Source organism: Hyaena hyaena, unplaced genomic scaffold, assembly GCF_003009895.1.
Source record: "Hyaena hyaena isolate Hyena2069 unplaced genomic scaffold, ASM300989v1 scaffold_457, whole genome shotgun sequence".
Classification (NCBI taxonomy): Eukaryota; Metazoa; Chordata; class Mammalia; order Carnivora; family Hyaenidae; genus Hyaena; species Hyaena hyaena.
The window spans coordinates 229443-366028 of record NW_024081088.1 but is presented as its reverse complement, the minus strand read 5'-3'; the positions used below and the strand labels follow the sequence as shown (position 1 = coordinate 366028).

Here is a 136586-nt window from a genome sequence, read left to right as displayed (position 1 = left end):
TTCTTTCTTTCTTTCTTTCTTTCTTTCTTTCTTTCTTTCTTTCTCTCTCTCTCTCTCTCTCTCTCTCTCTTTCCTTCTTACTATGGCCATACCACCCTGATCTTGCCTGTATTTTATCTGGGTTCTCTCTCTGTCTCTGTCTCTCTTTCTCTCTAATTTTTTTAATTAGTCTGGATAGAGGTTTATCAATTTTGTTGATCTTTTAAAAAAAAACAGTTCCTGGTTTCATTTATCAGTTCTACTGTTTTTGTTTGTTTGGTTGATTTTGTTGTTGTTGTTGTTGTTGTTGTTTAGTTTCTCTATCATTTATTTCTGCTCTAATCTTTATTATTTCCTTCCTTCTGGTGGTTTGCAGTTTTGTTTTTTGTTCTTTTCCTACCTCCTTTAGGTGTAAGATTAGGTTTCCTTGAGATTTTTCCTGCTTCTTGAGGTAGGCCTGCTTTGCTATAAATATCTCTCTTTGAACCATTTTGTTATAACCTAAAAAGACTTTAGGTTAATGTGTTTTCATTTTCACTTGTTTCCATGTAATTTTTTATTTCTTCTTTGATTTCTTGGTTGACTCATTCATTGTTGAATAGCATGTATTTGTGTATTTGTGTTTTCTCCAGATTTTTTGAGGTTGATTTCTAGTTTCAAGTGTTGTGGTTGGACAAGATACATAATACGACTACAATCTTTTGAACTGTAGCCTCAACAAGGCTTGTTTTGTGGTCTAACATGGGATCTATTCTGGAGAATGTTCCATGTGTGCTTGAAAAGAATATGTGTTCTCCTGTTTCAGGATGGAATATTCTAAATATATCTGTTAAATCCATCAGGTCCAATGTGTCATTTATAGTCACTGGTTCCTTGTTGATTTTGTTTGGATGATCTATCCAGTGATGTAAGTAGAATGTTAAAGTCCCCTACTATTATTGCATTGCTATCAATTACTTCCATTATGTATGTTCATAGCTGCTTTATGTATTTGAGTGCTTCATGTTAAGTGAACAAATATTCACAATTGTTATTTTCTTATTGGATATTCCCCTTTATGATTATGTAGTGTCCTTAATTTGTCTATTGTTAAATTCTGTTTTAAAGCTTGTTTTGTGTGATACAAATATTGCTATCCCGGATTTCTTTCCACTAACATTTGCATGATAAATGCTTTTCCATCCATTCACTTTTAATCTGTGCGTGTCTTTAGGTCTGAAATGAGTCTCTTGCAGGCAGCATATAAATGGGTCTCACTTTGTTATCCTTTCTATAACCCCATGTCTTTTGGAGTGTTTAGTTCATTTACATACAAAGTAATTATTAAAAAAATTTTTTTTTTAAATTTTTGAAAGAGAGAGAGAGAGACAGAGAGAGAGACAGAGTATGAGTGAGGGAGGGGCAGAGAGGGAGACACAGAGTCTGAAGCAGGCTCCCGGCTCAGAGCTGTCAGCACAGAGCCTGATGCAGGGCTCAATCCCATAAACTGCGAGATCATGGCAGGAGCTAAAGTTGGATGCTTAACCAACTGAGCCACCCAGCTGCCCCTGCATTCAAAGTAATTCTTGATAGGTATATACTTGTTGCCGTTTTGTTAATTGTTTTATAGTTGTTTTTGTAGCTCTTCTCTGTTCCTTTCTTTTCTTGCTCCCTTCTGTTGTGATTTGCTGGTTTTCTTTAGTGATATACTTGGATTCGGGTTTTTTTCCCCCCCCTCTCTCTCTCCCTCTCTCTGCATATCTATTACCAGTTTTGATTTGTGATTACCATTAGGTTTACAAATAACATTGTATGCATATAGCAGTCTATATTAATTTGATGGCTACATAAGTTTGAGCCCATTCTAAAAGCACTAAATATTTACCCTTCTCCCCACGCTCACCATGCTTTAGGCATGGTGCCATAACTTACATTCTTTTCTTTTGTGAAACCTTTGTCTGACTTTTATAGATATACTTAATTTTGCTGTTTTTATGCTTCCTATGTTCTTACTCTTACTTATGGTCTTTCCTTTCCACTCAAAGAGTTCCCTTTAATATTTCTTATAGGGTGGACTTGGTGATGAATTCCTTTAATTTTTGTCTGGGACACTCTTTGTCCTTCCTTCTATTCTTTTTTTTTTTTTTTTTTTTATTTATTTTTTTCTAAGAGAGAGAGAGAGACAGCGTGAGCAGGGGAGGGTCAGAGAGAGAGGGAGTCACAGACTCCGAAACAGGTTCCAGGCTCTGAGCTGGCAGTCAGCACAGAGCCCGACGTAGGGCTCGAACCCACGAACCGCGAGATCATGCCCTAAGTGAAAGTCGGACGCTTAACCGACTAAGCCACCCAGGCGCCCCTGTCCTTCCTTCTATTCTAAATGATAGCCTTGCTGGATAGAGTATTCTTGGCTGCAGATTTTTTCTCTCAGCACTTTAAATGTATCATACCAATCACTACATCCTGCAAAGTTTCTTCTGATAGCTTTATGAGGCTTCCTTTGTAAGTAATTGTTTTACTTTCCTTTGCTGCTTTTAGAGTTCTCTTTTTATCATTACCTTCTGCCATTTTAATTACTATGTATCTTGGTGTGGACCTCCTCGGATTTATTTTGTTGGCAGCTCTCTGCCCCCTGGATCTAGATTTCTGGCTCCTTCCGCAGGTTAGGAAAGTTTTCAGCTCTTATTTCTTCAAATCAATTTTCTTCCCCCTTTTCTCTCTCTTCTCCTAACAGGATCCCTATAATGCAAATGTTAACACTTGGTGTCACTGTATTCCCTGAATTGCTTCTCAGTTTTTATTATTTTTTCTTTTTCAGCATTATTACTGTTCATTACTCTGTACTTCAGATCACTGATACATTCTTACACTTCCTCTAGTCTATTACCTATTCCCTCTGGTATGTTTTTCATCTCAGTTATTAAGATTTTCATCTCTGGTTCTTCTTTAGATTTTCTACCTCGTTGTTGAGGGTCTCACTGATATCTTCCACTCTTTTCCACAGTCCAGTGAATATCTTTATGAACATTACATTCTCTATCACTCATGTTACTCATTTCTGTTTTTTTTAGGTCTCTTGTGGTTTTGTTGTTCTCTCTCATTTGGGACATATTCCTCTGCCTCTGTCTCCTCATTTTGTCTAACTATCTGGGTATGTTTCTATGTACTAAGAAAGTCAGCTATGACTCCTGCTTTTGAAAGCAGTGGCTTTATGAAGAAGAGCTCCTACATTGCCTTGCAGTAACAATGTGTCCCTACAGTAACACTTCGGGGATGTCTCTCCCCTGTGTATTTTGTGTGCACCCCATCACTGTAGCTAAGACACATTTGCTTTCAGTCCAGTGATCTGCAATGACTCTTTCCTCTGTTATGGGCAGGGTTTGGTCTCTGTGTTGTTCACGGGCCAGTCTGGGGCTGCCTTGGGCTTGGGTCGGTCTAAGCATTTGCCAGAGCTCCGGCCGCACCTGCCTGAAGAGCAGTCATCCCGTTTGTGCTCTGATAACCTTTACTGGCAGGAAGGGTCTGCGGTCAGACCAGATGTGCGTCCCCCAGCCAACTGCTGGGGCCGCAGTCAAACTGGTTCTCTTCCCATCTCTGCAGGGCAGGAGTGGCTTTCCACAGACTCTTGCCAAGGGTGTGCTAGATGGGGCAGATCCACAGGGGAGCGTGAGGGTGTGAAACTTGGTGTTAGCAAGGTGTGTGCAAGTCTGCTGTGGGAGAAGAGTTGGAATCGTTTCAGAAAACTCCTGCAGGGGCGCCTGGGTGGCTTAGTCGGTTGAGCGTCCGACTTTCGCTTAGGTCATGATCTCGCGGTTCGTGGGTTCGGGCCCTGCGTCGGGCTCTGTGCTGACTGCCAGCTCGGAGCCTGGGGCCTGTTTCAGTCTGTGACTCCCTCTCTCTCCGACCCTCCCCTGCTCATGCTGTCTCTCTCTCCTGGAAATAAATAAAACATTAAAAAAAAAAAAACTCCTGCAGAGGGCAGGTTGCGGGGGGGGGCAGGTCTTCAAGAGAGGACAGGGGCAGGGCGTGCGGTTAGCAAGCGAAGTAGAAACGTGTCAGCACTCGTTCCCACAGATGTATGAAATTTGGGGGCAGGGAAGGGAAACGGTGTCTGTCAGCTCTTTTCTCCTTGGAGAAGTCTCCTAATGATTCCTGCCCCTCCAGCATATCTTCTAAGATTAGTAAATAAATCTTCCCCTGTACCCCCACGCGTTTTCCAAACTGCCGGTTCTTCTTCTTCTTCTCCTTCTCCTTCTCTTCCTCTTTCTTTCTTAATTTACCTCAAAGGTGGTTAGCATAATGCAATAACGACTTCGGGAGTAGAATCCTGTGATTCATCACCTACATGTAACACCCACTGCTCATCCCAACAAGCGTTCTCCTTAACATCCCTTGCCCGTTTAGCCAATCGCCCACCAAAAACTACTCCAGCAACCCTCAGTTTGCTCTCTGAATTTAAGAATCTCTTATGTTGTGCCCTCCTCCCTGTTTTTATACTGTTTTTGCTTCCCTTACGTTCATCTGCTTTGCATCTTAAATTCCATATAAGACTAAAGTCATATGATATTTGTCTTTCTCTGACTTACCTTGGTTTAGCATAATACACTATAGTTCCATCCATGTTGTTGTAAATGGCAAGATTTCATTCTTTTTGATTGCCATTCTTTTTGATGTATATACACAATACAATATTACTATACACATAATAGAATATGTATATTTGACATCTTCTTTATCCATTCGTCAGTCGATGGATATTTGAGCTCTTTGCATACTGTGGCTATTGTCAGTAGTGTTCCTATAAACATTAGGGTGCATTTGCCTCTTCAAAACAGAACACCTGTATCCTCTGTATAAGCACATAGTAGGGCAATTGCTGGGTTGAAGGCTAGTTCTATTTTTAATTTTTTGAAGAACCTCCATACTGTTTTCTAGAGTGGCTGCACCAGTTTGCATTCCCACCAGCAGTACAAAAAGGTTCCTCTTTCTCCACATCCTCACCAACATCTGTTGTTGATGAGTTGTTAATTTTAGCCATTCTGACAGGTGTGAGGTGGTATCTCATTGTGGTTTTGATGTGTATTTCCTTGATGATGGGTGATGTTGACCATTTTTTCATGTGTCTGTTAGCCATCTGGATATCTTCTTTGGAAGAATGTTTATTCATGTCTTTCGCCCATTTCTTTCCATTTCTTCAATGGTTTATTTATTTGGTGTTGAGTTTGGTAAGTTCTGTATACATTTTGGATACTAATCCTTTATCTGATTTGTCATTTTGCATATGTCATTTGCATATGTCATTTGCAAATATCTTCCCCATTCCATTGCTTGCCCTTTAGTTTTGCTGATCGTTTCCTTTGCCATGCAGAAGTTTTATCTTGGTGAGATTCCAATAGTTCATTTTTGCTTTTGTTTCCCTTGCCTCCAGAGACATGTTGAGGGAGACATTGCTGCGGCCAACGTCAAAGAAATCTCTGCCTGTTTTCCCCTCCAGGATTTTGATGTGTTTCTGTCTTAAGCTGAGGTCTTTCAACCATTTTAAGTTTACTTTTGTGTACGATGTAAAAAATTGTCCAGGTTATTCTTTTGCATGTTGCTGTCCATTTTTCCCAACACCATTTGCTGAAGAGACTGTCTATTCCATTAGATATTCTTTCCTGTTTTGTCAAAGATTAGTTGGCCATATGTTTGTGAGTCCATTTCTGTGTTCCCTATTCTGTTCTATTGATTTGTGTCTGTTTTGTGACAGTCATACTGTCTTGATGATTACAGCTTTGTAATACATCTTGAAGTCTGGAATTGTGATGCCTCCAGCCTTGGTTTTCTTTTTCAGGATTGCTTTGGCTTTTCAGGATTTGCTTTGTGTGGAACCCTTTTCTGGTTCCACACAAATTTTAGGATTGTTTGTTCTAGCTCTGTGAAGAATGCTGGCGTTATTTTGATAGGAATGCATTGAATGTTTAGATCATTTTGGGTAGAATCAACATTTTAACAATATTTGTTCTTCCAATCCGTGAGCATGGAATGTGTTTCCATTTCTTTGGGTCTTCTTCAAGTTCCTTCATAAGCTTTCTATAGTTTTCAACGTATAGATTTTTCACCTCTTTGTTTAGGTTTGTTCCTAGGTATTTTATGTTTTTGGTGCAATTGTATATGAGATCAATTCCTTGATTTCTCTTTCTGCTGCTTTATTATTGTTGTATTAGGAATTCAACCTATTTCTGTACATTGATTTTATATCCTACGACTGCTTAATTCGTGGATCAGTTCTAGCAGTGCTGTGGTGGAATCTTTTGGGTTTTCTACATAATCATGTTGTCTGCAAAGAGTGAAAGTTTGACTTCCTCTTTGCCAACCGGCTGCCTTTTATTTGTGTTGTCTGATTGCTGAGGCTAGAACTTCCAACACAATGTTGAATAATAGTGGTGAGAATGTACATCCTTGTCACGTTTCTGACCTTAGGGGGAAAGCTGTCATTTTTTTCCCTATTGAGGATGATATTAGCGGTGGGTCTTTCATATATGGCTTTTATGATCTTGAGGTATGATCTTTCTATCCCTTTAGTGAAGGTTTTTATCAAGAAAGGATGCTGTATTTTGTCAAACGCTTTCTCTGCATCTATTGAGAAGATCATGGCTCTTATTCTTTCTTTTACTAATGTGATGTATCACATTGGTTGATTCTGCATATTGAACCAGCCCTACATCCCAGGTATAAGTCTCACTTGATCATGGTGAATAATTCTTTTAATGTATTGTTGGATCCAGTTGGCTAGTATCTTGTTGAGAATTTTTGCATCCATGTTCATCAGGAAAATTGGTCTGTAGTTCTCCTTTTTAGTGGTGCCTTTGGTTTTGGAACCAAAGTAATGCTGGCATCATAGGATGAGTATGGAGTATTCTCTTCCATTTCTATTTTTTTTTTTTTTGGAACAGCTTCAAAAGAATAAGTGTTAACTCTTCTTTAAATGATTGGTATAATTCCCCTGAAAAATCATCCAGGCCTGGACTCTTGTTTTGGGGAAGATTTTTGATTACTAATTCACTTTCTTTACTGGTTATGGGCCTGTTCAAATTTTCTATTTCTCCGTTTCAGCTTTGGTAGCTTATATGTTTCTAGGGATTTGTCCATTTCTTCCAGATTGCCCAATTTATTGGCATATAATTGCTCATAATATCCTATTATTGTTTGTATTTCTACAGTGTTGGTATGATCTCTCCTCTTTCATTCATGATTTTATTTACTTAGGTCTTTTCCCTTTTTTGATCAATATGGCTAGGGGCTTATCAATTTTGTTAATCCTTTCAAAGCATCAGCTCCTGCTTTCATTGATCTGTTCTGCTGTTCTTGTTTTTTTCCTTAATCTTAATATCATTAATTTCTGCTCTATCTTTATTATTTTCTGTCTTCTGCTTGTTTTGAGCTTTATTTGTTCTTCTTTTTCCAGCTCTTTAAGTGTAAGGTTAGGTTATATATCTGAGACCTTTCTTCCTTCTTTAGGAAAGCCTGGATTGCTATATGCCTTCCTCTTATGAGTGCCTTTGCTTCACCCTAGAGATTTGGGGCTGTTGTGTTATCCTTTTCATGGCTTCCATGTACTTTTTAATTTCCTCTTTAATTTATTGGTTAACCCATTCATTCTTTAGTAGGATGTTATTTAATCTCCAAGTATTTGTGGTCTTTCCAAATTTTTTCTTGTGGCTGATTTTGAGTTTCATAGCATTGTGGTCTGAAAATATTCACAGTATGATCTCATTCTGTTTGTACTAGTTGAGGGCTGATTTGTGTCCCAGTATGTGATCTATTCTGGAGAATTTTCCATCTGCACTTGAGAATAATGTGTATTCTGCTATTTTAGGATGAAATGTTCTGAATATATCTGTGAAGTCCATCTGGTCCAATATGTCATTCAAAGCCATTGTTTCCTTGTTGATTTTCTGCTGAGATGATCTGTCCATTGCCGTAAGTGGGGTGTTGAAGTCCCCTATTATGGTATTATTGTCAATGAGTTTCTTTATGTTTGTGATTAATTGATTTATATATTTGGGAGCCACCACATTGGGGACATAAGTGTTTACAATTGTTAGCTCCTCTTGGTGGATATATCCCTTAATTATGATATAATGCCCTTATTCATCCCTTGTTATAGTCTTTAATTTTAAAATATAGATTGTCTAAGTATCGCTACTCCCTCTTTCTTCTGGAAACCAATTGCATAAGAGGTGGTTGTTCATCCTGTTGCTTTTGATCTGAAGGTGTCTTTAGGTCTAAAATAGGTCTCTTGTAAAGAGCATATAGATGGATCTTGTTTTCTTATCCATTCTGTTACCCTGTGTCTTTTGATTGGAGCAGTAAGACCAGTGACATTTAGAATGAATACTGATAAGAGTATCAAAAGATATCAATATATTGACATCGTGTTGCCTGTAGAGTTGGAGTATCTCGTGATGTCCTCTGGTCCTTTCTAATCTGTGTTGTTTGTGGTCTTTTCTGCTTTGTTTCATCTTTTCTCCCCTCGGAGAGTCCCCCTTAAAATATCTTGCAGGGCTGGTTTAGTGGTCATAAACTCCTTTAGTTTTCATTTGTCTGGGAAACTCATTATCTCTCCTATTTTGAATGACAGCCTTGCTGGATAAAGAATGCCTGGCTGCCTTTTTTTTTTTTTTTTTTTTTTCTTATTCAGCACATTGAATATATCCTGCCACTCCTTTCTGGCCTTCCAAGTTTCTGGGGACAGGTCTGCTGTGAACCTGATTTGTTTTCCCTTGTAGGTTAAGGACTTGTTTCCCTTGCTGCTTTCATAGTTCTTTCTTTGTCTGTGTATTTTGTTAAGCTGATTTATCATATGCCCTGTTGATGGTCTTCTTCTTCTTCTTCTTCTTTTTTTTCTTTTTTAGTTTGTTGGGAATTTCCTTGCTTCTTGGACTTTGATGCCTGTGTCTTCCCAGATTAGCAACGTGTTCCACTATAATTTGCTCACATAAAATTTCTACACCTTTTTCTCTTTCTTCATCTTCTGTGATTCCTATGATTCGGATGTTATTCCTTTATAGTGAGTCACTGAGTTCTCTAATTCTTGTATAGTGCTCTTTTGCCTTAGTTTCCCTCTTTTCTTTTCCTGCTTCATTATTCTCTGTAATTTTGTCTTTTATATCACTGAATTATTGCTCTGTTTCATCCATCCTTGCTGCCATGGAAGCCATTCAAGATTGCATCTTGGTTATCACATTTTTAATTTTGTCCTGACTAGATTTTACTTCTTTTATCTCTGGAGAAAGGGATTCTATGGTTAGTACCCTTATTATCATGGTTTTAAATTCTAGTTCAGATATCTTACATATATCCGTGTTCATTAAGCCCCTGGCTGTCACTTCTTCCTGTTCTTTCTTTTGGGGTGAATTCCTTTGTTTTGTCATTTGGGAGAAAGAAAAAGAAATAATAAAGAATAACATTTAAAAAATATATCAACACAAAAAATCAAATAAAGGAAGCTAGATATTAGGTGTGTTTTGATCTGGTCATTGAAAGAAGTTTGATAAAAAGTAAGAAAAATTTTAAAATTAAAAAAGTATACAATAAAATAGAATAAAGTGAAATGAAGAAATTGAAATAGAATAAAAAATTTACAAAAAATTAAAAACATAGTAAAAGTAATTTTAAAAAGGAAAATAAGAATTAAAATTTTCTTTCTGTATCCAAGAAGAAGAAAAAAGAAAAAGAAAAAATTAAACAAAAGCAAAAGAAAAAAGAAAAAAAAAAGAATAGATGAACCAGCAAACAGAATGAAACTCTAATGAAGTTACATACAATTTACCCTAGAACTCAAACTATGAAGTATTCTATGCTCCATACACTAAGCAGGTGGAGCGACTTGTGCTTGTCTGCTGGGGGATGTGCTTAGAGTGCACAGTTGGGCAGGGCTTAGTGTACCGGTTCCTTTCTCCACTAGATGACCCTGCTTAGCTTACTAGGGTGGATCAGTGTGGTGCACTTGCCCATGCAGATGTATGCACATGCGTGGAAGAGGTAGAAAATGACATCACCCAGCTTCCTAGTTTCTGGCACAGGAACTCTGCACTTTCACTGACTCACAATCAAGCACCCCTCCTTTGTCTCAGGCTTCTGTCCACTCCCTGCTTCTACAGTGTCCATGTCCAAGCTGTCATCCTGCCAGGCAGCACCTCCCTCCTGAATTTTATCACAGATGGGACTGTGTTTCCAAACCCCTCACTTCTGAGAACCCTGAGTCTTGGACCCACTCTGACCCTCTAGGGGAGGGTCTTGCTGAACAATGGTCAGGTGCTGGTGTGCCCCCAGAGAACATTCGTGCAATTTCCCTGTGGCAGAGGTTCAGAGATTGTGAAGGGAGCCAGCTAGTCCCATAAAAGGTTCATGTGATCACACAATGGCAAAGGTTCAGCGATTATGGGAAATCACAACGTGCAGCTGGCATTAGAAACATACAGCTTTACCACACTCTGTCATCTTTGTTCCAATACCAACATGTAGATATTCTCTGGGGTCCCCTGGGACCTTTGTCTGTGGGGAGGCCATATGGCCTCTACCAAATGCCCTCCAAGCAGCAAAACTACTTCTCCCTGTGTGGCCCACAGAACCCTTAAACCTCTCTGCCTAGTCCTGGGGATTTGACCTTCCTCCCTACAAGGGCACGGCCGGGTATTGAGCTCTGACACTTCTGACTCTGTGCTCTCCTGTTTATAGAGTCTTGATTGTATTGAAACCCTCTCCTTTCTCCCTGTCAACGGTTTTGGGGAACAGATTTCTTGTTGAGTCCCTTGTAACTGTTTCCAATCTTTCTCTTTCTCTCCAGCTACTTTCGGGGGGAGTGCTTTTTCTGTACTCTCCTGATGTATTGCACTCCTTCCTTCTTTCTCTGTCCTCTCTCTGCAAAAACAGATCCCTACCCTCCACAACTTCTCTCTCTCCCAGTTCACTTCTCTGTACCACATACCTGCCAAATTCTGCGGCTCAACTTAGGCATAATGTTGTATTCTGTTATGTTGCCTCTTTAAAGGTGAAAACTCAGTTTTCTATCACCCTCCCCTCTCCCAGAGATGAGTCCATGCTTTTTAAGCAGTGTTAAACCCCACTGATTACAAAAACTGGTGATGTTAATCCCCTCTGGTTTTCAAAGCCAAATGTTATGGGGATTCATCCTCCCAGTGCAAGTCCCCCACACCTGGGGTGCCTGGTGTGGGCTCTGCTCCTCTCCCTTCTCCATGCTTGCAGTGTCCCTCCCCCACTGTGGAGTCTGGTAAGTCAGTTTTGTTCCTAACTGCATCTCTGCCCTTCCTAGCATTGTGTGTGTGTGTGTGTGTGTGTGTGTGCGCGCGCTTTCTCTGTGTTTAGCTGTGGAGAGTCTGTTCTACCAGTCTGTGGGTCGTTTTCTGAGTTATTTTCCCTGATGTGTTATCTGGGTGTACCTGCAGGAGGAGGTGAGCTTAGGGTGCTCCTACTCTGCCATCCTTCCTGGAAGTTCTATTAGCTTTTGTTCTTTAAAAAGAAACTTTTATTCATAAATTAATAGAATCCATTACTGTGCAAAAAATGACAAAAACAAAATAAATGCTTTAACCATGTTTACCAGTTTCCATTACTATTAGTAACAAAAGACACCTATATACACAGACATATATAATATACAGTAACTACATGCATAGTTAACATACATTTATATATAGTAACCATATTAAATAGAATAAACCCACCCCCCCCAAAAAAAACCCTAAAATAGGTTTGTTACCAACATAGGGAAAGAACAGGATGAGGGAACTGGAATAGAAGCTAGAATTTCTGAATTTAACCTAATTTGTAGATTTGATATATAACTGTATATTTATTTCACATTCTCATGAAAGTAAATTATTTTTAAAAATCAGTTTCTAAAAACAAAAGGAAAACTAACCAACTCGGTTATGTTTTTTCTTGATAGCTGGACATGATGCACTGAGTAAAAGGAACTGCTGTAAATAGGCCTTTAGTAATATAATGGCGAGGCTTGGGGAGGGAAGCATTCTAGTCCCATAAGTAGGTCTCAGTCTTTCAGTGAGCCTATGCCTCTGAACTGTGCTTCTCTGCCTCCTCCCCATTCTTTCCCCAGGTGGGACAGGATGGCTACAGTGGGCTAGAGTTGAGTATTTCCTTTCCCCCAGGTCATCTAGGCTCTGATAAAACCCCTAATCAAGTTAGGCTCTGACTAACTGGTTTCCTTGAAGGCAGGACTTACTAAGAATAGAATTCTCTGTGTTGTTGTTTTTGTTGTTGTTTAATGGTTCCTCGTCAGCTCCTCCTGCCTGAAGCACAAGATTTTTCTCTGATATTTACTGTGAGAACTTGGTAGAGCGCTTGGAGGTATAAACCTACAAGCATGGGGGCTGCCTCATGACTGGATCCCCCTGGAGTTTGTAACTCTCAGAGTTGTCCTCACTGAACCTCCAGGAATTCAACTGCGGTTCAGGTTTTCCTACCCAGCGCTGGTTCTCGCAGAGGCTGCCTCTCCAATAAGTTGTGATTCTATAGTCATCTGTCAGTCTCTAATTTGGGGGCAGTGTGTGCCCTGTGACCTCACTTCTCTTGCAGATCTAAAAAGAGTTGTTGATTTTTCAGTTTCATCTTTATCCTTATTATTAGGATGGAGTGGCAACTTCTGAGCTCCTTACACGTGGAACTGGACCTATTGTTTCCTAGAAGAATTATTTTCTTATGGGTTGCAAAATAGTGACACTCTATCATTCTTCCTTCATTTATTCATTGGACATTTTCTATTAGTTATTCTTCATCAGCGATTTGGTTACTCTGAATTTCAGTTTGTGTAGGAAAAGCAGGGCAATTATTTTGTTTTTTCAACCTTTATTTACCAATTTCAGAATAATGAATTGGTGTCCTAGCATTCTTCAATGTGACTAGTGAGGTTTTTTTTAAGTAATATAAAGAATTCATGTAGCAATATCAAGAACTTTAGGGGTGGCTGGTGGCTCAGTCAGTTAAGCAGCCGACACTTATTTTCGGCTCAATTCCTGAACTCATACTTTGTGAGTTCAAGCCTCATATTGGACTCTGTGCTGTCAGCAAGGAGCCTGCTTGGGATTCTCTCTCTCCCTCTCTCTCTCTCTCTGTCTCTCTCCCTCTCTCTGCTCCTTCCCGAATCACACACGTGTGCACACACATACACATATTCTCTCTCTCAAAATAAATAAACATTTTTAAAAAAGGAAAAAGAATTCATGTATTTTTAACATATTTAATACGTTTCAATCCAGTGCAGTAAAAACTTTTTAATTATCCTTGGTGCTCCACGTATTAGTTCTTTTGCCAGTAGGGGCCATTTCAAGCTGGACACTATATCATTGAGTGCAGAAACACACACACACAAACACACACTGCACATGCAAAGCCAAAGGATTCAGAATAAACATGCCTTCCCCTTCTCTCCAACACCCTAGCTAATTTCCCAGTTAGTGAACATATGTTATATCCATTCACATTCCACTGGCTAAAGTAAGTCTTATGGCAAAATGCAAAGTCACTAGGATGGGGAAGTATACTTTAGCCAAACTGAAGCCACGAGAAAAGTGATTTCTTATTTTCAAAAAATTATTAACTAGTAAAACTATCACTGGATGTGATGGTTAGTTTTCTGTGTCAACTTTGCTAGGCCCCAGTACCCACTTACCCAATCAAGCAGTAATCTAGGTGTTACTGTGGAGGTATTTTGTAGATGTGTTTTCATCTACAATTGACTGATTATAAGTAAAGGAGATTATTCTTGATGATATGAGTAGGTCTTTTTCAATCAAGTTTGATAATATATGAAGGCCTTTACAGCCAAAACTGAGGTTTCTTAGAAAAAAACAAATTCTTTTCAAGACTGCAGCATCAGCTACTGCCTGAGTTTTCAGCTTACCAGTCTTCCCTACAAATTTCAGACTTTTCAGCTTCCACAATTGCATGAACCAATTCCTTAATATGAAAGAATGACTCTAGATAAAGAAATTAGTCAAAAGAAAGAATTAAAAGGCATCCAAATTGTAAAGAAGAAATAAAACTATTTCAATTAACAGATGCTATAATCCTATATATAGAAATCTTAAAGAACATACACACACACACACACAACTATTAGAGCTAATAAACAAATCTGGCAAATTTGAAGAGTACAAGATCAGTACTTAAAAAACTTTTGTTGTGTTTTCTTTTAATACACCAAAAATGAATAATCCAAAAAGGAAAGTAAGTAAAAATTGCATTTATAATACCCTCTGTTACGGAGTGAATCATATCCCCCCCTCAAATCCATATGTTGAAGTCCTAATCCCCAATGTGATTGTTTTTTGGAGATAGGGCCTATAAGAAGGTAATTTAAGATTAAGTGAGGTCATAAAGGTGGGCCCTTATCTGATAGATTAATAGCTTTATTAGAATAGACACAAGAGTATACTCTGTCTCCCTTTCTTTTTCTCTTTCCCCACTATGGAAGGGCAAAGTGAGAAGGCAGCTGTCTAAAAGCAAGGAAGAAAATTCTCATCAGAAACCACAATGGCCAGCACCTTGATCTTGGATTCCCAGTGTCTAGAACTGTATGAAAGAAATTTCTGTTGTTTAAGGCACCCAGGATGTGGTATTTTGTTACAGCAACTTAAGCAGACCAATACAGCATTCAAAAAGATGAAATACTCAGGGATAAACTTAAGAAGGTGAAAAGCTTGTGTACTAAAACCCACTTTTGCAAAAATGCAAAAGCTGATCCTCAAAGTCATATAAAAGTTGCAGGATAGCCAAATAATATTAGAGAAGAACAAAACTGGAGGACTTACACTACTCAATTTCAAAACTTACTACAAAGCTACCATAATCAAAACAGTGTGACACAGGTTTCTTTCTACTATCCAAAAATGAGTTCTTATGAAACCTTTCATAAGCTGAAATGGCAAGGAGTGAAGAAGCAATTACCATTAATTTACATGGAAAAAAATTTTGAACACCCCCAGACCCTATAATTTGTTGTACATTTTTCTGATACTTTAAAATACATCTTGCTAATGGATGCACAACATACATCAAGATTAAGCACAGATGCTCACAGGCACAGTTCAACGCTATGATGGCTTGGTGCTGAGATATAGTTCCCAGGGAAAGACCTTGGCTGTGCCTCTCTTGTGGTTCAGGGTATACACTGCTTCTATAAAGACTCACTGTAAAAGAAATGCTGAACGCTATTTTCCCTTTTTACCTTTTGTCATAAAAGTGAAAATCCTTTTCAGATTTCTTCCAGTCAGCAAAAATAGGTAGGTATGTAGGTCTTTTGTAAAAGCAAAGTGGCATAACACAAAATTTTGGAAAGCAAGGAATACCTGTACTGACATAGGATAGACATACAGACCAATGGAATAAAATTAACAGTCCAGAAACAAATCCATACATGCATGGCAGATTGATTTTTGGTAAAGTCAAAATCATTCCTTCTTAATAAGAATAGTTTCTTTAACAAATGGTCCTGGGACAACATACACAAGAATGAAATGAAAACCTGATTATACAACATGTACAAAACTAACTGAATGTGGGGCGCCTGGGTGGCTCAGTCGGTTAAGCGTCCGACTTTCGCTTAGGTCATGATCTCGCGGTTCGTGGGTTCGAGCCCCGCGTCGGGCTCTGTGCTGACTGCCAGCTCAGAGCCTGGAGCCTGTTTCAGTCTGTGACTCCCTCTCTCTCTGACCCTCCCCTGCTCATGCTGTCTCTCTCTCTCTCTCTCCTAGAAATAAATAAAACATTAAAAAAAAAAAATTCAAAACTAACTGAATGTGAACCAATGACTCAATTATATGAGCTAAAAACCATAAAATTATTATAAGAAATCCTAAGGTTAAATCCTATAAAATCAAAGCTAAAATGCAGTCACTTATCATGGGAATAAGATGGTGTTGGCCAATGCAGGCACATTAAAGAAAAACAAAACTTAGCCTTAGCTGACAAATTGCAGTAATTTATGGCTCTTCTCAGAAATCAACACATGATGCTAGACTATTCTCAAATGCCAAGTCTGTTCATATCATCTTTGGACTTTCTTGTTTCTCTGACTCAGCTACACTGATACAAATAAGAAAGAAGACCAAGCAACCAATCAACAGAAAAAGGCAAGTAACTTCCACATTTACCCGCATAAACACCTTTGAGTCTATGAGCAACTTGAAACTCATTGTTCTCTAGCCTTGACTTTCCTGGCTTATAGGTCAACACAATTGCAATAAACTCATCCTTTTGCCTTATTTTACTCAGTGTACAGAGTTTGGTTTTTGACGATCCCTATGAACTTGGATTTGGTAATGAGTTTTTAAGTATGACACCAAAAGCACAAGCCATAATAGAAAAAATAGATAAACTAGGCTTTGCTCAAACATTTAAATTTGTGCATCAATGGACATTAGCAAGCCATTGAAAAGACAACCTACAGAATGGGAAAAAATATTTTCAAATCATACATCTGGTAAGAGCCTAGTGTCTAGAATATGAGAACTCATAACTTAAACAAAGACAACCCAATTAAAAGATAGGCAAAGGAGATGACATGATACTCTACATGGAAAACCCGAAAGACTCTACCAAAAAGCTGCTAGAACTGAAACATGAATTCAGCAACGTCGCAGGATACAAAATCAACATACAGAAATCAGTTGCATTTCTATACACCAATAATGAAGCAACAGAAAGGGAAATCAAGGAATTGATCCCATATACAATTGCATCAAGGACCATAAAATACCTAGGCTCAACCTAACCAATGATGTAAAAGATCTGTATGCTAAAAACTATAGAAAACTTATGAAGGAAATTAAAGACAGAAAGAAATGAAAAAACATTCCATGTTCATGGATTGGAAGAATATATATTGTTAAAATGTCAATACTACCCAAAGCAACCTACACATTCAATGCAATCCTAATCAAAATTGCACCAGCATTTTTCTCAAAACTAGAATGAACAATCCTAAAATCTGTAAGGAACCACAAAAGACACCGAATAACCAAAGTAATATTGAAAAAGAAAACAAAAGCGGGAGGCATCACAGTCTCAGACTTTAGCCACTTTTACAAAGCTGTCATCATCAAGACAGTATGGTATTGGTACAAGAAAAAGACATATAGACCAATGAAATAGAGAGCCCAGAATTGGACCCACAAATGTATGACCAACTAATCTTTGACAAAGCAGGAAAGAGTATCCAATAGAAAAAAGACAGTCTCTTTAGCAAACAGTGCTGTGAGAACTGGACAGCAACATGCAAAAAGATGAAACTAGACTACTTTCTTACACCATACACAAAATTAAACTCAAAATGGATGAAAGACCTAAATATGAGACAGGAAACCATCAAAACCCTAGAGGAGAAAGTGGGCAACAACCTCTTTGACCTCAATTGCAGCAATTTCTTGCTCAACACACCTCCAAAGCAAGGGAATTAAAAGCAAAGATGAACTCTTGGGGCCTCATCAAGATAAAAAGTTTCTGCACTGCAAAGGAAACAGTCAACAAAACTAAAAGGCAACCTACAGAATGGGAAAAGATAATCGCAAATGACATATTGGATAAGGGGTTAGTATCCAAATCTACAAAGAACTTACCAAACTCAACACCTTAAAAACAAATAATCCAGTGAAGAAATGGGCAGAAGACATGAATAGATACTTTCCCAAAGAAGACATCCAGATGGCCAACAGACACATGAAAAGATGCTCAATATCACTTCATCATCAGGGAAATACAAATCAAAACCACACTGAGGTACCACCTCACACCTGTCAGAGTGGCTGAAATTAACAACTCAGGAAACAGCAGATGCTGGTGAGGATGTGGAGAAACGGGAACCCTCTTGCATTATTGCTGGGAAAGCAAACTGGTGCAGCCACTCTGAAAGAAAGTGTGGAGGCTCCTCAAAAAGTTAAAAATAGAACTACCCTACAGCCCAGCAATAGCACTATGAGGAATTTATCTAAAGGGTACAGGAGTGCTGATTCATAGGGGCACATGTACCCCAATGTTTATAGCAGCGCTTTCAACAATAGCCAAATTATGGAAAGGGCTTACATGTCCATCAACTGATGAATGGATAAAGAAGATATGGTTTATATTTACAATGGAATACTACTTGGTGATGAGAAAGAATGAACTCATGCCGTTTACAGCAACGTTGATGGGACTGGAGGGTATTATGCTAAGTGAAATAAGTCAGTCAGAGAAAGATATCATATGTTTTCACTCCTATGTTGAACTTGAGAAACTTAACAGAAGACCATGAGGGAAGGTAAGGGGAAAAAAAAGGTTACAGAGAGGGACGGAGACAAACCATAAGTATGGAGAACAAACTGAGGATTGCTGGGGGGGTGGGGAGTGGGGAAGAGGGGAAAATGGGTGATGGGCATTGAGGAGGGTACTTTGTGGGTTGAGCACTGGGTGTTGTATGTAAGCAATGAATCACAGGAATCTACCCCTAAGAGCACACTGTATACACCATATGTTAGCCAATTTGATAATAAATTATATTGAAAAGAAAAAAACAAGATAGCCAAAGAATTTGAATAGACAGTTCTCCAAAAATATATAAACGGACAGCAAGGGCATGACAAGATGTGCAACATCACTAGCCTTAGGAAAATGAAAATCAAAACCACAATGAGATACTATTTCATATCTACTAGGATGGCTATAATTTAAAAAAAGAAGAAGAAGAAGGAAGAGGAGGAGGAGGTGGAGAAATATTGGTGAGAATGTGGAGAAATGGGAACCACCACACATTGTAAATGTTAGAACGTAAAATGTCTCAGCCACTGTGGAAAACAGTTTATCAACTCCTCAAATATTTATGGACAGAATTACCATATGACCCAGCCATTTCACTCTTAGGTATTTGGCAAAGACTCTCTCCATGACTTTGGTCAGCCTTGTGGGGCATGTATTAACCAGTTGTAGCAAGAATCTTAGGTCAATTGATAAAGAACTCCCACGTAGATTACCTTCAATTTCTGATTAAACTCTTAATCTCTACCCTTGGCTTCTGATCACTCTGATCTGTCTTCAGTCAGAATCTTGTCAAATCAATGTAGCCAGAATTCCCCCAATCACAGATATTTCTCATTAAGAAATTTCCAACAAAAGAGAGAGAGAGAGAGAGAGAGAGAGAGAAATTCCACCCACTGTCTTCTAACTGTGCTCCTTGGCTATAAATCCCCACTTGTTCATGGTGTATTAGGAATTGAGCTCAGTTCTATACTGAGGTCTCTTTCCCTCTTTTGCAATAGTTCCTGAACAAAATCTCTTTACCACTTAAACTCCGTCAGCCTCCGGTTTTCCTTAACAGTATATACCGCCCCACCCCCACCCCCAATTGAAACCAGGACTCAAATACTTCCGCACAAACATTCAGAGCAGCACTAAAGCACAATAGCCCAAAGGTGTAAATAACCCAAATGGTAATCAATGAGTGTATAAAATTGTGGTATTTACATACAATGGAACAGAATATAAGCCATAAAAAGTAATGAAGTATTGATACTTGCTACAAGGTGGGTGAACCTGGAAAACATTATCTTAAGTGAAAGACCCAGAAAAAGTCAGACACTCCATTTACGTGAACTATCCAGATTAGGTAAACACACCAAGTAACTGGTGTCTGCTAAAGTCTAAGCGAGGGAAAAATGGAGAGTACGTCCCTAATGGAGGTGATGTAAATGTCTTGGAATTAAGACACGTTGGTTGCACACCGTGAATGTAACAAATGCTACTGAATTGTACCCTTAAAATGTTTCAGTTTAAATTCTGTGAATTTCATGTCAATAATAATAAAGTTTATAACCCAACAACCAAAGCTGTTTAAGGGTACAGAACTGCAATCAAACATTGCAACGTATGCTGGTTATTCCCTTTCTGAATTGTCAGAACTCCCCAGTGGGGTTACTTTTGGGTTTTGAAATTTTTTAAGCATTAAGTTCACTGGCATTTTATAATACACTATCGAGGGCCGAAGGGCTTGGACTCATAATTGTAGGAACGGTGATGTTTCCTTCCATTCGCATGCGTTGGCAATAAAAGCTCAGACCAAGTTTCTTCATTCTAGAAATTCAAAAGGACACCGTACCCATCAGATAGCCACATCCTAACTCGCATTTTACAGTACTGGAAGATGGGCCAGCGAAAGAGAATGTGGGCCCGCCCCCTGCAGGACCTCGGTCCCCGCGAGCCCGTGGGCACCCACCCTGGCGACACCACCCCCTCGCGTCGCCGGCCTCTTGAGCGCCGCCGGGCTGGCCTAGCTCCACCTCTTCCGCCCGCGCCCTCCAGGCTCGCCCCGCCCACCGCACGAGTCGGAAGTGCGGACGCCGGAACCGGCCTTCAGCCCAGCTGCTGCTGGCCCGTGAGGTACGTGCGAAGCGAGCCTGCAGCCGCCTGCGCGGGGCCCGGTCCCGCATGTCTCGTTCCAGCAAAGCCAGCGGCGCCGTCACGACGTCCCGCGCGCCGGCCTCCCGCACAGGTGGGCGGAGGCGGGTGGGAGAGGCGTGTCCGCTGCGGGCGGTTAGGCGCGCGAGATCTTGGCTGGGGTCAGAGGTGAGCGAGCGGTTTCCCGAGTGGCTTTTCGCGGCTTTCCAGAGCCCGGATCCCGCAGGAGGAGGACGGTGTACCCGCAGGCGGGGCGGGCTGAGCCGAGCGGCACACCCCCTCGGCCCCCCCACCTTCCAGGTAGTCACCTCGGTTGCCTCTCGGAAGTGCTAACAAGCGACGCTTTTCGTTGTAGTTTTCCCTTCTGGCGTCCAGGTGTGAGTATTTCGGGAAATTCCCAAGGATTTCGCGTGGCGCTTCTGGGGAGTGGGGGGAGGGTTTCTTGGTGTCCATGTTGAATAAAGGCTGTTCGCCTGGCTGTTGAGTTGCGGCGTTATGCTGGTAAAGCCTAAGTTGTTGAAAAGAAGAGGAATGAAAACAATTCTAACAGTTGAAGACTCAGATCGATGAGGAAAAGCGATGGAACCGATTGCAAGTTTTACAATTGGATTAACTACGGGTTCTCGCCGTGGTTACCGGGATTTCAGAAATTAACTTAATAGCTAACTGCTCTTGGAAGCCGTCTCTTGTAACCTTCCCTTGAGGAGGGGCTCCGTTTTCCTAAGTACAATACGTTAAAGTTCTGGGTAGGAAAATAGAAGTTGATTAACAGAATTTTCGAAGTTAGATCGGGTACAGTTGTACCCGTGTACATGTTGAGAACCGTGAAGTATAAAGTTAGATCAAAATTAAGGGAAAAGATGTTTATTAGTCTGAGCAGAATTGGGTCTTTTTTTTATATAGAGAGGTTGCTTTTAAAAACCTAGAAACACATGCTGGGTTGAATAGCCTGAAGATCGTAAGCTTTAGTAGAAAAAAATCTAAGGGTAAAAATTGAGAGGTCTGGACTGAATTTGTCTGTCGTGTGATCTGGGAAAGTCCTTCGTTTTGAGGGCCTTATTCTGTAAAATGGAAATGATGATTTCAATGGTTTTCTCACAGGGTTCTGGTAAATCCTGTATACAATCATAATGTTCGATTTGTAAGTTGTAGACAGTTAATGGTTTTTGTCTATAGTACTTAAAGTTTACTGAGCCTTCCTCTTCCCATCCTGCCTCCCCCAATTTCGTGGAAGATTTGATTTGAAAATCGCTGCATTACTCCTTAAGTTATTATTCCTGGAACTTGGATGATGCCTGTCGTTTGTTGTTTTTGTTTGTTTGTTTCTTGAGCCCAGGGTGGCAAAACCTAAGCTTTGGGTTCACCAAAAACAAACCAAAACCATGTTACATGGAAGATACTGCTTTCTGTCACTCAAAGATATGCTTTTCACCTGAGTGGTGTGTAGACAGACAAGTTAGAAGGAGTTAGATATAGAATTAGACTTTGAATTATCTGGAGAGTTTCAAAAATGCTAGTCCCGGTAGATATTGGGGTGCCTGGGTGTCGTAGTTGAGTGTTTGCCCCCTTGATTTCTACTCAGGTCACCATCCTGGGGTCTTGGGATCAAGCCCTGCCTCAAGCTCTGCACCGAGTGTGGAGCCTACTTAAAATAGTCTCTCTCTTCCTCCCTTCCCCCATAAATAAAATAAAATAAAAGCTGATCCCTGGTCCCTACTCCAGACCAATTAATCGGAAGGTGGGACATGGGTATACCACTTCTTGAAGCTCCCCCCGGTTATTGTGTTGTGCCGGCAGCATGAGAATCCATGTGTTAGAGGAATGAGATTCTTCAGCAGTGTATCCAGTTTGAGGAAGGAAAGGCTGGAAGGATGCTGCATCTGGCATCTGGAAAATGTGGCTTGGAGCATTTAGGGGAATATCTTTAGGGGACTTTTATCAGCAGGTATGATGAAACGTATGATTTGTAAAATAAACTGTAGAGTGACCGAAGTCAGTGGATGGTTGTTAGAAAAATCATGGGAACAATGACAGCAGCAACAGTGGTGATGGAGAGATTAATAAACATTCTTTTCTCTCCTGGATCTTAAGTATTTTGAAGAAAGCAAGTACTGGTTTTAACTTACAAACTTTTTTTACCCTACCTAATTAAAACTGGACCTTTCAACAATTGAAAAGATTGTGGTGATTTTTATTGTTGCTGATTATTTTTAAATGTGCTCAAAAATTTATATTTTCCATATGGTTTTCCTTGTTAATGAAATAATCTCATTGCTCTTAATAGCTTTATGTTAATATGGGGGTTTTTGTTTTTGCTTTTTTAGTGCTATAAGATTGATATTAAAGACATGGTTTTCACCTCTCTTCATCAACACACCTAAGTTTTCTCTTCATTTTGGACCCCTATTTTATACCATAATGGTAAGTTACAGCTCATTGTGTTGCTGTTCATGGTTGTATTTTAGAAAGTTCTCTTCTTCATCTCCATAAAAATACTGTATTACAGGTACAGAAATAATGTATGCCCAAGTTACCCTAGTTGGAAAATTACTTAGCAATCACCTGCAATTTCTCTTAGAAAACAGGGGGCTCATCTCTCAAATCAGTGTTAGAATTATGTCCAGCTTACACAGATAAACTATCTGTCCTGATCTTTGCGAAGCGTTAAAAAATATTTACTTCTGGGGCACTTGGGTGGCTCAGTTGGTTAAGTCTCAAACTTCAGCTCAGGTCATGATCTCACGGCTCTGCTTGTGGGTTCAAGCCCTGCATTGGGCTCTGTGCTAACAGCTCAGAACCTGAAGCCTGCTTTGGATTCTGTGTCTCCCTCTCTCTATGCCCTTCCTCCATTCACTCTCTGTTTTCAATAAAGATTAAAAAAAATTTTTCTTAAATATTTACTTCTTTCTGCCATAATCAAATTACTGGCAGGGAGGATGGGTATAAATACAAATGGCTTTGGGGGGCACAGTTTTCTTCTAATTTAAGATTCCTCTTAATTCCTCTTAATTTAATGGGTTGTTGTTTTTTTTTTTTTGTAATTTAAAAACAAATGTAACCTGTTAATGGCAAATAACATTTTAAGCAGCATCCATGTTAGCCTTCTAATGGCACATTTCTGTTCACTGACTTGCAGCCGTTAAACATACTTGAGACTGGGTGTTTACCTTTTGCCATTAAAAAATAAACACATGGGGGCATCTGGGTAGCTTAGTCGGTTAAGCGTCTGACTTTCGCTTAGGTCATGATCTCGCAGTTCGTGGGTTCGAGCCCCGTGTCGGGCTCTGTGCTGACTGCCAGCTCAGAGCCTGGAGCCTGTTTCAGAGTCTGTGACTCTGCTCTCCCCTCTGACCCTCCCCTGCTCACGCTGTCTCTCTCTCTCCTAGAAATAAATAAAACATTAAAAAAAATTAAAAAATAAACACACGGAAAAAAATTATTATGTTTTAAAGAATCACCAGCATTTGACAATGAAAAAATAAACACATACCACTGTGTTGAATAAACCTTTGAAAATACTTCTCTTCGTATCTTGCCTCTCCACCACTGCCCTGTTACGGAAGAGTAGAGCTGTTGAGTCACTGGTGTGGCCCAGTCGGTTGAGTGTCCTACTTTGGCTCAGGTCATGATCCTGTGGTTTGTGACCCTAGTTGCGCTCTACTGACAGCTTGGAGCCTGCTTCAGATTCTGTGTCTCCCTTTCTCCCTCCCCCTCCCTGCTTCCACCCTGTCACTTCTCTCTCTCTCTCAAAAATAAACAAACATTTAAAAAATTAAAAAAAAAATAGAGCTATTACAGTGAGGTGCTGACCTCGACTTATATTTGCATCCATATTAGCTATCACTTCCCTCTTAAATTTTAGAAGGAAGTAGTGAATAAATGATGGCTTATGTTTACATTGGCAGTTTTATCTCCCGAGAGCTTTTTGAATTTTGATTTCAGAAGATGAGATATTTACTTGAGAAGACTAACAATAGCTAGTTGTTCTCATGTGTACATTTGATTATTTATTATAATTCATATAAATTTACTTTAAGGTTTTAACAAAATAATTAAAAGAACCATATATATTTGTTCAGAGTACTTATCTGGGAGATGATTTATACTCAAGAATCTCATCTTGAATCTTGGGAACCAATTTCATTAGGAATCTGCTGTTCATGAGATTTTTTTCATAAATTTGTATAAATTTATTTTAACTGAACTTTTGAAATGATGGCATATTTCAGACTTTTTTTACTTTTACATTTTAGATGTTTTGTAATGTGTTTTTTGTTTTTTATTGCAGCTAAAAAAAAAGACCTATTTTTGTAATCCTTTAAATTCTCCAACCTTAGGACTAGGGTGGCAGGGTCACTTAAACCTTTCCACAATTTCCAAAGGCTGGCTATTTCTTTTTTCCATTTCGTTCTTGGGATTTTGTGATAGCTTTTACTATATGGAATTTGGTAGGTTGAATTACTGGATAAATTAAAAAAATAAAACAGAAAAATTTAGGTCCTTGTATATTAAAAAGGAAAGTTCTCTGCCCCCTGATGGAATTAGAAATTAAAGAGGACTATCATTGTAAATGAAAAATAACGTAACCCTGTATGGTAACCAAACCATAAAACTAGAAAGAGATATTATACTGGTGTTAAATTTGCTTATTTAAAACCTAGTACTTTTTATTCTTAGATGTTCTTATAAAAGAAAGCTTTACAAATGAGAAGACAGAATTTATCTTCTCTTGGCTTCAAATAATGGTCTCTAAGAAATGGATGAAGGGTGGGAATCTATAAGATCTCAAACCCTACGTGCAGTAATAAAACTATTATTTCACTAAAACTATTATTTTAATATTGAGTTAATGATAAGTTTATAATTAATGGCATCTTCCAGTTATACTTGGTATTTCTTAATATTACCTAAGAGGGGGCGCCTGGGTGACTCAGTCAGTTAAGCATGTGACTCTTGATTCCAGCTCAAGTCATGATCTCCACAGTTGTGAGATCAAGCCCCAGCACTGTGTGTGGAGGATACTTAAGATTCTCTCTCCTTCTCCCCGTGTTTCTCCACCAACTTGCTTGCTCCTTCTCAAAAAAAAAAAAAAAATGTAATAGATTACAGAGAGATGCTTATAATTGATGGTATCTTAAAGTCATTGAAGCATGATAATGATAGCCATCATTTAATGTATTTCTAGTAGACACTGACCTAGAAACCTTATATTATAGATTCTCTGCATTAAGATGCTAAAAATTTCTATATTGGTATTAGGTACCATTATAACAGCACCCCCAATAATCAGGATTCCTAGCTGGTTTACTTTAATCGCATACTTGTTGGCTGTATATTTTTCTGCATGGTGCTACTCAGAATGTTGAAGAAATTGAAGTTTATAAAGCGGAAGTAGTTTCCTCTATCCTACTCTTAGCTCTGTAGCCAGAGAAAACCATTTTAGCATTTCTGATATACTTGGTTGTCATAATGAGATGCCCAGGATTGCCATGTTTTCTCTTTGTAATATATCTCCAACATACAGTGGGGTGGGTAGAGGGTACAAAAATTAAGGAAAATATGTTAGATGTATCTTAGGAAATAAACATACTTAAACACTTAACTAGAAATGTTATATGTATATTAAATTTTTTGTGAGAATAATACCAAATACACTATTTACTCTTTACAGCAACAAGCTTTAGAACTAGCTTTGGATCGTGCTGAGGTGAGGCATGACTAAATTATGTATGAAATAGTGTTGTCTTAATTTGTCTTAATTAACCGAACTTATTTTTAAGAGATTTTTATATGTGGTTGTCAAAGGAGTATGTTAACATGTTAGGGCAAGATCATCTCTTACTTAGAATGTCTGATTTATTATGGAATAAAAATTAATTGAATAAAGACATAGAATTTCCAAAATTATGTTTTCCTGTTTTGAGAAGTTTTTCTAATTCAATTAATGGGGAAGATAGTTCAAAACATATAGAGTTCTTGCACTTGGATATGCTGTTCATATCCTAAATAACCATAAAACATATTGAGAATAACTTTGACCTGTGAAACCTCCGTTCTGAAACTGTTTTTTTAATATCATGACAGTGAAATACTGTGTTAATTTTAGTACAGTTTAAATTTCACTTATTTGTAACATATATTTAGAAGTTAAGTAGTTTTTCCTATAAGATATATTTTAATATGAATCAGAGACTGAAGTGACTAAATAGTCTGTTTAGACTTAACACATATTTTAAGTATACTTAATATACCTGTTCATGCACTAATAAGCAAAAGGCAAGCTGTTTTCATAAACTTTTCTTTTTTAGTATGTTATTGAAAGTGCCCGACAGAGACCTCCAAAAAGGAAATACCTGTCTAGTGGAAGGTATGAATATTTTATTGTTATCTTAGATTATTTAAAATACTATTTATTGCATTTCTGCCAGGCACTGTGCTGGAAATGTTATAGGTACTTTATGTGTATTTGAAATTTCTCAGTTGATACTAGCAACTGTATGCAGCTTACTTCACTCTCAGTTTGGGGGAAATTGGGGGAAAATTATGGAAAAATGCAAAATAACATTCATTTTATGATTAGAATATTCATGTTTTTGTTTCATGAAATTTTAGAAAATCTGTCTTTCAAAAACTTTATGACTTATATATTGAAGAATGTGAAAAAGAGCCTGAGGTTAAGGTAAGTATAAATTTTTTATATTTTTACTGCTTTTGAAATGTAGAAGAACAGGAACATTTGATAGCTTTACACTTGAAGCAGGTAATAATTTACAGTTTTGAGAGAACTAACATCTTTCCTAGCTAGACTCTCGCCAGTTTTACAGCTCACCCATTGCCTTGGCTAATATGGCGTCAGGTACAGATCACCTCCTTAGGTAGGAGAGGCGACCAGTGTTTATTGAGTAATAGAAAATCACTGAGAAGTCCAAAGAAGCAAAGCCCCTATATATATTATCTTTTGCTTCTTTTTCCCCCTAAGAAGTGATTTGTAGACTGAAGACTGGAGGAAGAAAGTAACCTATTTCCTCATAGTGATTTGTACGGTAAAGTTAAAGCTATTACATGACATGTAGGACATTCAGGTATGATAATAAAAGATGAATTTGATCACAGATATTCAAGATTAGATTAATGGAACTCATAGCATAAAGGTATGGGCAGTAGAAGTATAACAAATTGATTTCTTGAGATCTTTTGGACTCTTAGGGTATAAGAGCCTTAAAAAGCTCTGTAGCCCTCTTTAAAAATAAATACCATTTTTTTTTTGAGTTCGAGCCCCGCATCAGGCTCTGTGCTGACACTTGGGAGCATGGAGCCAGCTTTGGATACTGTGACTCCCTTTCTCTCTTACCCTCCCCTGCTCATAGTCTGTCTCTGTCTCTCAAAAAATAAATAAACTTTTTTGGGGCGCCTGGGTGGCTTAGTCGGTTAGGCGTCCGACTTTTGCTTAGGTCATGATCTCGCTGTTCGTGGGTTCGAGCCTCGCATCGGGCTCTGTGCTGACTGCCAGCTCAGAGCCTGGAGCCTGTTTCAGAGTCTTGTGACTCCCTCTCTCTCTGACCCTCCCCTGCTCACACTGTTTCTCTCTCTCTCTCTCCTAGAAATAAATAAAACATTTTTTAAAAAAATAAAAAATAAATAAAATAAATAAACTTTTTTTTAAAAAAAACGAGTACCACTTTTGGGACACTTGGGTGGCTCAGTTGTTTAAGCATCCAACTTTGGCCCAGGTCACGATCTCACAATTCATGGGTTCAAACCCGTGTCGGGCCCTGTGCTGAGAGCTCAGAGCCTGGAGCCTCTGGATTCTGTGTCTCCCTTTCTCTCTGCCCCTCTCCTCATGCTCTGACTCTCAAATATAAATGAACATTTAAAACAAAATTTTTTAAATGCCATTTTACCTTTTAGACAAAAAATTAGTGGAATTCCAGTAATATCCTGCCTTTAAAATCTTCAATAGGATTAAGTGTTAAATATTAAATGAATTTTAGTGTCTGTTTCTTATAAGTTTCATTGAGGCATAACATACAATAAATGACATGCTTAAAGAATATATTTGGTAAGTTTTGACATGTACATATACCCATCATCACAATATAACAAACATACCCATCACCTCTGAGACAGAATTAAAGTAGGAGAGATGAAGATTCTAAATTGGGTTTGGCAACCATTATCTGCCAGCTGAATCTAGCTCACTGCATGTTTTTGTAAATGAGGTGTTGGAATCCAGCCACACCCATTCGTTTATGTCTTGTCTATGGCTGATTTTGAGGTACAACAGGAGAGTTGAGTGTTTGAAACACAGACCAGATAGCCCACAAGCCTAATACACTATCTGGCTCTTTAAGAAGGAAAGAAATTTTCTGACCTCTGATTTGTATATTCACCAAAGAACTAAGTGAAAACCAACTTTATTTTCTTGAAGAGATACTGTCACATTTTTTTGTTTTTTGTTTTTTTTTTAATTTTTTTATCTATTTCTAGGAGAGAGAGAGAGAGACAGCGTGAGCAGGGGAGGGTCAGAGAGACAGAGGGAGTGACAGACTCTGAAACAGGCTCCAGGCTCTGAGCTGGCAGTCAGCACAGAGCCCGACGCGGGGCTCGAACCCACGAACCGCGAGATCATGACCTAAGCGAAAGTCAGACACTCAACCATCCAGGCGCCCTGTCATAGTTTTTCTGACTATTTTGTCATGTGTCAAATTACGACATTTTCTTTACACTTGAAAATATTTTAAAATTTTAGTGTCTGTACTTGTGTTTTTGTTTTTGTTTTTTAACAAAGTGGTTTCTAAGGAACTGTTAAACTGAATTTGTTGGAAATTGCTTAAATTCCTTGTTTCCTCTTTTTAATTTTTTTTTTAATTTTTATTTTTGAGAGAGAGAAAAATGGGAGAGATTGTAAAGGGAGAGAGAGAGCATTTGAAGCAGGTCCTGCACGGACAGCAGAGAGCCTAATATGGGGCTTGAGTTCAAGAACTGTGAGATCATGGCCTGAACTGAAGTCAGATAGTTAACTGACTGAGCCACCCAGGCTCCCCAGTTTCCTTATTTCCTTTTACCAGCTAGGTGTCTTTGAGCCTAACATTATAACTGACTAGAGCTGTTGACTCATTTAGATCTACTTCATGCCAGAAAATGTTTAAGAAGTGGATACCTATAATAGTACAACTGAACATAATACCCCAAATTCTTTGTCTGTAGACTTAAATTTCATAGAAACTAATTATATGGCATCTGTGTTTTATATATTTGTATTTGATGGTTTTATGTTTTACTTAAATATTTTTGTTATATTCTGCTTATGTGCTCAAAGATCCCTATTTCACATATAGACAACTTTTTTCTTTGTGGTATGAGCTAATTTATATAAAATGTAGTAATCAAATTAAGCTTACATAAATGTTCTGTATTTGGTAGCTGTAGTGTTTGTGCATTTTCCCCATATATTCAGGATCATAATGTGGAAGGAGCACCAAAAGATAATTCAAATATAACTTTGTTAACTTAGAGCATTTTTGTTAAGGTTATGCTGGGTTATTTTCATGAGTGCTGCCTCTTTTTAAAGCAGAAATTAAGAAGAAATGTGAATTTGTTAGAGAAGCTTGTTATGCAAGAGACATTATCCTGTTTAGTGGTCAACCTCTACCCGGGAAATGAGGGATATTCTCTGATGCTCAGGGGAAAAAATGGATCAGGTAAGAGCCTTCAAAGTGCTACAGCCACAGAAATCCCTCTGCAAGGCAGGGTGTAATATCTTCTAGATGTTAGGTCTGGTCGTCAGGTCATTGATGACTTGATAAAGGAAGACTTTGAGCCCAAACTTTCCTCTTTACTGTGTTTTGTTAGAAATTATCTATAAGATGATTAGCCTTCATGAAAATTCATTTGTAAAGAATTCTAATTGAGATAGATTTGGAAGTTAAATTGTAAAAGACCTAACCTTTAAATAATTGTCATAATTTTCTATTTTTATTTGTACTTTAAGATAGCCTAAGGTGTTTTATGTTTTTCTGTATTTTGACTGTACTCTGAGTCTAAAACCTTCAAAATTAAGCAGATTCACTGCCTTTTGAATAATTTTCATATTAACACTTTTTAATGTAAATTTGAAAATAGTTTTGAAATATAAGCACTATTAGATTTCACTAAAGACCTCTAGAAATGTGACATGGTGATGATGATATGGGTTCTATAAGGAAATCACCTATATAGGAATTAATTTCTTTTTTTGATAATTTATAATAAAGTGTAACAGCCAGAGAATTTTGTTCTGTAATGACCATTTTTCAGATGAGGTACCAAATTAATCACTCTTATTTTCAGATTAGGTTAAGTTGTTTTCAAGGAATTTTCAGTTACCAGCATTGGAATTTTATCATATTCTCGTAGCACTGCCAGCTGTGGTTTGCATTATGTTGTTATGCCAGATTCTTTTCAATATATGTTGGAGGTTTTCTCCTTTCTAACCTAAAATTGTATGTGGTTTACCAAGTCTTACAGCAGTATGTAAAGTGATTTATTTGTAAGACTTAAATAAAGAAGAACTTTAGAAGAACCTTTTGGATTTATTCTCTTTATTTTTTTTTATGAGAACTCATTTAAATTATGCACCTAAGGTTTGCAGTGAGCCTCATCATTTTCAGAAACTTTGTTTTAAAATTAAGATTCTGAGACCATTCGACTGCCTTATGAAGAAGGAGAATTGCTTGAATACTTGGATGCAGAAGAATTACCTCCAATTTTGGTTGATCTCCTAGAAAAATCTCAGGTACAAAATTTTTCTCTTTAAAATGTCATTAGGGGCACCTGGGTGTCTCAGTTAGTTGATTAAGCATCTGACTTTAGCTCAGGTCATGATCTCCCAGCCTGAGATTTCAAGCCCCACATCGGGCTCTGTGCTGACAGCTCAGAGCCTGAAGTCGGCTTCAGATCCTGTGTCTCCCTCTCTCTCTGTTCTCCCCGTCACCGGCTTGCAATCTGTCTCTCTCTCCTCTCAAAGATAAATATTTAAAAAAAAAAAAAAAAAATTAACGTTTTTGTATTGTTGAGAGACAGAGCATGAACATGGGAGGAGCACAGAGCCCTGATGTGGGGCTCGAACTCACAAACCACGAGATCATGACCTGAGCTGAAGTCGGACACTTAACCAATTGAGCCACCCAGGTGCCCCTAAAAAATTTTTTTAATGTCATTAGATTTGACAAATGTGGCATTTGTTATAAATGATATTTATATTTAAATGATATTAAGTTCTCAATGGTTTTTAGAACAAGAAATGAGACATTATACATAATTAGGTGGTAATCATTTTATTGTGGGATACTTACCCTTTAGGCTGTACTGAAATGTGTAGATTTAGTTTTTTATTTTATTGAAATGTGTAGATTTAGTTGATTCGTCTAAAATTGCTTTAATAACTAGCTCATTTGTTGGAAATTTCCCTGTACCTACGCAAAGATTATGGGAGAAACTCCTGACTCTGGCTTCACTCCAGCGATACTATATACTTAGGAAAAAGCCATCTGATGGGAACTTCCGTTTTCTTCTAGCCTTAGTCAGCTAGAGCTCTGTCCACACTTTTCTGTCTGCCTTTCTGTTAAAATGGAAGAAAAGTATGCTGTTCTTAAGAAATCCTCTGCTTGTATTCTGGGTCCTCCTTGTCAAGGACTTGCAACTATAACCTCTTCTTCTACCATCTATTTACCTCTTTCTACTAGATACAAAATAGAAGTATGTTTTACTATATCTCAACTTAAATAAACCTCCCTTGGCCCCATGTCGTTCTTTAGCTACTGTTGTATAATTCTGCTTTTCTTGTCAGCAAAGCTACTCACAAAGTTGTCTCTAATCATTCTTTCTTTTTTTCTCACATCCCATTATTTTCTCTACCCACCTCTTTCAGCATTATTAACATCACCATTCTACAAGAGGCAGTTTTGTCAAGGTCACCAATGATCTACATGACACAGAATCAGTTGGTCACTTTTCTGTTCTCCTTTTAATTGGTCTCTCAACAAAATTCAGTGCAAATGAACTTACCTCCTTGAAACACCCTTCTTTTGGCTTCTGAGACATCACATTCTGGTTTTCCTCTTGTCTCTATTCAGTCATCTTTACTATCATTTCTCTTCTCATAAATGTGTGCAGGTTTCAGGGTTCAATCCTAGGCCCTCTATTCTTTAGTAACACACTATCTCTGGATGATCTCAGCCAGCGTCAGGAGTTTAAAAGTGACATTTAGGGGCACCTGGTTGGCTTAGTTGGTTGGATATTCGACTTTGGCTCAGGTCATGGTTTCTTGGTTCTGGAGTTCGAGCCTCATGTTGGTCTCTTTGCTGACAACTCAGAGCTTGGAGCCTGCTTTAGATTCTGTGTCTCCTTCTCTCTCTGCCCTTCCCCAGCTCATACTATGTCTCTTTCTCAAAAATAAATAAATACTTAAAAAACTTTTTCAATTAAATGAAAGTGACATTTAATCGCTTCCTTATATCTCCATGACTATTACTTCAAGCTCTAAACTTCTACTTACTAGGATATATAATAGGTTCCTCAAACTTAACAAAAACATCTTTTGATTGTGCCTCCCCAACTAGTTCTAGTCCTTCTAATCTCAGACCCTGCTCTGACCTTTTATATTCAATCCAACAGCAAAGGTCCGCTGTATCTTCAAAATATATATGATCATGATCTGCTGTAGTTACTTTGCTGAACTTTATGCTTTCATTCTAGAACTCCAGGAATCAGTTCTCTGCAGACCCCTAGATAAGATTATAAAATAAACAAGAGAGAAAAAAGTTCCCAGGCTTTAAAATTCTTCAGTGTCTTCCCCCCCTGTACAAAACACTTGTCTTCTTGTCTCCATCTCCTGATTCTCATCCCAGTCTTTATACTCCAGCCATCCATTGTTCTTTATGTACTAAAACACACCAGGCATATTCCTACCTTAAGGCCTTTCATATCCTATTCCTTCTGTCTGGAATGATCTGTGCCAGGTGTCCAGCCCTTTGTGATTCAGGCCTCAGCTAAAAAGTCACTTCGTCAGGTTTTTATCTGAGCACACAATTTCAGTTAACTTCTCCCTGTTTTATTTCCTTTTTAGCATTCATCACTAAGATTATCTTTTTATTTCTGTACATGTTTATTGCCTGTCTTCCCACACTGAGAGCAAATGTTGTCCCACCACCAGTATATCTGTGATGCTGCTGCTTTAGTGCCTAGCATATAGTTCACGTTGTCGTGGGCATAATAATGACTCATAGCATAGGAAGTCACAGTCTCTAGTAAAAGTTCTGAAAGCATGAAAAACATAATACTTTATATAAATGACTATGGTAGGTTGTAATTAGCAAGACTTGAATGATAAAGGTCCTTATCTTTGGACTTAGAAAAGGACCAGAAAACAATAGTTTTAACTGAACATTATTATTTGAATTTATAGTTAGCTTTCTTCCTTTTATTAATAAAGACAGTCATATTTCTGGATATCTTAGCAGAGCAAATAGAAGTTTTATCCAGAAGCTGAAACTGACAGGGTTGATTGACCGTTTATAACAAAGACAAACTTCATAACAGTGACAAGGTTAGCAAAATATGATGGTTGGCCATTGAGCATCAGGAATAGCATTTCCAGTGATTTGTAACATTAATAGTATATAAATGTTAAAACCCAGTCTATGACTAGAAGCCATTAAACAGTTTTAAAGTGCTTCTTGAGTCATAGTGATGAACATAAAATAATTCCTTGAAAAAGTTTATGTAATGGTAAATCCATCAAGGAAGTCCACTTAAGAGTATGTGAGTGGTCAGCGCTTCTCGGCTTTTTGGCTAAGATAAAGTGAAGAGTATGTGAGTGGCCATAGGTGTTGCATAAGTGTGTGAAGAACCTGAAATATTCAATATAAGCACACTTCTGTAGGCTTTTGAAAGATGAAATTTACTTAAATATTTTCACTCAAAACAGGTTAATATTTTTCATTGTGGATGTGTCATAGCAGAAATACGTGACTACAGGCAGTCCAGTAATATGAAATCTCCTGGTTACCAAAGTAGGCACATTCTCTTACGTCCAACAATGCAGGTAAGGAATGTTTAATTATGTGTTTTATGGGCTCCCGGTTGGCTTAGTGGAGTGTGTGTCTTGATCTTGGGGTTGCAAATTTGAGCCCGTATGTTGGATACAGAGATTACTTAAAAATAAAATCTTGAGGGGCGCCTGGGTGGCTCAGTTGGTTAAGCGTCTGACTTCGGCTTAGGTCATGATCTCTCAGTCTGTGGGTTCAAGCCCCGCATCAGACTCTGTGCTGACAGCTCAGAGCCTGGAGCCTGTTTCAGATTCTGTGTCTCCCTCTCTCTCTGCCCCTCCCCAGCTGGTGTTCTGTCTCTGTCTTAAAAATAAGTAAACGTTAAAAAAATTTTTTTAAGTAAGATAAAATCTTTAAGGGGCACCTGGGTGGCTCAGTCAGTTGAGCATCCAGTGTCGGCTCAGGTCACGATATCTGCGGTTCGAGCCCCACATTGGGCTCACTGCTATGAGCACAGAGCCCCCTTCAGATCCTTTGTCCCCCCCCCACCCCTCCCTCACTTGCTCTCTCTCAAAAACAAATAAACATTAAAAAAATTTTTTTAATAAAATCTTTAAAAAGAAAAAATGTATTTCCTATTGTATTTGGAGTTTTAGTAGTTTCATATGTTTGTATGTCTGTACATTAATGTGTTTTTTAAAACTTTTATTTCTTTTAGACTTTAATCTGTGATGTGCATTCAATAACAAGTGATAATCATAAATGGACCCAGGTTGGTTGTTTTTTAATTCCAAACAGGAAAAATACAGGAGGGGATAAAGTTAACATTAAGTTAAGCAAAAGATATTTTATTTGTAATTTTATTCATGAGTAAGTTCTGGGATTCTTTATGAGCTTTAAAAATCGGGTCTCTTTGGGTGCCTGGGTGGCTCAGCTGGTTAAGTGTCCAACTCTTGACTTTGGCTCAAGTCATGATCTCACACTTCGTGGATTCAAGCCCCATATCCGGCTCTGTGCTGACTACATGGAGCCAGCTTAGGTTTCTGTCTCCGTCTATCTCTGTCCCTCCCATGCTTGCTCTCTATCTGTTTCTCAGAAAAATAAAATAAAAATAAACTTAAAAAAAAAATGGGTCTCCTCAGCTATGCAATAACCCTTCTAGGAAGTAAGCAGTTCAGTCTCATTTGTTTTAGGACCATGGTGAAATAGGGTCAGGCTGACCTGATCTGCCCAATGTGTGAAATTTAGTTTTTATTGGCTTCTCAAATAGAAGAAAAATTTTTTTTTATGCCATGGATACAAATAGATACAGATTTTCTGTAATCTAGGATTCTAAAGCAGGCCTACCCTGTCTTTGCCATTCATACCAGTTGCAACACTAGGGGAATTCTTACTACTTTTGTGAATAGCAAGTAACTCTCCACTGGTCGCTCAGTATATATGAGTTGCCCACTCAAAATAGTGTTCACTTCTCTGCTGCTTTAGAGAGGAAAAGTTAACTAAACCAAAAAAAAATATCAATAATGAAAATTATCTGCAAAATAACGGTTCTGATTCATCAGTAACTGTCAAGTATTGTGTTTTAGTTTGGCCTATAATCTTCATCTTTAAGGTTAAAATCAATTGAAAGAATATTCAAAACCAAAAAAAAAAAAATTATTGGCCAGGGTATCAGTTTCTTATTCTGAAGATTGATGAATAAAGGGAGAGTCGGTAGCATTTTATTCTGCTTTTCTTGTGTGAACTGTATGTTAGGTGGCCAAATAATAACTAAGAGGAAGTTCTTTAAGAAAATTAGATCTTGAAAGTTTTCACCACAAGAAACAACAATTTTTGTAGCTGTGTGTAATGATGCAAGTTAACTAGACTTACAGTGGTGAGCATTTTGCAGTGTACAGGAATACCAAATCACTTGTGCTCCTGAAAATAATATGTTCTATGTCAGTTACACCTCAATAGAAAAGAGTAAAAGCAGACAACTATCCTAGTATAGAGTAAATGTTAGTGGAGGACATCTCTTACAGGCAGATCCATGGTTCTTGTCTTGGAAAAATATCACCTGCCTCTATGCACAAAAGTTTATTTTCTTAACTTGCTTTTTTATAAACATGAATTTAGAGTTAACTTTTAAGAATAGAATACATTCAAATAGGCTTCAATAATCTATTTTAAGTGGGCTCCAGTTAAGAATCAGGAAGTATAGAAGACAGTTTAGAATTAACATTTCTGATATTGATGAAACATGTAATTTCTTTGCATGAGAGGCATATAAATGCTGCTTTTGTAATTAAGGACTCCAAATAGAAATTTCTACTTGTGATTTAACATATTACAGATATTCTTGATAACATAACTGTTAAGATGTTGACATAGACTTCATAGCATTCCTACTTCTTAGGTAATCTTCCCAGAATTGAGAGAGTGACACGCCCAACTACTTAGCACATATACAGCCTCAGTAGAGAAAGGAGAAAAAAAAAAAAAAGAATTCCTGCTAATAGATACAAAGGAAATAAGTGATGGACTTTTTAAAATATCCCTTTGGGAGTCTTGAATCTAGACAGGTGTAACTCTTAGGCGTAAAAACCATTAGGTTATAGGTTTATGGGAAATTTTATAATGCAGAGATCTGACTGACCCCATTAGTGTAAAAATGGGACAGTCAGTCATGTGATTGATGCAAGAGAAAGTATATAATACCAATAAAAAATGCTTGTCTAAAAAAAATAGAACCAGAATTAACTTAAGCTTCTAGATCTAACAAGTTATAGGGAATTTAGGAAATAAACTGTTGAATGACACAGTGTGCAACAATCAGCCAGGAAGTAATTGGGTCAAATTCAACAAATCCGTTACATGCGAAATGGGAAAAAGATGGGAGAAGAAGTGATCGTTAAAGAATAAAAATGTTTAAAAGATAAAAACCGAATACAAAGTGTAGAGTTTGAGTTCAAATTCAAATAAACCAATTGAAATACACTCTTGAGATAATGGGAAATTTAAATCCAGACTGGATGTTAGAGGTTTTTGTCAGCAATGCATGCTAGAGTATTTTGAGATGAAATAATACAACATCAAAGATGTGTTTTAAATTACATCAGCAAAACAAAAGCATAAGAAGTTAAGGGGCAGTTGTTAAATTGAGTTTTGGTACATGGGTGTCACTACACTTCCCCTTTTGTTTATGTTTGAAAATATCCATAATAAGGAGTTGAACTGTTGAAAGAAACAGTGTTTCTTTCTTTGCAAAAATTCTTAGCAATAATGTTAATTGACTCATTTGACTGTAAAGTATTTAGTTGTTGCTGTTAAAAAATTTCAGTAATTAAGCAAAAAATTTTTAATTTAAAAAAAGTAAAGCCTGTAGATCTATGTATTTTGGAATTGAGAATATAGAGTTTACACAATGCTAGTGTAATCGTTTTTATTCTTGTAATGAAGTTAAACGGAGTATTGAATAGGATGGATATTAAAAGTTCATTAAAAGTTCTACGATCCATCGTCATCTTTCTTGTAAGCTTTGAAGGAGCAGGTGATTTTATCTGTTCACTACTTTATCCTCAACTCTTAGAACAGAGGCTGACACATGGTAAGTGCTCAGTAAATGTTTATTGAATTAATGAATAGGCACTCTTACAACTTCACCATGTTGTACACTACAAATTACTGAATTTACATTAGTAATTTCATTATGCTGTCAAGTTTCTGAAATCTACAAAGTTGGAACTTGAAATACTATGTCTTATGGTAGTACATAGAGTTCCAAGGAATATTTCTAGATTAAGAAATATGTATGATTTGAAAAACTTAAATCTGGTACTGATACATGTCATACATTTCAGGAAGATAAACTTTTGCTTGAGAGCCAACTGATCCTCGCTACAGCTGAACCACTGTGTCTTGATCCTTCTATAGCAGTAACCTGTACTGCCAACAGACTGCTTTATAACAAGCAAAAGATGAACACACGCCCAATGAAACGGTAAGTGCCTTTGTAGTTGGGTAAACCAAAAGATGCTCCTAGAGAATTAGCTTTAAATTTTGCTATTTATGGGGGCTCCTGGGTGGCTCAGTCAGTTAAGTGTCCCTCTTCGGCTCAGGTCGTGATCTCCTGGCTCGGGGGATTGATCCCTCCATCAGGCTCTGTGCTGACAGCTCAGAGCCGGGAGCCTGCTTTAGATTCTGTGTCTCCTTCTCTCTCTGCCCCTGCCCCACTCACACTCTTGTCCCCCCTCTCTCCTTAAAAAATAAATAAAGATTAAAATAAATAAATAAAATAAATTAAAAAAAATAAATTATGCTGTTTATGGTGTCTTCTCTATATATAAATACTATGACTTTTTTAAAATAAGTTACTTTTTTTGTGTATTGTGATTTTTTACTACTGTCTGCTTTATATTAGAGTGACTTACTCTCTGCATTTTGTGAAAGAACAAGCTTATAAATTTAGAGTCTTTACCAAAAACAGACGGTGAGAAGACACAAGTGTTAATAGAAAGAATAATTTATACTTACTAAGTACCAGTAACCTGTTTGTTTTGTTAATACTGCTTTTAAAGAAATGATTCATGATTTATTTTTGATATCTGATAAAATAACAGTTTGAGAAGTCAGTTTGTAACCAAATGCCTTTTTATGACATTGTAATTTTTTTTTTAATTTTTTTTTTAATTTCTATTTATTTCTAGGAGAGAGAGAGAGACAGCGTGAGCAGGGGAGGGTCAGAGAGAGAGGGAGTCATGGACTGAAACAGGCTCCAGGCTCTGAGCTGGCAGTCAGCACAGAGCTCGACGCGGGGCTTGAACCCACGAACTGCGAGATCATGACCTAAGCGAAAGTCGGACGCTTAACCGACTAAGCCACCCAGGTGCCCCTATGACATTGTAATTTATCTTTACATGTTTTAGCTGTCTTTTCTACTTAATAAAAGAATGCATATTAATTTGGATCACAGTTCTAATTGGCTCATCGTTAGATACTCTTGACAGTTGTTTGAGTTTCCCATTTTGGGTTGTCTTCAGGTTTGAAGGAGTTTGAAAAGATACCCATTTTCTAAATTCCTTAATTTACTATGTAAACAATAAACACTAAAGAAAAAGGTACAGTTTTGGGAATGGTGAAATAAGTCCATATAAGATCTGTCAATAGTCCTATAAAGTCTCCTTGTATCTTCACATCTCCATGCCGCACTGCCAAATCTTCAAGTTGGCAGTGTCTTTATCTTGATTTCTGTAGTAAATTTCTGTTTGGTCTTCTGGCTACCACCTTTGCTCCTTTTTGGTCCATTTGCCACATAAGCAAACTGGAGTAATCTTTTAAAAACTTCAAAGCAGACGGAGCGCCTGGGTGGCTTAGTTGATTAAGCGTCCAACTTTCGCTTAGGTCATGGTCTCGCGGTTCGTGGGTTCGCGCCCCGCGTCGGGCTCTGTGCTGACAGCCAGCTCAGAGCCTGGAGCCTGTTTCAGTCTGTGACCCCCTCTCTCTCTGACCCTCCCCTGCTCACACTGTCTCTCTCTCTCTCTCTCCTAGAAATAAATAAAAACATTTATAAAAAAATTAAAAAAAAAAAAAAAACTTCAAAGCAGACGGAGCGCCTGGGTGGCTTAGTCGATTAAGCGTCCAACTTTCGCTTCGGTCATGATCTCGTGGTTCGTGGGTTTGAGCCCCGTGTCGGGCTCTGTGCTGACTGCCAGCTCAGAGCCTGGAGCCTGTTTCAGTCCATGACTCCCTCTCTCTCTGACCCTCCCCTGCTCACACTCTCTCTCTCTCTCCTAGAAATAAATAAAACATTTAAAAAATAAATAAAAATAAAAACTTCAAAGCAGAGTATGCCACCACTTGCTTGATTTCCGTAAAGCATCCCCTTGAACTTCACATTAACACATTCCCATTGGTCTGCAAGAGCCCTGCCTCACTCCCTGACCTCATCTCTTATGTGGACTCTTCGTGCTCTAATCACACCTATTTCTGTTTTCAAAGGAAGTTTTTAATTCTTTATTTTTTAAATTTTCTCTCCTTCAAATACTCATTCCCTGATCTTAACCATGGCCTATTCCTTCTTGCCATTTAGGAGTCTGGTCCTTCCTTACTCTTACCTCCTGCTGTCCTCTCTATCACTGACTCACTGCAGAACCCTGGCTTTGTTGTTTTTACTCAACCCCCACCCCCGACATAATGCTCTTCTGCAGTTATCTGTTTAGTTGTGAATGTCTTTTTCCTCCTCTGGACTACCAGCTCCATGGTAGCAGGACTTATGTTTTTGTCTTGTTCGTTTTTATTTTACCAGTGCCTGGGACTCTGCTTGATAAATGATAGTGGTCATTTAATTACATTATAATGCATCCTGATTTAAACCCAGATTTATTCTGAGTTTCTTTTATTTTCAATTCTCTTCATATTTCAGGTGTTTCAAGAGGTATTCCAGGTCTTCTCTGAATCGGCAGCAGGATCTGTCTCATTGTCCACCTCCGCCTCAGCTAAAATTACTTGATTTCTTACAAAAAAGGAAGGAAAGAAAAGCAGGTCAACATTATGACCTCAAGATTTCTAAAGCAGGAAATGTAAGTGTGTTTTTAAAATAAAGCTTATTATTTCAAAAGGCTTGCTTATTTTTAATTTCTCAGCATTTTAATACTGTTTTTAATTTTTCAGTGTGTAGATATGTGGAAACGGAGTCCCTGTAATTTGGCCATACCTTCTGAAGTAGATGTAAGTCAGTTCATGATTTGCATTTATTTTCATACAAGGTTCCTAAGTTTAATAGCAGCTGATACTTTGGGGAAAACAAAGACTCTTACTTGTTTTAAAAACAAGATAATGATTTTTTTAATCAATTGCTCATTTTTAGAATATTTTAGAATATTATTTCACATTAACTTATGTAAGAATATAACTCCTTAACACATTCTGTGTATTGCTGTAAAAGGCCTGTGTTTAGGAATATAACCAAAGAATTTTGAACCGTGGGGGGAAGTTTTATATATATATATATATATATATATATAAAATATGCATTAAAATACTTCCTTATAATTTCCTGATAATGCTTCTTTTCTCAAATTGGTTAAATTTAAAAATTAATCATACTGGAGCACTGGCCAAATTAGGAATTACCAATCCAGAATAATCATGAGCTATAAATTACAAATGATCAAAAACACGGAAAAGATCTTTTGATGATTGGTCTCATATATTTTTCACTTTCCTATTTCTCCTATGTTGATAACTTCTATGTTTTCTGGAGGACCACAGCTTGAGAAGAGATGTTAATGTAAATACCAAAGAGTGAGATTTAGCTTTGAAGGGTAGATTGGATATCTAAAGCAGTGCTTCTCAAACTTTAATATACATCCTGGTCACTTGGCTTGCTTGTTAAAATGCAGATTTTAATTCAGCAAGTATGGGCTAGCGCCTGAGATGCTGCAGTTTTGTCAGGCTCCCAAGTTGCATGATAACTGGGGTCCGCAGCCTACACTTGGAGTAACAAAACCCAGATGTAGAATATTTCCAGTCTGAATCAATCAGAAGAGTCATCTAGAATACCAGTGAAAATGTAGACTTCACGCCCCACCTCAGACCTTCCAGTGGAGTAAGGTCTCCAGGGGAAGGACATGGAAATCTGAATTCCCAGGCGAGTCTGATTTACCCTTAAGATCATGGTTGCCAGTAAAATTAGTATATTTGATTCACACAGATTACTAGGAGGTAATATGGTCCATCTCTAACTAGAAAATGGAAATGGTTCACAAAAATCTTACCAACTTAATATAATTTCCCTAGTTTTCCTCCAGTTTTGTTTCTACTGTTACGTGACAATTCCTGTTCCCTTAAAGCCCAGCAAAGGGAAAGATCCTGCTTCTGATTTTCTCTCTGGTATTGCAACTTTCCTAAAGGATGCATGTGATACCAGCTAATGGAATAAACAGAAGAGGCACTCTCCAGAAAAGCAGCTGTGTTTATTACACCTACTTAATGACAAAAGAGATTCTGATTTTGTTTTTTTAAAACCAGTTGGTGGAATTTAACATATCAGGAGAGTTTTGAACCAAGCATAAATAGTTGGTGATATTAGCAATTGAATTTTTGTGCTTGAAACTATATTGTTGAGTTACTTCGGTTTTTCTCTTTCATCACAATACTGATTCCATTACATTTGCTGTTACCGATTTGATTGCTTAGGTGGAGAAATATGCTAAAGTGGAAAAGTCCATCAAGTCTGATGACTCACAACCAACAGTCTGGCCAGCCCATGTAAGTAACCACTGCAGCAGTCTCCTTTCTAATAAAGCAGTTTCTAATCTGGGATCTGAATTTATTAAACATGAAGTGCCTTTAGGATTTTTTTTTCTTTAATTTATAGGAAGTGTTGGGATTTAGTGAATTAAATAATAGGTGTTCAGTTTTCTTCTTCACAAAGTATGGTTTCCATTTTAAAGGGCAGTTTTAATGTATAACTGCATTTTTACTTCTCTTTTGGTTGCCTATTGAAGTTTTATCCCTTTAATATTTAGTATTTGCATTCATGTGTCCAGTATATGAAATTCTGCCATATTTTACTTGGGCTTAGTTAACTACCCCTTTAGAGCTCATTCATAAAGTGCTATGTAAAAAAGAGTCCTGGTCGATAGCCAACATGCTATGTGCCTTCTTATTGCCAGACATAAGTTCATCTGTCATTTATTTTGTTCATTTTGATAACATATTTACTGAAGAAGGTGTTTATCTGGGGTGTTCTGTCTTTTTCAGGATGTAAAAGATGATTATGTATTTGAATGTGAAGCTGGTAATCAGTATCAGAAAACAAAGCTGACCATTTTGCAGTCACTTGGTGATCCACTTTACTATGGTAAAATACAGCCATGTAAAGAAGACGAAGAAAATGACAGCCAGATGTCTCCATCCCAGTGAGTTCTGTTAAATACATGTAATTGACAGAATTAGGCATCAGAATTTATTTAGCAACTACTGATAAACTGTTAATGAATAAAAATTTCCCTTTGAGGATTCATTTGTTAAGTACTCTAATTAGATTTGTGAGTGGACCTAAGTAAACCTAAATCACAGTTACTGTGTTGTCCAAGACTTACTTAAAATAAAATATCTTCTTAAAAACCTATGGTATAAATATTTTCATACTTTGAAGGGTATACCATTGGTATCCTTCTTACTCATTGTGACTTCAGCCTGTGAGCATGAAGTGTTTCCAAGAAGTAGTTTAAGTAGAAAGCAAGTTTACTATAAATGATGAAGGTATTAAAGATACTTGTCATTGTAGTACTGCATGTAAGGGCAAAGACTGTGCTTAAGGTAGTAATTGGCTCTAGAAATCTGTATATATTTATTTGATGTATATATCAAATGTTTATTTGTATTTATATACATAGCACATGTATATTTGATTGTCCAAAATTTATGGACTACATATATTTAGTACAAGCTAATAGTATTTAGTTTTGTTTTTATTGTTAGTTTGATTATTAGTCTTTCAACCAAGTTGATGCGGTTTTGAAGAGAAGAAACTACAAACAGGAGGAGCTCAACAGAAAAAAGCAGGGGCCAGGCCTATGTTAAATTGTTTATAAAGTCTTTACTTTTAACACAAGATGCTAATTGAAACTATAACAGAATGATGAATTTTAAAGAACATCCTCACCAGTATCTAAGTAAAACTCAATGGTAAGAAATAGTATTAGTCATGGAATCATTAGGTAATTTTTCACATTAGCAGTTTCTTTTGTTGAATACTCTATAGAAAGATCAGATATTCTGATTACCTATATTTTTAAAAATCTTCCCCTTAAAGACATACATTGGTCATATTAAATTATGACTTTTCTCAAATACAAAGAAATATTCTTTTTTTCAATTAAAAAGTCAGTTCAGAACCCTACTGATTAGATCTAACAAGAATTGAATTTTTTGCCTTTGTGTCAGGGAATTGCTGCAAAAATGCTGCATGATTTATTACTTCCATTCATTCCTCCATATTCATAAATAACTTGCATTAATAACTATGAAGTTAATGTTTGAGCTGCATTAACCAAGTTTTTTCTTTTTTTTACATTTTATATTTCAGCTCCTCCACAGATGACCATTCAAATTGGTAATTAAAAAATAAACAAACTCACTATTTTAATCTGTTAAGAAATCATATAAATGTCAAATTTTTTTTAAAAAGATCTGGTAAAGACATTTTATTGAATTGGCAATAAACTACCTTCCTTGTCTAAAATCTTTTCTAAGAGCTGCTGTATAGACATTAATAATGACTTCGAAAATCAAAGGTTAAAATGAGAGGAAGGCCAGAGGCCTTGCACAGAGTAGTCCAGTGAATTGTACTATAGGGCAGGCACTTGCAAAGATGTATAGTATTTGGTAATTTTCAGCCCGGATTTTGTTTTGATACATAAGTTTTATGCAAAACTACATCTCCCTTAAATTAAATCAACCAAATTATTCACAGGATTATTTTATAATGCATGCAAAACTTGGTCATTGCTTCATAAGTTTAAATATATTTAATTTTTTTTTAATATCTCAGTAGATTTGACTCCTTTTATAAAACTACAGTCACTAAAATATGGAAGCCTTCAAAAATAATCCCAGGGCTCCTTAAGACAACTCTTAACCTAATACTTTTTTCTTTCTTCAACATTTCAGGTTTATTATTGGATCAAAGACTGATGCTGAGAGGTAAAAATATTTGATTCTCCTCTTTATCTTTAATCTGGATAGATATGAAAAACTTCACTTTTAGGATAAGGGAGAACTCCACTAGGAGTCACAACTTTGATTTCAGTTATACCTTAGATATTACTAGGATTTTTTAATAGATTTAGGGAAAAAAGGATCGTGTTTAAAAGAATAATGTTTAAAATAGTTTTTTTTTTTAAATAAGTAAACATAGACATAACTGGTAGCAAAGGAAGATAGTTTCTAAAATAGTACTTCAATCAGAAATGTAGGAAAAGTTAATGGGTAATTTATTTGGCTGCTTACTGGTTAAATAACCCCTGCAATTTTTGTATTAAAAAGAAGATGTGTATGTTTATGTTTTGATTGTTAATTAGCAAAACGTTTTGAGCATTAACTTGTCATTGAAAAGATTAAAAGAATATACTTTTGGCACAAAGATGAGTTGTCGAATTTAAGTTTTTGTGTTAAATTTTGATGGATCTTTTATTAGCAGTTATTATTTATCTCTTATAAATTTATGTTTTAAAACAGCTAATCTTTACTCATTTACTCCTCATATTCCAGGGTAGTGAATCAGTACCAGGAATTGGTCCAGAATGAAGCCAAATGTCCAGTCAAAATGTCACACAGCTCCAGTGGCTCAGCCAGCTTGAGTCAACTTTCTCCAGGGAAAGAAACAGAAGTATGTTTGATTACTTTTTTGCACTGCTACTTTTTTGTGCCTAATTATTTATCAAGGAATATAAGAAAGGGTAAGGACTATTTTTTGAGGGATGGATATATTATTAGTATGTAACTTTATATATTGGAAATTTTCAAATATACACAAAGGTTCAGAGAAAAGTATAATGAACACCTGTGTATTTTCCTGAAAAAGATGTAAGAATGGAAGCTTTGCCTTCAGTATACCTTTCTGCCCTTCTCCCTCAAACTCTTTTCTCCCGACCTACTTAGAAATCTTTCCTTCATCCTAAATATATGCTTTATCTCGTGGATGTTCTTATGCAAAATTATTTCTTTTTTGTAATACCTATATTACCCAATCTATAACACTAAGAGTACTTTGCGGTTTTAAATCCTGTGTTCTCATCTAGAATCTATGGCGGTATTAATTTATAAATTTCTTATTTGAACTTAATGTTAACAAGTATATTTAATGTCCCTGTTTCTCAGCAGCCCGAGACTGTATCAGTTCAGTCTTCAGTATTGGGGAAAGGAGTAAAACACCGACCTCCACCTATCAAACTCCCCTCAAGCTCAGGAAATAGTTCTTCAGGTATCACATTCTTTAGTTTTCTGTCATCTTGAGTAAGAAGCGTCATACAGACATAATCTATTTTGTAAACTTGACTCATATTTTGACATAATTCACAGAATTTTTGAATTATAAATGTGGGAAATAACTTTCATATTCTTCCAGGTAACTATTTTACACCACAACAGACCAGCAGCTTTCTTAAATCTCCAACTCCTCCACCTGCTTCCAAGCCACCAAGTCTTTCTCGGAAGTCATCTGTGGATCTCAATCAAGTTAGCATGCTTTCTCCAGCTGCCTTGTCACCTGCCAGTTCATCACAAAGTGAGTTATAACTTAAATACTTCATTAGCTTTTTGCATTAATGTTTCTTAAAACAGTTATTTTTTTGACCAGTAAAATATTGAAATCTAAATGTACTATGTACCCAAAATGTGTAAGTTTTGAGAAGCTTCAGGCAGGTCTCTTGTTGATTGTATGTACTATGTGTTTATTGTATTTGTTTTTCTGTATCTATGTATGCACTGTGTGTATACCTTCTAGACTTGCAACCTACACATCTCCTTAAATAATCTGTTAGTTAAATATGGCAATAAGAATCCAAAATATTTTTTATTCCAGTGCCCTAGGATCATGTTACATTTTATAGAAACTATGTAGCTGATATGGAAAAAAATGTCATAAGAGTTGTTGCTGCAGTCCTATCTTTGTATATGTAGAAAACCAACTAGGTCCAAGGTGGTGATAAAATAAACTGAAAACCGATTTTTCAAAAACACTCCTACACTCTTAAAAATTGTAATCAGTTACTAAAATGTGGTAATGACCATAAAGCATTATTCTGAAAATATTAAAATGTAATTTTTACTACTGAATACTTTTTTTTTTTTTTAACATCAAGAAGACTTCTGCAAGAATTAGCATTCATTTGGGAGAATTTCTTCATATTAGAGATTTCTGAGATATTTAGGTGCCAATCTGCAAAAACAGCATTCCAGTTTTTTAGATTTTTTTATAGATAACTAAAGTGTGCTGAAAGTTTTAGTACACTGCACAGTGATAGGGTGGTCTTCGCCTTAGATATAAACATCTTCATCTTGATAGCTCAAAAGGTGTAATTTTTCTGCCTTCTTGTTTTGCACAAAGAAAAATTTATAAATTTCCTGGAAGTCTTATTCACACTTCTTATGTTGTGGGTATGGATTATGTTAATCTACTGCACACAGTTGTTACTTTAAGTAAGGGTTGAGTGACAGCTTCTGGACATTCACATTTCTTTCCTTTCTTTCTGCAGGACATGAAAGCTAAAAAAGAAAACACCTCAAGAGCTTTTGGTTTTATTTTTTTGGTTTTTGTTTTTTGTTTTTGTTTTTTTTAAAAAGTTGATAAACTGTGCATACTTCATTCACAACAGATTTTCTATACATTCTTACATTTAAACAGAAGTACACAGTTACTGTTAAAGATGCAGTATTATCTATCAAATATTTGCTTTATAACTGTGTTTTGTAAATTTGTTTGTCAGGATAAACTTGATGTGTTAGGAATTAAACATGTATATTTAGGGGCCAAATATGATGGTTAACCATATGTAATTTATTAAATATGTTCAAAGTTTATCTCAGACTGTTTCAGAAAATAAGCAATATTTTTAAAATGAAGTTCTAAATTAGTGAAATCGTAAATAACAAAGAATGTTATTTTTAATTCCTCTTAAACTTTTTAGGCCAAAGGTAGCATGTAGGAAATTAACTTTCAAATGGGTATTGTGGTAGAATACAAATGTATATTTTACTGTTACTGTAATAGCATCTTTGATGGAATTTTTAGGTGATATACTGCATCCTTAATTGTAATTGAGTGTAGCAACACTCATGTATCATGTGTAGAAATTAACACTTGCAGTTAACTGCTTAAAAAAAACTGGAACAAATTGTCAGTGCTAAGTAAGATTCCATTAACCTTATTTTAAAAAGGACTGGCCATTTATAACAAACTAGCAATTTTTATTTTTCTCAATGAGCAGGATCTGGAACTCCTAAGCCATCTACTCCTACACCAACCCCTTCATCGACCCCACACCCTCCTGATGCTCAGAGCTCAACTCCTATTACCCCTTCAGCCACCCCTACTCCCCAAGATTCAGGCTTCACCCCTCAGCCCACTTTGTTAACTCAGTTTGCTCAGCAGCAAAGGTCTCTGAGCCAGGCAATGCCTGTAACAACCATTCCTCTTTCCACCATGGTAACATCCATAACTACAGGAACCACGGCCACCCAGGTCATGGCAAACTCTGCTGGACTTAACTTCATCAATGTAGTGGGCTCTGTTTGGTAAGTTTGCATTGATGCTCTGAATTTCTTTTCTTTTTAAAGATACTCTTCACCAATCTAAATAATTTCTTGTGAAATTAATAACAAATTGCATATATCTGAAACTGAAAAACAAAAAGTTTAGATGTGGATAGATGCTATCTCAACAAGAGTGTTTCAGTTTTAGGTAATGCATGTATTACATGCACGAACATGATACTAGTACGTATTGGCAGCAGCATAGATTATCATGTTTATTCCCAGTGTTCTCACCTTTTAATCCGTTTATTAAGGCTTTTACTCTTCCAAATTATATCTTAAACCTTGATAAATATACAGTGCTTAATTTTAGATAGTCTTACTGTCAACTGTCCAGCATAAAAACGAAACTGAGCCCCAAAACTGATGTTTAAGACCAGAAGTGCCTACTTTTGTTTGTTTTTCAATCCAAAGAATGACTGTGCGGTTGATTTTTTCTTTTGTAGTGCAAGTTTAATGCTTTGTCTTATTCTCCCACAGTGGAGCCCAGGCTTTGATGAGTGGTTCAAACCCTATGCTGGGCTGTAACACTGGTGCCATAACTCCTGCAGGAATAAACCTGAGTGGCCTTCTACCCTCAGGAGGTCTGCTACCAAATACATTGCCCGGTGCAATGCAGGCAGCTTCTCAAGCAGGTCAGAATATTGGAAATAATAACTGCTAAAAAAATTCAAGTATATGCTAATATAAAAATGTCATTTTAAGCATATTATATACACTTAATGTCCTTATTTCTTGAAGCATTATGTCGCAGGTATTTCATTTTAAAAGCCCTTGAAGTTCTGATATTTGAATTAAAAAACATTTAACAGTTAACTTCTATGAAAAGAGTTGGTAAGTTTCTACAAATTAGATCTGCCTTCCAAACATAATAAATTAACTTTGGTTGCCTTATTGTCAGTGTAGTCTTATTCCAGGTAAAAGACCTATTTTGGAAACATAGGTTGTATGAGAAAGGCAACACAGAAGGGCAATAAAAAGCCCAGCTGCTGGAGCCAGACTGCCTGAGTTTGAATCGCAGTTGTGCAACTTATAAACAGTGTAATCATGGGAAAGTCATCTCACTTTCCTTGTGAATGAAATGGGGAATAATAATTGAGCCTTGCCTCAGACTTGTGAAGATTAAATGAGTAAATAGAGATGATGTACTTAAACTGGCTGAGACACATAAGCGTTCAAAAATATTTTCTGTCCTCCTCATAATTAGTAATAGTTTTATCGCAATAATAGTTACTGCTGTTAAATGTCCTGGAAAATAGTTGTAATTACTTACAGTATTTTTTTTTTTAATGTTTATTTGTTTTTGAGAGAGAGGGAGACAGAGTGTGAGGGGTGCAAATATGGGAGGGGGTGGAGGGAGAGGGGATGGACAGAGGTTCCAAAGCTGGCTCTGGGCTGACAGTGCGAACCATGAAATTATAACCTAAGCCAGAGTCAGACACTCAACCGACTGAGCCACCCAGGTGCCCCAAGCACTAATTTTTAGTGCTGTTTGAAAGAATGTATTGTAATACTTTGGAACAATCCAGTTTCTTACTGCTGAGAAAAAATTTAGCAGGAAAAACAAACTTGACATAGTAAGAAATATTTTTTTTTTTTAATTTCTGGGTTACGAGAAATCGAACCTAAAAAATATAAACAAGATAACATATTCCTTTGATTTCCTAATTCTCGCTGGTGATTTCATTTTAGTGTTCATAAATGTTCCTTTAGTGGCAGAAGCCCTGCAGATGGAATCAAATGTTGAATTTAGGATGTTTATATTTACATATACTTCTACCAATTAGTTACACATGGCTCAAGATGTTAACCATGGGGCCTAAAAGAAGTCTCTTAATTTGTCTCCCTCAGTTTCATTTGCTCTAAAATGGGAGTGAAACTAGCTAATTTCAGATGGTACTTAGGAGAAATTAGTGATCTGAAAGTGCTTTCGGTAAGCTATAAGCGTTATAACGGAGGTAATCCATTTTTAAAGGAAGTCATGTCCTATGTCTTCATGAGAATCTATTAGTATATCAATATTGTAATATTATAGAATGATTATGTACCTTCATTTTCTTACACAATACTTGATACCATTAACTGTGATCGTGGTGCCTTTTGTCTTTTTTTTAATGCAATTGTCTGCTTTAGAGGACTAGATACATTTTAATGAGTGTTCAACTTGGTATATTTTCTTAGCAGAATATACACATACCTTGAGCAAACCCACAGTCTAAGCTAAGAATGGTTACCTTTTTTTATAGATTTGTGTAGGAAAAAAAATAGAAGACTATGCCACAGAGGCCGTATGGGACCCACAAAGCCTACTGGAAAAGTTTGCCAACTTCTGCTTTATGTTGCCTCACAGATTTTTGAGAATAAGTTCAGGATAACAGTTTCGAGCCTTATACACAAAATTCCGTGTTCTTTTAACATTATTAATATTACCATTTATACTTGAAAAAAATAGCAAAGAGCATTTGGGTTCTCAGAGATAGAATTATTATTGTATGTATACTACTTAGCATGGAAGAATTTAAATAGATATCAATACCTGAAATGTGGAAAATTCCACAGCAGTGGTAGTTTTATTATATTCATGGTGTCTGCAATACTTCCTCATTACTTTCTCTAGCCAAAGGTCAAAACAGTGATAAAGAAGTTATCATTTCTGAAATAATAGACTACAGGCATACCTCAGTTTATTGCACTTTGCAAATACGCATTTTCTTTTACAAATTGAAGGTTTGTGGCAACCCTGCATTAAGCAAGACTGTTGATGTCATTTTTTCCAACTGCATTTGCTTATTTCATACCTCTTGGTCACATTTTAGTAATCCTTGAAATATTTCAAATCTTTTCATTATTAATTACATTTGTTATAGTCCTCTGTGATCAGTGTGACTCATTGAAAGCTCGGTTGATGTATTTTTAGCAAAATATTTTAATTAAGGTTTGTACGTTGTGTTTTTAGACAAAATGCTATTGCACACTTAATAGACTATAATATAAATGTAACTTCTGTTCACTGGGAAATTAGAAAATTTTGACTTTATTGCAATATTCAGTCTACTGCAGTGGTCTGAAATTGAACCCCCAATATCTCGGAATTATGGCTGTAAAATGCACTCCATATGCACTCCATAGTAATGAATTTTTTTTTTTTAATATATTTTGAAGTATAGAAAAAATAACCACATCTATGCTGAAAGTACTTAAAGTGTTCATATATACTATTATATAAAGTATTTTGAAGTGTAATAAAATTTTAATTCCCTGTTATAACCATGAGTTTCTTTTAACAGGTGTTCCATTTGGTTTAAAAAATACTTCAAGTCTCAGGCCCTTAAATCTACTCCAGGTAAATGTGAAACACTGCTTTTGATTGAATTTTTTACTTTATATCTTTTTTAATGATGTATATCTGATCATAAATGAGCATTTGAAATTTTGAAGTCTGTTTAAAACCTTCTAAAAATGTGGTTAAGTATTGCTCTCTTTGTAAGATCACATGAAAAGCGTATTAAGGAGAAAGAATCCGTGTCCTGTATACCCTGCTCATTGGTGCTAGCACCCTGCCTAGTCAGTTACCAAGGACTACATTTTGTCTACAATAGCAGTAATAAATATACTTAGAAAATAATTCCTCTCAACAGACATTTTATGTGTACATTATACGTATTACTTTTTTGTTTGAAGAGAGATTTTTAAAATAGCAATTTTTTTCTTTCCTAAGCAGATTATGATTGCTTGGCACAGTGCCAAGCACTTAATAGTCATTCAATAAATGTCAGATTAGTTTGTGTCTAATGATAAGGCGTTACTTACGTGTTGTCAGTGTCAACATACAGAGGTTGAAAGTGGAGAATTTAGTACACGTTGTGAACTTAACAATATTTTTGGTGTTATGCTAAGTACTTTAAGAATGAAGTCCAGCGTAAAGCTACCAGGTTGGAAAATTGATGGGGTTATCTACAGAGAATTTTTAGAAAAAGTAGACATGAATGTCTGGACATAAAATGGCAGAGCTTTGGATTATTGGGAAATGACAGTACCAGACAAATCAACCCAACCTGGTATTCAGGAATAAGAAACAAATCAGGAAATGTATTTTAAGCCAAAACTTAGAAAGCATTTCTTACGCAAGATGCAGTGTATTTACATCTTGTACTCACATTGGTTTATTTAGCCAACTTTCCAGCCTTCCTATTGCTGTTGGAAGGGAACAGTGGAATCCCTTAAGAGCACTAATAAGGAATAAGGACACTTTATATATTAATTATATTTTGCAACCTTTATTATCTGACTGAGGAAGGAACAGTTGACTTAAGCTATGTCCAAATTTCCAAATTTATCTAATGATGAGCTGTACTGAGATTAGAGATTTTGACTTACAGACCTCTTTTTTAATTAAAAAAAAATTTTTTTTGACTACACATACCTAAGAGTTCTAAATATAAGGACTTCATTGTGCTTATACATAGTCCCCAATTATCCATTATCCACAGGAGATATGTTTCATAGATGTTCAAGATCCCTAAAATATGGATAGTGCCAAAACCCTGTATATATTGTTTTTTCCTATACATCATACTATTAACCTTAAAAATAAAACTCAGGTATTTTACCAGCAAAATGGGTTTATTTGGGAATAATAGAGAATTGCTATTTGGGCCAAGCAAGCTATGGCAAAACCATAGGCAAGTTCAACAGACACAGGAGAAGAATGTTATTTTGTGACAGAGGAGGAAGTTGGAAAGGGTTGTTGTGAATGAAGTCCAAATGAGAAAAGGGTTCAAGGTGATGATGGCTTCTCATTGGATGAGTTTAAGGGTGGTCGATTTCTTGGTAGGAGATGCAGTATATACATCCCTGCTGGGACCTCACATTCCTTTCCTGTTGAGGATTCTTTTGTTGGGGTCTGTAATTGACAGTCTTCCTATAAATGATGTTGAGCTTCCTAACTGTAGTTAGGCTTCCCTTTATTTTCACAGTTCCTACAATGAAGTTTAATTTGTGAATTAGACACACAGATTAACAGTAACTAATAGAACAGTTGTAATAGTACAGAGTAGTAAAAGTTATGTAAATATGGTTCCTCTCTTAAAATATTCTGTTCTACTGTATTCACCCTTCTTGTGATTTGAGATAATAAAATGCCTATGTGAGGAGATGAAGGGAAGTAAATAATGCAGGCATTCTGGCATAGCATTAGGCTACTCTTGACCATGTCAGGAGGATCATCTGCTTGTGGACTGCAATTGACTGTAGTAACTGAAACTCGGGAAAGCAAAACCGTGCATGAAGGGAGACTACTATAACTTAAATTCCTATAGAATAAATGGAAAAACCATTTGTTTCCTGATGCAATTGGAAACCACAGTTTTAATTTTTAACATGGAGTTTTCTGGGTGCTTTAATAAGTGTTTTGGGGTTTTTGGTCTGGTTTGGTTTTTGAAGTAATTTAATTTTGATAACGTAATGACAGAGCAGCAAGTAGTACCAAAAATATGGATATCTAATGCACTTGCTTTACAGCTTTGTAATTCCTTACTATGTTATATAAGAATCCATGCATTGCTGGGTTGTGAAGCTAGAACAAATTACAGAAGTTTTCTTAATGTATGTCTCTGATTATCACTAGTTTCTTTTATATTTCGTAATCATTTAATGTTTTATATTGATGTGTAAGAAGGATTAAATGTACATTTGGATAGCTCACTATTAACTTGAAGCAGATAAATTTATGTTTCAGATTACTTACATTTTTTTTTTTTTAATTTTTTTAAATTTTTTTTTTTACTTATTTCTAGGAAAGAGAAAGAGAGACAGCGTGAGCAGGGGAGGGTCAGAGAGAGAGGGAGTCACAGACTGAAACAGGCTCCAGGCTCTGAGCTGGCAGTCAGCACAGAGCCCGACGCGGGGCTCGAACCCACGAACCACGAGACCATGACCTGAGCGAAAGTCGGACGCTTAACCGACTAAGCCACCCAGGCGCCCCTCAGATTACTTACATATTTGAGAGCCCAAAGCAATAGCACTTAAAAATTGTTTTTAAATAGATTTTCTTTAAGGGTAAGGATATTGGTCTGGTTTGGTTTTTGTTCCCCTGTTTTCCTCAAGCCAGAGAAGAATGCCTGATACACTGTGAGTGTTCCAAAAGTATATATGGAGTAAAGAAATGTAAATAATGTGAAATTATCTGATTAGTTCTTCTTTAATAGCTTCCAGGTGGTTCACTCATTTTTAACACTCTGCAGCAGCAGCAGCAGCAGCAGCAGCAGCAGCTTTCACAGTTTACAGCACAGCAACCTCAGCAGCCCACAACGTCTAGTCCTCAACAGCCAGGGGAGCAGGTATGTACTTCCTAGCCCTCCGTTTGCTTTGTATTACAGAACAGCACTTTTTATTTTCCTGTATATTCCAAGCATATTTGACATGCTTTTTTAGTTCTCACGAACAATTCTTATTCTGCTTTTCTTTATTAGCAGTAGTAGTGATCAGTTATTGGGTGCCTTTTTCAGATTCTCTTTCTGCTCCTAAAGCCCATGTATTTTTTTGCCCAGTCATCATTCTTCTGTGTACAGTATTTTTTGTCTCTATTGGAATAGAGATGTTCCTATTATTTATGAAGCTTAGGGCAGAGGGAAGAGAGACAAATATTTTTATGTTGTCAAACAGAATGAAATTGAATAATGAAATTCTTTAACTCATGAAGGGTTATTTGGCTGGGTATTAAATTGATTTTCACTTGTTTTTTAATTACGGTAAAATACATATAATTTTGTTGTTTTCAGCCATTTTAAGTGTGCATCTCAAGAAGTGTTAAGTATATTCATATTGCCATGCAACCAGTCTTTAGAGCATTTTCATCTTGCAAAACTGAAACTCTGTGTCCATTAAACAATAATTTCCTAATTCCTCTCTCCCTAATCCTGACAACTACTTCCTATTTCTCTGTGTTTGACTCTTCTAGACAGTATTTGTCTTTCTGTGACTGGCTTATTTTACTTACTATCATGCCTTCCAGGTTCATCCATGTTGTAGTATATGTCAGAATTTCCGTACTTTTAAGGCTGAATAATAATCCATTGTGGAATTGCTTTGTGGATATTCCATAGAACTCTGGATATCTGTACACACCCACACAGACCACATTTTGTTCATCTATCAGTGGACGTTGGGATTGCTTCTATCTTTTGGCTGTGATAAATACTGCTATGAACATGGGTGTACAAATAGCTCTTCAAGTCCCTGATTTCAGTTCTTTTGGGTAATCCCCAGAGTTGGATTTTTAACTTTTGAGGGACCATATATTTTCCATGTGGCTATACTATTTTATATTCTCTACAGCCGTGCACAAAGTTTCTGTTTCTCCACATCCTAACAAGTTTCAATAGTTATTTTCAGGGGCTTTTTAAAATAGTTACCATCAGGGGCGCCCGGGTGGCTTAGTCGGTTGAGCGTCCGACTTTCGCTCGGGTCATGATCTCGCGGTTCGTGGGTTTGAGCCCCGCGTCGGGCTCTGTGCTGACTGCCAGCTCAGAGCCTGGACCCTGTTTCAGAGTCTGTCACTCCCTCTCTCTCTGACCCTCCCCTGCTCATGCTGTCTCTCTCTCTCCTAGAAATAAATAAAACATAAAAAAAAAAATAAAATAAAAAAAAAAAATAAAATAGTTACCATCATAACAGATGATAGGTAATCTTTCATTGTGATTTGTGTTTCCCTAATGATTGGTGCTATTAAATTTTTTCATATACTTGCTCATCTCTTATATATCTTCTCTGGAGAAATGTTTACTCAGGTCCTTTTGCCTGTTTTTCAAATCAGGTTTTTTAGGAGTTGTTTTGTTGTTCTTGAGTTACAGAAATTCTTTATATAGTCTGGATATTAATCCTTTATCAAATATATAATTTGCACATATTTTCTTCTACTCCATGGGTTGCTTTTCACTCTGATTATCTTTTGATGCCCAAAAGTTTTCAATTTTGATGTAATCCCACTTTATTTTTATTTTTGTTGTTTGTGCTTTTGGTATGTCATATTAAAATCTTTGCCAAATCCAGTGTTGTGAAGCATTTTCCTTATGCTTTCTTCTGAGAGTTTTATAGTTTTAGGTCTTTTTTTTTAATTAGTTGAAAATGCTGCCCACTGTTCACTTCTCTGTAGGTTTTTGGAAAGTCTGACACATACCTTCGTGTTGTAAGTTAACTTCAGAAGATTGCCTAGAAACCCTGAAAATTTGTTTCTATCTTTAAAGTCTGAAACTGTCAGAATTTATATTTCCCTGTCTTTTCTATTGGGCCCTTTTAATGTGTAGTTTCCGATCTTTATTTCTGGAATAATTTCCTGCTTTGCAGTTCTGATTTGTTCCTTTTTTTCCGAATTTCCTAAGGTAGAAGCTTAGATTATTGAATTGAAACCTTTCTTTTCTAAAATAAAGTGTTATAAATTTCCTTCTCAGTAGTGTTTGAGCTGCTTCCCACAAGTTTTTATGTATGTGCCTTTATTTTCATTCATCAGAGAGTATTCGCTAACGTCCCTCATGAATTTCTCGTAAATCCATGGAGTTTTAGATGTGTGCAATTTGATTTTCACATATTTGAGAATTTTCCAGATAGCTTTCTGTAATTGCTTCCTAGTTTAATTACGTTGTGTTGTGAAAACATGTATTTTCACTTCTCTTCAGTTTTTTGAGTTTTTCTTTTGGATGGTCTGTTTTGCAGTCTTGTCTTACAGTTCTGTTTAGTACTGTAGGGTGTTTTTAGGAGGAATACTGCCAGCTGGGTGGAAATTTGGGGGAGGGTATTATATTTGGGGAGTTTTCCTTTTGTTTTAAAATAGATTTGTTATGGAAGTAATGTAATCTGCTTTTCTTATTCCTGTTCATTACATGAGCAGAGCTCCAAGTTCAAGAGTATCCTCTTCTATCAGGACTGTGCTCTTCCGTGCAGTGAATCTAGGGAAGTCCGTTCAAGATAAATGTGTTACAACTTTTTGGAAATGTTTAACTTACGTTGTTTACTAAAATGTTATTTCAAACATTTTTTGGTGGTAACAAAGTCTTTTTCAGGACAAAAGTTTTTAGTTTGGGTGCAGTCTGAGTTATCAACTTATTTCTTTTATAGATTGTACTTTATGTATTATGTCTAGGAATGCCTCACCCCACTCTAGACCCCAAAGATGTTTTCCTGTGTTATCTTCTAACAGTTTTAGAGCTTTTCATTTAAATCTGTGATCCATTTCCAGTTAATTTTTGTGTAAGGTATAAGACTTGGGTCCATGTTCACTGGTGAGGCCAGAGAAGGGACGTTGTCCGATTGGTATAATGGTGTTTGTTGAGAAAGTGATCTTTATAAGTGTAATTACTTTTACACTTTTGTCAAGACCTATTTGCATGGCTTTTTGTGTTCTGTATTCTTTTCCACTTATCTATGTTTCTGCCCCTGTGCTAGTACTACACTGTCTTGATCTGTGTGGACTATATGGGAAGTCTTAAAATCAGGCAGAGGTTTTCCTCCCATTTTGTTTTTCACAATTGCTTAGCTGTTCCAGGTCTTTTGCCTTTACATACAAATTTTAGAATCATCCTGTTTATAGATGGCGGGGGTGGGGGAGGGGGTAAGGAACCTGCTGTGATTTTTTTTTTTTTTTTTTTTAAGAAATTGAATTCTCAAACAGAATAGGTCTGTTTGAGAATGACTTTACCATCTTTACTGTGTGAATTTTTTTTTTGTTGTTGTTGTTTTTTAATGTTTTATTTATTTCTAGGATAGAGAGAGAGAGAGAGAGACAGCGTGAGCAGGGGAGGGTCAGAGAGAGAGGGAGTCACAGACTGAAACAGGCTGCAGGCTCTGAGCTGGCAGCCAGCACAGAGCCCGACGCAGGGCTTGAACCCACGAACCGCGAGATCATGACCTAAGCGAAAGTCAGACGCTTAACTGACTAAGCCACCCAGGCGCCCCAACTGTGTGAATTTTCTAGTCCATCAACACAGAAGTGTCTCTGCGTAAGCCAAAATCAGCTGCTTTTCAGCATACAAACCTTATGTAGGTTTTGTAGATTTATACCAAGTGGGTTTTTTTTCTTTTATTGAGTTGCAAATGGTAGGTACTGCTTTAGAATTCAGGTTTTCACATGGTCACTAAAATAGTATCCAGAATTTATTTTTGTATGCTGATCTTGTATTTTGAAATCCTACTGAACTAATTCATTTATTAGTTTTAGTTTTAGGAACGCTTTTGTAATGATTTTCCTTTTAGATAGCCATACAATTTGCAAATGAGGACAATTTTCTTTTTTTCTTTGTACGCCTTTATTTCCTTTTTGTCATTTATTGAGATCATTAGAAATTCTAGTACTAAAAAGAAAAAAGAAATTCTAGTACTATATTGCAAAGAGTTTTAGGCTTTAAAAAACAATTTTGATGAAGCTTAAGAATTAATTAATACAGCATCAAACAATAAACCAATAAGGAATCAATTCTGGGGGGGTGCCTGGGTGGCTCAGTCAGTTAAGCATCTGACTTTGGCTCAGGTCATGATCTCAGAGTTTGTGGGTTCCCTGCTCACACTGTCTCTCTCTCTCTCTCAGAAATAAATAAGAACATTTAAAAAAGTCAATTCTGGAAAATTAGGTTTTATTTTTTTGCTTTCAAAATATGACATACTGGGGTGCTTGGCTGGTTCAGTCGATAAGATCTCGGGGTTGTGATTTCAAGCCCCATGTTCGGCATAGAGCTTACTTGAAAATCAAAAAGATAGCACATCTTTAGTCTTGCTAATTCTAAGTATGTTTGAAATATTTTTTATGTTACTCTTTTTATAAGATGTAGTCTAATATTGGTATTTTTACCCATACAAGAAAAAGAAATTTTCACCAACTCAAAATTGTTTTTCTTTCTGTACAAGTGATATATTATTTTTTTATTCAGGGCTCTGAACAAGGTTCTACCAGTCAAGAACAGGCCTTATCTGCTCAGCATGCTGCTGTTATTAACCTTGCTGGAGTAGGAAGTTTTATGCAATCACAGGCAGCTGGTGGGTATCTTCATGCCTTCATATGTTGAATTTACTAAAAATAACTGATCATTTAGGGATCACTCAGTATTTTAATTTTCTTTCTCTTATAGTCAGTGACTGGGGAAAAAATATATTCTGTTTAATGCATGAACTATTAAGTCGATTGATGGCCCTCTCAGATGTTTTTTGTTAATTTAACAGTTGATTAAAAGTGTTTTTACCTACATACATACATTAGCAGCAGTTATGTTTTATTCACATTATAGTTCGTTGGTAATATTTTATACAATTATCCAGCTTACTAGGAAGCTACCAAAGCTATTAAGTCTTGAGTTCTTCTCGGTTATTAAGACTTCATTTTTCTTGACAGCATAATCTATTGTATTTTTCTGGTAGCTCACGGTTGCATGAATTAAGACTTAATGGTCAGAAATAACTTTTAAGCCACTTTAACCATAAGTTAAAAAAAAAAAAAAGATTATACTAAGTGACTGCTGGCCACTTCTGGCAATAAATGGTAAACGAAAGATTTACCTCTAATGAAAATATCTTGTCACTTAAAGACAGTAATTATAACTTTGCATTTAATTAAAATCACTAAGCTATATAAGTAAATAAGCTATGATAGAGTTTGAGTATTGAGTGAATGAACATAACATCAACATTTTGAGTTGTCACTGAGCTCACTGTCTTACTATATACAACTCCCAGTGTCTGAATTTAGAGTAAGCAAGATCTTACATAATGTCTTATTTAAAGCTGGTGAATTTCCAGATGGAAATTTGTGAGCATAAACCTTTATCACCCAAGTTACAAATTTCCTAAAATGGCTGTCCTATACTTTAGTGGAAAGAATCTAGGCCAAAAAATCAAGAGAATGTTTCTGGCTTGAGACCTGCCAATGATTACTTTTGAGTCATTCAGACCATTTTGGCCTGTAATTTCTTCATCTGTACATTGAGAGGGCTGAACTGATTACTGTGGCCCCACTCAGCTTAAAAAGAAATGGAATAATGCCATCTCAGTTCATCACCATTGTAGCTAGTAGTGTAGTCTAAACTTACTGTAGCACCTTTTGTTTAAAGCACTGGTTTACCACATTTGTTGTAATTGTAGATTGGACTTTTCCTACCCCTTTTCCACTTCACTGATTATATTTTAAAATAACACTATATTTTACATTTTGCAAGAAAGGCTTCTCAACAAAATAACACTAGTATCAAATTCCATTGAAATTTAAGAGGAGGGATACAGTGCTTTGTCGCACAGGCACTCCCTTCCCTTTCATATGCAGGAGATTTTATAATCAGTGGTACCCTGGACTAACAGGAGACTATACTAAATTTGTTCTGAAATGTCTGTGATTTGATACTTAAGATTAATCATACTGATAACTTTTCTATTATTTCATTTTCTGTGTTGTCCTTTTCTAACCCTGGTAGCCTTCAAACTTTTTGACTGGCCTGCTTTCCCCTTCTCCTCTCTGTAGTGTTGTCTCAGCTTGGCTCTGCCGAGAACAGACCTGAGCAAAGCCTTCCTCAGCAGAGATTCCAGCTCTCCTCTGCCTTTCAACAGCAGCAGCAACAGATACAAGTAATCCAGCAACTTCACTCTGATTACATTTTTAAAGATAACTCTGCTCCAAAAGTACCTTAGCATAACTTACTTCAGTTTTATTTTACTGTCTTTTAAGACTATACAGTAGTAGGTAAATAATTTTGCAAATCTTGAAAGCCTGGCATTTTAGCTGGTCAACTTGGAGCACTGAACATAATTTGTACATTTAAGCCATACTCTTCCTAACTTAAAAGCTCTCATGAAGTGCTGGTGGCACAATAAGCTACATTTTGTAGTTTCCAGTAGATTTTGAAATAGACAGCTGTAAGTGCCAAAGGTTAACTTTTTGATACCGTACTGCAGAAAAAGGCAAGTATACCAGTGTTCCTATTAGTAAATGTCGTGCCTGTTGTAGGAAAATGTTACTCCAGGATTGTAGGGAGTCCGCTTATTTATAGTTGACTATCTGATATGCAGTGTGATTTTATATTGCTATAAACTATCATACAACAAAATAGTAACTGAAGTTGCTGAGTTACTACAGTATAGACTGGCAGGGCAGAGTAACAGAAATATTTTTAAAGTTTACCAAGAACCATTTTTAAAGCCCTCAACAGGCTTCTGTGCCACTGGTGCTGTTTGACTGTGCATTGTCTCAGTGTGGTATAGTCCCTCTCCGTTATCTTGGTGCTTTCTCCCTTTCAGTTTTGTTGTTTTCATCTCTCAGGAAAAGCACCTTTCCATACCTGCCTACACTGACGTAACTTGACTTTTTCTCCCTCCCTTTTGCAGCAGTTGCGATTCTTGCAGCATCAAATGGCTATGGCAGCAGCAGCAGCACAAACAGCTCAGCTACATCGTCATCGGCATACAGGCAGCCAGTCAAAAAGTAAAATGAAGAGAGGCACGCCAACCACTCCAAAATTCTGAGTCTTGCTTTTTTGCTTTTCTTTTTTAAAACCATAAGAGCATCGAATCAAAGGATTCTGAGTTTCTACTTCATTTTTGGTTTTGTTTTTTTTAATGTCAGTATTTTACATTGCTAGATGTACAAACTTTATACAGAAGCACAACCCTAGGATTTTTGAGTAAAAACAGGGAGATGGTTTAATGAACCATTAGGGTTGGTTTGCCTAAGTCACTGCTTTCTAAAAATGGTTTCACTGTACATACCACATATGGAAGTGACCTAAGAAATACTAGAAACATCTTTCAGAAGAATGTAGTTTGATATTTATTTAGTATAAAAGGTTTGTGCACAGTGTAACAAATACAGTTTTTATAAATCCGTTTTGAAAATGTGGTGGTTTATTTGGGTTTCATACTCTTAATTACTTCATCCATTAGCGTTTTTACTTCTTTGTGCCTGGTAACTGCTCGGCTCATGCAGTCCTGAAGTTTAGCTCCAGTCAGCCCACTTCCACCTGAAAAATTATTGTGCCAACACGTTTAAGATCTGTTTTACTTATAAAAAATCGGTATCAACAAAACATTCCATTTGGCCCTCTCTAATACAAAGAAGCTCACACTGAGTTTTTTACTTTGCGTGTTAAAGGACTGAAGGGAGGCGTGGTGCCTGGGTGGCTCAGTGAGTTAAGCATCTGATCTTCAGCTCAGGTCAGGATCTCATGGTTTGTGGGTTCCAGCCCTGCAATGGACTCTGTGCTGACAGCTTAGAGCCTGGAGCCTGCTTTAGATTCTCTGTCTCCCTCTCTCTCTACCCCTCCATTTACACTCTGTCTCTCAAAAATAAACATCAAAACAGAACAAAAAAAACACAGTTTTTAAAGGACTGAATGGAAGGAACGTGCCTGGTTTATGAAGACAACATAGTTTGCCTTCCTCATCCATTACTACTGTTAAGGTTCCAGTTGCCAGGTGCTCCTCCTCTCCAGTAGGGTCAACTATGAGCAGAGTGCTATTTAAAATATATTAAAAAAAAAGTATAAATTATCAATCCATGGAACAAATTTTATTTACGAAGAATAAAATCACTGCGTTTTAGCTTAGGTATTGATGTCAGATACAAGCATGAGAATAGAACTGGTAGGAAACCAGAAAAGTTAACAGCCACCTAATATTCTACTACTAATAAGAATCTTTACTATCCTTAGTTAATACAGAAGATAGCCTAAGGTAAATCTGAAGGTTAATTACACAGGAATAAGGAAACCAAGGAACAGGTCAGATAGGGAGAGCACAAAATGCATCATTTGTATCAGGATGCTTTTGAAAGTATAAGTATTAGCTGATAATCCTGCAGAGACAACAGCTATAAATCTTAGGTGTCCAGGACAAACTAGGATGTATGGTCACCTTAGGCATTTTCTGAAAAGTTAGAAAGCTGAGTAACAGTCCGCAATTCCCCTGAATACACGATTTCTTAATACAGTTGATTAACTTACTCATCAAATACAGCAAAAGAAGTTGCAACTGGATGAGTTCTAACATTCAAATAACTTTTCTTCTTTAAATTAACTTCTGCTAAGGCAGTTTCTTCGTTTATAGTAACTTCTGGTAGCTGTACTAGAAAAAGGCAAATATGTGAAGTAACTCACTGTTATTTTAATAAGTACTGCTTTCTATGCTTTGTTAATTCACTTTTGCCTCTTTAAATTGTCTAGAAGTATTCTTTTTAAAAAAATTACCTTAGGATAATTAAGGTGAATTTAGTGGCTATAAACATGGTTTTTAATTTAGAAACACATGAATGATCATCACTAAATATTAACAGAAACCTTTAAAAAATCTATTGATAGGGGCGCCTGGGTGGCTTAGTCGGTTAAGCGTCCGACTTTCGCTTAGGTCATGATCTCGCGGTTCGTGGGTTCATGCCCCGCGTCGGGCTCTGTGCTGACTGCCAGCTCAGAGCCTGAAGTCTGTTTCAGTCTGTGACTCCCTCTCTCTCTGACCCTCCCCTGCTCACGCTCGCTCTCTCTCTCCTAGAAATAAATAAAACATTAATAAATTTAAAAAAAATCTATTGATAAAGTTTAGCAATATTCTGATATATAAAAAAGAATTTTCCCTTTTATTAAAGTTGCTTACCATTTTTTAAAGCTGCTAACAAAGCAAACGTACAGGCATCCAAGATGTTCCCATCATAGTCAAGGCAAATGATATCACAGTATAGAACCCAAGAAAGCTAAAACAAAGTTTACACAAGGTGTATATTACAGCCTTCTGATAGAACATGGCATTTCAACTTAAAACCACACAGAACCCTTGGTTAGACCAGCATGATAACCTTCAAGGCTCAAAAACTTAAAAAAAAAAAAAAACTTTTAAAAGTGCATAACCAATAACCAAACATAGAAGACAGGTTGGCAAAAGCTGGCATATAACTATCAAGCTGTTAAGTAACAAGATCTACATTTCCATCAAGGGCTACAGATCTAGAAATTAGCAGATGAAGGAAATACTTTTGAAAGTCTCAAATGAGGGGCGCCTGGGTGGCTTAGTCGGTTAAGCGTCCGACTTTCGCTTAGGTCATGATCTCGCGGTTCGTGGGTTCGAGCCCCGCGTCGGGCTCTGTGCTGACTGCCAGCTCAGAGCCTGGAGCCTATTTCAGTCTGTGACTCCCTCTCTCTCTGACCCTCCCCTGCTCACGCTGTCTCTCTCTCTCTCTCCTAGAAATAGGTAAAACATTAAAAAATTAAAAAAAAAAAAGTCTCAAATGAAACCCAAAATGTAGTTTCCCACAGGCTTTACAATGCTAATCTGTAAATAGTCAAATACAAAAAGGCTCTACATCCTAATTAGTTCTAACTTTTAAACAGACTTAAAATTTAGTGTGGATTTACCCTAAACATAAGCTGATCAGATATTAATAATCTATATGCAATCAACAATGGACTAATTATGTGTTAAAAGTTACCTCAGCTCAAAAAGTAGCTCCCAATCAGGTAATTAGTCTTTTTTTTTTTTTTTTATGAACCACACAGTTTATTTAGATGTTAGTTACAGAGTAAGCCTGATTTTTTTTTAAGCTGAATTCCAGCTTAAGACATTCATATTTGAGGCCACTGTGGTTCACTATTTTAATTCCTTTGTTCTCGTCCCACAAAAAACAATTCAGAATTAATAAGACTTCATAGTTTCTTTCTTCATCTTACCTTTCCTGGAGAAATGCATAAGTCCTCTTTCTGAATTATCTGTGAACTTGATTTAATAATAAAGCACAATAAATTAAAGGTCAACAATTACCTGAAAATGAATGACAGTCAAGTGTTACTATGATGATCTTACTTTTCAATGACATCTGCAACGAACTGGCTAGCCACTTGGGCCTCTTCTCCAGGTGGTCCAGACCGAAATCTCGACGAACACAGAGGCGGTAGATCCACGTTAGGAACTGAAAGAAACACTGCAGCTATGAACTAAACTTCACCTCTGGTTTACAGAAGTTTTAAAGAGATTATTAAAAGCCAGGATTTGCCAAGTGGAAAACACTAACATTCCTTTTTTTTGGTCTAAGATTCTTAGGCTTAGATAAAATTTACATTTTCCAACTTTTTTTTCCCACAATATCAAAAATTTATAAAGCACCTATTAAGGCCTCAATCATCCTAAATCCTTAAAAGATTTCTAACAAAATACCTCAGTCTGTAACAGTAGTTAGCCCCTCTACTCATACCCAGCTGCCTACATTTTTAAAATGTTTGTTCCTACCATAAACAGATGGTCCAAGGCAAGAAGAAAATTGCATAATGGTATAAGTGAAATCTTTTGGAAACACCGATTGTAGTTGCAACCCTTTCCTAAGAGATTCTGTTTTCTTGGTTGATACCGGAATGTATAAACAACTGATTATAGTTGAAATTTTACAAAATTATCTTGCTATTAGACTATCTTGTAACAATACAGAAAACTTTTCAGCAATGTCTGCTTCATTTCTATTTTATGTTTGAATCATAAGTTTTATTCAGCTCACCACTAGGACTTAACATTAGCATTAAGATTAGAATTAAATGTGTTAAAGTATTTGTATTCAAATTACACAACTGTTTAACTCACCAACATATCCTTTATCAGGGGCATCTGTTGGTGGTGCTGCAAATTCCTATAAAAGCAAATAACTTCCCATGAAAGATGGTACTCAAAAATCTGTGAAGACACTTTTGCAGTCACTTGGGAGAATCCTTCATCAAAGAGCATCTTAGCTAGTTAACTACATCAAGAGCATCTACTATGCTTAGGGGGTTATCAGGCTCAATGGACACTGGCGCCAGTCCTCATATTAGGTCTGCAAGATAAAAAGGCAGCATGGCATAGTTGCCTACATCCTGGTGCTACTCACCAAAATTATCTGGGCTCTTTATAAAAATGTATTGAGTTTCTGCACCACCTTCTTCCAGTCATTTTATAACAAAGAAGTCACTGAAAAAACTACAAGCTTTGGAGTCAAAGTTATATCTAAGGTCTAGTTACAATATGTTCCTGAACAAGTCACTGAACCTCATGTAAAACAAGAGACAGAAACTATACCTCAAGTGATTGTTCTCAGGATTAAACTGGTAATTTCTGTAATAAAGGATCTAATTTAAGGTGCCTAGAACACAGCAGGTACTCAGTAAATAGTACCTCTTAACTCCCTCAAGTTTTTGAGCAATTTTAATTTCCTATATATTTGCACAGATTAAGTGGCTAAAAGGAGGTCACCAAAAATCCCTTTCTCAACCAAATTCTTAAAAAACTAAAAGTTTTAGTTTAAAAAAAACCAAAAACTAAAAAGCTGTTTCATTTCAGAGGCACCTGGGTGGGTCAGCTGGTTAAGCATCTGACTCTTGATCTCAGCTCAGGTCATGATCTCATGAGATCATGATCTCATGATGTGGGATTCAAGCCCCACATCAGGCTCTGCGATCACAGTGAGGAGCCTGCTGGGGATTGTCTCTCCCTCTCTGCCCCTCCCCCACTCATTTTCATTCCCTCTCAAAATAAATTTTAACAAAATTTTAAAAACTTTCATTTCAGTCCATCTGACAAATGTTCATAAAAGTCATTAGACTTTGAGTATTATCTACTCAAAGGTGAAAGCTCTTGGAAAATGAAAAATACTAAAAAACTGACACCTAACAGCCTGATCAACAGAATTATTGGTGTAAATTACCATCTAATAAGTATATGAAGCTAATTTGGAATTCAGATCTCAGTAAGATATATTAAACCTACCGCCTTAATCCCACAAATTACTGTAGTATTTCCCAGCTTCACTAAAGCAGAACCATCTGCGGTACTAATTGAACCTGCAAAGATAATAAACAAAATGAAAAAGTCCACAGAAAGTTTTCATTTTCTACATATAATTTTTCTTGCTATGTATCTGTTTCTTATTAAAATTTATTCCTAGCTCAAGTCTTTTTTTAAATGATGTCACTATTTAAAATTACTGTTTTTGGAATTATTCACCTGTCCTTGAATTTGAGTTAAACATTTTCATTCAGTCACAGAACTGTTGTACAGATAAAAACCTAACAAAAAATACCTGGAGTCCCTTAGATAGAGTAGCATTTGGCTGAAATACTCTAGGACTTAGGAATGTCATACAGGTTAAACTGGAAAATTCTATGTTTGTGACAGAAAGTTTAGTAAGCATAAGACGTAAGAAACCATGTCTTGTGGGGCATGTGGGTGGCTCAGTAGGTTAAGCGTCAGATTCCTGGTATGGCTCCAGTCATGATCTCCTTATGAGATGCTGAGGCCCACATCTGGCTCTGTGTGGACAGTGCCTGACAGGGCAGAGCCTGCTTGGGGTTTTCCCTCTCTCTCTCTCTGCCCCTCCTGACTCTCTCCGACATTAAAAAAAAAAAAAAAAGAAAGAAAGAAAGAAAATCATGTCTTGGAGATTTTGAATGAAGGGGAACTTCAAATTTTAAAAACACCAATTGAGACAACAGTGAGTTAAAAAAACTTTACAAATAAAAATAGTATAAAAAAATGCTGAAGCAACTTCAACATTCTATTTGAGAACTGAAAAATATCCTCACCTATGTTGACAGTCGTGGTTCTGAATTCACCAAGTTCTCTTCCATCTGGCCGGCAGTTCTCTTTCTAAATAAACATATTTACATGAAAGCAGATTACATCTACATTTGTGTTGTACACGCACAAGGAAAACACATTAAACCTCCTTAATTCATATAAGTCAATTTCAAAAGAAGCTCTGATACTGTTATCAAAAGATTTATCCTACAATCTGTACATAACCACCTTCACTCACCAGGAATCTCCTGTAATACTCCAGAGGTTCCACAGTTCTGAAACATGGTATAAATACATCTGAGGTAAGTTAATGACTCTTAACATAAATCCCGAAACTGGCAAAGATCTTAATGTGATCATGCAGCAGAAGAAATCTCCCCAATTTGTAACTAAGTTTCTCTCACGAAGTCTGCTGTTTCCTTTGACACCTAGGACTCTTCCCGTAGCAATCACACCCAACTCCTGTCCTTAACTCTACCTTAAACAATTACAGGTAGGAGTCCAAAGCCTTTGGACACCTTTAAAAAGAATTCATTCAGTTGCTAAAATAATGTCACGTTCGCTTCGAAGCAGATACTCTTAGTACTTAGGAAAAAAAAAGGTATCTTTATTCGCACTCTCCTGTAACTGAAATTTAGCATGTTCTTCAATTATGACCGCAGGCAATATGCCTTCATAAAATATTAGTGCCTGCAACTTCAACAACCACAGAGACTGAACGTTTTCGTTTTAGAGTTGCCAAAGGTTTTGTGCAAGCTCGTTACTTTGAAATTCCAGTTGTTACTAGACACCCCACTAGATCTTAAGAAAGTTAATTTGCAAAAGCATAGATTTATCACTCAAGAACTCAAGAGTTTATACAGATGGAAAGATAACTGTGTCACTATAACTGTTTTCCTTTGGAATCTTACGTATTTTGTCCATTTAAAAACTTGACTCTGAGGACAAAAATCTACAGGCTTCACCAGAGCGGCACAAGTAAAACCTTCCGAACAAGGCACAGTCCTTTCCGAAATCAATCAAGGAGACGGAGAACAGGGTGGCACGTGGTTCTCATACAACATTTTTTAAAAGATTTACAACGGCGTCTCCTGGGGCCGCCCGTCCACTACACACCAATCCACGAGCGCTTGCAGCGGGTCCTGAACTCTGTACACAGTCCCTTGCATCTCCCGTGTCACTGCGGGAAAGAAGCCCCCTTTCCTTTCACTACTTCCACCTCCAGGTCCTTCCGCCCGCCGCCTGCTTCCGTGAGGGAAAGAAGTGGGAAACTGGCAGGGTGGCTTCCAGGTGAAAAAAAATCCCCGCGAAGGGTTAAAGGAAGCCTCCATCCGCCAGGGTCCAGACACGCGCCCGCGGGCCGCCAGCACTCACTTGAACCCGGCCGCCATCTTCCCGCCCGCGCGCGCGCGCCTGCGCAGAGCCACCCCGCGCCTCCGGGCCGCTCGCCTCCCCCGCCTCCGAAGTTTCGACACGGACGCCTGCGCCCTTCTCGCGGTGCCCGAGACGCAGCGGGCGCGGCGCGGCGAGGTGCTTCCCGGCCCGCCTGGCGTCGACCTTCTGGGTCCCGGCAACCCCCTCAGGCTTCTTCTTCCCCTCGGACGCGTCTTGACGAATCTGCTGTTAGAGAAGACACGCATGTATCTGTTCGGAAACAGTCTGGTAGTTTAAGAGAGCGACCCTACTGCCAAGAATTCGGTGTTCAGCCTGGAGCTTTCTTGCAAAGCGTCTGCGTCTTTTTCCCGCCTCCGTCTTAGGCTGGGCCCGGGGCCCGGGGCAAGGGCTCCCTGCCCCAGTTACTGGAGAATTATATCAACTTTCTGTGCGCTCACTGTCAGCACCACTTACACTTGGCAGGTCCCCGGAGCAGGCTCCAGACGAGCGGCTTGTGTTGCAGGCTGTGTAGTGGCTCAAAACCGCCCCCTCCCTGCTAGGTAGGGTTGCCAGACAGGATACAAAACATCCAATTAAATGTGAATGTCAGATAAAGAGTAATTTTTTAAAAATATAATTTGTTGTCAAGTTGGCTAACATTCAGTGTACATACCCCAAATGGCACATGCTATTAGTCGTTGCCAGGGGCTGCTGGGAGGAAAGAATGTTTTAGAAATAGATAGTGGTGATGGATAGAGAAAATTGTGAATATAATTCATGACACTATTGTACACTTAAATTGGAAAAAAGTGGCAAATTTTATGCTGTATCGTTTTTTTAAAAACTCATGTAACATACCAAAACTTTTTTAGTGGGTGGGTTGTATAGTGTGTGAATTGTATTTTAACAAGTCTGTAAAAAACAAACAAAAAAAAAACAACTGTTCATTGCCCACCGGAAACTCAAGTTAGTGGACATCCTGCGTTTTTACTTGCTGATTTTGTCAACCCAACGGCGCAGAGCGCCCACCTCCACTGCTGAGCCTCGCCCCCAAGAGCTGCGTGTTCTTCGTCTTGCCGCCAGGGGGCGCTGTGGGCGGCGGGCGCCAGGCCTGCGCGGCCCCTCTGCCGGCTGGAGGCGGGGCTGCACGGCGGCGCTTCCGCGTGTGTGTAGGCGCGGGGTAGGGCGGGCGGCGACCCGGGCATGGAGGATGCTTCCGCTGGTGCTGCAGCTGGCGGTGCTCGGCGTGGCGCTGGCGGCCGCAGCCCTGACACTGGTGAGGAGAGGGACGGGGGCCGCCGCGGGCTCGGGCTCACCGCTGTCTGTAGAGACGGCCGGCACGCATCCTCTCCTCGCATTGCCCGCCCTTCGACAGGTCCCCTTTCTCCAGGCTTCTCCAGACCTTGACCCGCAGGTCTCTCCTCCTAGACTTTCACACCCCCTGTCTTCCGTTCTTTATATTTGTTTTGCAGCGTCGCCTCCCTCTGTGCCCGGAGCCTTGTACGTTTCTTCACTGGGGGGTCGTGCTTACCAGTCTCCACTCGCTCCCTGGCCCCTGGCCCTCTGTCCACGCACCGTATCAGTCACGACCTCTCCAAGACCCCCTGTCCCCCGCCCCAGGCCTGCTGCCTGTGCAGTTTTGGTTCCAGCTGGGAAGGTCTCGAGCCCCCGGGAGGTGTGGGCTCTCGAGACTCACCCTTTTCCTGATCTTAAACACACAGAAAGGGGTGACGGAGCACTGACGACAGCCAGCTGTTACAGAATGGAGTAAATTATGGATCGGGAAGACCCAGGAGGGACTCAGTAAGACCAAGACACTCAGGCGCGGTGTTGCCTGAGGTCTGGGAGTCGTTATGTCCCAATATTAAATACCCTAAGTTCGCTGCCTCTGAATGAGGCTATACAATAGAATTCAAACTTCGGATTTTTTTTTTTTTTTTTTTGGCTCTTACTCTGGAAACAACCATTGTAGGAACGCTTGCTGATGCATAAGTAATAGACAATTTGCCAAGCGAGCTCTCCCGCACGTAATTTGGAATGAGCCTGCCATGCAGTCAGTAAGTGGCGTTTACTCCCGTAAGCTTCCATAGTAAAAGGAAGTTTCGGCTTCCTTGACGACTCCCATTAGCCCTCCTAGATCGCACTGCTAGGAAGGCGGTTCTTCCTCCTTGCCAGGTTTGCAAACTCCAGAGTTTAGGAACAATTTAATAGGGAAAAAGCAATGTGCCCTGACTACTTGTTGATTTGTGCCTGAGAAAGGGAGATTTCAGGGGTTTTTCAGGGTTTAGAGCAAGTCAGGGTTTCAGTGGGAGCAGATTTGACAGAATCCTGGATTGAATCGGCTTGTTGAATCTATCTGTTGCACAGTTAAATGGGTCCATTGAGGGTGTACTGCAAGTATTTGATCCCACTAGCTTGAAGTGATTATGAAGAGCTACCATTTATTGAGGACTCTTGGTATGTTGGGTATTGTATTCAGTGTTTAACAGGCGCCATCTCTTGTGATCTTCAAAACAATGCTGACATACATGTTATCATTAGCTTTATTTGATGAAACAGACTAGATTGAGAGAGTTCATGAATGAAAATGTCACACAGTTAGTGGAACTTCATTGTTTTTTAAATGCTGGAGCAAGAAATCATGTAAAAAACAACAACAAAAAAACCTAGTTTTGTATATACCCACTTTCCATACATTTTGTCCCTCCACTTCTGAGTTATTTTGAAGCAAATTTAAGACATGACACTATCTGTAAATCCTCAGCGTTTATCTCTAAAGACAAGACTCCCTTTATAAAAATATAATCATAATAAAGTTATCATGGATATTTTTCTTTTTTTTTTTTTTTAAGTTTATTGATTTTGAGAGAGAGAGTACAAGCAGGAGAGGGTAAGAGAGAATCCCAAGCAGGCTCCCCACTGACAGTGCAGAGCCCTATAGGGCTCGAACTAAACACATGGTGAGATCATGACCTGAGCCAAAACTAAGAGTCGGATGCGTAACTGACTGAGCCACCCAGGTGCCCCATGTTATAATGGATTTTTAAAATTTTTAACCATTATTCAGTGATTTCAAATATCCCATCTGTTCAAATGTCTCATGTATATTTTAGTATAGTCCTTCTGTACCACTGAGCATTCACGATAGATACATGTCAAGTATCGTAACCTGTAACAATTTGTCTTTTTTTTTCTCCCTTTCCTTGTCTTTAATAAGTGGTCATTTGTCCTGTAGAGTTTCTCACAATCTGTATTATACTGATTGCATCCTCTTGGTGATTTTTAATATCTACTCTTTCCCCTGAATTTCCTATAAACTGGTAGTAATATTTAGATACTCAGTCGAATGCATGTCTGAGTTTTTTAACTAAAAATGGCATGTGATTGATACTGAATACTTCCTCTTGTATCATATCAGAAGGCTTGTAATATCTGATTTTCTCTGGTGTTCAGAGAACCCAGGAGTTCAGAAGTTTTGTTAGCCTGACTAACCAATTATATAGGTTGTCAACCTAAATCCATTATTTCCCTGGGGGTTGCAGTATGGAATACTCTAATTGTATCATTCCTTTTTCGTGTATTACCTGGAATTCTATAATGAAAAAAAAATCATTCTCAGCTATTCAATTATTCTGACATGTCTTTCAGTTATAAAAGGTAAGACAAAAGGCAAAGTTTTTAAAATAATGAGATGATTCTGTGGCATCTTACAAAGATTATCAATTTTATTAGGATATTGAACTTAGAAATACAATCTAGACACTGGTGTGCAAAATAGGAACCTTTTTTTTTTTTTTTTTGGTCAGGGAGAGGGAGAGTCTAGTGCATGTGCATATGAACAGGGGAATGGGGGGAAGGGCGGAGAGAGAGAGGGGGACAGAAGATCCAAAGTGGGGTCTGTGCTGACAGCAAAGAGCCAGATGCGAGGCTAGAACTCAGGAATCCCCAGAGTAGGAACTCTTAGCCACCAGCTGGGATACTGCCTCCATGCTCCTACTGATCAGATCAAGTTCAGTTTCATTTTGTACCCAGTGCAATATTATAAACGGTCACCACGTTAAAAATGAGTAGCATTCCACAAATTTGTGGATTGACTGTTTTAAAAGCAGAAAGTGTACTAGTAAAAATGGTGTTACAATAAATGGTTCTCTCCAGAGCTCACTCCCAAATAAAAATGGAAGGAAGCTATATAATAGTAGTAGGGCTTGGTGCCAGAGCCTACAAGCTACTTTACTTCAAAATATAATCTATTCTGAATTCAAATCTGAGATAACTGTCAGGAATATATTCTTAAGCATTACTGGTCCCTTCCATGGAGGTGGAAGGGTGGTTCCTTCAAAGCCTTGGTTGATTTGGTCCTAGATGGGAGGTCGGCCCTCATCCCACACATTTCACCTGCACTGTGAACGTAACTTCTGTCACATAGACGTTCAAAGTAGGAATCAGACCTAACTATACACTTGCCAGGGGATTGGAGCTTTGGGGCAACTTAGATTGCGCTTCTAGTGACTGTTCCCTATATGATCTGGGACAGCGCAGGCCTGGGGGTGACAGGTGGGAAGACACAAAGAGCCTCCTAGGCCATTATTAGCACCTCACCAGTTGTAGAAAGGAAAATAACCAGTGCATAAGTAAGGGATTTGAATTTTGGTGTCCCCTCTAGACCATTGTTAATGAACTAAAAACTGAGAGTAAATATTCCACCAAAAAAAAAAAAAAAAAAAATCATGCAAATGATGTATTCTCATATAACAAATGTAAAAAAAGTCAACATAACATAATTTCTTGTTAACATACCTGCTTTTAGGTTTCCTTTATTGCATTTATAACTGCTACGAAAATGCCACATCTCCATCGATATGAAGAAGAGAAGTTCTTCTTAAATGCCAGAGGACAGAAGGAAACTTTGCCCAGCATATGGGACTCACCTACCAAGCAGCTCTCTGTTGTTGTGCCTTCATACAATGAAGAAAAACGGTGTAAGCCCGATTTCGTTCTTTTGGTAAGGGGTCATCTGGGAAGAGAAGGAAGTTTAAGAAGGTCTTTATTGTCTTTGCCAGAACATTAACAGATGTGGGCTGTGGTTAGTGCATAGTGGGAAGGTGTAGTTCAGAAATGGAGAAATAAATATTGGCTGAAAAGGATAAGGTCAGCATCATGGAGTCCTAGGACTGAAGTATTCTAGAGAATAGAAAAGCTAGATGTGAACAGAAAACAGACCTTCCAGATGGGAACAGCCACCGGAGGAAAGTCCCAGGGGAACCTATTAGACTATTTGGACTTTTCCCATAAGTAAACCGAGTGTTCTGGGGCTTGGTACGTCATTTGCAAAAACAGTTTTTCATATAGATTTTTTTTTCTTTAAGTGCCTGTAATGATGGATGAAGCTCTGGGCTATCTGGAGGAGAGACAGGTATCATGTTTTCTCTTTCAATATGATGTGTCTAATCAAAACCAGACTAGATCACGCACTTTAGATTCCAGGCTAGACCCACGGTGAGAGGCAGCGCCAGCCATGGCTGCCAGGGTCACCGGGCCTCCCGTGCTCAGCTTGTTACCAGCCGGCTGTCCGCGAGCAGGCCCAGCACGTGGCACACTACCTCCAGCAGGTTCTGGGTGAACCCAGAACAAACCGGAAAGCTGAAATGTCTCATGTGCCCTCCCACCCACTTCTATCTTCTTGCCTGATGATGAGAGTTAAAATTGAGCGCACCTGCAGACTCTGTGGCAGCACAATGCTGTTGTTACTTTTGTGACTTTTTAAAAAGACATTTATCTGAAAAAGACTTAGACTGAATTTTTTTTATTATTATTATTCAGAGGAGCTCCCCTTGTTTATTTTCTCTTCTCTCCCTGAATAAAGAGAAGAAAAGTGACACACGCCCTTGTTTTGTAGCATCACTTCCTGTTGGAATCTCCTAGGAGAGTTTATGGAAACAAATGAGCTTTATGGCTGGTTCTTTTTTTTTTTTTTTTTTTTTTAGAATATTCCTTGTTTTGATTTTACATTTTATGTGTAAAAGGAACATAGAAGATTCATTGAAAGAGAGGAGAACATATTCAGAAATTAAATTTAAAGAAAAGAGGGAGAGAGGCGCACATGGCTGGCTCAGTCAGTGGAGTGTGCAACTCTTGATCTTAGGGTTGTGAGTCTGAGCCCCATGTTGGGTGTAGAGATTACTTTAAAAAAAAAAAGAAAGAAAAGAGGGAGAAATGGAGCCCTTATTAAATGTGGTGGCTTCTATCTCTTCTATTACATGCGTTCTTTATACCAACCACATAGACTAGGTGTAGAGTTTGTCTGTTTGTTTGTTTTCTTAAATGAGAAAACAGGCCAAAAATATACCTTGCCCAAGGTCATAGGTTGTAGCCTGTGTCCGAAGTGGTCAGCACAGCAAGCATGTGGCTGGCTGCTCCCACCAGTTTGGTGCAGTGGGGGCCACGGAAAGAGCAGGACTCACAGACATTCGGTCAGTGTTTGCTCACTGCTCCTGCCCAGCATTTCCCTTCCCTTTTGGTTCTTGGCGTTTTCATTTCATGTGGCTCGTGCACTTACTCATGTCCTTATGCATATGCAGAGTGATATGCATCACTCTATAACAATTATTATTTACAAACTTAAAGAACAGCTAAACCATCTGATTGTGGTAAGATTTTGTTAAACTGAATAAATGTCCGGAATTTATGTCCCTAGTCTAAAACGAAATTGAGAGAAATAGCTACTACGGTAAAGTTAGAAAAGAAATCAAAGAGCTTGCATCTCGGGTTAGGGGACAGAAGTGAAGGAAAAAACCCACGAGTTAGTAAGGATTCTTAACTGTTCTTGCCTCCCTCCCCAGCCAGACAGAAGCCAAGCAAATTCATAGCAAATTGGGACGTGTTACATAGGATGCCCCTGCTGGTACTTGGGAAAGGCAAATACCGGAAGGGCAGTGTGAGGCAGGAGTGACGGCCATCTCTGGTAGTCTCTGCTGTGACAGTTGTCTGTTTTGGTTAGTTTTGACTTACGGACCCCCATTTGGTTTAGAGTAAGGATATATTTTCCAGAGTAAACAAAGACGGAAGGAAAAAAAATTGTCATTTAAACTCTTTGCAATTTTATCAATTCTTGATGGCATTTATGCCAAATTGAGGTATTTTATCTGTGCTTCTTGCAGAAGCAAAATCCTTCGTTCACGTATGAAGTGATAGTAGTTGATGATGGCAGCAAAGACCAAACTTCAAAGGTGAGTAAATTTGCCTGTAGATAGAAGTAGATAGAAATATAGAATAATTTAGCAAAAGTGAAGTCTTATTTCCAGTCCTCAGAGAACACTAACGCTGTGTCAGCACTCTGTTGTTACACTGTGAGTAGTCAGGAAAGCAGAGAGATCTCACCTATGGAGAGCTGGAAGAGAAGACGCCTGCTGTTCCACCGCTCCATAAGACCAGGGAGGCTTTGAGGATCCTCAGACGGGCAGAAAACATGTACAGCAATTCACCGTGCCCGCTGGGCACCTTCTTTGCCTACCCGTATGCTGTTCCTTTTTTCTTAGGCATATTTTTTTTCCTTAGGTTCCACTTTGCCTTACAGTTTCTAAGCAGTCATGCAAATAGTAAGATGCCTTCATATCTGACATTGGGTATGAGATAGGTCCTTTGGCATACCTCTATCTGGATTTACCCATGGGAGGTTGTTTGTATCTTAAGAGTATTACCCTCTCACATACCTGCATTCTGACACCTATAGCTGCAAAGCTGCTAGAAAAAATAAAAGCTGGTCTTCCAGGAGTGCACACACCAAATGAGAATAGCTTCACGCTCTCTATGGAGATGAGGGTCAAAAGGAGAAGGGGTTGGGGCACCGCACCGGCTCAGTTCGTAGAACGAGTGACTCTTGATCTCAGGGTCATGAGTTCAAGCTCCACGTTGGGCATGGAGCTTACTTAAAAAAATGAGGGGGGGGCGTTGCTGTTGATGAAGAGAGGTGATATAGAAAGGTGATGTGGAAAAGCAAAGGGCATGGACCATACTACAATGGAATGATGACTAAATGAGTGATGAAGAGATGTGTGTAGCAAATACAGATCACTCTTTCATGGCTTTGATTATAAATCAAAAAGTAATGGCAGTTGAGTGAAAAGATTTGGAGGAAATGGTTCAGGATATGAACAACTTCTCTGGGGAGTAAGATCAGTTGCTGACATGTAAGTAAGTCATTAAGTGGTGGGGGCGATCACAAGTGTGTACCAGTCGATCAACGCATGGGTTTTATTATATCAGGCAGCTCATTGACTTAAAAAATGGAGTCAAAATAAGAGACAGCCACTCCCTGTTGTGATGTTGCCTCTGCAGGAAGGTCAATTGTGACTTCAACCTAGTGGGTCATGGTTCTTGGCACCAGGAATTCGACAACTCTGGCCACTAAAATGCACAGTGCGTATAATCCAATCAGAAGAACAGGGCAACTGGAATAGCAGTATTTAAGCTAAAGTCAGAAACTCGGTTTATATTCCTGTCTTAGAATCCAAGTTGATATTCTGACTTTTATATAATTTGACAGGTAGCTTTTAAATATTGCCAGAAATACGGAAGCGACAAAGTACGAGTGATCACGCTGGTGAAGAATCGTGGAAAAGGCGGAGCTATTAGGATGGTAATACATAGTTTCAGCATTTTTATCTAAAACGTAAACATTTTTTTATTTTATTTATTTATTTTTTTATTTTTTTTAATATTTTTTTATTTATTTCTAGGAGAGAGAGAGAGAGACAGACACAGCATGAGCAGGGGAGGGTCAGAGAGAGACGGAGACACAGAATCTGAAACAGGCTCCAGGCTCCGAGCTAGCTGTCAGCACAGAGCCCGATGCGGGGCTCGAACCCACGAACCGCGAGATCATGACCTAAGTGAAAGTCGGACGCTTAACCGACTAAGCCACCCAGGCGCCCCCGTAAACATTTTTTTAATAACTTCTTTTGCAGACTAATATGTTTGTTTTCTATAGCTGTCTAATTGAATACCACCATTTCAAGTTAGTGGTAAATTAGTTTGGTTTTTTTGTTTGTTTGGTTTTAGTGTTTTTTTTAATTTATTTTTGAGAGCCAGCACGAGCAGGAGAGGGTCAGAGAGAGAGGGAGATACAGAATCCAAAGACAGGCTCCGGACTCTGAGCTAGCTGTCAGTACAGAGCCTGAGGTCGGGCTCCAACCCATGAACCGCGAGATCATGGCCTGAGCCGAAGTCAGACGCTGAACCGACTGAGCCACCCAGGCGCCCCTAAAAGGCAATTTATCTTTAATTGAATTTGAGCCATATTAAGGTTGAGATACCAAGTAGTGGTATCTGGAATAGCCTGGTAGAGAAGATGTGCGTGAGTAATCCACATGCATCAGATGATAGGTGAACCCGTTAGGTTGGCAAGGAAGAAGGTATAGAGAAAAAGGACAGCTGGGAACCAAGCCTTGGGGAAATGAGGCTCATGAGGAAGAACAGTCTGAGCAGTGAGAAGGGATAGGATGTGACTGAATGACTAAGAGTGGGAACCGTGAACATAGACTCCCTCTTCAAGAAGTTTGGTGGTGAAGTGAAAGCCGTCATTGGTAGAGTGGAGAATAGCAAGCATTAAAGAACCTCCTTTAAAAAATAAAATAATAGGGGTGCCTGGATGGCTAGTTGGTTGAGTGTCTGACTCTTAATTTCTACTCAGGTTATGATTCCAGGATCATGAGATCAAGTCCTGTGTCAGGCTCTGCGCTGAGCATGGAGCCAGCTTGAGATTCTCTCCCTGTCTCTCCCTCCCTCCCACTCTCCCAGCCCCACCCTGCCTCTCTCCTCTGCTTGTGTTTTCTTTCTCTAAAATAATTTTTTTTAAGATAAAATAAAGTGGCTTAAACAAGATTTAAAGCCAAAGACATTTTTCCATAATGTTAAATAATTACCTCCAGTTCACCCTTAACATGTATCACTGAAATAGTCCTTCGTAATTGTTTTTTTCAGTTTCTTGTCCAGATATTAAATAAACCATTTATATTCTGCTTTTTGACCTGTATTCTTTTTTTTTTTTTTTTTGAGAGAGCGAGCGAGAGAGCAGGAAAGAGGGGCAGAGGGAGAGAGAGACGGAGAGAGAGAGAGAATGAATCTTAAGCAGGCTCCACACTTTGCACAGAGTCTGACACAGTGCTTGGTCCCACAACCCTGGAATCATGACCTGAACGGAAATCAAGAGTGGGACTCTCAACAGACTGAACTACCCAGGCACCCCTCACCTGTATTCTAATTGATATGATTCCCCCCCCCCCAAAAAAAATTAGAGAAACTAATTAGTGGGCTTATCCCATAGAATAAAATGATCAATTTTGTTTACATTTGTATATGTCTTATCTATATTAATGTACTGTTATGCGATATCATAAGCTATATTCTTCTCTATCAAGCCGTACATATGTTTATACTTAAGAAACAATGAATTCACTCAAATGAACCGTGAATTAAGAGTTGATGTATGGTTTCCATGTGAAATATACACTGATAGAACTGTATTTTGCACAAAAGACCAACTGATTCAGGATTGAGAGGCATAATTTTGCAAAGTGTCAGATGCTTCAAATAACATAAAATAGTATTTGGATATATCCATGCTTCCCAGATTTTAGTGACATTTCATATTTCTTTATTCAACAATTAATTTAAACTACTTTAGATTCCATAATAATACTGGGATGCCTTGGTGGCTCAATCGGTTATGCGTCCGATTTCAGCTCAGGTCATGATTTCATGGTTTGTGGGTTCGAGCCCTGCTTTGGGCTCTATGCTGACACTTCAGAGCCTGGACTCTGCTTCAGATTCTGTGTCTTTCTCCCTGCCCCTCTCCAGCTCATCTGTCTCTCAAAAATAAACAAACATTCCAAAAAAATTAAAGAATATTAAAGATCTATCATCTGACGATGGGTTTTACAGTAAGTCTGTATATATTATATTTGTTGAATTCACTTATAAATATGTTCTTCACATGCTGTCCTAAAGTAGCTCCTTATATGTACACAGTGCATATATGATGTATATGATCGATATCTTACTTTTGATCTTACTGATGTGGGCTATCTCTTATTCATCCAAATATATTTTCTTATCATGATATTTTCCAAGGTGTTAGTGGTAGGATCTCACAAAGTTTTTAAAATCATGAACTGGGCATTAGATACATGTGGAAGGATCTTATCAATGTAATTTTTTTCAGTAAACTTTGACATCCTTCTGCCATTTCACACCTAGTATTAGATATTAGATTATCTAATATTAGTTATTTTAAGTAAAGCAGAACAAACTGATATGTCATTGATTTTAACCTTAATATTAAGCAACTCTCTTTTAATTGAAATGTTTACATACAGGGTATATTCAGTTCTCGAGGAGAAAAGATCCTTATGGCAGATGCTGATGGAGCCACAAAGTTTCCAGATGTTGAGAAATTAGAAAAGGGACTGAATGATCTACAACCTTGGCCTGTGAGTATAAAAGTATAGATTAAATGATCTTCAGTCATTTCACAGGGAGTCTAAAGTAACATTAAAATGGAACTTACAAGGATGCCTGGATGGCTCAGTCCATTAAGGATCTGACTCTTGCTCTCAAGCCTTGATCTCAGGGTTGTGAGTTCAAGCCCCATGATAGACATAAAGGCTACTTAAAAAAAAAAAAAAATGGAATTTACATATAAGTTTAAAAATTGTTGTTTTTTTTGGTGTGAAATTCCTGTATACAGTCCCACAGAAAAGCTAACCATTTTATTATAAACATTCACTGATGGTCTAAGATTAACTTGAAAATTATTTAGTTGATATTCTGGCTGTCTCTCTTGATTTTCAGTCCCTTCTATCAGAGTTTTAATATTTACTATATATGTTCAGCTAAGGTTTTTACTTAAAAGCATAGATAGAGCCTCCCAGGTAAACATGTGAAATGAAACTGGATCATAGAATCTTGTTTTTGATGAAACAAGCAAACCTATTCAGGAACCACTCAGAAAAGATTATGTGCAACTTCATGCCATAATTTCAAAAGTGGAGACTGACTTTTATTCAGCATTTGAGATTCATCCATATTGCTCTGTTTATCAAAATTTGTTCCTTTTCATTGCTAAGCGATATTCCATTGATTGGGCATATGACAGTTGGTGTATCCATTCAACCGTTGAAGAACATTGGGTTGTTTGCAGCATTTGACAACGACAAATAAAGCGTATCAACATTTTGTTTAAAAATAAAGAAAACAAAAAAAATGTAAGTTAAAGAAAGAAAAATCCTGGTGCCATATCTACTTTTTAAAGGCCACTTAGAGAAAGATGAATTTACCAAATTCTGAGATTTTTACCACATAGTCCCAATCTGGAGAGAGTCAGACTGAGACAGTGAATAAGCATTCTGGGACAATATGAAACAGTACGCCTCCCTACCATCACACAGTATCCCAGGATTTTAGTAGCAGCAAGAAAAACTGCTAGGGCTTGCCATTTTTAGCTCTTCAAGCTAAGTATAGGGCACAGATCCCTGTGATTAGATCCATTCCTCAGTGGAGTGTATCCTTGTACAGGACATGACAAAATCTCACAAGAGCAAACACAAATAACGCACCAAAACTCCACTGAGTTCTAGGGGAGCTCCCTCCCTCCCCCAGGCCTTGAAACTCTAGTTCAGAGGGGGAAACAGGCTATGAAAGGTAGAAGTACAGGCTTCCCCTCCTATCCAGAAGCAGAACGTTCTCCTTAAGCCCAGACGGCATAAAGCAAAGAAGCAATTACCATTAATCCATGTGGAAAAATTGTTTAATGTTCCCAGACCCAAAAAATAACCCCTCTTAAGCTTTTCTGACACCTTCAGACACATTTTGCTAACAGATAATACAAAATAAATCGAGATAAAGCAGAGATGCTCACAGACACAGTTCAGAGCTCTGGCAGCTTGATGTTGAGATTCTGCGTGTAGTTCTGGGGAAGCAGCAGCTTGGCGGTGCCAAGCTCACTGGTCAGAGTGAGCGCTGCCTCTGTGACAGTTCCCTGCAAAACACATGCTGCACACTGTTTATAAAAATCCTCTTCATAGTTCTTTCAGTTAGCAAGAACAGGTGTTGATGCCGGTCATTTATAAAAGCAACATGGCCTAACTTGCACTTTTGAAAAGCAGGCGATACCTATATATCAAGGAAAATTCCCTTGTGCTGTACAAGCGCTACCCATGTTAATCACGACAAAATTTAATGAATCTCAGCTATACCAACATACTACTGTAGAAAAAGAGAGTTTCATACAGAAGTATCTTTGCTGAAGAAATAGTGAAACTAATTCCACACCACAAGCATTTGAAGAAGTGAGGACAAAACAACAGAATGATATTGAAAGAAAAATTCTAGAACTAAGGGAATGAATTGAGGGCCAAAATAAGATCAGTAAATAGAACTATCTGTGAATGAAATAGACCTAATTTAGAACTGATCTAATCATTATTATTATCTGTTTGTTAAGATAGTCCCTGTTCATTATAGCAAAAACTGAACAATAATAAAAAACCCTCAAGAGCAAAAAGTTAATAATTATAAAACTTCGTGTCCTACTCCAGAAATAAATATTCATTTAATTTCATGGCTTGTGAAGTATTCCATCTCTCCTTTCACCATCACCCACGCCCTTTTTCTTTCTAGTAGTTTCTCTTTAAGATACTAAGTGAATTAACTAATATAATTCTTAAAAGAATTCTTTCTGAAAATATCACTTTTTCCTGTGCTATTCAAAACAGTAGCTACTAGCCACATATGGCTACTTAAATTTAAATTAGTTAAAATTAAATAAAATTTTAGTTCCTCACTAAATTTTAAATTTTAGTTCTCACTGGCCACATTTCAAAACCTAATTGGCTAACACAGATACAGAGCATTTCCATCATCACAGAGAGTTCTGTGGGACAGTACTGCTTCATACCATATGATAGGAAATTATTATTGAATATGTTACATGTTCACTCTTACTAAAAAAAGTATTTCTTCTTCTACGTCTTAGTGAAAATAAGCTAAATGAAAATTCAACTAGTACAGTTGTTGGGTCTGATTTCCTAGTTCTCCCCAGACAACCCACAAAGATTTGGTAAATGTTTCTAATGCATTATGCCTCTAGCTTGGGGGGAGCTGTGAGTGGGAGGGAGGGCGGAAGGTGTCAAATTGTTTGCAGCTGACTTTATGTCATTCTACATAGGGCAAAGAAAAATTAAGTGATTTAGCCAAACTTAGAGGGTGAACCAAACAATAAACAGGAAAAAAATCTGAACCTCTGTGAATCCAATTCCCTTTATACGACTCTGAAAAGGAAAGGAATTCTGATGCCTTTTTTCCCCCTTATCATAATCTAATTTACTGCACTGTTACTGTACATGTTGAGTTTTAAACAATGAAAGCATTTGATTATGATTAAGCTTTTAATTCACAGTCTTGGTCTACAGCACCTCAAGGTACTTCTAATTATTTAAGACTGTATCACAACTCACTTGAATGAATTTGAACTATGCATCATATATCTCTTTTCGAAGGAGGCAGATAAGTGACACAGTTCCAAAGTCCATTGTCTGGATCGATTCGGTAATAATTACTTTTGTTGAATCGGGACCCTGCCTACTCATAATTGTGACAAAACCTATACACAACCTGTCATTGGTCTCAGAAAACTTGCACTCTGAAGCTAACATTCATAGGGGAATTAGAAGGAATCTTAATTATCTAATTCAGGGGATGGCAGACCTCTTCTGTAAAGGCCCACGAAGTGAATATTTTCATCTTCAAAGCCATACAATGTCTGTTGCTACTCAACCCTGACTGTAGCACGAAAGCAGACCTAGATAATACATAATTGAATGACCGTGCCTGTGTTCTAGTAAAACTTTATTTACAAAACCAAGCAGCAGGCCAGATTTGGGCCACAGGCTATATAGATTATAAACCCTTACAAATGATTCAGTCATTTATCCAGTATTAGAAACTTTTTGTGCCTGCCAACTGATCTTTCAGTGTTTGCTTGCATAGCGGTAGTGATGCCCAAGCAGCCCATCTATCTCAACTCAGTTACAGAGTTCCTTTTACATTAAATTCAAATACGCCTCCTTTTGATCACCCTATTTGGTTGGTTCTGTTTTTCATAGCTACACAAAATAGTCTACTTTGTGACAGCCCTTTGGATAGTTAAAGCTACTTTCCATGTGTTGTCTCCATTCTAAGCTATCAATAATAGTTCTTCAGTTTTTAAGCAGCATATTTCTTTTTCTTATCATCCTGGTTATTTTCCACTGAAGATGCTTCAGTTAGTGTGGATCTGGTCACCACCTTTACATTGTTACCCTCATATCGCCAACTCTTTCACATGCAATGCCATTGAATCTTGCCTCCCTGTCCTCAAACTGGCACAGTTATTTTTGTTTCTGTTTCTTTTGCCTTGTTTTACTTAGGAAAGGAAGTATGTTTCTTCACTAAACATCAGCATATTCGATTTTTGTTTCTCAAGGTGTAGGGCTTTTTTCCCCCATCTTTAATGCAATTGCCATTCCCTTCTCAATTCATTTAAGTCACAAATTTGATAAGTGTGGCTTGCGTATATTCCCTTGAGCCCTAATAAAAACGTACCAGAACAGTTCTGAAAATGAAATAAGAACATGTGTGTCAAAGTCGTGAAGTCCTGTTACGACCACATGACTAACCCACTAGATGGCGGTAGTTAAATGTCTTTTACAGCATCGTGCTGACTCTCCAGAACGTTTGTAATGGCTCCTAATGTTTTCTCAGTTGATTTTATTTTTAATTGCAACAAAAATAAGTTTACTATTATTCTGTATTTTCAATTCCTCTTAGAGTTCTGGTCAGATTATTCTTAATGAATTTAGAAAAGTTGAGTACAATTTCTTCTCTAAGAAAGTCTTTTAAGTTTTTAAATTAAATGTATGTAATTTAGGCAGAGCTTTGTGTAACACACAAATAAAATAGGGATTTACATTTAGTTCCAAATATTTTATCTGTAACATCTTTTTTTCTCTAATTGCAAAGCTTTTATCCCAGCTTTTCAGTTTCTTAACCAGTAATTATGCTATCTCTTAGTAAAATATGCTTAGGTTTGCAGTAATTTTTCTAAACAAAAATGTATGATGATCACTTGTTTAGTGGCTTAACTATTCACAGTAGAACCAAAACTTCATGTACAGGTAAAACAGATGATAAGAAGTCTACCATCCATAACTATAGAGTCATTTCTCAGGCCATGACTTTGGATCTTAATTTCTGATTTAGACATAGTTCTAAGAAACTTAGTTTTTAGGTCTTGAAGGGCAAAAATGATTAAAGGTAACATATGAAAGTGATATGAAGTAAAATTGCATTGACAAAAACTATAGGAACAAATATTCACCACCACCACCCCATGCCCAAACACACACCCTTCAGTCCAGAGCAATTGCTACCTAATGGCCCTGAATGTTCCTTTGTTTTCAATTCAGTAATCCTGAGCCAAAATGTGGTTTTGGCACACCAATATTTCATATCTGTATGCATGGTTTGGCTTTTTCCTTAAACAGGAACAGGAGAATTATTGTTGCCTTTTTTTTTTTTTTTTTTTTTTTTGTGGTCCGTGGGCAGGTCCGAGAGCCTGTTAGGTTTGTGTCACCCTCTCAGATGACCGAGAATCCAAAAGAGATCCCTTAATTTCCCAAATCATTTGTTTTATAGACCCAGCAATCTGGTGAGATCTTTGTGAAAATCAAACAAGGGAGAAAAGAAAAATTAAGAAGATAGTTTTGAAAATGTAAAAAGAGGAAGACTATATGTAATGGACCTTTCAGGACAGTCTGTCTCAGCAGATCACAAAGTGTGTTTCCCACACCTTTGAAGGACAAGAGCTGCCTATCAAAGCAGGTATATACTGCCAACAAACCTGGTTTGAAAGTGGATATCTCTTAAGAACAGGGAAAGCAAAACTTTTTTTCTAAAGGGCCAGAGGGTAAATATTTTAGGGTCTCTGTTGCAATACTCTTTTTTTTAACAACACTTGAAAAATCATTCTTGCTCACAGGTCATGCAAAAACAGGCAGCAGGCTGTTTTTGGCCCACAGATCATGGTTTACCAACCTTGTTCTAGAAGATTGAAACCTTGATGTTAACCATGATTTTTGCTAACCACAGAACATCTTCATAAATTTAATAACCTCACGATTGTCAAGAGAAAATTCCCTAATTTAAAAGGCAGGAAAATAATTAAGCATCTTTTATCAACTAAAAGGAAGAAAAATAGCAGGTGTTGCCAAATTTATCTGTTGAGTGTGCAGTGTGATACAGTATTTTCATAGAACGAGTTAAAAGTAAGACTCATAGGTTTGGGGTATACCGGGGTGGCTCAGTTGGTTGAGTTTCCAACTCTTGATTTCAGTTTGAGTCACAGTCTCCCACTTTATCGGTTTGAATGAACCCTGAGTCAGGTTCCAGAGTGGCAGTGAGGAGCCTGCTAGGGATTCTCTGTCTCCCTATCTTTCTACACTTGCCCTGCTCATGCTCGCATGTGCTCTCTCTCTCTCTTTGTCTCTCTGTCTCTGTCTTTCAAAATAAATAAGTAAACTTTAAAAAAACTAATCAAAATGTTTAAATAATTCACATCCATTGATCCAGTAATACATATCTCTTAATCCAGCTTTGAGAAACGTATCTTAAGGAAATAATTAAGAATGTGTATAAAAATAAATTTTCAAGGATTTTTGCTTATTTTTTAATACAGTGATGTTTTTTAAAGGGAAGTAAAAACTAGAAACAATGTAAAGTGTTCAATATCACTTTACACAAGTTGAATTCATTGTAATAAAGGATGCTTTTCATTGTATATAATTAAGTGAAAAAACTTTTTTTTAAAATTTTTTTTTAATGTTTTTATTTATTTCTAGGAGACAGAGAGAGAGAGACAGCGTGAGCAGGGGAGGGTCAGAGAGAGAGGGAGTCACAGACCGAAACAGGCTCCAGGCTCTGAGCTGGCAGTCAGCACAGAGCCTGACGCGGGGCTCGAACCCACGAACCGCGAGATCATGACCTAAGCGAAAGTCGGACGCTCAACCGACTAAGCCACCCAGGCGCCCCAGGAAAAAACATTTTTTGAGACAGAGGGCCTGAGCATGTGCCCAATGGGAGAGGGGCAGAGGGAGAGGGAAAAAGAGAGAATTTTCAGCAGGCTCCAAGCTCAGGGCAGAGCCTGACAACAGACTCCATCTCATGACCATGAGATCATGATCTGAGCTGAAATCAAGAGTCAGACGCTTAACACACTGAGCCACCTAGCCACCCCACCCAAAAAAAGTTTCAAACATCTAGATATATAGAGAGAGGTACCTGTAGTTGTATCTAGTTATCTGCCTGTGAAATAATGTATTAACATCGATTGCCTGTGGTTTGTGGAATTATGGGTATCTTTTCAAGTTTATTTCTAACAATAAAACTATTGCTTTTGAGGATAACTGGGAATAAGATTTTTAAATTTTTTAAATGAATATAACTTTTTCCTTACCTCAGTACTTTTTATGCTAACGTTTTCCATTTCTGCCCATATTGGATAAATATGACTGATTTCATCATAAATTGTTTCAACTTCATTTCTATAAACCTGTCTCATTTGGAGTCACATTTGCCTTATGGAGGCAATGTGAATATGCCAATTTCCACTTCCAGTTTAGTAGGTTTCTTAACTTCAGGTGCAGAGTTCAGATGCACCTGGATTCAAATTCCATGTGACCTTAGACAAGTTAATCCATCCACTTCATTTTCCTCATCATTGATATATAGACAGTGAGCCTAAATTCATAATCCTGAGGTAATGATTAAATTTTTAAAAATGTATGTCAAATGTTTAGCACGTGTTCAGCACTCAATAACCATCACCTCTAATTATAAACAGTAGTCCTTATGCTTAATTCTCAGAGCTAATTTTTGTAATGTTTTTATTTATTTTTGAGAGAGAGAGAGAGTGTGTGTGTGTGAGCAGGAGAGGGGCAGAAAGAGAGGGGGAGACACAGAATCCAAAACAGGCTCCAGGCTCTGAGCTGTCAGCACAGAGCCAGACGCAGGGCTTGACTCACAAACTGCGAGATCAAGACCTGAGCTGAAGTCGGATGCTTAACCAACTGAGCCACCCAGGCGCCCCTTACAGCTAATTCTAATGTTACTGTTTATAGTTGTTAATGTAACAAATAGACTAGTTCTTCTAGTCTGTTCCTTTTCTCCAGTGAATTGTGAGAAAATACTTAAATGGAAAATTATCAAGGTTCTGATTAAACATTTCATTCTAGAAGACAATATGGTACCAGTTTTTACCACCTTTAAAAGCTAGCTGTAGTATTTCGATAACTGAAATACTCATTTTTTCAGTACTACAAAAAAAATTAGTGATAATCTGAAAAAGGCATGAAAGAAAGACTCCATGTTTACATACATTGTCTAATATGAGTAGTTTTAAAAACAGGACTAACTTTTCCTGAAGAATAACTGTTCTAAAGCCTATTTAGATGAATTCCTTGTGATAGTGATGTCAGTAGCACAGATTCAATTCTTACATCAGAACTGCAGATGTAAAGTTTTTAGCTTTTAAATGTTTTTTGTTTTGTTTTGTTTTGTTTATTTCTAGGAGAGAGAGAGAGAGAGAGAGACAGCATGAGCAGGGGAGGGCCAGAGAGAGAGGGAGTCACAGACTGAAACAGGCTCCAGGCTCTGAGCTGGCAGTCAGCACAGAGCCCAACGCGGGGCTCGAACCCACGAACCGCGAGATCATGACCTAAGCGAAAGTCGGACGCTTAACTGACTAAGCCACCCAGGCACCCCTAGTTTTTAGCTTTTAAATGAAAGCTTTTGGGTTTTATTTGTTTTTAATTTAATTAAATGGCATTTTAATTCTACTCAGTCTCTTAAAGGTGGAAGGAAGTCCTTTTTTTTCTCCCCCTCGGTAACATTACTTTTCATTTTGTATTTAAAGTTGAAGCTTATTTGCCATATACTAGTTGAACCTTTTATATGGTTATTCTTTAAGAAAAGCATTCTCGTGGCGCCTGGGTGGCTCGTTCAGTTAAGCCTCCTACTTCGGCTCAGGTCATGATCTCACGGTTCATGGGTTCGAGCCCGCATCCGGCTCTATGCTGAGTGCCAGCTCAGAGCCTGGAGCCTGTTTCAGATTCTGTATCTCCCTCTTTCTCTGACCCTCCCCTGCTCATGCTTCTCTCTCTCTCTCTCAGAAATAAACATTAAAAAAAAAAAAAAAAAAAAGAAGAAGCATTCTCAGGGCACCTAGGTGGCTCAGTCATTTCAGCATCTGACTCTTGATTTCCAGCTCAGGTCATGACTCCAGGGTTGTAGAATTGAGCCCTGTGTCCAGCTCTGCTCTGAGCATGGAGCCTGCTTAAGATTCCCTCTCTCTCCCTCTCTCTCTCTCTCTCTCTCTCTCTCTCTTTCTCTCTCTCTCTCTCTCTCTGGCCCTCTCCCTTGTACATGTTCTTTCTCTCTCTCAAACATAAGTAAATATGTATGTAAATAAGTAAAAATAGAATAAAGAAAAGCATTTCTCTCCCTTCCTGAGCAAAGTACCTCTGCCAGAAAAAGAAGGGAAGAAATTATTCCTACTAATAAATGGTAGGTAAAATATATAACAGATAATTTCCGAGAGAAATATCTAATAGCCTATAACATTTCCCAAAGTTTACCTTTTTATTAAAAAGAAAAGGAAATTAGGAGTGCCTGGGTGGCTCATTTGGTTAAGCATCTGACGATTGATATTAGCTCAGGTTTCACTGAGATCAAGCTCTGCATGGGGCTCGGCACTGATGGCTCAAAGCCTACTTAGAATTCTCTCTCTGTGCATTCTCTCTCTCTGCCCCTCCTCTATTCCCTCTTGCCCTCTCTTTCTCTAAAATAAACATTTAATGTTGAAAGGAAGGGAGGGAAGGAGAGAGGGAGGGAAAGCAAAGGGACAGGAAGGAAAGGGAAGAAAAAAAGGAAATTAGGTCACATGTGGTTATATTTTTCCCTTTTCAAGTTAGCAAATTTAAAGTGAGAATTATTAGAACTGGCAAGGATTGGATGAAGTATTCGATATTATACTCATTTAATGGGGATATAAAGAGCCTTTTAAAGAATAATCTGGCTCATCTATATTTCAGACATTCAAACTTTCAACTTAGTTTTCTACTTGTATGGTTTTTTTTCCAAAGAAGGAAATCCAAAGTACAATTAGAGTTTTATATTCACAGATGTTATTTTGGGCACCTTTCTAAAAGCATGAAATTAGAAATAGTCACCACATCGGCAAACAGTGAAAGTATGGTAAATCTTTACGGTGAAATATAATATTGCCCTTCACACTGACATAAAAAAGAAAGATGGACATGCCACACTGCTACAATAAATTCTTGAAAAATAAACCTGAATCTTATCAAGCTTCCAACTTGAACAACCAGTTTACAGGAAATACAGGGAACAGAGGAGCACGATAAATGTCAACAGTGTGGATACAGTCAACAAAATCCAAACCCTAGGAAAGTCTACAAGACAAGTTACCTAGTTTCTTCAACAAATAAGTATTAGAAAACAAGTAGGGAGAACCCACAGGTAAAAGAAACATCAACCAGTTTGTTGGCTGGGGTAATGATGAGGGGCTGTAGAAGAAGCAAGATTGGCCATGTATTGGCGTGTTGGTTTTTATTTTTTTCTTTCATTTTTTAAAATGTATTGATAATTGTGCCACATTGTGGATACATGGGGGTTTCATTTTCCTATTCTCTCTACTTTTATGTATGTTTGAAAATACCCATAGTAAAAAGTTGAAAAACAATGAACTTGAACATAAGAAATGGAAAAGAACATGATATATAGATGAAAGTCAGGTATGGTTTTAAATGCAAAGAAAAAAAGAATACAAGGAAATATGAAATACTCTCAGTGGCTGCTTTTGGTAGTGAGATTATACATGACTTTTCTCTTTTGTAATAAAGTTTCACTATATGTAGATTTATGTGCTTAACCATTTTTTAATAATAAGCACTTTTTAAATTTTGTGTTTTTTTGTGAATGGTCTAAAGATCAAATGGTACAAGAAGATAAACAGTGAAAAGAGGCCCACCCTTCATTGCTCAGTCACTTAGTCTCAGAAGTAACCAGTGTTATTTATTTCTTATATATATCCATCTGGAAGATGTGTATAGGTATTCTTTATTTAAAAATGCAGATTGTAAAACTACTCACTGTTCTGTTGTTTCCACTGAGTGATGTAGCTTGGAGATTGAGCCACATTTATACAGCGAAATGCTTCTTCATTCTTGCACAATATCATAACTAATGCCTTTGGATAGACCTGCAGGATTGCTTTGCTTCTTCAAGCAACACTGAAATGGTTAGCCCTGCATGAAAGTTCTTTCCCACATATACAAGTTCATTTACAGGAAAATTCCTACTGGTGGAATTGGTGGGTCAAATTACATGTATATTTTGATCATGTATAGTTTTGATCATAGTTGTCACATTGCTGTCTGTAGAGTGCATAGGCACCATACCGTAAACACCACCATATTGTAAAACTCTTGAGATAAGTGTGATAGAGGATGTTTTCAGTTGTTTAAGAGCTATTTTCACTTCCTCTTTTATGAACAGTCTGTTCAGAGCCTTTACCACTATTTTCTAACTGAGTTGGGTACTTTGATAATAATTTGTAGGGCACTTTAGCATTTTGGAAGTAACCGTTTTGTTCGTAATATAAATTACCAATATTTCCCCCCAATTTATTTGTCTTTTAATTTTGAATATGCTTGGATTTTTGTTGTTTTGCCACAGATTTTTTTAAATGTTTATTTTAAGATGAGGGGAGGGGTAGAGAGAGAATCTCAAGCAGGCTCTGCGCTGTCAGCACAGAGATTTCATGAACTGTGAAATCATGGCCTGAGCTGTAATCACGAGTTGGATGTTTAAGCAACTGAGCCACTCAGGTAATCCTTCACACAATTTTTAAAATATTTATTGTCAAATTGATCTTTTCTTCTAGATTTTGTGTACTTATGGTTTCCTTGATATCATTTAAAAAATTATTCCTGATATTTTGCACTTAAATTCTTCATGTATCTGAAATATATCGTAATGTTCAATATGAAGCCCTGGTTCAACTTAATTTGGTTCCCAAGTGGCTACCCAGATGTCCCACAGCATTTCTCAATTCATCTTTTCCCCAATGCTTGAAAATGTTATCTTTATCATATTCTAAATATCCATATTTGTGTGTGCATGTGTGTTTCTGGCTCTTCCATTCTAGTTCATGGACCTATCCCTATTCTAGTACCGTAATTTTAATTATTATAGCTTTATAATGTATATTAAGTCCTCTAAGGTTAGTCCTTCCTCATTGTTACAATTTTCCTGGCTCTTTTGGTTCTTTATTTTTCAATATTAACTCTAAAAGTTAGCTTATCTAGTTTAATGAAAAAATATTTTGGTATTTCTATTACTATGGCAATAAATTTAAAGATTAATTTTAGGGAGAATTGATTTTTTATACTGTCAGCACATCTTCTCATTCATGATCATGGTATGCCCTTCTGTGTTGGATCCTTTTGTTTCCTTTGGTAGCAGATACATGTTTGTTTGTTTGTTTTTATTTTGATATTGCTACATTTTTGTTACGTTTATTTCTAGATTTTCCTTCCTTGATGTTACAAATAGTCTTCCATTATGTTTTCTGATTGTACACATGAAGACTAAAGCATGATATATAGTCATTTTGTATCCACTCATCTTTTTTAATTGCCTTAATGTTTATAGTAGTTTTTACTGTAGCAGTTGATAATCTTGGATTTTCCAGAATATAATGATTATATATATAATTATACCATCTATAGACACTCCTTTTCTTTCTAATACCACTATTTTCCCCTCTAACGATGTTGATACAGTGTTTTTAATCAGAAAAATTATTTAAAAATATGAATTTTCAAGTCGTACATGCCCCTGATATTTAGCCTTGAGTATTGTCCTCTTAGTAAGTATAATTAGGCTCTTTGAAGCTATACAGATTCTGAACACTTCAGTAAACCTTTAAAGATATTGAATGTGACTTAAAAAAAATCAGTGCCTAAAAATGAGGTACTTGCCTTGACACTAAATATTTTTATTAATATTTATTTTATTTTTTAAAATTTTTGTTTAAATTTTAATTAGTACACAGTACAATATTGGCTTTAGGAGTAGAACTCAGTGATTCATCACTTATATACAGCACCCAGTGCTGATCACAGGTGTCCTCCTTAGTACCCATCCCCCATCTAGCCCATCGCCTATCCCTCTCTCCATCAACCTTCAGTTTGTTCTCTGTGGTAAGAGTCTCTTGTGGTTTGTTTCTCTCTCTCTTATTTTCCCCCCTTCCCATATGTTCATCTATTTTGTTTCTTAAATTCCACATGAGTGAAGTCGTATGGTATTTGTCTTTCTCTGACTGACTTATATCGCTTAGCATAATACACATTTAATTACTGATATTCAAATATAATATTAAAATAATGAGAAATCATTTTATTGCTTTTTTCCTCAGGACCAAATGGCTATTGCATGTGGATCTCGAGCTCATTTGGAAAAAGAATCAATTGCTCAGGTGAGGCTTTCACTAACTGGCATGGATCAGTAGATTTTTTTTTCTTTTTTTTATTCTTATTAGCAAACGACAAGTTTTCATGTTTAATTTCATAAAAATGAATTTCTTTTGAAAGGGAAGGAAATTTTTTTCAATATTGGAAAGTTCGAGAAAGATTAGCACGTTTAGGAATTGATTTTTTTTAATGAGTTTACAAAAAGGATGTAAACTTCAATTTAACTTAGGATGGAAGCAGCTCTTTTTTATTATTTTTTTCTTTTTAAGACACAAGAGTCCCCATTCAGTTCTAATATAAGGCAAATATCTCTTTTTCTTTTTACCTGATTCTTTTTTTTCTTTCATAGTTTATTGTCAAGTTGGTTTCCATATAACACCCAGTGCTCATCCCCACAAGTGCCCTCCCCCACGCCCATCACCCCCCTTCCTCTCTCCCCCATCCCCCTTAGCCCTCAGTTTGTTCTCAGTATTCAAGAGTCTCTCATGGTTTGCCTCTCTCCCTCTCCGTAACTATTTCTTTCCCTCCCCTTGCCCCATGGTCCTCTGTTCAGTTTCTCCTGTTAAAAATATGAGTGAAAACATATGGTATCTGTCCTTCTCTGCCTGACTTATTTCGCTGAGCATAACACCCTTGAGTGCCATCCACGTTGCTACACATGGCCAGATTTCATTCTTTCTCATTGCTATGTAGTACTGCATTGCATAGATAAACCACTTCTTCTTGATCCATTCGTCCGTTGATGGACATTTAGGCTCTTTCCATGTTTTAGCTATTGTTGAGAGTGCTGCTGTGAACATTGGGGTACATGTGCCCCTATGCATCAGCACTCCTGTATCCCTTGGGTAAATTCCTAGCAGTGCTATTGCTGGGTCATAGGGGAGTTCTATTGTTAATTTTTTGAGGAACCTCCACACTGTTTTCCAGAGGGGCTGCACCAGTTTACATTCCCACCAACAGTATAGGAGGGTGAAAGGCAAACATTTCTAAATGATACAGTTTTGAACCATTCAACTTGCCTTTAGTTTTTCTCTTAATGGCACATTTAGGTACTATATTTTGGGTTTCATTTGAAGTTTGTTTTTTTCCTTTTTTTTTTTTTAACTTTATTCCTCTTAGAAAAGCCCAATATCATAAATTTAACAAGTTGTAACTGCCTTCATGAAGACCTTAAATTCTTCATTTTGTAATTTGTATTACTGGGATAGAAAAGCTGGAGTAACTTGGGAGGAAAAAATAATAAGGACTTATTCTGTGCAATTTTTAAGTTCTTTTATTTTTAAAATTATGTTAATTATTCACTTAAAATAGTGGTTCCAGTGTATCAAGCCCAGTAACTGTCCATTTTCTTAATGGTTCATCTATTGGAGTCGGTACATAAAAAGTAAAGCAGTATTTATCAGTGCAAGGTCAAAATTATCTGGGGAGATTGTTTTTGTTTTGTTTTAAACATGCATATTTCTAGCCCATTCCAAGGCACACTGAATAAGAGTATAGAAATGGACCAGGAATCTGGATTTTTAACAATTTCCCAGGCCATCCTTACGCATACCAGAGTGTGAGAACCAGTGAAATAAAAGGTTAAACCTTTCCCTCAATGATTCTGAAATAAGAGACAAAGAATTTTCTTTTTGTCAAGATATACTGATGGCAAAGTCATAGAACCTCTTAAGAATTATGTTCAAGTATGGAAACCTATACTCTTCTTAAGAAATAAATTATTTTAATATATTCAGCATCTAATCCAGTGTCCTGTGTCTCTGTGGACATTCACTGGTTTTAAAAAAGGTAATCTATTAACCATAGAGGTTATCGTACTCCTAGAAATTTAAAATTGAAACATTGCTTAGAGATTACCTAGTCCAAGTTCACCAGTTTACTGATGCATAGGGGATGAGAAAAAGGAAAGTATATGTCTAAGATCTTTACATTATTTATAATTATAAAATAATAGAAATTATAGGGGCACCTGGTTGGCTCAATCAGTTGAGCATTTGACTCTTGATCTTCGCTCAGGACATGATCCCAATGTGTGGGATCAAGTCCCATGTCAAGTTCCACACTGAGTATGGAACCTGCTTAGGATTCTCTCTCTCTCTCTCTCTCTCTCTCTCTCTCGCTCACTCACTCGTTCCCTCTCTCTTCCTCTCCCTCTCCCTCCCCCTCCCTCTTTCTCTTTCCCTCTTCCCTTCTCCACCTCTCTCTCCCCTTAAAACAGAAAAATAAAAAAATAAAACCTAATACTTGATATCTAAAAAAAATAGAAACAATAAAATGCTAAATTCCAACAATAGAAAATGTAGATATTTCTCCTGGATGAAATATCATGCAGCCAATAAAACAGATGATAATGCAAGCTATCTAATAATTTGAGAAAATATCAAAAATATTAGGTTACATGAAGAAAAAAGTACAGTGTTGTAAATACAGCATAATTACTTATGTAAAAATTATCTACACAAACAAAAACACTTATAATGAGACTAGGCTGATATCAAATTAATGATTTTATATTTACTTTTTTTCCTTTTTAAAATATATAGAAAAATAAAAAGGATAATCTATTTGGTGAAGAAAAAAGATTTGGAAACCTAGGAAGCAAGAGAGTACTTAAGAAGCTAGTGAGGAAATGTCTAGGCAGGAGAAGAGTGTCTTAGCATGCCCATGTGTTCAGTGTGCTAGCTAGAACAGGGGTGCACATATTGTCTGGGGATACTTGCATTTATTATTTTTAAATGATGCAAAAATGAATCCATTGGTGTTTATTTGAGGTCTTTAGATTTTCTTTGAAGAGTCTTGGCTTACATCTTGGGACTTCTTTGAACTTACTTTAAGATAATGAAAGTACCAGTCAGCTTTAAATTCCACCTGAATTCCCTGTTTACATTTCATCAGCATTAGAGAGAACAATTAATATTGAAGTAGTGAATGTCTTTTTCCTTCATATTTTTAAATGTCTACTTCAGAAGTTCATATAATGTTACCCTATGACTGTTTGTTTCATGTGACTAACTCTGTGTTGTAAATTGTAAGATATTTTGCAAAGTTAAAATAAAACTTAAAAGGAGATCCTCTTGTTTGTAGTTTACCTTGTTATGCTTTTAATATGTTAGGAATCAAGTAAGTTAAAGTACTTCATGTGAAGTCCATGTGTTTCTGGTTTTTGAAAAATAACCATTATCCTAAAACAAACAAAAAATCTTCTATTAACATCCAAGCAAGAGTAGCCATAACTATTTCCATTTGGCAACCAGTAAGCTCACCTAAATCACATTAAAAATCATTCAAGGAGAATAGTTTATAGGCATCAATTTTTTTTTACCTTTTAATTTTAATTTTTCTATCCTTCAATTTCTGTTTGTTCCTTTTCTAAGCATAAGTGGTCTTTTGGAGGTTTAATCAGTCAGCCAGTATTTACTGGAAACATTTTATGTGGAAAGCTCTGAGCAAGCTGTTGTGAGATTACCAAAATATTTTAAGATGAGGTTTCTGCCCTATCTGCTCAGAGAGGTAAGACCTGTTTACATCAGAACATAACTAATGATTTTAGGTGATAAGTGAGAAGCGATAGATCCTTCCAAAAAGTTTGTTTCACATTTGGCACACATTTTGTAAAATTGCTCCCTAAAGTGGTAACCGATTTATATTTCCATTAGTGGAATAATCCCATCGCTCCACATCCTAACAAAAGATTTAATGCTATGATTCCTTTTAATGTTTGCCAGTCAGATAAAATGGTATCACCCTATAGTTAAAATTTGGTTTTATTGGTTACTAATGAGAATGACCATTGTTTTACATGTTTAAAGGGCTCTTTTGTGTCCTTTTCTGGGAGCTGTTCTTATGCTCTGTCCAACTTGCTTTAGGATTGTACTCCTTTCACTTTTTATTTCTGGAGAGTTCTAAAATTTTATCTAATGTAAAAAGAATGGATACTCATCATTTTCAATTATTTGCAGGGCAGCTACTTTGTTCCACTGTGTTATTTCACTTTTTTTCCCTTTGTGATGTGAACTATAATGAAAACACAGAGAAGTACACACAGACACACACACTTAAGAAATGTTTGTTTCACATACCTCATAGATAAGTATTTTATTCTTTTTCCCTTCCTACCCTGTTTAATACACAAATGTAATTGTGGTTAGGAGGTAAAGTGAGCTCCCAAGCTTTCTTCCTTTGTTAAAAACATTTATTGAGTTCCTGTTACTGTCTGTGCCAAATGTTTGGCTGAAGGCTTTAATGTCATCTTGTTTCATCTTTACAGTAACTTTGTGAGGTGGGCATTTTCATTCCCATTTGATAGAAGAAGAAAGTGGGATGGAGAGAGTTGAAGCAACTTGCTCAAGGCCACCCTACTAATTATTAATGTAGCCAGGATTCAAATAATCGGTCTGCTCGGGTCCTTATCTGTCTGCATTTTGTTGTGTTATCACTAGTCCGTCATGGCTCTCTTCGATGATGATAGAAAAAGCCATGTAAATGAAGAATGACACTAAAGATTACAGTTATAAAAAGCAAAAGCCAAAAGGAGGAAGGAAAGTATTAAATAGTATGAAATATCAAATGTTCTACATAGACTCTTAGTAGGTTGCTACAGTGCATATGTAGTGTATCATTCCATGGATCTATTACATTATAGAAAACTTTTAATCTTAACTATAAGAGTCTTGAATACAACCATAATTAATGACCTATTATTCTTATGTTTTAAAGTTTGCAGTGTTTAATGTATAATGGAATATTATGTTTGTTATGCATTAAAATAAAATTAATTGCTAATAATAACTAGTATTATATTTAATAATTTAATTAAAATAAAATTAGTATTTAATAATTTAATTAAAATAAAATCAATTACTAATAATAGTGAATAGGATAATAGACCACTTAAGTTTAATATCCAAAGCATTAAAAGAACTTAATTGTTAAAGTGTGTTCATCAGATATCTGCCAGACCTGATTGAAGAGACTGTTGTTTCAGACTCTTTAGTCTGGGACTTTTGTGACAGACACTCTGCTGTCCTTTTTCTATCAATATTCTCATTAACTAGGCATCGATCTTTAAGTTTAAACCATAGTGTTTTATTTTTCCAGAATCTCCACTAATCGTCACCTTTTTTTGAAAGTGAAATATATTTGGGGCAAACAGGCACAAAATCTATAGATGAACCAGATTTTTTCCTTGTCCATAGCAGCCCCAAACTGCTGTGGTGTGTATGCTCCTAGTAGATTAAAGCCCTGACCTCTCCCAGGTACTGTGATTCTTCTTGTCTGGTTCTTCCCGAAGCTGCAGGAAATGACTGACTGCTCCCCTGGGACCATTCCCCTGCTCTAAGCAGTAGGCATCCTCATGGTTTCTATGATATACTTGGCCAGTGAAGCCAACAGAACAATGGTGTTCATGTGTAAGATCTCCCCAGGCAATTAAATATTAAAATGCAGTTTGTCTACAGCCAGGTGTTTTCAGTTGTCCTCTATAGATTAACGGAAAAGTCGTTTATATTTTGTCTTTGTTTTAGCGTTCTTACTTCCGTACTCTGCTCATGTATGGGTTCCACTTTCTGGTGTGGTTCCTTTGTGTCAAAGGAATCAGAGACACACAGTGTGGGTTCAAATTATTAACCCGAGAAGCAGCTTCACGGACGTTTTCATCTTTACACATTGAACGATGGTAAGCCCTCCCTCCGTCACCTCCCCTCCAGATGCCCTGGGCGTGCCTTACACGGCAGCTGTTCCAGATGAGAATGAACACTGAGGTTGAAACAAAATTGACACTCATATATGTAAAGCTACTCTGTGCCTGTATTCTTTTCCTGAGTTGGATCTAATTTCCAAAATCTCAAACCAAACATATGGTATAAAATTAATTTTTTCACCTTCACCTTAATTGTGGACGGTACAAATTGAAAGGCCTGAAAATATCCTGTTTCCTTGGCCTTCCTTCTTTTCCTTTGAAGAAAAAAGAAAAGTTCAGAAAGAGCAAAGTGAAAGAGGGGACCCGTTTTCTTTTTGTTCTTTACTTTTCAGTAGTAAGTTCCCTCTCTCAGCCTATGACAAACCAGTCCTTGGACCTCTGCATCCCCGTCTACCTTCTTTTTTATTAAAAAAAATTTTTTTAACGTTTATTTAATTTTGAGAGACACAGGCAGAGTGCAGGCCGGGGTGGAGCAGAGAGAAGGAGACACAGAACCTGAAGCAGTCTCCAGGCTCTGAGGTGTCAACACGGAGCCCCATAGGGGGCTCAAACTCATGAACCGCGAGATCATGACCAGGGCCGAAGGCAGATACTTGCCCGACTGAGCCACCCAGGTGCACCCCACCTTTACCATCTTAAGAACTTCATCCTGTTTGTTTATTTTGTCTTCCCCCCCTTAACTACATCTTTTTCATAAGTTTTTAAAACAAGTTTAAATTTCTCTTGCCATTTAAAAAAGGGGAAAAACAACCTCTCTCCATTGATACCCCCACTCGGTATGTCTCCAGCTCCAGCTCTCTTTCCTTTCACAGCCAGTCTTTTCTTGAAAGAGCATTCTGTGTTCACTGTCCTGTTTTCTCACTTCCCACTCACGCCTTACCCCACCTCAGTGTGGATTTTCCCCTATGCTTCCATGTAAGCATCTCATTACCTCCTGTCATGAAACCCAGTGGTCATGTTTGACGTGACCACTTACTGTCTTAATTAGCCCATCAGCAGTGCTCCATACTTCTGAGCTCTGTCTCTGGACATACCACGGTCCTCTGGCCTGTCTTTGTCCCAGACCTCACCTCAGCTCTCCGGGTTTTAGTAACACTGACACACCTGTAGTCAAGCCTGACGCCTTGTAGCCGGCTCTGACATTCCCCGCAGGCCCTCCACATGTCCAGTTCATGGCCCAGGCCTGTTAATTTAGGTTTTTCTTTGTCCTCCCCACCACCATCCAGGACACCATCATTTCCTATGCTGTAGTCCAAGGAGTCTTTTCAAAAATTAGGAGTGATCGATCAAATGTACCTTTCTTGTTTAAAATCCTTCAGTGGCTTCCCAGTGCCTTCCCATGGCCTTGAGAGGCGCAGCATAATCTATCCACCTGTGCGTCTGCATGGGGACCCTTCCCTTTTCAACTTCTCCTTCTCCTTCAGCTCTTCCAAACCAGATGGGCCTCCCCTAACTGTACTGTACGCTGTTGCTGTACCATAAGCCCTTCTTCACAGCACCTGTCACATCATTCGTTTTTTTTTCTTTGCACAATGTTTCTTTCTCTCTATTAAAACATAAGCTCCAAAAGGGTAAGAATCCCATTTGACTTTGCTTGCTAATACATCTCACTCTCTTCTAAAGTGCCTGGCACATTATAGCTGCTCCTAAATATTGTTGAAAGAATTAATACTTAGTGTTATTCATGGGTTCTGTGTTGGGAATCTACATTATTATTCCAGTATTATGGGAATCATGGTGGGAGTCTACATAATTATTCTAACAAATGTTCATTTTTGTAGTTTCTGTAACTTTTGGGCATCTATGAGCAAAAATATGTTATCTCCCTAGAAATAGGTGTCGTATAAACCCACCCCATAACTTTAAAGAAACTATAATTTCAGAATTAAAATTATCAAACATGTTTTTTAATTTCTTTATCCTAGATTAAAAGAAATTTAATGTTTAGTTTTGAGAGAGAGAGAGAGAGAGAGAGAGAGAGCATGCACTAGTAGGGGAGGGGCAGAGAGCAACGGAGACAGAATCTGAAACTGACTTCAGGCTCTGAGCTATCAGCCCAGAGCCCGATGTGGGGCTTGAACTTTGGAGCTGTGAAACTATAACCTAAGCCAAAGTCAGACGCTTAACTACTGAGCCACCCAGGCTCCCCTAAATTGTATAAGTAATGTATATTTGATCTTCAAATTCAGATACACGTTTCTGAAATGTTGAAAAATAAAATATATTGATAGTTAATGGACTCCAAAATCAGAGAATCTAATTTAAGAAGCCATTCTAGAAGTAAAACCCTCCCTCTGTATTAGATATTTTTCATTCAACTGTTGGGTCCAGAACTAGGGTCAAAAAACTAGGTTCTTTGTAGTTTGAAAGGAAGCTGGGAACTAAGGGCTGAGAACATTAGGGTGAGGGTTGATAATTAAGTTAGGGTTGCTAACTTAAAAATCATGAAGTTTCTCTTGTCAGAATTGTTCTGGCAATATCTGTTCTGTAATATAATGTCCAATATTAATACAATGTGAGACATATATATAATTTTAAATATTCACGTAGCCACACTAAAAAAGTTACAAGAAACAGATGAAATTTATTTTTTTTATGTTTATTTATTTTTAAGAGAGACAGAGCCTGAGCATATGAGGGGTGGGGGGAGGACAGAGAATCCAAAGTGGGACCATGCTGAGAGCAGAGAGGCCAGTGTGGGGCACGAACTCACAAACCATGACATCGTGATGTGACCTGAGCCAAAGTCAGATGCTTAATCAAGTGAGCCAACCAGGTGCTCCAAAATTTATTTTAATAGTGTACGTTAACACAGTATAAAAATGTCATCATTTTGGCACACACTCGGTATGAAAAAATATTCAGATATTTTACACATTTTTCTTTGTTACCATATCTCCCAACATCTCACTTCAGACAAGCCACATTTCAAGCGCTTGTGTGGTTACTGTATTGGACGGCATAATTCTAGAGTTATGATTTAAGTTAAAGAACTTTTTAAAACTGTTTTTCTCCTTTAAATTTTATGTTCATGTGCATGCCTTTTTAATTATTTATATGGACTTGATTAACATAGGATTGACCTAATTTAAAATTTTAGCCTCTCACATCTTTCTTTGGGGCCGAAATATGGTTTTTTTGTACCTGTAAGGGAGAACCACCAAATATACATGTATCAACTTAATTAGCAATATGCCCTTCACCATATTGTTTCAGTATCAGTGGCTTTTATTCAAGCATATATTTATTTCTTATGCAGCATAAGTTATAGAAACCAGGTTGTGCATCTACTCTTTATGTCCATAAAAGTGTTCCCTCAGACTGCCATTTTAAGGACTTATTCTAAAAATTCATTGTAATTTTTCTCATAACTTTCAGGAAATTCAAGTCAAGTCGAGTTTCTAGGTGTTAAAAGAATCAATCTATAGTTAAAAAACAGACCTGATTCAGAATTACAGACCTAGTATGGGTTATGCCAAACATTAAAGATATACATAATGCTAAATATAAATGTATATTTATGTATGTTAATATTTATATATTGTAACACATTTTTAAACATAAAATTTTAAGCATAATATTTAACATTACATAAATATATTTAACTGATTATATATAATCTCCATCCTCAGAACTGCTATCTCACCTAAATTATTTCCATTTAATATTAAGGTATAATTTGATTCAGTTTATGAATAATTTTTTAAAAAATAGTGTTTATTTTTGAAGGAGAGAGAGAGAGTGCGAGCGAGCAGGGGAGGGCCAGAGAGTGAGGGAGACACAGAATCTGAAGCAGGCTCCAGGCTCTGAGCTACCTGTCAGCACAGAGCCCAACATGGGGCTCGAACCCAGGAACTGTGAGAGCATGACCTGAGCTGAAGTCGGACGCGTAACCAACTGAGTCACCCAGCCCCAGTTTATGAGTAATTTTAAAAATGGATTCCTTGAAATGTACTTTCTTCCCATGAATGTTTTTTTTTAAATCCATATTATACATGTTTATAAAGTCACTTCCATATGGCTTCTAAAAAATCATCGTCCTTTGCCCCTTCTCCCTCAGTCCCCAGTTCCTACTCCCTAGTTATGGTCACTTTCAACTATGTGCTGTTGCTTTGTGGTAATTGCTTTCATGTTCAAAATAATGGGTTTGCATAGCCATATGTCAGTTTTTTTCGGTTTTAGATATTACTTTCCAAAACAAATCAAAGGGTAAGTATGTAGTTCTTAAACCCCTGCACACCCTTCACACATACTCTCCTAATACAGTTTCTAAATAATTTGTGATCAGATCACTACTAATGGGTAAAGATAATTCACATTCAAGCCATAGGGTGCAATCTGATTATTCTACCTTTCTTGTAGTATTTTTTGTTTTCCTGAAGATAATAAATATCTAGAGTTTCTGTTGGCATTACCTGACAATGGGCCTGTCACTGAGTCTCACTCTGTGAGGAGTAGAAAGTACCTCCCTGTGCGTTCCGACGCACCCGACTGTGCATCCGTTTCACCTTTTTCTTGGAGAGGTCTCGTCGCCTCTCCCCTTTCTAGCTGTTCTCTGGCTTGTTGCACAGCTCCTCCCCCTTTCCTTGGATTATATCCCTTTTATTTACATCCCCTGTGAATCTTCCTAAACAAATGAGAACGAAACCTTCTTGAGACCCCACGTCGGAAATGCCCTGCATTATTCTCCTCTCACATTTGCCTAATAGCCAGCCGGAGACTAGGCTGGAAATGGTTTTTCCTAGGGATTTTGAGAGCGCTGCTCTATTGCCTTTGGCACTTGGAGTCTGCAGGGAAGTCCAATTCTGTCAGTAATCCGAAGCCTGATTCTTTGTCTATGACATGTTGTTTCCAGGCCCTTTTGGAAGCTTTTACTCCACAGTGTTTTGAAATACCATGATTGAGGGACTGTGTGGCTTTTTCATGCATGTTGTTGTGTACACGGTAGGCACTCTAAATCTGGAAACCTGTGTCCTTCAGTTCTGAGAAATACCCTTTAGTCGTTCAGTAATTTCTTTTTTTCCTTCTCTCCTGTAAACAGATGTGAGAGAGACCTCTGTACTGATCCTGTAATTTTATCTTCTCTTTTCTATGTCTTTTGAGATTTCCTCAGTGTTACCATCCAACCCTCCTTTTGCATTTGTATTTCTGCTGTCAAAACTGTCAACTTCCTACCACTCTTATTTTCTAGTATTCATTGTTTTAACCTATTCTTTTTACATGAGTACAGTACCTTCCACTACTTAATGTCTCATATAAAACTCTGACATTTTCTTCTTTCCCTCCATCGTTTCTGTTGTTCCAATTTTTTTTTTTGTTTTTATTATTAAAATCTGCCCTCACCTGTGTTTAGCGTGGTACTAAAAAGCTCATCGGAAGCTGTGTACATGGTCAGAGAACTCTGATCAACTGGTAGATTTCACCACGGATTAAACGGTGGGGCTGCTTTATGTGAGAAACTCCCAGCCGGTCCTTATCCTTTGGGCTGGTTGTTTTCACTAAAGTGGGATCTCAGACTGGCTGCTAGCATTCATATAACCAACTTGAGGAAAGGAGACCCCCCTAGAACTTTTCCATGAGTCCTTCCGTTTGAAGGCCCACCTGCGCTACCTGCAGACTTCATTTGCAGTGAGGCCAGGGATGCCTGAGCCTTTGGAGAGCCCTGCGGGCCCCAGCAGCCTGCTTCGAGGCTCCTCCCCTTGTCACAGTCTACTTTTCCTAGTTACCGGTTGTCCAGCTACTTTCCAAGTTTCAGATTTGGTTTTATTACTTTCATCCCTCCTTTGTTCTTATGTATTTATTTCATCATTGTTGTTTTAATTTTAGTGGGATTTCAGGAGGGAGCAGTAGAAGACACGTGGGCTTGGCGTGTTGAACAGAGTATCAACACGCACTTTGTTCTTCAGGAATAGACCTGTGAGGTCACAGCTAGACCAGGAACTGAGTAACAAAAGAAAACAGTGGCTGTGCCCTCCCCGCATTTGCGAAAACACGTGAAGGCATCTGAGTTGGAGAGTAACCCTTACATTGCTTCTGTGCCGAGCGGGAGGTTCTCTCCAGAAGTACTTGCCGTTGCGGTTATGTTTGCTCTGGTGACCCCTTGGTCTCTTAAGCTGATGTGGGCTGTAAATGTATTTTTAAGCAAACATCTTCATGTCTTTTAAGTGTTAAAAGAGAAGGACGTAGTAAAAGTAATAGTAGAAGATGAATAGCCCTTTCAGGGTTTTTTTGTAAGTATAAAGTAATTTCAATTGACCCGTGCCTCTTTTTCCCCACTCCTTTCCACTCATCATTCTTAGGTTGTTTTGTGTCTTGGATAAGTCACCGTATGCTGTCATCCTTAGAACAGTGTTTAATAATCTTATTCAAATTATTGCGTATCGTTAGAACTAACTCAGCCTTTTGGGTATTTTTTGGTTTTGTGTTAAAGGGGATGATAAAGGGTTAGCCAGGTTTAATATTCATATAACTCCCTCCTTTCGTGACTGTCTCATTCTGGTTAACAGCAGTTTTACACAGTCCTCTTAACAACACAAAGAACGTTTTTGTAGATGCTTTTATCATCTTAAGTAAATATTTTATTAGGATAAGAAAAAGCATTAAGGTGTTTTTTTTTTAAATAGTTTTCATATTGAATTATCCAAATACTTGGGATTTAAACTAGTTGCACAGTGGATACTCGCAATTTTGTGGCCAGAAGACAAACCTCCCAAAATCAAGTTGTCTGGAATCCGGGAAATCAAACAGAAGTGGGTTTTAGGTATTTTCTTGTTTGTGCTAATATTTTAAAACCAACCCCTGGAGTCTGAAGTGTGTTCTGTGCAGTCTAGAAAGTGGAGGCTTAATGGCTCAAGAGGAAAGCAAAACTGTTAAGGACTCAAGCCCTTTTAGTTACCAGAGCGTGAGGAAGGTTAGCAGGTGGTGGTGCTGCTCTCCCGGAGCTCACTGCCAGGGAGAGGAAGACACTGGCTCCGAGAATTTTGATAAATGGAATCCAGGCTAGTTTCTAAGTCAAGATTCAGAAACTATAGGGAAAGCAGATTTGGCATAGGGAGAAGGAAGGAAGGACTGGGAATTTAGACTGGAGATGATTTTAACAAGGTAAGAGAAAATGAGATGATACATCAAATTCCCACGTATGTATTTAGAGCATTTCAGACTAATCCAAAGTGGCTTTTTACTTTCAACAGCTGGCAGTAATGTACTTCCCAGGATGGCACGAGGAAGGGAAAAGGAAAAGACAAGTCCCTAGGGAACCATGTGTTTAAAAAAGAAACCCTGGGGCGCCTGGGTGACTCAGTCGGTTAAGCGTCCGACTTCACTAAGGTCATGATCTCATGGTTTGTGGATTCAAGCCCCACATCGGGCTCTGTGCTGACAGCTCAGAGCCTGGAGCTTGTTTTGGATTCTGTCTCCCTCTCTCTCTGCCCCTCCCCACTTATGCTCCCTCTCACTCTCTCTATCTCAAAAATAAACTTAAAAAAGAAAAGAAGAAACCTTGATCTTCTAGTGGTAGATGAATGAACTTAAACATCTCTTAAGTGATGGACATTATCAATTTTGTACCTTCGGGTAGGAAAGCCTGGGATTGAAAGCAATCAATCTTGAAAAAATTCCATGACTAAATTTTCTCTTAGAGCCCAAGAGAGCTTTCTTACCACTGGGGGTTTCTGAGTTGTGATAGAGGTACCATATTTCTCATATAAATGTTATGCAATGACACACTAAATCATTGACCTTGAAGCTCCTGAACTACTTATCCTTTTATTTGACCTTCTGTGAATCTGACTTTGTTTTACTATATAAGCTATACATCTGCCTTATAAGCTTCTCTAAAACATGCCCAAGTAGAAATTTAATTACACTCTCTCTTTTTAAAAATAAAAATCAATATATTTTTTTTGTTGCAGGGCATTTGATGTAGAACTGCTTTACATAGCACAGTTCTTTAAAATTCCAATAGCAGAAATTGCTGTCAACTGGACTGAAATTGAAGGTGAGTATATTGTTGATGTTATGGCTGGTCCTGAGTGGGGGAGGTGAGATAGGCGACAACAGAGTATAGTCCACTCAACTTAGCTGGCTGCCCACTTCAAGGCCTCCTCTGCTGGCTTGGCTCCGAGAGGCGGTTGTGTGGAGTTCTCGCTACTAATCCCCTCCACCCTCCAGATGGCGCACGACCTTCTCCATCCTTGCAGCCTCTTCCTGGGGGGCTTCAATAGGCCTACCACCCTTACCCTACTGTAGAATTCAGTAAAACTTCTACAGCAGACAAGATCATGGCAATCTGAGGCTAGAAGCAAAGTTGGTAAGTCTTTTGAGATAAATTTTGTTTGCATCATCTTTTCTTCAGTATTGTCTTACTTCAGTACTCAGTAGGTATCTACAAGCTACCATGCAGAGCTTAATAAGGAATTATAGTTGTCTTTATTCCAAATGGCCACAGTCCATTCAGAGCCAGTCTTTAGCTGGTATCTTTACATGTATCCAAAAATGTGAAAATCTCTAAGATCTCTAATAATGTGAATACTATCAGAAATCTTAATAATTCCTGTTTGAAAAATCTTTGAAAGCTTATAAACTGTTGAACTTAAAAAATATTCTCGTTTTCTCCTTTGCTTACCTTAGAATGCCCCTAAATTAATTCACAGTGTGGGAGCATGTAACATTCAACTGGAGACTTTTCAACTGAGTCCCTCCTCCCCTGCTGAGCAGGGCCTTCTCTCAGAAAGTCACTTTGCAGTACATCATGATGGGCTTTTACCGTGGATGTTTAGGGACAGGAAAAGGTTAAGAACCAGTCTGGGGGATCATACAAACTGTATAGTACAGAACAAATTCAAATCTCTTGGAGTCTTGCTGAATCAAACTGAGTTACAAAAACTATAGTACTCTCCACACTAGCCGCCTAGATCAAAGGGGATTGAGAAGCCAGTAAAAGATTCTTCAGATTTGTAAGGATCTGCTGTGTTGATCTGTGTTGATCTATGCCCAGCGTAGACTCTGTGGAAAGTTGAAGTCGGGAAAAGTAAAAATGTGCTTCATATTTAATGTGTTCATTTGCATTTCAGAGATAGTTGTGTATTATTTTTCATTAACTGGCACTCAATGAGTAGTTTTGTATTAGTCATTCCCAGAATCCTTGGCCATATACACTCAGTGCCTCCTCCCTATAATAGGGCCAATCTGAAAATTTATTTTATTTTATTTTTTTTCTAATAGTTTATTGTCAAATTAGTTTCCACATAACACTCAGTGCTCATCCCCACAAGTGCCCTCCTCCATGCCCATCCCCCCTAGGGCCAATCTGAAAATTTAGATCCTTCCCAGTTTCATTTAACTTCCAAGATGTTTTGTTTTTGTTGTTATTAGAGAAACCACTCACTTCAGCTTTGAAGATGTTTAATTCTTTTGTAAGTGATACAAATAAAATTAAGCTGGAATGTTAATTAACTGCACTGTGATAATCATTTCACAGTATGTGTATATAAGTGTATGAGTGTGTATATATGTGTATGTATGTATGTATATATACCAAATCCTTACATTCTACACTTTAAATATATTTCAGTTTTGTCAATTTTATCTCAAAAAAGTTGGGGGGAAAAGAAAACAACAGGAGGAAACTAGGGTATTTGGGCTTAAATCTGGAAAATTGTCACCGATTACTATGTTGATCTTGGCCATGACATTTTACCACATAGCACCCCAGTTACCTGGCCTGCAATCTACTCTTGACTTACTGAAAAAACTGTTCTATGGGATAAAATGAAGGAATACAAGTTTTTAAAACCTGCTCCAGGAGGCAGATCTCCTATAGTCAACTAGGTTGGCATGCTGCCATTTGGCAAGCACTGGACAGGAAGATGTCCTAGCTAAGGTAGTCTTTATTTTAGCTGATTGAAAGTCTTTGGTAGAATTAGAATAAAAAGTGAGTTTTGTCTTGGATTTCTTCTTCCAGATTATGAATTTATATTACATGTGGAGATGTACCTGCTTCTCTATAGTACATGAGACTGAAAAGTAGCATGTACAACAAAACAAAAAAAATTGTCCCTAAAAAGATTTTTAAATGTACAGATGGAATTAAATGTATATATATACATAAATACATGCATACATACATAATATAAAAAATAAAGTGCCTAGAAGCTCACAAAGGTCATATAGACTGACTTCTAAAATATAACATCAAACTGATAGATTCTCTCCAGAGTTTATTTAAGTTAATTCATTTTTAATTATTTTTAAATCACAGGTTCTAAATTAGTTCCATTTTGGAGCTGGCTACAAATGGGCAAGGACCTACTTTTTATACGACTTCGGTATTTGACTGGTGCCTGGAGGCTCGAACAAACCAGGAAGATGAATTAGGTTATTTGCCATCTTTGTATTCATATGTATCAGTGTCACATTATTTCACTGGAAATTAAAATTTTAAATAAACCTGGAATAAGCCTATGCCCTTGTCTGCCTTTTGGTAATTTTAAAGAATTAACTACCATAACTAAACATGTTTATACCTCTTTTGGACCAAAAAAAAGGTGTTTGTAACAAAGTCAGGTTTTCTTATGCTTCAGCAATTTTGTTTATTTAAATTATTATCATTAGGAGACTGAGAAATATAACTTAAACGGAAGAATGAAGCAATTATTCTTACTCTAAAGTACCTGCATAATTCTCATGAACTTAAATATAAACCATAATCATCTACCTCAGAGATTTAAAAATAAAATTGGCTTGTGTTTAAATATATAAAAATTTATTAGTAATAAGCTCATATTTCAACTTGTAAAACACTAGGAAAATACATGTTAAAGAAAGGATATAGGGCACCTTTGGGTGCTCAGTGGCTCAGTCTGTTAAGCATCTTGAATCTTGATTTTGGCTCAGATCTTGATCTTGCAGTTCATGAGTTCGAGTCCTGTGTTAAGCTCCACACCGACAGTGTGGAGCCTGCTTGGGATTCTCTCTCTCTCTCTCTCTCTCTCTCTCTCTCTTTCTCTCTCTCTCTCAAGGTAAATAAATAAATTTTAAAAAAAATTAAAGGAAATTTATAGGCTCCATCACTAAGGCATCTACCTCCTTATATGGTTTTAATGTCTCTCCTCCCCAATTTTACTTACATATACTGCATTTAGTCTCTTCCTACCAACACATTGTTCTTGAGTTCACTTTGCTCTGGACATTCTTTATAAAAAAGAGAAAGTTATGGGGGCACCTGGCTGCCTCAATTAGTAGAGCAGGTGACTCTTGATCCCAGGGTTGGGAGTTCGAGCCTCATGTTGGGTGTAGAAATTACTTTTTAAAAAGTTTTCTAACATTAATAAATGCATACACATAACATCAGAAGTCTGTGTTTTTGAGATGCTATCAAGACTAGTAAATAGCAATTATAAAATAATTTACCCCTAAAATTCAGATTTAGACGATTTCTGATGTTTTAGAGAAACTACCAACGTTTACTGAGTGGTTACTGTATGCTTGTTACTGTTGTAAGCACTTAGCATATATCATGATTCACTTAACTTTTACAATGGAAGAGGAAGCAAGTATAAAGTATAAACAAGTATAAAGTATAAAGTTACTCACTCAAGGTCACATAGCTAGGAAATAGGAGAGTTGTGATTCTAGTCCATGTGGTCTGACTCCAAATCCTACACTCTAATGGTTATCCTACTTCAGTTTCTGAAGGTGTGAAAACTAGAGATACCTAAATAGAAAGTTTCAGAAGTACACTAAATATAACATTTTGAAGACAAGACTTAGGTAGAAAAGTTTAAAGTAAGCTGAAAAATCACTCCTTTCCAGTAGTTTCAGCAACAATGATTTTATCACACCCTCTTTCCACAATAAGCCCCTTGAAAACAGAAACCATTTCTCACTCAAATGAGTATCCCCAGCACAGTGCTTAGCATATAATAGACACTTAATGCTGATTAAGTGAATAAACAAACTTCATTTACCACCAGATTTTAAGAGCCTTTAAGTCACTTAAGAGAACAAAGCAAGGCTTATGCAAGTAGAAATGATAGAAAGCCAATAGTAGAAGAATGACTGTGAGCATTTACAAGAGTGTAAAAGTACAAACCTGAACCAGAAATAAGATCCTTAATGAAACTAAATAAAAATAAACTAATTTACAGGCATACCTTGTTTTATTGCGCTTCACAGATACTTCATTGTTTTTACAAATGAAAGGTTTGGTCACCCTGTGCCAAGCAAGTCCCAGTGCCATTTGCTTGAACAGCATTTGCTCGGTCCATGTCTCCGTGTCACATTTTGGTAATTCTCAGAATATTTCAAAATGTTTCATTATTGTCTGTGTTATGGTGATCAGTGATTACGACTCACTGAAAACTCAGATGATGGTTAGCATTTCTTAGCAATGAAATAATTTTAATTAAAGTATGTACATTTTTTAGATAGAATGCTATTATACACTTGAATGGACTATAGAATAGTGTAAACCTAAGTATCATATACAGTGGGAAACCAAAAAACTCATTTGGCTGATTTTACTGCATTATTTGCTTTATTGCAGTGGTCTGGAAGCAAACCTGCAGTATTTCGGCGGTATGCCATATTGCTCTTTGCAAGCCAGTGATAAAAATGTATATCTGGAGCATATTAGGAATTTTGAGGGGAAGTATTGATACTTTTATGAAGTTCATCCAGGAACATTATTTAGAAAGGTTTCTGATCTCCTTGATGCCCATTTACCCTTCTAAGCCCAGATTCACGTTAACAGCCTAGTATAGAATCTGACACACTCTAGGAGACAACGTAGTTTGACTTGTTGACATGGCACAACCTGCTCACACAAATAACAAGCAGCCATAGCAAAAGTGAAAATACTACTTTACAATGCTCCTGTGTAACAGATCATCTGAATAGCTATAGCCCTACACTTTTAAAGAAATTGAATATAAAATTTTAAAAAAATCTTCAGGCTTTGATAATTTCACTGGAAAGTTAACACCAATTTTATACACTTTGATCCACGAAAAAAGAAAACAACAAGAGAGAAACACTTCCTAATTCATTTTATTAAATATTACCTTGATACCAAAACCAAACAAAGAAAGGGTCACCTGAGTGGCTCAGTCACTTAGATGTCTGACTTTGGCTCAGGTCATGATCTCACGGTCCATGAGTTCAAGCCCCTAGTTGTGCTCTTTGCTGACAGCTCAGAGCCTGGAGCCTGCTTGGGATTCGGTGTCTCCCTCTCTTTTTCTGTGACTCCCCCACTCATACTCTGTTTCTCTCTCAAAAATAAACATTACAAAAATTTTTTTAAAGTACAAAAAAGGAAAACTGCACACCAATATCCTTTATGAATATAGACAAAAAATCCTGAATAAGATAATAACAAAATTTCTCAGTGTCTAAAAAAAATATACTCGGGGCGCCTGGGTGGCTTAGTCGGTTAAGCGACCGACTTTCGCTTAGGTCATGATCTCGTGGTTCGTGGGTTCGAGCCCTGCGTTGGGCTCTGTGCTGACTGCCAGCTCAGTCATGATCAAATGTGGCTTATTACTGGGATGCAGAGGTGGCTCAATAGTTGGAAATCAATCAATATCATACATCATGTTAACAGACTAAAAAAAGAAAAATTATATATGAATTATTTCAGAAAAATCATTGGAAAGTTCAACATCCATTCATGATAAAAGCCCTCAGAAAAATAGGACTAGAGGAGAACCACCTCATCTTGACAAATGAATCTACTATATCTACAGATAACATTATATTTAATAGTGAAAATAATGAATGCTTTGCTCAAAGGCCAGGAAGCTTTGCTCTAAGGTCAGGACCACTGCAATGATACCCATTCTCACCACTCTTACTGAATATAGGGATGATGAAAGCTCTAATCAATGCAATGAGGCAAGAAAAAGGAATAAAGTGAATATAGATTAAAAAGTAAGAAATAAAACTGTCTATATTTGTAGATGACACGATTGTTTACATTAAAGAAATTCCAGAGAATATTAAAAAAAAAGCATCCTAGAACTAATAAGTGAGTTCAGCAAGGTCATAAGATACAAGATAAACAGATAGTTATCAATTTATACTAGCAGTGAACAAATGGACAGCGAAAGTAAAGACAACAAAAGCAAAATAGACAAATGGACTATATCAAACTTAAAAATTTCTGTTCATCAAAAATAATCAAAAGAGTGCAAAGGCGACCTACAGAAGGGGAGAAAATATTTGCAAATCACTTATCTGATAAAGGATTAGTATTTAGAATACATGAGGAACTCAACCCAGCAACAAAAAAAACCCAAATAGCCCTATTAAACAATGGGCAAGACTTGAATAAACAATTCTCCAAAGAAGCTATACCAATGGCTAGTAAGCATATGAACAGATATTCAACGTTACTGACATTAGGAGCAAGACAAATCAAAACCACACAAGATGTCACCTCATTCTCATTAGGATGGCCACTACTAAATGAAAAGAAAGTAATGCGTGTCGGCAAGGATACTGAGAAATTGGAACCCTTGTGTATTGTTGGTGGGAATGCTAAATGTGTAACCATATAAAAAACAATATGGAGATTCCCTCAAAAATTTTTAAATAGAATTACCATATGGTCCAGCCATCCTACTTCTGGGTATTCACCCAAAAGAATTCAAAGCAGGATCTCAAAGAGGTAATTTCACACCCATCTTCACTGCAGCATTATTCACATTAACCAAGGGGTGGAAGTAACCCAAATGTCCACTGACTGATGAACGGGGTAAAGAAGATGTGCTATATACATACAGTGGAATATTATGATGCCTTAAAAAAGAAGGAAATCCTATCCTACAACAGGGATGAACCTCAAGGACATTATGCCAAGTGAAACAAGCCAGTCACAGAAAGACAAATACAACATACCATCACTCATACAAAGGATGTGAAATAGTCAAAACCATAGATACAGAAGGTGGAAAAGTGGTTGCCAGGTGCTGGGGGGAGACTGAACAGGGGCATTAATGTTTAATGGCTGTGGATCATCAATTCTGCAAAACGAAAAAGCTCTAAAGATCTGTTGTACAACAATGTGAATATACTAAACAATGTGTACAGTATTGAACTGTACCCTTAATGGTTGAGATGTTTTAAAAAATAGTTTCACCTAGCAACAGGTTACTAAACAACAATTTGAATGCATGGATGGATGAACTTGATTAATGTAAGGTTTTTCAGGTGAGTAAAAAAAAGACTCCAAGGCAAACTGTTCCGCAGAAGGAGTTTTATTGTATCCATCCTCGGGCAAGGTTCTGCGACTCCAGAGAGGGGAGTCGGGGAAATCGCGCCCAGGTTGGGTGGTGAGGGATTTTATAACCTGTTAGTGGGGGTGGGGGAAGTTCAGATAACAGGGGCGGTCTCTTGACTGGAAAGTCCAGGATTGGAAGGTTTAAATTTCTGTTTCCCGCCGATATCGTAATGGTCACCGATGTAGTGGCGGGAAGGTCAGCCATCTTAAGAAGTCTGCCATTCTGTGGCGTCTCTGCCCTACCTCTCAGCCGGCCCAACAATTAATTCTACTGTTAAGCTGTGCCCGTATCACATCTGCTCAAACACTTTTCAGTTCAACTTCAAGTTCCAGAAAGACAGTGAGGTGTAGTGGTTATATGTCTGGACTTTGGAGTCAGGGAGACAGATACTTGGGAGACAGTCGATTATGCCTCAGGTTCCTCAGCTGCAAAATAGGATAATAATTCTCATCCTGAGATGCCATGAGGATGAAACAAGATGATGTGCATAAAGCCTAACCTGGTCCGGGCAGAGACTGGCACAAGAGGAGAAAGCTGTCACTTCACCAAATCAAGATGCTCTGTGACTCTCTTGTTGCAACCCCAGACAGAACACTTGTAACATCATTTTTCTTATTTATCCAACTAGTTTGACAGTTCTCTTAGGAACATTGAGGTTTTCATACCTAAAAGTTCAAGTGTTCTGCACATAGTAGGCATTCTGGGCTGCCTTTGCGGTGCGTGCCTGCATCAGAGCGCGTAGCCGCGGGGGCTAAAGCGCAGCTGCACTCTTCTGGAAAGCCAGCACCCACAGAGCAGCATTTACCCAGACTGTAGGTGTGGGGCCGGGGGTGCTTTGGCCACGAGGTAGTGGGCATTCATACTCACTTTTCCAGGTGCTTCTGTGGAGACTCCCTGACACGCGTCTTTGTGCCCTCACCTCCTAAGTGACACAAAAAATTGTATGATCATCATTGATCTATGTCTTTCCTAGTGGAACTTCGTTTCCTCAGGACCGGTGCTCTGTGTCCACATGATTAGTCTGGGCACCTATGCTTAGGAAAGCGTTTAATACTGGTTATGGACTGAATGATAGCTCTGGAAGAAAAGTTCAAGAAGGAGTCAGAAAAAGTGCAGAGTCAGGACAGAATTACAGATGAAATGTATGAAACCAGAAGTGGCTCTGAGTAGAACCATTATAATGTAGATCAAACATCAGGTATAGCAGATGCACAAAGTAGAATCTCAGTATCTATGGATTACTACAGCCTTTGTCCCCACCACGTCCTATGCTGAGCATCTTACAAGAGAAAAGGGGCTTCTCCACCTGTCACTGTTCCATAGGCTGTGGGAGCTCATCTTGCACCAAGTCCTTGCAATTCAGAGAAGGAGGAGCTTGGTTCACTACAGTTTTCAGGCCTTGAACCGAAACTTTATTGGAGGTTCCACCAAATCACAACCTGTGACTGAGTCTCCTCCCTCATAAGATTCCCATTGGATAGGTTTTTTTTGCTGGCAGTTCCAACAAGCCTAAAATTCCAGTCAATCAAGAAATCAGGAGGAAAAAATCCAGCAGAGTCTCGACTTCCTATTACAAGGACAGTCAGCTTCTGAAAAATGGAGTGTCAACACTGAGCCTTCTATCCTGGACCTCTCCAGATATCCTGGACCTCTCTGGAACTCACCAGATTTTATTGCTCTTGTACAGAATGGATTAACTTTCTATACTAGGTTTCAGGAATAAATGATAGTTGTGTAAGTGAGTCAGTCTAGCTTTTAGGTGTCAAGATTTCCTGGTATGTAAATGATAATGTACAGAAGAAGACGACACACACTCAAAGTTTCTGTAAATCCAAGTGCTGCCAACAGCCAAGAGAGTTCCATGAACTTGAAAAGACTCCGCGCCAGAAGCATGAGCCAGCACTGCAGAGGTTATAATTTCTTGCTCTGCATTGTGTCCTCTGCATTGTCTAATGCACCTGCGGAAACTGAAACAGTGTCGGAGCTATTTCTTTTCTCAGTAACATGGAAAACAAAAGAAAACAAACAGACAATATGAGCCACAAGGTGTTAACTCTGAGGACTTGGTTTCCTGGCGGTCAAGTGCACATCAAGGGCACTGTGTAGCTTTTAGCAGTCCAGATGTCTCCTAGGGTCTCACCCCCACAACATTTCCAAACCGAACACTCAGCCTGGAGCGGAGGTAGATGTAAATGGCCCAGGTGTAGAAAGAGGACCGAAATTCGAGTTTGAGGTTCAACGACACATGCTGTTTGAAACAAGGTCATTGCTCCACCACAACATGATAATGCAAAACTGGCATCTGCCAGGGAAAGAAAATGCAGTGCTTTGAGAACTGGAAAAAGTAGTCAAGAATTCAGAGCCTTGAGTTTACATTTCATGGGTATCAGGGCCTTTGAGGAACACTGATTTTTCTCTACAAAGCAAAATGAATACTGTCCCCTACAGGTGAATGCCTTCAGGTCATGAAGAGGTACTGGGTGACAGGAAATCAAAGACCACGAGTATGTTGGTGGCATTTCCTAAATGCATTCTGAGCGTACATGGATTCTAGTAGTTCACAGTGACCTCAAGAAGCAGACTACGGGGGGGGGGGGGGGGGGGGGGGGGCGCAGCCAGGCCGTAAGGCAAGAAGGCTGTACATTAACGCTGCTCAGTGCCCATAAGCTTATACCTTTATTAGATTAGATAATACTATATATTATATGCTAGGATGTTAAGCAAATAAATACATAAAAGACAATGCACATAATTACCTGACTAGTTTTTGCCACCACTCACCACTCACACTGATTAGATTTTCTGCTGCCCAGGCCAGTGCAAACCCATTGCTCTGGGGCTGTCGAGGGGTGTACGGATCCCTTCAATCTGAAAAGCTAGTAAGGAAGGAACAGCAAGTAACCCTAACCCTAACCCTAACCCTAACCATCAGGGCCCAGGAACGTGTCAGAAAGTGTGGCTGGTGGGGAGAGGGGATCCAAACCGATTTCTTGGTCCTGTATCTCTTCTTCTGGTAACAAGCCTCCTTGACCTGAAGCGGCCCCATGAAACCTCAGGAGCGGCGGGAGAAAGAAAGATGCGAGGTGACCCGGGGTGACCGGAGCCTCCCCACCGCGGCGCGTCAGCGCACGGAGGCGAGCCTGGGGACCCAAAAGGAGGGCCAGGGAGCAGCGCGGGGCCGCACGGAGGCGCCCCCGCCGCGAGCTTCCGCGCACGTGGCCGCGGGGCGGGCCGCGCTCCCCCCGCCTCGCGGGCTCCCGGAGCGGCCAGGGCGCGCGGCGGCGGGCGGGGGCGGACCCGTGCGCAGGGCTCCTGGCCGCTTTCCAGGTCGGCGCACTAATACGGGCGATGAGGCTTCGCGGCTCCAGTCTGACTGACGCCGGCTGGGGCCGCCGCCGCCGCCGCCGCTGCAGCCGCTGTCTCGGTCCCCGCCGCCGCCGCCGCCGCCGCCGCCGCCGCCGGGCCCTGCAGCCCTGGGCGCGCGCAGCCAGCCTGTGAGTGCGCGGCGCTTGGAGCGGGCGGCCGGGGACCCACGGCGGGGGGCGCGGGGGGGTGGGGGCAGCCGGCCCAGGGGTGGGGGAGGGATGAGTGACTTCGTGGGGAACAGGTAAGAGATGCCCTCCCCGGCGCGCGCGCTGGGCGAGCGCGCGTGTACGTGCGTTTGCGGCTAAGTTGTTCTTCCCCGAGGGGAGCCTTCGAGGCCGTTGGGTGTGTGGCTCGGTCCTTTGTACTCTCCGTCTCCGTATTTCTTGGTGGAGCCGGGGTGGGGTGGGGTGGGGCCGGAGGGGACCGCTCCGGGGAGTTGGCGGCGCGCCCTCCGCGTCGCCCCAGCCGCCGGCCGGCGACACCTGGGGCCCGCGGGAGGATGCTGGCTGGTCCCGCTTTGGGGGCGCCGGCCGTGCGGGGCTGCGGCCCAGGGCGCGGGCGGGGGCGCGCGCTCGCCCCCCGGCCCCCTGCGCTGGGCGCCGCGCGGGGGCCGAGCACCGAGGACTGGCGCCGTGGAGACCCAGACTCAGAGCTGAGTAACTGTTTGTTGTGACCGAAAATGGGGGGTGGGGTGGGGTGGGGTGGGGGGTGGCAGTGGAGAAATCGGGGTGGGGGTAGTAACTGCGACTCAGCTGGCCTCGCTGGCCTCCTGGCTCCTAGGATTTTTACTCTGCTTACCTTTGGGGCACGCGAAGAGGGAAGGGGGGTGGAAAAAAGTTAGGAATGTTGTTGAAGCGTCTCCGGGCTAGCGCTCGGATCGTGCTGGGAGCTGGGATGTTTGTCTTTTCCTCCGCCTGCCATTCGGTGCCAGCTCTCCGCAGAAGGGAGGGGGCGAGGTGGGGAACAGATACCGGAGACTAACTGACGCCAGCGTTGTGATCGGAAGGAGGAGCGCGGGGAAAACAGTTTTATGGATGGCTGATCGCTGACAAGCCTTCCCGTTACTGTTCTTTCGTCGTCCCACCCTTGACAGTGGAAATTTCAAATGATAATTTAGAAGTACTCCGTGGACTTGTTTCCGGGTAGGAAGTGGTACTCCTGAGAAATAGCCTACAAATGATGGAAATCTAGTTTTGGAATACGATTGCATGTAAATTATTTACCCGGTAATTAACAGTCGGATGCACCCCCACAGGACACTGTGGATTGCTTTTAATGGATCCAATTTACAAGTGCCGTTTCAGTGGTTTGCCAGATTTCTGGGCTGCTCTTTTGAAAGTGTGGTTTAGCAGGAATAAGAAGAAGAGAATTGTAAAGTCGTAAGGCATTTAATAATTCCGTCTGCTTGGCCATCAGCGGGCAGAGCTTTGGGGCATCCTTCAGAGTGAGCGAAATGTTCATACTACCAACATATCTTCCGCCTTAGGAGTCCTGTTGGTGTGAGGGAATGCCATGGGATGTTTATATTTTAAAAATAGCGATCTATATTTAAAAAGGAAGTAAAAGTGAAACCCGGACACATTCCCTAACTCCGTGTTCAATACTGAGTCTTTTTATGCTTGTAGGAAACCCTGAACAAGATTTTGGACTGCTTTCAAGTTCGTGGTTATCCAAGAAGGACACTGCAGATAAGAAAATGATGTAATAGTTTATAAGTAAGGAGCATTTTTAAAGACGAGAGAAATTTAAAATGAAATACCAGAAAAGTAACTTTTAGCTATAATAATTGCCTTCATTGATGGCAGGGCAAGTCTTAGCAGACAGCCTCGGCCTCTTAGTGCCTTCTGACCCAACCAATTCCCATTTTTATGCTTCACCGGCTCTCTTTGTCAGAGTTGTTTTATGCTTCAGCTCTGGTTTTAAGCTAGGTTTCAGAGAATGCCAACATACTCTTGATCTGAGCAAACTCATTTTTATCAGTACAGTGTTTACTAGGGATCAAAGGAATAAACAAATTTTAGGTGAAACCTCTAAGTACTTTACAGTCCTCACGTCTCTGTCATCAGTATCTTAAAGTCAGCATGAGTGATTTGACTTTTCTCCTTTAAAATATTTTTCTTTTCCTTCTGTATCCTCAGTTAATGGCTAATCAGAGAATGTTCACAGATGTCAACTACTGCATCCCTGATTGCCCAAGACATGGAATAAGAAAGAAGAGTTTTGTTGACTTTTTTTTTAATGAAACATTGCCAAGGATATCTATAAGTAATAAACAACTGGCAAATTTGTTTATGCTTTCTGTCCCTGTGGTCAGTCGGAGGGGAAAAAAAAATCTGTCAAGAAATTATTTCATAAAGACTAAAATATTCAATTTCAGTGTTACAAGTAGTTTAATTGTGATTAATGAGAGTACAATTTCCTTTGCCATATTGGAGAGCTGATGTTTCATGAGCGGTCACTGTAGTACTTAGGCGGCTAACTGGTTTATATCTTACATTCCTTTTGCAATAAATAAAGTAGTAATTTCATCATATTCTATTTTATTATTTCAGAAATAATACTTATCCACAGAGTGTACTCTGATTTAAGGTAAGGTAAAGGGTGTGGAAAATGAAGACCTTTTTCATTTCTCAAAGCATACGAATTAAATTTTAAGCCTCTAACAAAGCTTGGTGCAGATTTTGTTTACTGTTTCTAACATTTGGAGAGGAATTTAGAAACAGGGAAGTGTCCAGAATAAAAGAAAAAAGACAGCAGTATGTTCAAAGCATGAATCTCTTCAAATAGTTGTAATTCTAGGCTGTTGGATTTATATTTCCTTGGTTACTGTTGCTAGTGAGTTGAAAAGTTATCTAAAGCAAAAAAAAAAAAAAAAAAGCAAACAGCAAATTTATAAGTAGTTGCAACAGTATGAGCATGCTTTATAGGTTTTTTTTTCTATTAACCTAGTGAATGTCCGTGTCGTGAGTCGTCACATAACAAAAAAAATAAACAATTACCCCTTGGCAATGAACTAACCTTTTAAAATAAATATTCCTATAAATAGTGTCTCTTAAGAAACGTGTGCTAACTAAAGTTGTTAAGACTTCAACAGAGCTGTTAGCATTAGAAGCCATCACACCCGTGAAAGCTGGGTATTAATTGTGCTAGTGTACTTCATCCTGACGCTTCCACCCCGAACCATCCTGAACACCGTGTACTTCTCTCCTTTGGTGGCAGCCTCTGGCTGACCCCAGACTACTTCTCCCGGCTTATCTTCCTTCTCCTTCCATATTTTATGCTGTCATTGAAATAATGGGTTGTAATTCCCCACGCATGTCGTGGCTCTCCTGTTCCCTGCATCGTTCTTACTCACGCGAAGGCCTAGAATGCCGTCCCCGGGTTCCCAGCCTGTCACCTGCTCCTCAGACCTGTCTGCATCTTCCCCATCTCTGTGGCCCTGTATAGGTGCTGCCTCCACAGAACTTTCTAATGACCCTGGTCTCGGGTGTGTCCTCCTTTGAGCTCCCGCGGCGCTTTGCGTTTTCCACCGTTGCCGCAGCGCATCTTGTATTAAGTTACTCGTGCTAATTCATTTCTTTTCTTCAGTCAGTGTTTTCAAGAGCTGTGAAGGAAAGGACCATAATTTCACCCATCTTTTTCATTCCCTTAATACGAACCACAGTGGCCAGCATGGTGCTCAGCCGATAAATATTAAGTGACACGTCGTTCACTGAACCCATGTTTGTTTCTGAAATAAAAATCTGTAAAGGAGTGGCCCCCATGCAGTCGGTGTTAGCATTCGTTCCGTCTTTCAAGAAGCCTGTGTTGACCTTGAGCTAGGACTTTGTTAAGAGGCTGTGGAGAATTAGCCCTGAAACCCCTGAAGTCCTGTTGAGCCTCTTCTCCTGAATTCAGTGGCTGAGCATTACAGTCAGGAAAGCTTATATGATACTCTTATTGCATTAGCAATTCTCCATATCAGATTCACTAAATACACAATGGAAACCATTTAGCAAAAAACCCCCCAGATTTTAATGTGATATGGCTGCCCCTGTGAAACTCTAATGTGATTCCACGGAAAATCGCTAACACGATATGCTGACCCCTCTCCCCGCCCCCACCATAGCTACATAAAAATTGATACTGTTTTCAGTGTATATATTTCAAACTATGCTCAAAAAAGAAGAAACAGACTGCTGCTGAGATGAGCTTCTGTTTGGGTCCGGGTGAGTGTATTCAGGGTCTCGCTACCAGCCACGACAGAGAGCTGAAGCTCCCCTCCGTGCTTCGCTTCCTGTGTTACCAAACAACACTAAATCATTTTGTAAAATGTGTCATGTTCTGTTAAGTGCCTCAGAATTAATAGAGATAATATGATGTAAAAATGTAATTTGTATATAAGTATCACGCTTCTATATTACATTCGATTTTACAGTTTTACTTGGGAAGGCTAATCAAGTCAAAACCAATTTTCTAAGAAGCAAAGAGATTCTGACAAAACTTGAAATTCGAAACTTAAAATGAAATGCAAAACCATTAGGAAGCAAATGATAAATGTGTATACAGCTCTGTATCATTTTAGAAGTCATAAACATTGAAAGGATTTTGGTTCTTCCCCTTCATTCTCTAACCCATATTTAATGCAAAGACAAAAATTTAACCCATAAAAGGAGTCCTCCAAAGTTCTGATTTTTCCTATAAAGACAATTTTGAGTTTTTTTCTGGGGGGAAAATGCCAAATACCACATTTTTTCCTCTCTTTTTGTGTTAATGATGACCTGATACCATTGGTGGAATTCATATATAAGTATATGAATTTCCCGTTGGAGAAATTTAATATTTGATCACTTCCTTTTCCCCTTTTGCAAATTTAATTTTGAAGGACTATAAATGGAAAATGTATTCCTCAGTTCATGAAATGGAAGCAGTCTTTGCTTTATAAAAACACTGCCATTTCCAGGGATGACCATTCATTCCAGATCTGCAGTAGCTGCTTTTCTACCTCTGGGCCAATAATTATAAAGTGCACATGTGCTCTCTGGGCCACCCTGCCGGGGAGACGCTGGAGATTCGTTCTGAAACCACCTAGGGAGAGGCTTTGGGAGCAGTGGAAGTGTGAACACTCTGCAAGTAGACCCAGCTTGGACTGAGAGCACTTCCCAGGCTGAAGCAGGCCCAGAGCCTTCACCAAACCCTGCTTTATCCCAAGGAATATCTTCTTCCATGGAGCCTAGTGTTTTTCACTTTTAATCTGTTAAATTGCTTGGAAGCTGATCAAATGTCGATTTGCTTTAGTTAGTGTGTATGTGACTGTGTGTTTTGATTTGAATTTACAAAATGCAAAAATTGTGCCTTGTGTAGTGTGGATAGAAGATAGACCCGGAACTGTATGTTGAGACAGTTTATCAGAAGCCTTTAGGAGTTTGTCTTGAGTACTTGCGGGCGGGCTGTGGGAGGTTTAGAGCATTTTTTTTTTTTTTTTTTTTTTTTGGAGAGTTTGATAGATGGTGAAGTTCAACCAGTGTGCTGGGAGTTGCTTTCTGAATTCTTGTATCTAAATTTAACTGACTTGGGAGCCACACATTTCAGAAAATAACTCCAAAAAGGACTCACAGACTCCGTCAGAGTTTTCCATCTCGTGGTAGAATAGTTGACTTCTAGTATTCATGCTTCACTATAAATCCATTAATCCACCTTGCTTTATTCTTTGCTAGGAATCACACAGGAGAGAACTGGAGTTTGGCTGGAGCAGGAAGGAGAAAGAGTTACTTGCAAAGTTTGCTAATGGGCTCAGTCGTGAGGATTCGAGGCACCTTAGCTTGGACAGGCTTATGCATGCCAAAGGCAGCCATCGCTTATTTGGGCCGGTGTTAGTTCAGAGGATCTCAGTGGGCTGGCCAAGGAACATATTAGCACTCAGAACACTGTTTCTCTGGGAAAATGCATTCCAGTTTCCAAATGACTACCCCGAAACTGGCACAACTTGTTCAATAAGTGGTACTGCCAGTGATTAACGGTTATGATTAATGATATGAGTGATTATGGTTTTGCTTATGATTAATGGTTATGATTGATGATATGAGTGACTATCAAAAGCCAGTGAATGGGGAATGTGAGAAAATGTGTTACAGCTCAAAAGATTTTAGTTCCCGTGTGGGTTGCTTTCATTTGTTGGTGTGTTGAAATCATTCTTTCCTTGTTTTTTAATGGCAGTAGAATTTCATTTTTAGGAGCAAAAGGTAGATCAGATGTTTGTCAAAGACAAACCTGTGTGTACAAAAATGCTTCCTTTAGGGCTTATTGGTTAACTGTGTTTACATAGAACAGTCATTAGGTGTTGGCTGTGTTTGCAAACAATGGCAAGTTGGTGCCCAGGTATTTCAAAGGAGTGGCACTTCCTTTCTGTGGTCATTCATCTAAACTGATTGCAAATACACATTTTAACTTTGTTAAAAAATTTGGGTTTAAAAATGTGATTTTGTGGGGCGCCTGGGTGGCTCAGTCCGTTAAGTCTCCAACTTCGGCTCAGGTCATGATCTCTCGGTTCGTGGGTTTGAGCCCCACTTTGGGCTCTGTGCTGACAGCTCAGAACCTGCTTTGAATTCTGTGTCTCTCCCTCTCTTCCTCCCCAACTCAAACCCTTTCCCTCTCAAAAATGCATAGACATTAAAAATATTTTTTTAAATAAAATATGATTTTGTGGATGTAGTAATTGCTCTAGAAAGTGGGACTTATAAATTTAGGGGCTTATATGGGTTATTCATTCTGTCGTTGTTTTCTCTGTGCCTCTTGTACTTACACTGCCTGTGAGGCCCCAAGCCCTAAGGACCATATAACAAAATAAAGTAACAGAAGCAAATAAAATCTTGATCCGTAGGATATCATCGCCTAATTAGAAAAAGAGAGGTCAGGAAGGCAAATATCAGAAAATTTGTCCAATGGTAAATTTCATTATGCAAAAAAAAAAAAAAAAATCTATTTGGATTTCTCTATATTCTTTCCTGGTTAGAATGCCATTTTTACTTTGTGTGAATTTTGAGATACTCTTGAGAAGGATAATTAGAATGATCCATTTGGAGTTTAGGACTCTAAATGAAAGTGAAATAGTAAGTATAATGGGAATAAAGATTTTTGCTGTAAGTCCTTGTGAGAAGTTAAGGATGCTGAAGACGTCCCTGGGCCTGGAATTGTACTACTGTGTCTGTCAGGAGAAGAGGCCTTACTTACTTCTCCGGTTTTCCTCCGCGACCCTTTTGAGGGTCTTCTTTTATCACCTTCCTGGCAATAATATGTTGAGATTTTGTCTCCCTCCATAGACTATAATATCCAGAGGGAAGGGGCCATGTTTTATCTTAAAATACCAGCACCGGGGCGCCTGGGTGGCTCAGTCGGTTAAGTGTCTGACTTCATCTCAGGTCATGATCTCACGGTTTGTGGGTTCGAGCCCCGCATCGGGCTCTGTGCTGACGGCTAGCTCAGAGCCTGGAGCCTGCTTCACATTCTGTGTCTCCCTCTCTTTCTGACCCTCCCCTGCTCATGCTGTTGCTCTCTCTCTCTCAAAAATAAGTGAAATATTTAAAAAAAAAATACCAGCACCTATGATGCTTGATACATTTAGTTTCTTCCTTCAGCCATGGTCCTTTCTCTTCCCGAAGATATGTTGGTTTTTTGTTTTTTTTTTTCTTTTAGAATAAGGTGGAAGGAAGGATGAAGCATTTGGATTTTAATCTGTAGGCGAAAGAAAACTATTAAATTTTAACCTGTGGTCAAAAGAAAAATACTGAAGGGTTTGAGGAGGAGAATCACAGCATCAAAGGGGTGTTTGAAAGAGATTGAAGACACATTGAAGTGGCCTGGTACTTCTCAGTAGCCACTTAATATCAAGCAAAGCTGGTGAGATGGTGTTTGACACACCATCTCCACTGCTTCATGAATGTCATCGGCAGTTAAAAATCTGAGTTTCCCCAAAGAGCAAACCGTAACACAGTTATTAGTGGTCCTTATCCATCAGTTTATAATCTCCAGCTCAAGCAGTCCTTGGCTGGGAAACTCAACCTCCCACAACACACACACATCAACAACACTTTAAAAATTACCCACACACCGTTTAACAAAAACACTTCACGTATTATTTATAGCCATTCGACACTTTGCAGGTATTCCCGTACAGGTCAGTGTTCTCTCTAACAGAACCTTAAGTAGAAAGACTATTAAATGCCCAGGAAGGAGGGAATGCAGTATATGCTTTTGCTTGTCAAAGGAATTTGTTCTATTACATCAGCAAAGCAATGGCTCAGAATCAGAAGTGAGATTAATTATATAGGGCTTAATAATGTTGTAGTTTATGTTATTGATAAAACTGGATTTTACCTTGATTCGTGCAACATTTATTGTGTGCCAGACCTAGTTCTTAGGGAGTTCGACCACTCTATAGCATGGCCTGTGGCCTCCAGGAAGAGTGGAGCTTCTCTGGGGAAAACAGATAACAAAGGTAAGGGTGTCCTCTGTGCTTTTGTGAAGGAATATGCTAGGTGCCATGGAAGCCCAGAGGAGCTGTGGAGAGCTGATTAACGCCTGGGGCCATAGGGGAGGTTTCCGGGATGTAGCTGCATGCAGGCCTCGGGCAGAAGAGAAGCAGGAAAGGGCAAAGGGAGTGAGGGTTGAGGAGGCTGGGAATGCCCTTTGAGGAGAAAGACTGTGAAGAGCCTGGTTTGAAAGTGATGCTTAGGGGCGCCTGGATGGCTCAGTCGGTTCAACATCCGACTTTGGCTCAGGCCATGATCTCACGGTTCGTGGGTTCAAGACCCGCGTCGGGCTCTGTGCTGACAGCTCAGAGCCTGAAGCCTGCTTTGGATTCTGTGTCTCCCTCTCTGTCTGCCCCTTCTCCCCTCACATTCTGTCTGTCAAAAATAAATGTTTAAAAAATTAAGAAAAAAAAGAAAATGATGCTTAAATCATCAAATCTTACCCATGATTCTGCTTTCCTCCTCCCTCTCCCCCCATGTAAAATATATAAAGGCACACTCCTAGAAATTTGCAGATGGGCCACCTGGCTGGTCAATTGCTGGGGCATGTACCTCTTGATCTCGAGGTTGTGAGTTTAGTCCCCAACATTGGGTATAGAGATTACTTTAAAAAAAAAAAAAAAAAGATGATGGCTCTATTGGGTAAATATCTGACTCTTGATTTTGGTTCAGGTCATGACTCAAGGTTTGTGAGATCGAGCCCTGGGTGGGGGCTCTATGCTGACAACATAGAGGCCGCTTGGGACTCTCTCCCTCTCCCTCTCTCTCTGCCATCCCCCCCACTTGTGCATACATGTTTGCACACACACTCTGCCTCAAAAGAAATGAACAGTAAAATAAAATATTAAAAAAAGAAGAAATTTGGAGACCAACTTTTTAAAGCAGAAATAAAATACTTTTAACCCCAACACATGGAGATAGTTACTGTCTTATTCTGCTTTAGTCTCAGTCCAAGATGTGCCACTAAAAAGTATGTGAGGATCTGCTTTGGACCTGGAATGACAGGCCATTAGGGGCCCAACAGGGAGGGCACTCTCTGGGGGTGGGCAGATGACGCCCAGTGGGCCACAGCTGCCGAGGTAGAGCAGACTCACTGAGGACATCTGGGATGGGGCATAGCTAAGAAATATGTGGCAGATCCATCCATGGGATTTGATGACCTGTTGAAAGTGAGATTGAGGAAGAGGAGGAATAAAATTTCCACGGGGTTGTTCTGAGCTGGTTTCTAGCTTGAGCAGGTGGTTGGGGAGTGGCGCTACCAGAAAATATGGAAGAAAAACTGTTTTAAGAAAGCTGATAGGTTCCTAGGTTCCATTTCTTTCTCTTTTAAACAAAATAAGAAACTTTGCTTTTTAGAGCAGTTTTAGGTTCACAGAAAAAATTGAGGGAAAGGTTACCGAGAGTTCCCATATACCTCCTTCCCCCCCCCCCCGCCCCCATGCACAGTGGCTGGTACTGTGGACGTTTTTCACCAGAGTGGTACATCTGTTGCAGATGATCCTACACTGGCACATCATTGTCACCCAAAGTCCATGGGGTGGTGTACATTCTGTGGGTTTGTGCAAATGTGTGATGTGAACATGCTAGTCAGCTGTTGCAGTGTCCTACGCGAGAGTTCCACTGCCCCCACAGTCCTCTCTGCTCTACCTCTTCTTCCATCCTTCTCACGACTCCTAGGTGTAGATCCCTACACTGGAGATCCCTAGGTAGGAGATCGCTACATTGGAACATACTGCATATGAGGATCTTGGAGTATGGACCCAAGTGGTGGTCAAATTTTAATTAAATTTTTTTTAAACCAACAGGGCCCTTTGATCAAAGAAGCCTCATTAAGTGGAGCTGAGTGAAGAAAGGCCACGTGGGCGGAAGGTGGCACCTGAAGAAGGACGGGGTCCGGTGCTTCGCTGTCGCCCTGGTGTCCAGCTCCGGTCCGCCATTGCCTTGCTGCAGCCTGTGAGACTCTCTGCAGTCCCCAGAATTCCGAAGAACTGCATGGTAAGCAATTCTGGAGCCAGGAGGAAGGGCTGGTCGTTCCCAGATGCAGCGACCTCAAACTCTCATGCTTTTTGTACCTGCTGTCTGCTTTTCAGTAGTTTTTTCATTTTGTTTTGTCTGACGTGTTTTGGTCCCTTTCCTTGGGGCCAGGCTGCCAGCTTTGACGTCATGTGCTGTCAGGCACCTGCTAGTGGCATCTCCTCACCTGTCTCCCAGTTTGCTGCTCTGATTTGCTGTAAACCTGCTTGGGGAACCTAAGTCGCAAATAGTTGCAAGTGGGTCCTGTGTGATCTTTTCTGTACAGACTTGGCAACATCCATTTTGGCAGGTCCAGCTCTTTTTGGCTTGTTTGTAGTTCTCAGTTGGGTTTTGTGCAGATGGAACTGCTGGATAGTCAAATTTTATACAGTGATCACCTCATTTCTGTTGGGGTCCATTTATCTTCTTGCCTTTCCCTCCTTTCTGACTGCTTCTGGAATTATGTAGAAAGTATAAATTGTGGCCTCAGAAATATCTGTCCCCAGCTCTGTTGGGTGAATCATAGCATTTCATGCTGATTAGGAAGAATGTGATGTCATAATTTTGATTCCTAATTAGATGCTAATATGTTGAGATGGTTGAGGCTGGTTTGTTGTTGTTTTTTTTTGTTTTGTTTTGTTTTTTTTTTGCTTTTTATGTGAACCCTTACCCTCTTTTTCCCTTCTTTGACGCTGATGATTTTTTTAAATTGTTTTTCTTTCTTTTCTTTTCTTATTTTTTTTTCTTGGTACCTAGTAACTTCTACGGTGGGGCATATAGGAGGGATAAGTCGAAGTGTACCCAAATACTTCTGTTACTAATAAAAAATAGCATCTTTGCATTAAGTTTACAGTGTTCGAACTGCTTTGGCACATATCCTCTCGGTATGAAAAGTAGTGATTTTTCTTTCAGTTTTGCAGAGGAGGAAATAAGATAAAAATGATTGATTACTTAAAGGTCACATTTAGTGAGGAAGCCAGCATTCAGATTCAAGTCTTCTTCCTCCACATCCTTCCTCCAAATATTCATTATATCATGTTGCATCTTGTTGCTGGAGGCACTGGTTACATTGTGGGACCTTCCATTTCTGGAATGGTGTATAGCACCTCCAAGCATATGCTGATGACAGTGTAAAGAATAGAATGTGGAATGGTACAAACTTAAACTGTAGTCTTCCCAAGATTGTTTTGACATTCTCTTACAACAGTCTTCTGAGTTGCTTACCATTAAAATATTCAGTCATGTTGTTACTATTCAGAATACCACGTGGAAAAAAATGTGTAACATTTTACATCTACCTTAAAAGTGGCCCAAACGATTAGGTGTGTTTGTTAGATCCCCACTTTGCTGCTCTGTTGCCTGTTCTTCCCTTTCACTACATTTGGCATCACTAAAATATCAAACAGGCAATAGAATAATAATTCTATCTCCAGAAGTGATACCGAGAAACAGTAAAAAATGTTGTCTCGTCTCTTTATTAAAACACACACACACACACACACACACGCACACACACACCCCAATTCTATGGGCACCTGGGTAGCTCAGTCGGTTGCACCTCTGGCTTCGGCTCAGGTCCTGATCTTACAGTTTGGTTCATGAGTCCAAGCCCGGTGTTGCGCTCTGTGCCTGCTTCAGATTCTGGGTCTTTCTCTCTCTCTGCCCCTCCCCCACTCCTGCTGTCTCTCCCCCACTCCTGCTCTGTCTCTCTCACTCTCTCTCAAAAATAAAGAAACATTTAAAAAATGTGCAAAATTAAATAAACAATTCTAGGGGTGCCTTGGTGGCTCAGTTAAGCGCCCGACTCTTGATTTCGGCTCAGGTCATGATCTCACAGTCATGAGTTCAAGCCCCTTGTCAGGCTCTGTGTAGATGGTACTGATCCTGCTTGGATTCTCTTTCTCACCTTCTCTCTCTCTGCCCCTCCCCTGCGCTCTCTCTTTCTTTCTCTTTCAAAATAAATAGATAAATAAACTTAAGAAAAATAAAAAAAATAATTCTAAATCTCCACTGAAACTTAAGAAATGGTATCCAATCAACATTGACATTCTAGCTGAAGAATCAAACTAGATGAGTGTTCAGGAGGACCATATCCCAAGGATTTAAGTGAATGTAAATCAGGTCTATCCCAGTGGCTTATTAAATATAAATTCCAGTGACACCAGTTCACCTCATCACCTCCTGTCATGAACAAGGGCTGCCTGTTATAACCCTGTCTTGGTGTAGGCAAAATATATCACTTTTTATGAGGGCCTTTTGTGAAATTCAGTATTAATATAAAAAGAAATGAAGCTGTTTTGGAAGTTCTATTTTGAAATGAGATTGTGTGTGTACTTTATGCACTGTGATATATTTGTGGGATTTATTGGATGAGACTCAGGCAGTCGTTATGTAGTGACTCTGGGCCACAGTTTTCCCCAATCTACAAATGATGACAAAGTTTAACTTCAAATATTCTTGTACTTAGTTGTGTATTATAGGGTAAATTTATTAACCCAAAAACATTTTCAGGCAGTAGATTCTATTACATTCCTATTAAGGAGGGGTCATAAAGTCAGTTTTATGAAAGAGTGAATTTCAAATTCTGTGGACCTTCTAATGGATTTGAAAACACAAAGATTCTGAGTATTAGTAGCTTTTAATACAACTATGAGATGTGGAGTGTGCCTGAGTGGCTTAGTCAGTTGAGTGTCTAACTCTTGATCTTGGCTCAGGTCATGATCTCATGGGCTCATGCTGACAGCATGAAGCCTGCTTGAGATTCTCTCTCTCTCAAAAATAAATAAACATATATACACATATAGAATAGATACCAGATGTGTTAGTGCATGAAAAGATTTCTATTTTTACTTTCTTTCAGAATGCTCACAGTTGTTGAATCTATAGATGTTTTCTGAATGTAATTATTTGTTTTGACTGAAGGAATTTTATAGTTTGTATTGTAGAAATAACTGATTCCAAGAAAATTAAGCTCAATAATATTGATCGATAGTGTGTAAAATTGCTATTGGTTGGTTCTGGGATAGAAAATAGATCTCATTTAAAAAATAATCTTTATGGACATTATTCTGCTGTATTTTCAGCTTTTTCTTAGCATGGAAACAAATGATATTTTTAAAACAGAACTTCCTTTCTCCCCTAAGCTATGACCATCAGAGAAAATTGATATGTTTACATGAATCAGCATTAAGTGGAAGAAAGGATCTGAAAGGCAGGCAGAATGCCATGGATGGCCCAAAACTATGCTTGTCCTTCACTGAGTTTGGGTTGTTGAAAGGTGATCATCCTTTATACTTGGGTCTGTGGTGTATGTGTGAGGTCCTAACATTTTATATTATCAGGGATTCTAATTCCCTTCAAGACTTGCATGTACCAGTGGCACATTATTTTCCATCTCAAAATTAGATGAAAACCTAAAATTTTGTTAGAGGGAGACCTTATTTGTAAAATCCCTTGAAGGTGGTGATGAAGCAAATTATTATAACATCTGGAGTGAGATTTTTCCACTCTATTTTACTGTGGTACAATACATAAAAGGGACCATTTAAACCATTTTTAAGTGTACAATTCCATCGTATTAAGTTCATCACATGGTTGTGCAACTATCACTACCACCCTTCTCCAGAACTTTTTCACCCCCCAAACTGTAACTGTGTCCCCATTCGGCAGAACTTCATGCCCTTTCCCCCAGTTTCTGCTAACTTCTGTTCTACGTTCTGTCTTTACGAATTTGACTATACTAGTTACTTCATATAAGTGGAATCAAACAAAATTTCTTATTTTTTAAGTTTAGAAATAAACTTACTTTGAGAGAGAAAGATAGCATGTTCATGGGCACAAGTGGAGGAGGGGCAGAGAGAGAGGGAGGCAGAGAATCCCAAGCAGGCCCTGCCTTGCCAGCACATAGCCTGGCCTGGGGTCAAACCCATGAAGCTTGAGATCATGACCCAAGCCAAAATCGGGAGTCGGACACTTAGCCGACTGAGCCACCGAGGTGCCCCCAAATTTGCTCTTCTGTGTCTAGCACATTTCATCAGCATAACATCTTCAGGCTTCTTTCCATGTTGTAGCATGTATCAGAATTTCTTTCCTTTTTAAGACTGAATACTATTCCATTGTGCATATATACCACTTTTTTTGTCTTTTTTTTTTTTTTTTTTTGGTCCAGTCGTGTGTTGATGGACACTTAGGTGGTTTTTCTCCTTTTGGCTGGTGTGAATAATACTATTGTGAATACTGGTGTACAAATATCTGAGTACCTGTTTTCAGTTCTTTTGTATGTACATCTAGGAGTGCAGTTACTGGGTCATTTGGGAATTCTACATTTAATTTTTGAAGAGCCACCAAACTGAACCACTTTATAGTCTCACCAGTGATGCACAAAGATTCTACTTTTTCCACACCCTTGCCAACGCTTGTAAGGTTTTTTTTGTTGATAATAGCTATCCTAATGAGCGTGAAGTGGTATCTCATTGTGGTTTTGATTTGCATTCCCTGATGACTACTGATGTTACGATGTTACCATGCAGTCATATGCTTGTTAACCATTTATATATCTTCTTTGGAGAAATGTCTTATTCAAGAGCTTTGTCCCCTTGCGAGTAGTATTGTTTCTTCTTTTGGTTGTTGACTTATAGGAGTTCTTTATCTAGTCAGGGTATGAATCATTTCTCAGGTACATGATTTACACAGTGTTGTTTTTAAGGGAAAATTTCTAGAACTAGAAAATCTTCTGTATGTGTTTTCCACCTACTTCTGTATGTGATTTTTCACACTTAAGAGTTGATTCTGTGGAATTTCATAACATTTGGTCATCTAAATAAAGTAAATCACATATTTTTTTAAAAAGTCTTTTGTTCTTAAAACCCACTAGTCTTACAGGCACATTGATTTTGAACAAATCATTGTTAGATTTGAGGATATTTAGCCAGCATGAGAGAGAACGGTTCAGTGTATGATAGAACTTTCAGTGACATAGCATTTCAACTGCAAACCAAGTTAGAAGGGACATTTAGCTTTTGTAGGTTTTGAAATTTGGATCACTGAAGAAAATTAGCTGCCATCGCTTCGAGTCTGTTTTTTCAGCATCCTCGACATTTAAAAGTTTTCATTGGAGTTAAGAGAGTTGTAAGGCACCTAAATTAGAAATAGGAATTTTTAAGACTTGTTTCCAGTTCTGCTTTTGTCATATTGATATATTGATAGTGTTGAAAATCCAGCAGCAACTAAACCAAAAACGAAGACATTTAAAAAAGTGTGAGACCCAGGCACCCGGGTGGATCAGTCAGGTCAGCATCCAACTTTGGCTCAGGTCATGATCTCACAGTTTGAAAGTTCGAGACCCATGTTGGGCTCTGTGCTGACAGCTCAGAGCTTGGCGCCTGCTTCTGATTCTGTGTCTCCCTCCCTACCTCCCCCCACCCTTCTCCTGCTCAAGCTCTGTCTCTCTCTTTCTCAAAAAGAAACATTAAAAAAAATTTAAAAAGTGTAATAAGACCTTTTGAACAGAAAAAGGATGAGAAATATTTTTAGTCTCACGTATATGTGAAATCTAAAACAAAACAAAACAAAACAGTGAGACACTGGGTGGCACAGTCAGTTAATTGTGCGACTCTTGATGTTGACTCAGGTCATGATCTCAGGGTTCTTGAGATAGAGCCCACTTCAGGCTCTGTGCTGACAGCATGGAGCCCACTGGGGATTCTCTCTCTCCCTGTCTCTCTCTCTGCCCCTCTCCCACTTGTGCTCAAGATCCCTCTCAAAATAAATAAAATTAAAAGACAAAACAAAATAACAGAAACAAAACCAAGTTCATAGATACACAGAATAGATAGGTGGTTGCCAGAGGTTGAGGACCGGGTGTGGGCAAAATGCATGCAGTGTCAAAAGGTGTACGAACTTCCAGTTATAAAATAAACAAGTCATGGATTGTAATGTACACCGTGGTGCCATAGTTAATAATACTGTATTGTATATTTGAATGTTGCTACAAGAGTGATCTTAAAAGTTTACGTCACAAGATAAAAATGGTGACAGATGTTAACTGGACGTGTTGTGATCATTGTATAGTGTATACAAATATTGAATTATTATGCTGTACATCTGAAACCAATGTAATGTTTTATGTCAATTTTATCTCAACGAGAGGAGATTTTTAGGAAGAATAGATTAGAGAGAGAATAGGATTAGAAGGGAATGACCAGGAGTGAATTTTAAGAAATGAAAGTCTAGGCAGAGTTTCTCACCTACTGGCACTTGGGGCTGAATGATAGTTTTTTTTAAGTTTCATTTATTTATTCTGAGAGAGAAAGAGTGAGAGCATGAGTGGAGTAGGGGCAGAGAGAGAGGGAAAGAAAGAGAATCCTAAGCAGGCTCTGCGCTTTTAGCTCTGTGAGCACAGAGCCCTTCATGGGGCTGGAACCCATGAACTGTGAAATCATGACCTGAGCTGAAACCCAGAGTCACACACTTAACTGACTGAGACACCCAGGGGCCGAAATAAGTCTTTGCTGTGCACACTGTTCTCGGAGTTGTGGGATGTTTAGCAGCATCCTTGGCTTCTATGAACTGGATGCCACTGGGGCTTACTCCCACCAGCCCACTTCTGGCAACTGAAAATGTCTCCAGACATTGCTAGATGACCTGTGGGGAGCTAGGTCATCCCCTCCGCCCTCACTGAGGACCTCTGATCTAGGGTGAAGAGAGCCTGAGCTGTGTTCTGACAGCAGAATGGTCATGAAAAGGTGGTGTGTGTGTGTGTGTGTGTGTGTGTGTGTGTGTGTGTGTGTGTGAAATTTTCAGTAGAGGAGAGGAAGAAAATTTCTGATAGTTAAAATTTATTGAGCATCTACTATTTCCCCAGACACCAGCACTAGGTGACATAGTCGTTTAACGTAATTACTAATAAATATCTGTTAGATGCCAATTTTATGTGAAAGATTGGAGCTACAGAGATGAACAAGACAGCCACATCCTTAAAGACTTTGTTATTTAATAGAGGAGAGACATATATACAAATTATCCAAACTGAAAATAGTAATGTGTATAAGGTACTGCTTGAGAAGATAATTCTATCTCTGATACCTGAGCCAGATTTGAAGGATAAATAGCAATTTCGCCTCCTGTGGTGGGTTTTGCAGGGAGGGTGGTGAACAGCCCATGGTCTTTTTGATCGTAAGACGAAGACCAAATTCATGCAAAGCTCTCTCCAGGCTTTCACCTCTGTCCAGGGAATAAAAGTCCCAGACTGTAATTCTACCTAGGACGACTACACGGGGCAATTGTGCATTTTTCCTGAGGTTGCAGTAGAGCGATTAGTACCTGGCAAATCCCAGAGCTCTGTGATTTTAGTGCTAGTTTATATATTTCACATATCGTGTTAAGACTTCATCAGTCCACGAGGATAAGGAGATGAATATCTCACTCCCGTA

At 38.4% G+C, this 136586-nt stretch overlaps 4 protein-coding genes across 19 annotated transcripts in view; 3 read left to right on the top strand and 1 right to left on the bottom strand.

Annotated features, from left to right (window-relative positions):
• The first annotated feature begins 20361 nt into the window (after positions 1-20361).
• Positions 20362-62591, top strand: SUPT20H (SPT20 homolog, SAGA complex component). Of its 12 annotated transcripts, none has more exons than XM_039253616.1 (26): positions 20362-20497; positions 22728-22824; positions 26075-26110; positions 26712-26770; positions 27016-27082; positions 29975-30104; positions 31074-31177; positions 34370-34486; positions 35149-35202; positions 38273-38412; positions 40834-40990; positions 41082-41138; positions 42609-42680; positions 43176-43333; positions 44506-44532; positions 45090-45122; positions 45690-45807; positions 46299-46401; positions 46546-46704; positions 48407-48713; positions 49212-49366; positions 52019-52074; positions 54938-55069; positions 59648-59753; positions 61225-61328; positions 62085-62591. In XM_039253616.1, the coding sequence occupies exons 2-26, from the start codon at positions 22822-22824 to the stop codon at positions 62220-62222; spliced, it is 2592 nt and encodes an 863-aa protein (XP_039109547.1). In that variant the 5' UTR covers positions 20362-20497; positions 22728-22821; the 3' UTR covers positions 62223-62591. The 12 variants fall into 12 exon arrangements, with proteins under 12 accessions (XP_039109547.1, XP_039109550.1, XP_039109549.1 ...); XM_039253619.1 differs by lacking the exon at positions 20362-20497 and adding an exon at positions 20614-20703; XM_039253618.1 differs by lacking the exon at positions 20362-20497 and adding an exon at positions 20614-20778.
• Positions 62503-69996, bottom strand: EXOSC8 (exosome component 8). 4 transcript variants are annotated; one of them, XM_039253631.1, is made up of 11 exons: positions 69651-69701; positions 68515-68551; positions 68282-68345; positions 67467-67540; positions 66309-66354; positions 65541-65646; positions 65408-65453; positions 64341-64437; positions 63698-63818; positions 63104-63210; positions 62503-62716 (listed from the first exon to the last, which is right to left on the bottom strand). In XM_039253631.1, exons 1-11 carry the CDS (start codon positions 69665-69667, stop codon positions 62601-62603), a joined length of 831 nt encoding a protein of 276 aa, XP_039109562.1. In that variant the 5' UTR covers positions 69668-69701; the 3' UTR covers positions 62503-62600. The 4 variants fall into 4 exon arrangements, with proteins under 4 accessions (XP_039109562.1, XP_039109563.1, XP_039109565.1 ...); XM_039253632.1 differs by lacking the exon at positions 64341-64437 and having other exon boundaries at positions 63698-63813; positions 69651-69702; XM_039253634.1 differs by lacking the exons at positions 62503-62716; positions 63104-63210; positions 65408-65453 and having other exon boundaries at positions 63725-63813; positions 69651-69996.
• Positions 69997-70812: 816 nt separating this feature from the next.
• Positions 70813-110453, top strand: ALG5 (ALG5 dolichyl-phosphate beta-glucosyltransferase). The gene is made up of 10 exons (XM_039253612.1): positions 70813-70926; positions 74458-74629; positions 75017-75063; positions 76808-76876; positions 78193-78285; positions 81023-81136; positions 94240-94299; positions 99817-99968; positions 107903-107988; positions 110251-110453. Exons 1-10 carry the CDS (start codon positions 70861-70863, stop codon positions 110364-110366), a joined length of 975 nt encoding a protein of 324 aa, XP_039109543.1. The 5' UTR covers positions 70813-70860; the 3' UTR covers positions 110367-110453.
• An 8275-nt stretch (positions 110454-118728) lies between these two features.
• The window catches only part of SMAD9 (SMAD family member 9), a 78937-nt gene continuing 61079 nt past the window's right edge, over positions 118729-136586 (top strand). For both annotated transcript variants that reach the window (XM_039253655.1, XM_039253651.1), the window contains exons 1-2: positions 118729-118764; positions 128949-129138. The gene's annotated coding sequence lies outside the window, so the exon portion shown is untranslated. The remainder of the gene's footprint in view (positions 118765-128948; positions 129139-136586) is intronic.

What these genes read in the sequence shown, in the direction of transcription:
- SUPT20H (XM_039253616.1), top strand. An exon ending in CTCAGGAAATAGTTCTTCAG is followed by an intron (nt 46,402 to 46,545) that starts GTATCACATTCT and finishes ATATTCTTCCAG; the next exon opens with GTAACTATTTTACACCACAA. An exon ending in TATGCAATCACAGGCAGCTG is followed by an intron (nt 59,754 to 61,224) that starts GTGGGTATCTTC and finishes TCCTCTCTGTAG; the next exon opens with TGTTGTCTCAGCTTGGCTCT.
- EXOSC8 (XM_039253631.1), bottom strand. An exon ending in AACCACGACTGTCAACATAG is followed by an intron (nt 67,541 to 68,281) that starts GTGAGGATATTT and finishes TTATCTTTGCAG; the next exon opens with GTTCAATTAGTACCGCAGAT. An exon ending in TAATTTGTGGGATTAAGGCG is followed by an intron (nt 66,355 to 67,466) that starts GTAGGTTTAATA and finishes TTGCTTTTATAG; the next exon opens with GAATTTGCAGCACCACCAAC.
- ALG5 (XM_039253612.1), top strand. Translation starts at nt 70,861, where the DNA reads ATGCTTCCGCTGGTGCTGCAGCTGGCGGTGCTCGGCGTGGCGCTGGCG. An exon ending in ATGATCTACAACCTTGGCCT is followed by an intron (nt 81,137 to 94,239) that starts GTGAGTATAAAA and finishes TTTTTTCCTCAG; the next exon opens with GACCAAATGGCTATTGCATG. An exon ending in TCTTTACACATTGAACGATG is followed by an intron (nt 99,969 to 107,902) that starts GTAAGCCCTCCC and finishes TTTTTGTTGCAG; the next exon opens with GGCATTTGATGTAGAACTGC.